At 50.4% G+C, this 139630-nt stretch overlaps 6 protein-coding genes and 1 pseudogene across 16 annotated transcripts; 2 read left to right on the forward strand and 5 right to left on the reverse strand.

The window, feature by feature from the left end:
- The first annotated feature begins 9823 nt into the window (after positions 1–9823).
- CIB3 (calcium and integrin binding family member 3) lies at positions 9824–16061 on the forward strand. Of its 4 annotated transcripts, none has more exons than XM_053219708.1 (6): positions 9824–9988; positions 10193–10227; positions 11931–12042; positions 13459–13606; positions 14538–14733; positions 15935–16061. In XM_053219708.1, the coding sequence occupies exons 1-6, from the start codon at positions 9851–9853 to the stop codon at positions 15954–15956; spliced, it is 651 nt and encodes a 216-aa protein (XP_053075683.1). In that variant the 5' UTR covers positions 9824–9850; the 3' UTR covers positions 15957–16061. The 4 variants fall into 4 exon arrangements, with proteins under 4 accessions (XP_053075683.1, XP_053075681.1, XP_053075682.1 ...); XM_053219706.1 differs by lacking the exons at positions 9824–9988; positions 10193–10227 and adding exons at positions 10412–10469; positions 14988–15100; XM_053219707.1 differs by lacking the exons at positions 9824–9988; positions 10193–10227 and adding exons at positions 10412–10469; positions 14988–15100 and having other exon boundaries at positions 11950–12042.
- Positions 16062–17495: 1434 nt separating this feature from the next.
- HSH2D (hematopoietic SH2 domain containing) lies at positions 17496–30308 on the reverse strand. Of its 5 annotated transcripts, XM_053219701.1 has the most exons (8): positions 29348–30308; positions 26592–29224; positions 25847–25964; positions 23703–23844; positions 22192–22281; positions 21009–21174; positions 20437–20571; positions 17496–18240 (listed from the first exon to the last, which is right to left on the reverse strand). In XM_053219701.1, the coding sequence occupies exons 4-8, from the start codon at positions 23825–23827 to the stop codon at positions 17614–17616; spliced, it is 1143 nt and encodes a 380-aa protein (XP_053075676.1). In that variant the 5' UTR covers positions 23828–23844; positions 25847–25964; positions 26592–29224; positions 29348–30308; the 3' UTR covers positions 17496–17613. The 5 variants fall into 5 exon arrangements, with proteins under 5 accessions (XP_053075676.1, XP_053075678.1, XP_053075675.1 ...); XM_053219703.1 differs by having other exon boundaries at positions 17496–18180; positions 26592–30308; XM_053219700.1 differs by having other exon boundaries at positions 26592–30308.
- A 17-nt stretch (positions 30309–30325) lies between these two features.
- On the reverse strand, positions 30326–47903 carry RAB8A (RAB8A, member RAS oncogene family). Its single transcript, XM_015084104.3, has 8 exons — positions 47716–47903; positions 43336–43396; positions 41405–41465; positions 37949–38026; positions 36326–36415; positions 35695–35760; positions 34349–34399; positions 30326–30975 (listed from the first exon to the last, which is right to left on the reverse strand). The coding sequence occupies exons 1-8, from the start codon at positions 47837–47839 to the stop codon at positions 30883–30885; spliced, it is 624 nt and encodes a 207-aa protein (XP_014939590.1). The 5' UTR covers positions 47840–47903; the 3' UTR covers positions 30326–30882.
- A 2852-nt stretch (positions 47904–50755) lies between these two features.
- TPM4 (tropomyosin 4) lies at positions 50756–72553 on the reverse strand. 4 transcript variants are annotated; one of them, XM_027038211.2, is made up of 9 exons: positions 72314–72515; positions 66793–66918; positions 61586–61719; positions 59375–59492; positions 58892–58962; positions 57905–57980; positions 56350–56412; positions 56195–56264; positions 50756–52191 (listed from the first exon to the last, which is right to left on the reverse strand). In XM_027038211.2, exons 1-9 carry the CDS (start codon positions 72425–72427, stop codon positions 52109–52111), a joined length of 855 nt encoding a protein of 284 aa, XP_026894012.1. In that variant the 5' UTR covers positions 72428–72515; the 3' UTR covers positions 50756–52108. The 4 variants fall into 4 exon arrangements, with proteins under 4 accessions (XP_026894012.1, XP_026894014.1, XP_026894013.1 ...); XM_027038212.2 differs by lacking the exon at positions 50756–52191 and adding an exon at positions 54927–55196 and having other exon boundaries at positions 72314–72553; XM_027038213.2 differs by lacking the exons at positions 66793–66918; positions 72314–72515 and adding an exon at positions 66222–66501.
- Positions 72554–84418: 11865 nt separating this feature from the next.
- LOC106985916 (olfactory receptor 1361-like) lies at positions 84419–85483 on the reverse strand (annotated as a pseudogene).
- A 25730-nt stretch (positions 85484–111213) lies between these two features.
- On the reverse strand, positions 111214–112158 carry LOC106985917 (olfactory receptor 2Z1-like). The gene has a single exon (XM_015084098.1). The coding sequence runs from the start codon at positions 112156–112158 to the stop codon at positions 111214–111216; it is 945 nt and encodes a 314-aa protein (XP_014939584.1).
- A 10823-nt stretch (positions 112159–122981) lies between these two features.
- CLEC4OP (C-type lectin domain family 4 member O) lies at positions 122982–130859 on the forward strand. Its single transcript, XM_015084116.3, has 7 exons — positions 122982–123135; positions 123469–123576; positions 124083–124136; positions 124233–124322; positions 126852–127003; positions 127878–127981; positions 129387–130859. Exons 1-7 carry the CDS (start codon positions 123054–123056, stop codon positions 129523–129525), a joined length of 729 nt encoding a protein of 242 aa, XP_014939602.1. The 5' UTR covers positions 122982–123053; the 3' UTR covers positions 129526–130859.
- Positions 130860–139630: the final 8771 nt, after the last annotated feature.

The raw sequence follows: 139630 nt of genomic DNA on the forward strand, positions 1-139630 counted from the left end.
AAAAATAAATAAAAATAAATAAATAAATAAATAAATAAATAAATAAATACAAACAAATAAAATGTGTTCTATTGAGGTATCATTTATAATCAGTAAAATGCACTCATTTTAATTGTGCCCTTTGATGAATATCATCACATTTACACGCCTATGTAATCACCTCCACAATCAAGATCTAGAACACTCCATTCCTACAAAGTCCTTTCTTCTCCTTCCCAGTTAATCCCCCCCCCCCATCGTTCTCCCCAGGCAACTCCAAGTCGGTTTTCTCTCACTATAGATTAGGTTTATATTTTGTAAAAGCTTTATGTACATGGAATTCTACTGTATACATTCTTTTGAGCTAGAGTTCTTTCTTTTTTTAATTAAAAAAATTTTTTGACATTTATTTTTGAGACACAGAGTCCTAGCGAGTGAGGGGAAGAAAGAGAGGGAGACTCAAAATGTGAAGTAGGCTCCAGGTTGTCAGCAGAGAGCCCAGCGCAGGACTCGAACCCATGACCTGAACTATGAACTCATGACTGTTGCATCCACACGACTCCTGAAACAGAATGCTACGGGCACCAGTGACAGTTGCAACAAAGTTTATTACAATGAGACGCAAGGCCGACCGATCGGGACCAACACTCTTGATAAGAGTGTGGCCCCGAACAGCCGGGGTACAGAGTTTTTAAAGCCGATCACATCGTTTTATCATTATCTGGGAACAGAACAGAGAAACAGTTCCCAGATGAGTTAGAAACAGTTGCCAGATGAGTCAGAAACAGTTATCGAATGAGGTGATTATTTTAGACTTTCTGCCGCTAAGTTGCAACCAGTGGATCTCCTTGACCTTGTCTCTGATGCTCTTTTTTGAGCTTTTGTTTCCTTCATTGGTAAAGCCTGATTCACAAGAGTATGAAGTATGATTTACAAGAGTAAAAGCAAGGTTGTTATCTTTTGACCTTCAGTGTCAGAACAAAGTTGTTATCTTTCAAGCTAAGCGTTAGCCCTACAGTACAATTTAACCCTTACAATGACCTGAGCTGAAGTTGGACACCCAACCGACTCAGCCACCCAAGTGCCCCATGAGCTAGGGTCCTTTCAAGGAGCATAATGTGTTTGAGATTCTTCCTTTTGGGGGGTATAAAAGGTCCAGAACTTGATTTGGAAAGAACAGTCTCTTGTCTGCCTTACTGCGACCTACACACCTTTAAAAAACAAAACAAGGGGCGCCTGGGTGGCTCAGAGAAGCATCCGACTTCATCTCAGCCCACATTGTAACCACTTCAAGTTGTGCAACTCATTGGCATTAAATGCATTCACAATGTTGTGCATCTGTTTATTTGTATTTGATTGCAAAAGCTATGCAAACATTATTTGCAGAATATGTAATTAGAAAAGTACTGAGAAGCCCAGAGAAGACAGTAATCACTCCCATCTGGAAATAATGTCTGTTACTGTTTTGATTTCTCTATTTCCAGTCTCTTATTATCTGGAATGTTAAAAATAAAATGGGATTTTATTCTAAAGTCGCTTTATCGCTGACCTTTCCCCCATCAAAATGTTGTGACTGCTTTTGTATGTGGAGTCAAACACCGAGGGAAACAGAGAAGAAACTCCAAATGTCCCATAATCCTCTGCTGACATTAAACATATATATGCATGCCCATGTCCCATGTGAGAAAACCACACAGTACAGAAAAAGTTAAAAGAAGAAAGAAAGCAAAAAAGTAGAAACTTCTCTTCCCACCTCTTTCCAAAATGATTAACAATTTCATTTTTATATTTTTCAGCACAAAAGTGTGTATGCCCACATCTGTACATCTGCACAATGTCTTTTTATTTCTGTCTTCAGTTTGTCATCTAGCAAAATGTCTTGGAGCTCTTTGCAAGGCCCCAGTCATCTCCACTCACCCTCGTCAAAGGCTGGGTGTCCTGCGGCTGAGTGAGGCCCCTCCCTAATCAAAGCCCATCTAACGTGCCCACAAATCTTAGCTCAATTTTGCAAGTGGCCTGAATCCGTAGCAGTGGAGTCACTGGGTTCAAGCTTATGGAGATTTGTGCATTTTCATTTAGACTGCTACTGCCCAACTTGTGCCAAGGACTTTTGAGGGAGCATGGAGGAGGGAGAAGCAAGCGTTCCCCACCCCCTCGCCTCCGCCCCCATCAGGCCAAAGGAGGGCACGGTGCCTGACATTTCCAGTTCTGCCTGCAGGGGGCAGCAAGCGACTGCCCAATTCTCCAGCTGTAGGCATCTTTGGTGTTCCGGAATTGGATGAGGGCGTCCAGAAGGGGTAAGCTCGTTGGTGGGGCCATCCTTGACCGGATGAGCTCCCCAGGGAAGAATAGGACAGACTCAGCTGGGGTGGTCTGTTCTGCCCCAGGCAACCTAGGAGCTTTGAAGTTCCTCTCTGGCACTTCCAAGGCTGCGTGCCCTGCAGGAAGTGGCTTGATCTCTTTAACTTTCGCTTTCCTCTTTTATAAACTGGGGCTGCTGCTGCGCGGCGGCGGCAGCGGCTGATAACCACAGCTCATACTTTACGTGGATTTACATGGATCATCTCATTTGCTTCCACGGCCACCCTGTTACACAAACCATCCTGATTTTACAGGTTGGGAAACTGAGGCACAAACTGTAATCCAACCTATGCTGAGTGCTCCATCCTTGCGTTTGTCACCATAGCATGAGGCCATCCGCTGTAAGATGTGTCACTATTTTATAAACTTCGAAGACAGCACTTCTCAACCTTTTTTTTTTCATTATTATCCCCTAAAGAGAATTTAGTTTAATTTAATTTAATTTAATTTAATTTAATTTAATTTAATGAGAGAAGTTAAATGCCAGTGAATAAGTTTTTGTCGGGGAGGATTGAGCTTTGGAGGGCCACGAGCCATCAAAATATCTAAGGTTCTTTCATCCCTTCCCCACCCCTCCCCCAGAACAAATTTTCACCACCTTAGGAGAGATATTGCCCGCACTGATAATTTATGTTCTAAGGGGTAATTGTTCCAAATAAACTATGATACGGTGCTTTTGCTCACTTAAAAAAACTCTTATTTTGTATCCATTTAAAGAGTCTTGAGGGGTACCTGGGTGGCTCAGTCAGTTAAGTGTCCTACTTCAGCTCAGGTCATAATCTCGCGGCTCGTGGGTTCGAGCCCCGCATCAGGCTCTGTGCTGACAGCTTGGAGCCTGGAGCCTGCTTCGGATTCTGTGTCTCCCTCTGTCTCTGTCCCTCTCCCATTCTCTCTCTCTCAAAATAAATACACATTAAAAAAAAATAAAGAGTCTTGAGATTTAAATACATAGAGATTTTTATTTTATACTATTCCTGTGTATATATACAAAGAAAATACAATAAATCAGTTAAGGTTTTCTAAAACATTTTCATGCACAGAGTATAACTCACTGAAATCACTGGAAAAATCAACTCTACGTTGGTAATGTCTGTGCTTTATCACCCAACATCCCCCTATGTGCCATCAAGGACCCTGGTAAGGAGCATTTCTTTAAAAGACTCTTTGTTTCCAAAGAACAGATTATGGAAAGGGAAAACAGTTATCGAGGATGGAAAAACATGGCAAACACCGCCTTGCCCCAAAGGATCAAGGTCAACATTGTCGATGATGTCTTGTAGCTATCAAGTAACTCCAGGTCTGATGTGATGAAGAGGTGATGAGGAGATCACCTCACCTCTGAGGTCTTTCCTGAACCCATAAATCCAGTCCATTCACGAGAAAATGCCAGACAAATCAAAATGAAGGGCATTCTACAAAGTACCTGACTGGCACTCTTTAGGACTATCAATGTCATTAAGAAAAAAAAAAAAAAAAAGACCAAAAACCTAAAACCAGATAAAACAAAACAGACTGAAGATCAGGAGCCTAAGGAGATATCATGACTACATGCAACGTAGGATCCTGACACAGAAAAAAGAACATTATTGCAAGTATATACCCATGTTCATAGCAGCATTCTTCACAAAGAGCCAACAGGTGGAAAGACCCCAAGTGTCCATCGACCGGATGAATGAATAAACAAAATGTGATCTATCCACACAATGGAATATTAGTTAGTCTTAACAAGGAAAGAAAATCTGACACCTGCTACAATGGATGAACCCTGAAGACATCACGCCGAGTGAAAGAAGCCAGACACAAAAGGACACATAGTGTATGATTCCATTTACATGAGGTTTCTAGAACAGGCAAATTCTCAGAAACAGAAAGTGAGATGGTGGGTTCCAGGGACTGGGGGGAGGGGAGAATGGGGACTTGTTTAACGGGGACAGGCTTTCAGTTCTACAACATGAAAAGTGTTCTGGAGACAGAGGGTAGTGACGGCTGCATAACAATGTGAATGTATTTCGTACCACTGAGTCGGGCGCTTAAAAATGGTCCAAATGGTCAATGTTACGCTATGTGTATTTTACCACAACAAAAGTTAAAAAAAAAACAAAACAGGGAAATAATACAGAGCGATCCCGTGTACCCTTTTCCAGTTTCCCTCGATGGCGACATCTTATAAAACCCTAGGGCAATGTCACAGCCAGGATATTGACACTGCTACAGGCAAGACACGAGCAGTCCATCATCATAAAGATCAGTCCTGATGCACTTGCGTATGGCCACACCCACCTCCCTCCACCCCATCCCTGCACCCCGGCAACCAGCAACCTGTTCTCATTTCTCTAATTTAGTCATTTTAAGAATGCTATGGAAATGGAACCAGCCAGTATGTAACATTTTAGGATTGGCTTTTTCCCCCCCACTGAGCATAACTCCCCAGAGATTCCTCCAAGTTGTCACATGTACCCCTTTCATTGCTAAGTAGTGTTCCATGGAATGGATGGACCAGTTTGTTTAACCATTCGCCTGTTGAAAGATTTATGGGCTGTTTCCTGTTTGGGGCTACTACGAGTAAAACGTCCGTTACAGGTTTTTGTGTGAACGTAAGTTTTCATTTCTCTGCAATTGCCCAAGAGTGCCAGTGCTGGGTCATATGGTAGTTACGTTTTTGTTTTTACTTTATTTTATTGTAGTAAGAGCGCTTAACATGAGATTTTCACAATTTTTTTTTAAGTAGGTTTCACATCCAGCACGGAACCCAAGGAGGGGTCATGACCCTGAGATCGAGACCTGAGCTGAGATAAAGAGTCGGACACTTAACCAACTGACACTTAACCTTCCCCTCAGCTGCTGTAAACCACCATTATACTTTCTCCTCACATAAGTGGAATAAGTTTTACTCATAGTAGCCCCAAACAGGAAACAACCCAAAATCTTTCTGTGATTTGTCTTTCTGTGATTGGCTTAGTTCACTGAGCAAATGCACTCAGAGGCCATCCAAGTTGTTACATACTGCAGAGTTTCCTTCTTTATAAGGCTGAATAATATTCCATTGTACGTGCCTACCGCATTTTCTTTCTCTTTTCATCCATCAACGGACATTTAGATTGTTTCCATATCTTGGCTATTGTGAATAATGCTGCAATGAACATGGGAGTGTTGTCTCTTTGAGATCCGGATTTGAATTCTTTTGGACGTATACTGGATCACATGATGGTTCTATTTTTAACATTTGTTGATTTATTTATTTCGGAGCCACAAGTGGAGGAGGGGTAGAGAGAGAGGGAAACAGAATCCCAAGCAGGCTCCTTGACGTCAGTGTAGAGCCTGATGTGGGGCTCAATCTCATGAACCGTGAGATCACGAGCTGAGCTGAAATCAAGAGTCAGATGCTCAACTAAGCCACCCAGGCACCCCTATGTTTTGTTTGAGAGAGAGAGAGAGAGAGAGCGAGCGAGAACATCCGCAAGCTGGGGAGAGGGGCAGAGGGAGAGAGAGGGACTCCTAAGCAGGCTCCATGTCCAGTATGAACTCATGAGCGTGAGATCATGACTTGAGCTGAAATCAAGAGCCAGATGCTCTAACAAACTGAGCCACCCAGGTGCCCCTAGGTTTATGTTTTTGAGACACCTCCATACTGTTTTCTATAGTGGAGGCACCATTTTGCATTCCCACACCCATGGTGTGCGGGGTTGATATTTCTCTACCTCTTCACTAACATTTATTACCTTTTGCTCTTTTTTGATAATAGCCATCCTGGCAGTGATATCTCATTGCCGTTTTGATCTGGTTATTGAAACGCAGTACTGGCGTTATGATTCTGAGTTCTACATCCCGTATGGCAAGGGGGGGATTGTTGCATCTTACTTATCGTGATGAAGATGGAATTTATCCACACAAAGATAGAATTAATTTACTTATACCATGAGAAATGACTTCTTGGAAATGCAAAAAAGAAAAAAAAAATCCCATCATTGGAGCTGGGTGTCAGAGAGGCAGCCTGTTAGCTGTAATTAATGCTTGCTGAGCTCCTGCACAACACCAGCCTTCTCGCTCTCCTCCAACTGTGTCAAACTTACTCCAGCCTCAGGGCCTTTGCACTCGCTCTTCCCACCGCCAGCGACTCTCTTCCCACTCACTATCCCCTCACTACTCAAATATCACGTCACCAGGGGTGCTTTCCCTTCCCAATCTTTTTGGCCCAACCTCATCTCTCTATCCCTGCCCTGTTTTATTTTTCTTCCTGGAACTTAGCGCTCCTGACTAATCATATATTTATTTGGTAGCTTGCCCATTGGAACGTGCGCTCTGGGAGAGCACGGCTTTTGTTCACCGATGTATTATCAGGACCTAGGACAGCACCCGAGACACAGTAGGTGCTCGACAACTAATTGTTGATGGAGGGGCCATATAACCAAATCACAGAGTGTCTGATGGGGTCAGGCATAGGAATCTGGACTTCAACCATGAGGCATGGGGAGCAAGGTCTTTACTAATTAGTTTTGTCATTGTCCTCATTTAAAAAAATGTATTTACATGCAAAAATCTCACCCTTTTTGGTGTATGGGTCTATGAGTTTTGACAAACGAATACAGTCATGTAACCAACACTACAATCAAGATACTAGAACTATTTCATCACCCCTGAGATTCACTTGTTCCCCCATCTGCAGCCCCTGGCAACCATTGATCTGTTTTCTGTTCCTATAGTTGTGTCCTTTTGAGTACGTCATATAAATGGAATCATCCAGCAGGTAGCCTCTTGAATCTGGCATCTTTCAGATAGCATGATGCATTTGAGGTCCATTCATTTTGTGTATATCGACAGTTCATTCCTTTTTATGGCTGAATCTATTGTATGGACGGGCCCCAGGTTTTGGTTTGTTTTTTTTTTTATCCATTTCCCAGGTGAAGAATATTTGTGTTGTTCCCAGTTTTGGGTAATTACGAACAGAGTTGCCATCACTCTTCATATACAAATATTTTTAGAAACAGATGTAATTGACATACCATAAAAATCACCCTTCTAAGTGGGCAATTCAGTGGCATTTATTACAGTCACAGCGCTGTGCAACCATCACCACTATCTAATTCTAGAACATTTTTATCACCCCAGGAGGAAACTCCCCCCACCTTGAGCTGTCACTCCCCATCGCCCTCCCCTGGTCCCTGGCAACCACTAATCTGCTCTCTGTCTCCATGGATTTGCCTGGTCCGAATGTTTCATACATGTGGAGTCACACATGACAGTGACCTTTTTGTGTCTGGCTTCTTTCACTTAGCGCGATGTTTTCAAGGCTCATCCACATAGTAGCATGTGTCAGTGCTTCGTTCCTTTTTATGGCTGAGTAATATTCCACTGTATGAAGGAACCACAATTTCTTTATCCATTCATCCACTCGTGCACATTTGGGTTGTTTCCATTTGGGGGCTGTTATGAACAATGCTGTGATGAACACTCACACACAAGTTTTTATGTGGACATATAGCTTCACTTCCCTCCACCTCAGAATGAAAATTGCTGGGTCACATGGTAACTCTGTGTTTAACTTCATAAAGAATCGCTGAACTGTTTTCCAAAGCAGCTGCATCATTTCACATTCCCACCAGCAGTGTGTGAGGGTTCCCGTAGCCCCACATCCTGGTCAACACGTGCTATTGTCTGTCTTTTTCGTTACAGGCATCCTAGTGCGTGTGAGTAGTATCTCACTGTGGTTTTAATTTGCATTTCCCTAATGATCAGTGATGTTCAGCATCTTTTCACATGCTTACTCTATATCTTCTTTGCCATTTGTATATCTTCTTTGGAGAGATGTCTACCCAGATCCTTTACCTGTTTTGTTTTGTTTTAATAGACTTTATTTTTAGAGCAGTTTTAGGTTCACAATGAAATTGAGCAGAAGGTACAGGTATTTCCCATATACTCCTGGCCCCTGCACATTAACAGCCTCCCCACTGTGAACATCCCCCACCAGAGTGGTGCACTTGTTACAAGCAATGAACTTACGGTGACACATCATATCATCCAAAGTGTACACGAGGCTTCACTCTTGGTGTTGTATATTCTATGGTTGTGGACAAATGTATAATGACATACGTCCACCATTACAGTATCATACAGAGTTGATTCACTGCTGTAAAAATCCTCTGTGTTCCATCTATTACTACCCCCACCCCCAACCATCTTTGCCCATTTTTTGATCTGGGATATTTGTCCTTTTATTGTAGACTTGTTAGAGTTCTTTATATATTGTGGTGACTAGTCCCTTATCAGATATATGATTTGCAAGTATTTTCTCCATGCTGTGGGCATGAACAGGTTTTTGTGTGCCCGTAGATTTTCATCTCCCTTGGGTAACTACTCAGGAGTGGGATTGCTGAATCACGGGGTAAGGGCATGTTTAACATCTAAGAAAGCTCTCCATTTTCTGGAGCGGCTGTACCATTTTGCATCACCACCAGCAATTAATGACTTCTAGTTGTTCCACACCCTCGTCAACACTTGATATTGTCAGGTTTTTTTTAAAAAATCATCCTAAGGGGGTCTTTAAAGCCTTATCATAGTCCCATTCTACCAGGTGGCTTCACACACTAGGACAGAAGAGAGTTGATGACGCTAGGAAGAACTGTGATGGTCCAGGCCAGGGAGAGTGTGGGGGTGGGGTGGGGTTGGAGGGAGGAGATCCAAGAGCAGTTCAGGGAGGCTGGGCTGTGGAGCTAGAAAAGGCTGAGCAGGAGAAGAAAGTGGAGAGACAGGTGAGACCCAGAGCAAGAAGAGCATGGAGCACCAGGCGAAGGGCTTTTGACTCCCAGGTGTTCTTCCCAAGATGATTCTGGGTCCCAATAAGGTTGGCAGCTGCTACATTGTATTTACCCATTGAGGATGCATGGTGATTATTAGCATACTAAGGGCTCTGACAAGTCCGGCAAAGAAAGAATTCTCTTGGGTATTATTTAACCAATTGTTTCTCAAACTTACACCTTGGATCACTCTTCTTGAGCCATAACATCATCATCATTATCATCTCCAAGCACATCTTGGGACCTCATTTAGCTTGCTCACCCAATTATGCTCCCAGTGCCTAAAACTGGCTTCTAACCAATGGTCAAAAGAAATTGTTTTGATTGCGTTAATGATATTAGATCTTCAGAATGACTCTATGAGTTAGGTACTGATACATCTCCCCTCTTACAAACGAGGCTTAGAGAGGTCAGGTGACTTGTCCAAGGCCACACAACTAGTGGGTGGAGAGCTAGTATTTGAGCTGGGGTGTGCCTGCAGTCTTTCCATCAGGCTGCCTGTCTCTGGAAGGCGTCCCATGCCCCCAGCCTCACCCAGTGAGGGCAGACGTGCTCTGCTGTTCTGTGACCTCCTACACAGTCCTTCTCATCCTGGTGGCCATGGACATACTCAGGCTGTTGCCCAGAGAGCTGGGCTGTAACTTGATCTCCCCCAGGCTGGGGGTGATGGGGCGGGTGGGCAGGTGACAGCCAGGGCAGGGAGATTTGCCCAGACTCTGATGTGCAGCAGCCTGGCAACCCGTGTGGCCCCGAGGAGACCAGGGGCTTCGGGAGCTTGTTCCAGAGCCCTGGCAGCGGCTTTCACCATGGGCAACAAGCAGACAGTCTTCACTCATGAGCAGCTGGAAGCATATCAGGTAGGGGTGATGCTCTGGGCCCTCGGCAGGTTTGGCAGCCTTGATTTCTTGGCCTGAGGAATGGGGACAGCATCATCTGTCTTGGGTGTGCGGTCGGCAAGGGTTCCTGGTACAGATCGGCGTGCAGAGAGGGGGTGCAGTGGGAGGGACAGGAAGGGGGCCCCCGAGGCAGGCTCTGGGCCAAGCCAATATCTCTCTCCGCAGGACTGCACCTTCTTCACAAGAAAGGAAATCATGAGGTCAGTCTGGGGAAAAGGGAGGAAGACCTGGAAATAACTTTCTATCCGTTGCTGGGTGATATTTGCAATTGGGCGGGATGGGGTGCTTTATGGTGGTTAAAGCGTGAAGGGAGGGATTGCAGCCATGGTCCGTGGGTGGAGGCGGGGATGGGGAGGCTGAGAAGCCACATCTTGTCATACTGTCACAGCCTCTAGGCTGATAAGCTTGGGCTTTTCCCAAGGGTGATGGGGAGCCACGGAGGGTATGTGAGCAGGGGTGGGGGGCAGGGGCTGGTACGAATCAGCATGTCAGAAAAATGCTAGAAAGATGTCAGAAGGCGTGTTAGAAAGATCCCGCTGAGGCCAGGGTGAAGAGCCTGGCACTGGAGGTTGGGAACCTGGGGGCAGAGTCCAGAGTCGGCTCTGGGCTGTGAAGGTAAATCAATGTAAGGGTGTGTGTGGGGGGGGGGGGGTGGGTGGCCTGAGGCTGCTGAGTTTCCCTGGCGTGAACGAGAGGGGTTGGTGGGTACCCCACATGACCGCTCAGCCCATGGAGCCATTGTCCAAAGGCCCCAACCCATGAACTCGGAGCGGTGAAACCCTAGCCGGCCGGGGTTCAGATACAGAGTGATCGGGGCCAAGGCCCCAATTGTGTGGGCACCAGATATCCATTATTGATGGGCACACCTTTCACCAGTGAGCCCCATTGTCTGGGTGAGGACAGCTCTCAGGGTCACCCTGGCCATCACGATCAGATTACCCATGGGGAAACTGAGGCTTGCACGGGGGCAGCCCACTCCAGCTCTGCAAGATGGGCAGAGCTGCAAGGGGTGTGAGGGCTGGCGTCTCGCCTGCCCTAAGCTTCTTGTTTGTCAGCAGAATAACTGGGGCTCAGAGGGGAAAGCGGAATGCTCGAGGCCATACAGAAACCCAAACCCGGGCTGTTCCCTGAGGGGGGACCCAGACAGGGAACGGACGCTCCAGATACCCCTTCCCTGAGTTCCTAGCCATCATATGACCCAGGGGCTCCTGTCTCCCCCCCGGGAAACAAACCCTAGCAGCTTGGGGGCCTCTGGCTCATCAAGGATGGTCTCCACAAGGCTGCTGCTCGTGGCGCCCCCAGTGGAGGCAGGGTGTCAGCAGGTGAGGACATTGGAGTGGAGAGCTGGCCTCACAATCCAGGCAGTGCGGGTGGCATTTGCCGTTTTGCAAAATGCCTTTCACGCATTAAAAAAAAAACAAAAAACCCTGAATATTGGGCTTTTGTCTCGGCTCTGCCCCATTTAGGAAACCCTCCCGTTATGGAGGGAGAGAAGCAAAATGTGAGGATGGGGGTCTTTAGAGGCAGAGTCTTGCCGACAATGTGATGATATCCAGAGATTCATAGACTCGCTCAGGTTCTCTGAATGCCTGATGCGCTGTCCCTCTTGCCATCCCCCTCTGCCTAGGAATGAGCCCCTACACGTTCTTCAAAGCCCAGTGTCAGCGTCCCCACTCCAGTCTCCCCTAGCTCTGGGGCCCTCTCTCCACTGTGGCCCTGTCCCCAGCGGGTAGAAGTGCCTGTGTTCGGCTCTGTGTGCTTGAGGCCTGGGCTCAGAGTGGATGACTCTTGGGGACCCAGGGTCCTCCAGTGGGTAGTGGGCAGGTGCACGAGTGAGACAGAAGGGACACGTCCTCCCCAGCCCCTCTCCCAGCCCTTGCCGATGTTTCCCTCCCCACGCCAGGCTTTTCTATCGCTACCAGGACCTGGCTCCCCAGCTTGTCCCCCTCGACTATACCAGCTGTCCTGATGTGAAGGTGCCCTACGAGCTCATCGGCAGCATGCCTGAGCTGAAGGTACGCCGAGGCCAGGGGGCAGGCGGGGGAAAAATAGCAGGTCCCCTGCCACACTCCTACGAAGCGGATGCATTTTGCAGATGAAGAAACTGAGGTTCAGAGAGGTTGAGACACTTGGTCAGCGTCACACAGCTAGGATGTGAGAGAGACAGGATTCAGAACCTGGGTTGTCGGAACGATGAAATGAGATGAGGCAGGTAAAGGGTGTGGCACGGGGCCTACAGCGTGGCAGGGACTCAGGGGATGTCCGTCCTGCTTTGCATAGCAGGAGCCATTAAAAACGTAGGTTCTTCTCAGCTGGATGTTTGTCACATAGTTTGTGATGCTGAAGGGGACTCGTGGGGAGTGACTGAATAGAGAGGATCTTATCACAAGGGACAGAAACCTCATTCAAGAAAGACAAAATCTTGGGGCGCCTGGGTGGCTCTGTCGGTTAGGGGTCGGACTTCTGCTCAGGTCATGATTTCACAGTCTGTGAGTTCAAGCCCCAAGCTGGGCTTTGCACCGGCAGTGTGGAGCCTGCTTGGGATTCTCTCTCTCCTTCTCTTTCTTTGCCTCTCCCCCACTGTACTCTCTCTCTCAAAAATAAATAAATAAACTTAAAAAAAAAAAAAAGGGCGGGGCGCCTGGGTGGCTCAGTCGGCTAAACGTCCGACTTCGGCTCAGGTCATGATCTCGCGGTTTGTGAGTTCAAGCCCCGTGTTGGGCTCTGTGCTGACAGCTCAGAGCCTGGAGCCTGTTTCGGATTCTGTGTCTCCCTCTCTCTCTCTGACCCTCCCTTGTTCATGCTCTGTCTCTCTCTGTCTCAAAAATCAATAAACGTTAAAAAAAAAATTAAAGAATAAAGGACAAAATCTATTGGATCACGTGAGCAAAAACTCCAGGGGTAGAGCTGGCACCAGGTATGGCTGGAACCAGGGTCTCGACATGCTCAGGAATCTCCTTCCATCTCTCCGTGCCTCCCAGGAAGAGGCTTCAGTCTCAGGCAGCTTACCCTCTTGAGATAGTGAGGGAAGCCCCAGTGGTCGCAGATTTCCTCCCATCAGCTCTGCAACCAACAGAAGGCAGGGACCTCCATCCCCGTCTTTCAGAAAACATCCCAGGGCAGCCTCTGATTGGCCAGCTTGGGTCACCCTGCCTACTCCAGAGCCAATCAGGGTCTCCTAGTGGATGGTGATCTCTGATTGGCCTCACTCGGGTCATGTGGCTGTGTCTGGAGCCGGAAGGGTGGTCAAGGCCACGCAGACCTCAGGGGCAGAGAGAAGAGTTGCCTGAAGTCCCCTCCTGGGTCCGTGAGAGGGAGGAAGTCTTGGTGGGGAGGTACTTGCAGGTTTCAGGAAGGTGGGTGCTGAGAGCGATTCCACCTGGGGCCCTGAGACCCTGGTCAGGGATGGCCACCCTGCTTCCTGTCCCCAGGACAACCCATTCCGCCAGAGGATTGCCCAGGTGTTCTCTGATGATGGGGACGGCCACATGACCTTGGACAACTTCCTGGACATGTTTTCCGTGATGAGCGAAATGGCTCCCCGTGACCTCAAAGCCTACTATGCTTTCAAAATTTATGGTGCGTGCAGGGCCCGGGGGTGGCAGAGCGTGGGGGTGGGGAGTGGGAACAGACCAGGGCTCCAGCTGGGGGCTGTGCCTGCCACCACAGGGCTTCGAGGCCGTGCATGGCCCCGTCCTGCCCCACCTTGGTACCTGCTGACCTCACGCCCTTACTCCTTTCCAACCACACTGGCCTCACTTTTCCTCCAACACACCAAACTCGGTCTCCCTCTGGGCCTTTGCCTCTGCTGTTCCCTTTGCCTGGAACACCTTTCCCTTGACTCTTTCTCACCTTGAAGTCTAGGTCAAAAGCAGCCTCTGCCCCACATCCTATTTCTCTCTCAGCATGAAGCAGTGTTTCTTAACTTCTTGTTCATAATCTGTTCCTTTCTCTTCTTTTTTTAAATTGTATTTATTTATTTGGAGAGAGAGAGACAGTGGGAGAGGGGCAAAGAGTGAGGGGGAGGGAGAGTCCCAAGCCGACTCTGCACTGTCAGCGCAGAGCCCGCTGTGGGGCTCAGTCTCACGAACCGTGAGATCGGGACCTGAGCCAAGATCAAGAATCGACCGCTTAACTCACGGAGCCACCAGGTGCCCCTGTGATCTGTTGTTCATTTCTTACTGACTTCTCTCTGATGAGACCCCAGGGCCGCAGCCATAACTGTTTTCTTCCCCATCTGTCTTGCACGCCCGGCACATAGTAGGTGCTCAATAAAAGCTTGTTGGTTGGAGGGAAGTTTATCACAGTGCCTAGAACATAGGAGGCACTCCCTCAATACTTGTTGAGTGAATGAATGGCCTCCAAGCAGGTCCCTGCCCAATATTCTAAAGCAAGCCCCAGAGTCCTGGGTTCCCTCCGCTGCCTCAGTTTCCTCCTCTGTAACGCGGGGACAAGAGGCCTGCCGCCAGATGAGCCCCCACCCTACATCCCCATCCATCCTGCGGCACAGACTTCAACGACGACGGCTACATCTGTGCATGGGACCTGGAGCAGACGGTGACCAAGCTGACGCGGGGGGAGCTGAGCGCCGAGGAGGTGAGCCTGGTGTGTGAGAAGGTGCTGGGTGAGGCCGATGGGGATCACGATGGGCGGCTCTCCCTGGAAGACTTCCAGAACATGATCCTGCGGGCACCCGACTTCCTCAGGTGACCTTCCTGGCAATTTCCATGTCTGAGAGGGGCTCTTACAAAACTAGTGCCCAGACCCGGTTTGTGAAAGTTCCTCCATTCGTCCATCTGTCATCTCAGAGAGCATTCCCAGCCTCCCTGGCCTCAGTCCCTGCATCTTTAAAATGGGGATAATCGGGGACCCCTTGGGCACGCCCCGTGGGCGGACGCAGCTCTTTGGGTGAATGGAACATGGCTGGTCTTCAACCCTCACTTTTCTGAACATTTTGCAGTGGGCAGAGGGTACAACTGTGCTTGGCAGTCCTGGGCGGAATCAAAGCCCCCACCGGAGGGCTGAGAGCGAGTGAATACAGGGGACGGCCAGCCACCTGTTTTCGTACCTCCCGTGAGCTAAGAATGGCTTTTACATGTTTTCAATGGCGGGGGAAAGATTAAGGAATAGTAATACTGCGTGACGCATGACCTGGATAGGAAGTTCCAATTTCCGTGTCCATCAAGGGTGTTATTGGCACACAGCCACGCCTGAATGTGTACGCACCGTCTCCGGCCGCTTTCTAACTACGAGACCCAGCTGAGCCGTTGCGCAGAGCTGGAAATGTCACCTGTGTGGCTCTTGACAGAAGAAGTTGGCTGACCCCTGAGTCAGTGCACGGAAAGATTTTAGAGCCGTGCCTGGAACACAGCAGGTGCTCAATGTGTGCTGTGGTTGCTGTTGCGGCTGTTATTATGGGCGGTGTCCTTACGTGCGCAGAGGGCCCCCTTCCTCTACCTGAAGAAGCGCGGTTGGTGTCTTAGTGGAGACGCGGATAATGGCAACTTAATGAGCCCTACCACGGACGGTGCCCCTGTGTGACAGCTCCCTGTGCATTCGCCCCCTTAGCCCTCATTACAGCCCCATGCGGGAGGGATGGCTATTATCCCCATTTTACGGAGGGGTAAACTGAAGCCCAGGAAGGCACAGCCACTCACTCAGAGTCCCATAGCAAGTCTGGGGCGGAGCCGGGATGTAAACTGATCCAAAGAGATATGCTTTCAGCCCCTGTGGGAGCTGGGGGTGGGGGTGGGGGGGGCACGGCCTGGGGTTTTTGAGAGGATCCGTCTCCCCCCTTCCATGGCTCCTCGCCTATCTCAGGGACCCCCGGCGGGAGAGTCTGGGGGAACGATGAGGGAGGGTAACCCTTCGCCCGATGACACTGACCCTATATCTCTTTGCACCCAGCACCTTCCACATCCGCATCTGAGGGCACCGTGGAGAAGCCGGGTCAGAGGAGGCCGGCGTGACCTGTCACTCCACTGTGGAATCCGGCCTCCCTGGGTTCTGGGAATAAACACACGGCACTGAGTCACATCTGCTGGGAGGATGTATTTTGCACCTTAAACCTGCCGGATGGGAGACAGGAAGCCTGAGATCTCACCTCTGCCCTCACTGTGTGCGCCCCCAGGTGTGGCTACGCCCTCTGTGGGCCTCGATCTCCCCATTTACACAGGAAAGGGACTGACTTCTAGCTCTCTGTCCGCTGTGAGGGCCGGAAGCGCCGGGTAGTCGTGAGTCTCGGTGGACAGAGACCAGATGTGGAGGTCAGGTCCATGCGATCTCACCCCAGGGCTGCCCAACGTGGACCCCTTCCCCCAACCTCTCAAGTCCCCTCTTCCCCCCCCCCCCCCAGTCCTGGAGTTTCTCAAGGGGACCAAAGCTTTAACTCCTTGCCGATTAGAACTGCCAGAGGAGGCCTCGGGGGGGGGGGGGGGAGGGCAGCAACGTCATTCACTGAGGCTGGCACCGTACTTTACAGTTTACGAGGCACCTGTCTCTCTGCCATTGCACCGGCTGCCTATGACATCCCAGCGGGGCTGACCGAGAAGCAGTCACCCTTCATTCAGGGAACAGAGTGATCTGCCCAAGGCCACACCTCAAGTTGTCTGCAAAGGCAGCCTTGAACCCAGGCCCACCTGTGCCCAGATCCCAGACACCTACGCTTTGCAGATTTGAGAAGCCCCACACTCACTCCACTTGTGGTCGCCCTGGGGCCCCATCGATAGCCCCAGTTAGTCCAAAGAGTGCTCATTCCTGCAATCGAGACTCGCCCCCAGGGACCTTCCACGTGCATCATTTCTAGACCCCACTCCCACTCTCCAACCTCCACCTACTAAGCACCTTCCGTGAGCCAAAGTCTCCGCTTTCTTGTGCATCCTGATGGTTCATGTGAGAATGAGGGACTGCTTGCGCCTCTCCCCATTTTCCAGATGAGCCCGCAGGCCCAGAGAGGTCTAGTGACTTGCCAGAGGTCACACAGCCCAGTGACCTGGGACTTCCTCCAGAGCTCGCCACCAGCCACAACCCCGGGCTTCCTCTCCTCCTTTAAAGGAAAGAGGCTCGTAAGCTTCCCCTAGAGCTGATGTCGATGTCTGCACTGTGGGCCAAGCCCTCTGCAAGTCTCACCTCCTTCATCGGCAGGGAACCCCAGGAGGAAGGAGTGAGCAGCTCCATTTACAGGCGAGGACGTACTTGGAATTGAGCCACGCGCAGGGGACGTGGGGAAAGGGCGCCACCTGACCAGCTTTCCAATCCAGGTGCTCACACCCTGTAGCTGGGTGACCTTGGCCGCGCCTCTCCTCCTCTTGGACCCTTAGTCTCCTCTTTAAAGTGTGCAGCATGAGCCTACCTGCTGGGTCTGCTTGGGGGTGTAAAAGAAATCATGAACTTGGCACCTACTGTGCCCCCGGCTGTAACTGATAATTACTATTCGAGTAACCAGGTCACCCCACTGGCAATGGCAGGGCCGGACCCAAGCAATGCCTTTATTACATTTTTCAGGTTCCTGCGGGCTGGTGGGCAGACAACCAGGGGTCCGGTGTGAGCAGCCCCTGCAGCAAGGGTCCCAGAGCCAGGGCAAAGCTCTAACAGTACCCAGGGGCAAAGGGTGGCGGCGTGAGGTACTCTTCAGGGAGCCAGTCCCTCTGGGATTCTGCCAACCCTTCTGTCTCCGGTTTGGATGCTTTTGAGGACAGGGCCCTCATTACCACTCGGTGCCAACTCCTGACCCTCGGGGTCACCTTGCTCCCGCTGGCCAATCTTGAGGCCTTCCCGGAGGGGTCACCTCCATCTCTCAGATCCTGGGACTGTGCGGGACTTGTGAGGGACGTGGCCGCAAAGCGGGCTGTGGAGACGTCGTCTTCCCAGTGTGTGTCACCTGGCCTGGCCCCTGAGCTGTGTGCCAGTGCCGGTGGCCCAGCATTCCAGAGCGATGACAAGTTCACAGGTGCCGAGTGGGATTTCAGCTGCTGCTGGAACCTCTTGCCCGTCTCGGGGAGCATCCTGAAGTTTCTCCAGAGTTTCTGGCAGGCCTCCTCAAGGGGGGCTTTCGGGGGGCAGGAGGAAGTGGCCTCCTCCTTGGGGTCTCTGCTTGTCTTTGCCGATGGCCTCCTTCCCTTTGGCCGATGGAGCAGGATGGGCCTTCCTGAGGTCTGAAACCAAGCGCAGGTGAGACCTGGGGCCATCCCGCCCGCCAAACCTCTGAATCTGCCCTGGAGGTTGGGACACGGGTCCCACTCAGGCATCTTGGGGCTGAGAAGGACCCCAGGTGAACCCAAGCCTGACCCCACGCCCCATCTCTCCCATCCCCATAACCAGCTTCACTATCCCCCCCCCCCCCCCCCCAGGGATTGGCAAACTTTCGTCATAAGGGGCCAGAGGGCAAACGTTTTCAGGTTCGTTGGTCATATGGCCTCTGTCTCATTCCCCAGCTCTGCTGTCGCGGAGCAAAGCGGTCAGGGATAGCACATCGACCAGAACGTGTGCCCCCGCTCCAGGAAAACCGTATGGACGTGGAAATTTGGCTTTCGTCCGACTTTCACGAAATAATATCGCATGAGATATTACTTTAGTTTTAATTGTTTCAACACTCTTCGAAAACACGAAAGCCACGCTCAGCTCGTGGGCCACCGGGACGCAGGGCCATATGGAAACTGGCCAGATGTGGTCCTCGGGCCCTAGGTTGCTGACCCCTGATCTACCCGGCTGTTCAGGCCAAAACCAGGTGACGTTTGTGGCAGATGGCCGACAATGCCGCATCCGTATCCCTCTGCCCTGGGCACGCAGGCGCCCCCAGCTCCGCTCCCAAATGCCAGCAGTGGGGACTCTGCTTGGGGTCATTCCTTGGCCGCACCGGCAGGCCACAAGTGCCAGAGAATTAAACTCTCCCAGGAACAGCGCTTGACCAGTGGCTACTGGAAGCTGGAGGATCGATACCCCGGCTCCTCACCCCTAGGGTGGGATAACTGAAGTGCCCAGTTCCACGCAGAGTCCCAGACTTCCCCGGGAGACGGAGCCCTGGTTGCCTACAGGGGAACCTGTTCGCTAAGACGCCCTTCATTGGCTCCCCCCGGGGTACTTCCTGGGATCACCTCCCGAACAATGGAGGGCCCAGGGACTCAAACCACGACAACGTCCAGCTTCTCCTCCCCCTCCCCCTCCCCCTCCAAGCCATCGGCAAGCTCCCTTCCAAAATGTCCCAAATATCTTCTTGTTCCACCCCTAGAGATCTTTTTCCGGTCCCTCCCACCTGGACACTCCCTGCCTCCTTCCTGCCACCTCTACCATTGCCCCCAGGCACCCCCTTCTGCAGCTGGCAGCCACAGGCTCTCCCATGGCGGGTCCCCCTGCACACCTGGACTAGAAGAACCCCATGTCCTCACCCTGGCCCCGAGGTCCTGCGTGATTGTCTCCTCCTGATCCTGGCCCCTTACTTCCCGGTGACCTCCTCTGCACTCACCACTCACCGCACGCCATCCGCACACTGGCTTTTGTTGTTCTTTTGTTTTCCAAACATACAGAGCCTCAGGACCTTTGCATGTGCTCTCTTCCCTGCCTGAAACACCCTCCCTGCATCTCTGTGTGTGGCTGACTCCTCCTTACCCTGCATGTCCCAGCCCTATGCCATCTCCTCTGGGAGGTCTTCCCTGACTGCTCCCTTCACACTTTAGCCCCACACCCGCTGATGTTCATCACACTGGCCTGTTTGATTTCCACTGCTGCTGGAATTTCCCTGCTGTGTGGGGGGTTAGGGGCTCCTGAGGGTCCAATCAGCCCTGAGGAGATGGGATTCGTTCATTTATTCATTCACCTACTCTACAGATCCATTAGTGGAGCACTTAGGCATATGCATGAGACAGGGTGGACAAGCCAGCCAGACAGAGTCCCAGGTCTCTCAGAGCTCACAGTCTGATAGGGAAGGCAGACAGGAAACATAAAAGCCAACAAATAAACAAGACGTTGTATATCGTGAGGAGTGCTCTGCAGTGCGTAAACAGGGTGATGGGATGGCAAATGCAGAGAGGATTCCTTTCAGCCTGGAGCTGGGTAGGGAGACACTTGAGGAATTGAAGAAAGAAGCCGGGCATAGGAAATCTGGGGGCAGAGTGCACACAGCATGTGCAAAGGCCCTGGGGTGGGGGCCACCAACATGTGCAAAGGTCTTGGGGTGGGACCAGCACATGCAAAGTCCCCGAGGTTAGCTTGATGTGTCTGAACAGCAGAAGGGATAGCAGAGAGGCTGGAACTGGGCCGGGATTTTAGTTGCAGGGTCCTGCAAAATCACCAGAAGCTTCTTTAGTTGGAGCTATAGGATCTAATTGTCGCTCTAGAAAGTCTCCTCTGGGAGCTGTTGGCCACCGCTGCTCCTGCCCCTCCCGTGTGGGAGATGTCAGCTTTCTGTCACATACCTCCTCAGGTGCAACCATGGAACAGGAGGAAGGGTTCTGATGTTTGCTGGGGCCATGGGTGGGGCTGGTGACTTCCTCAGTCAATGCATTGGAGTAAAGGAAGAGATCCTCATAATCCACGTTCTCTGGATCCTTCTGCGGGGCAGAGGGGACTTGCAGCTCCGCCCCAAGGAGGGGACGCGGTGGTCCCGGACAAACTGGGGGTGGTGGGCTCAGGAGCTGCCTTGCCCACGGCCCTGGTCAGGAAGCATGCCCCTCCCACGCTGGCTTTTGAGGGCTAGACCCCTCTACCCCCGCCACAAGCCTTGTAGGGAAATACTCTTTTCCTATAGATCGGCCAAGGTTATACCCCTCACCACCCGCACATGAGCCCTTGGAAAAATTAGCTTGGGGACCTGGGGGGGGGGTGCGGGCAGGGTACAAGGCAGGAGGGGTGGGGCCGTGGGAGGAGAGGGACCACGAGAGTGACAGAAACACAAGAGGCTGGATGGGATGAGTGGGAATGAATCTGGGGGCTTGGCCCCAGCAGGGGGCGGGGGGCGGCTATGACCCACGGGGGTCGCAACCCTCACCTGCCCACAGGGCTGTGTCAGCAGGTCCCCGTGTGGCCGCATAGGCCGCTGCTGGTGGAAGGTGACCAGGGCGTGCAGCGAGGCGTGGACCCTCTCCTCCCCAGGGATCATGAAGCTCCCATCGTCCAACAGCTTCACCATGAAGTGGCGGCAGCAGCTTTGGGCTCTGCGGAGACACTGCTGGGGCTGGAAAAATTCCGTTCCTCCTCATTCCGTCCCCGTCTCCCAGCCCTCGAGCCGCCAGCACCAGCTGTTCAGGCTCCCATTAGCCTTCTGTGCTCTTTAGCCATGTGACACTCGGTAAGTGACTAACCGCACCGTGCCTCAGTTTCCCCATCTGTAACCTGGGGCTACCAAGGCTAACCTCAGGGGTTCTTACAAAAGCGGAATAAGCTACTGCAGACAAAAGCTTAGCTTGGTGCCTGGCTAGGGTCACATGATCAACAGAAATGATAATAATGAAAATTTGAGTCAGGCCCCAGGCTAAGGCTGTATGCCTGGCACACAGCAGGTGCTTGATAAATGCTCTGTTAATGAATGGATGCACTTATTAACGGCCCACTATGTGCTTACTATATCGTATTTAATTTTCGCATTGAGACTCTGAATTGATTTTAGCATTCCTATATTAGAGACGAGGACTTTGAGGGAGGCACAGATAGGTTGAGTAACTCGTCCTAGGTCACACAGCCAAGCCTTTGTGTGACTCGGGCCCTAAGCTTTTCCCCTGTGGGCCACTCTGTTGTGGGGCCATTGGATTTTTTATTCCTCTGGCCTAGAATCCTTTTGAAAAGTAGTCTGTGCAGCTGAATCTTCTGAGATGCCAGATCAGCTTTTGAGGCCTTAAGGAGCTGGACTGCCCTGAGTTTCCCTAACACGTCCCTCTGGGTGGAGTCAGAGAATTGCCAGGTAGATGGGGGTGGGGGCGGGGGCTGGTTAGGCGAGGGCAGTAGCCACTCTTGGGCTCCCAGCAGCCCCTGTTTTCAGACACACAGGCTCAGTTACCACCAAGCCTCCATATGCTGGTTACAGCCAGCCCTGTAGCTGCTCATTGCAGCCAGAGTTGGCCAGAACTTTTCACCAGTTGCTCTCTGAGACGTCGTGGCATGAAGCATCCCTTGCCCCCTCCGAGGAAGCCCGGGAGCCCTCCTGCCCCCTCCCTCGTCCCTTGCCCAGGCCTTACTTGTAGGACAGAGTGTAGCCCACGTGGCTGTGACTGACCCTGATGAGAAAAGATCCCAGCGGCTGTGACTCCAGCAAACTCTCGGCATCCCTGGAAGAACACACACGGGAGGGACACGACTGTGACCCAGCTGTCCCGCGTACCGGCCAGACTCCTGGTGCACCTGTCATCCCGGTACTGAACAAACCTAAAATCGTGTTTTCTTCTCAGCTGTTTCAGACCTTGGGACATTCAGGGGCAGGGGTGTTCCCAGCTGTGGCGGGAGGCCTCTGATGACCTTGACCCCAGGACAGACTTGCTCCCATCCCCCACAGCCCCTGCCTGCCTTCCCAATGCCTAAAATACCCCCACGAAGGCATCTTTGGGTGGATCAAGGTGTCGTAGGTGACAATGCCTGTTCTCTGACGCGTTGGAATTCAGACCCCAGCTCTGCTGCTCATCAGCCGTGTGGCACCTGACATCAGTCCCTTTCTGACCTTCAGCTTCCTCAAGGGGAAAGTAAAACCCTCACCCCAGGACTGACGGAGAGCAGATCAAATGCGTGGAACACGAGCATGAGAACTGCTCACCAAATGCTATGATTACTACTCCTATTATCCGGGTATCACAGACAGGAAGGTGGTCTTCTACAGGACAAGCTGGGGAGCCTATGAACCCGAGCTAATCCTGACTATGGGTAGCGACTGAGCACTTGAAATGTGGCTGGTCCGAATCAAGATGTCCGTTCAGCCTATGACACCAGATTTTGAGCACTTAGTACAAGATAAAGGAATGCTTACTAAATTATCAATGAGTTCTGAGTACTCCTATTGAAATGATACTGGGTGGAATAAAAGATAGGATCAAAACGAATGCCACCTGTTTCTTTTTACTTCTTTTGCTCTAGCTACTAAAAGCTTTAAAATTACAACGTGTGGCTCACATTGTATCCCTACTGGCACACCCCAGACCTCAGAGACAATGCCTGCTTCGTCCTCTCGGTGGCTTTCACAATGTTCTCTCAATTTCCCGCACGCCAAGGGAGGCCATACGCAGTCTTTTCTCCGTTCATTTGGAACCAAGTGGGTGACTAATGAGGTGAGTTTGTTCATGGCCTCAGAACGTAGCCCAGTGTGGAAAGTCCAGAACTCTGTCCGGTATGGACATGCTGCTCATGTCCCTGATGCATTGAGAGAGAGCAGCTGTTTGGGGGCCGTGTGTGAAGAAGGATTCTGAGGCTGCATCCTGCCAGCATTGCTTGGTGATGCCTGGCCTTGGGGGAGGGGTGCCTGGCAGTGCTGGGGTGGTGAGCACTTGTGGAGAGAAAGCTGAGGTCCAGAGATGGGAAGTAACTTGCCCTGGTCACCCAGTGAGTCCACAGAAGAGGCAGGGTTCAAGCGTCAAGGGCCTGAGGGCTCTTTTTTTACTCTCTTAACACCCGGAGCTGAGCTGAGCCCAGAATCCTGCAGAAAACCCACCCAGGCAAGGAGAGAGGGTGAAGGGCAGGGTAGAAGGTACGGGTGTGTCCTCACTCTCTCGAGATGGCACCATGGAACCATGCAGGGACCCCTCCTTGGGCCAGCTGGCCCACCTGCGTCTGCACGAACCAGTCCAGTCGTGGGGGCAATGGCGGGGGCAGCTTTCCGGCTTCGTTCATGGCTTCCTGGGGAGCAGCTACCTGGCAGCAGGAGAGAGAAGAGAGAGTCACGCCTGGTCCACCCCCCATACTTTGCTCTATTACAGTTCTTGGTGCCTCCTCCTTTGACAAGTCCTCTAGCCGGCCAGGGCAAGGGGCTTGACACTGGCTTGTGTTTCTTTCTTTCTTCCTTTTTTTCATTTTTTTTTTAAGTTTATTTATTTTTGACAGAGACAGAGAGAGACAGAGCATGAGCAGGGGAGGGGCAGACAGAGAGGGAGACACAGAATCCGAAGCAGGCTCCAGGCTCCGAGCTGTCAGCACAGAGCCTGCCATGGGGCTCGAACCCACAGACTGTGAGATCATGACCCGAGCTGAAGTTGGATGCTCAACTGACTGAGCCACTCAGGCGCCCTGAGTTCTTGACAGTTTTAAGCTCAAGGTAACACCGGACTTTGTAAGCCAATGACAAGGAGAAAAATAATAGTACTGATTTACAAAAGAGTATCAAATCAATGCAAAACCAGCAATGGGGTCAAGCCCTCCTGGATGGTCTGCTCATGACCCTTTATGCTCACCCTTAACCGTGTCCCTAACTTGGCCCACCCCTCCACCCTGGCCCTATCTAATGTTTTAATATTTCAGAAGGTCGTTGTTACTATTTCCAGAGGGTGGGGACATATTGACTAACTCTGTCAATATTGACTTTCTTCCACCTGAAGACAGATGCTGAGATTGCCCTCCAAGGGGAGGCCCAAAGAATTCTGGGACAAGTAAAATTAAAGAGAACTATTAAGAAAACATTTAATAGGGGTGCCTGGGTGGCTCAGTCGGTTAAGTGTCTGACTTAGGCTCATGGTTCATGGATTGGAGCCCCGCATCAGGCTCTGTGCTGATGGCTCAGAGCCTGGAGCCTGCTTTGGGTTCTTTGTCTCCCTCTCTCTTTGCCCCTCCCTTGCTGTGCTCTGTTTCTCTCTGTCAAAAATAATTAAACATTAAAAAAAAAAAAAACAGAAGAAGAAAGCATTTAATAAAGCAGGGTGACAAAGCAATTAAGAACCTGGAATCAGAGCCAGATAGCCTGGGTTCAAGCCCCAGCTCCCCCACTTAGCTGCTGTGTGACCTTGGGTAAGTCACTTAACACCTCTGTGCCTTTATTTTCATCTGTAGGTTGGGGACATGATATTTAGCTGGGAAAGTACAGGTGGTACAGAACTAAGCACTGGATGTATATAATAAATATTCACGAATCCAGTAATGGCTAGCATGGGGTTATGTACATAGGTTTGTTCTTTGTTCTACCTGGGAGAACTCCTACATATCCTTTAAGACCCAGCAAAAATATCCCCTCCTCCAGGCAGCTTTCCTGTCTCTTCTCTTAGTCAAAGCTCTGGCACCCTTCTCTGTCTCCCACTTTCTCCTCTGCTCCTACCTAAGCTTTGCCTCCTGGAGCTCAAGTGTCTGTGTTCAGTGGAAGCCTTGACAGTTGGCTTTTCTTTCTCTAACGCAAGTGCCTGACTTAAGCTTTGACTGCTAAGTCATCGGCTATTAACTGGATGAAGTCTATCTGGGATAAACACATTGCCAGCCACAGAACTAGATAAAGAGCCAGGATGCTCCCCGTCTCCGCTTCCCCCACCACGTCCCCACCACCAGGCTCCTTTATTTTAAAGATCCTGGTTGATTTAGGTAACTGGTCATTGGGTCGCTTTTTATTTTCCCTTCTTTTCTTTCTTTCTTTCTTTCTTTCTTTCTTTCTTTCTTTCTTTCTTCCTTCCTTCCTTTCTTTCTTTCTCTTTCTTTTCTTTCTTTCTTTCTTTCTTTCTTTCTTTCTTTCTCTCTCTCTCTCTCTCTCTCTCTCTCTCTTTCTCTCCCTCTCTCTCTCTCTCTCTCTCTCTCTCTCTTCCCACGCTTTAAATTCTCTTATGTTTTAAATTCACCAATAGGGGGTGAGCCCCAGAAACCCTCGGCCCCCACCCTCGCCCCCAATACAAGCAGAGCTCCAGGCACATGTGTGCTGGCTTTCTGTCTACTGGCTACTCACCTGCTTATCTTGTACGCTCCGGGGCTGGCAAGCAATAGATTTTCTTTCTTCAGAGTTTCCAGAGGGTTCTTGCTGATGTGCAGCTTGTGGTCATGACCACAGGGGTCCATCCAGCTGTAATTGGTTTGGCAAGGGGAGATATGTGTGGTTAGCTCAGGAGGCCTAGGTGAGCGCCCCCAAGGCTGAGACTCGCACAAAGCATTGTGTCTGGCTCTGTCTCCCCCATATTAAGGGCCTCTAGGGATGGGGCCCAGGGCTAGCTTCTTTCAGACTTTTCTGGGTCCCCAGCACTACCTGGCACTGGGCAGGGACAGCGAGGGGGCAGGGTGTTTGCTGAGGAATAACTGTCTAGGGCTGAATGAATCTGCACTAAGTTTCAAGCTCCTGACCCTGGCATTGCGGCTCCCGTATCTCCTTGCCCCCGTATTACAGCCCTAAGGACATCCTCGCTCTACTCAAAACTGACCAAGCTCTCTTCCCCTCCACGCCTTCACCCATGCTGTTCCCCTGCCAGGAAAGCCCTTTTTCCAGCTCCATTGTTCAAAGGAAACTGAAAATTCCTCCCGCTTTTCTGGTCTCTGCCAGCCCTGTCCCTCCTTCTGGCCCCACCTGGGCCCCATGCTCTGTCTTCTAGAGGTCTGGGATGGGGCTGGGGCTCTTGGGGTCCCGGGCTCGCCCGGCAGGGGGCAGGCACAGAAGTGAGCACGTGGCCGGCTGAGGGATCCCCACCCGGGCACGTACCTGGGAGACCCCTGGGCAGCCGAGGTTCTCACTCTCGCTGTGCAGGGAGCCTGCAGGAACCTCGGTTTCGGTTCAGGGTCTGCACGTCAGCGGGGGTGGGGCTGCTGCCCCCAGGCTGTTCCTGTTTCCTTAAGCAGGTGAGCCCCAGGGGCGGGACCAGGACAAACCTTGTCGCAAGGGCTGTCCGCAGTCCACAGAACTGCTGAGCTGCAGGTAGAGGGAGGCCCCTGCTCTGTGAAGACCGTGACCAGCCTTTATTGGGCACCTACTGTGTGCCAGATCCTCGGGGGACAGAGAGGTGATCTCAAGAGGTGCAAGCCCCACCCTCCTGGCTGCCAGAATCTAGCGAGCAATGAAGAATAAGAAATTAATTGCTAATGTCTCAGAGCAGACAAACTGCTGGAAGGGGGAACGGGAGTTGCAAGAACCTCAGAGGGGGCTTCGGTGATCGGGAGTAAGTGGCACTTAGGGACAGAGAGGAGTTCACTTGATTGAGGGGTGCAAAAAGAGAGGGCTCTAGGAGGAGGCTCTGAGGCAGCGTCAGGCCTGGACAGGCTGGGGCCACATTGTGCTGTCCTCTGTAATGAAACAAAGCACCGTCTCTAAAATGGTATTTTATGACCGTGTTGGCACTGAGACCCAGAGAGTCCAGGCTGGATTCGTTATTATATGCTCACTATTATTGTATTCATTTTTTTTTTCCTTCTGATTTTAAAACACCGCAACGGTCTGGGGAGCCCTACACACAATGTGGGCCCTGCGTGGAGGAAATAGCGCTGAACGGGTCAGGCAGCCCCGGATGTGTGCTACAGCTCCTTCCCCGGCACATGGGCAAAACCACTTCCTTCTCCTCTTTCAGGCAGAAAGGGGCTGAGCTGGGGGCCTCTCCTCGGGCCCATCGCCCTGGTCCAGGGTCAGTGGCCTCCCCACCTCGTGCCCCAGGGGTGGGGAGGGGGGGGCACGCGCCTGTCCTAGAGGCGCTGTCACTTTAAAAAGCCTGGCCATGGGGGTCTCATTTGCACGAAGTTCAGTCTCCAGAAACGTAGGGTGTCTCAGGCCACTTCTAGCCTGGCCAGCTGAGGCCCCACCACAGAAGGCTCCATTCTGATTACCTTGACCTGCTCGGGGCATGTGGTCTTACACACAGTAAAGGCCTCCCCTGAGCATGTCACAACAGAATCAACCCCCAGCCCTTGGTGACCACAGTCCTCAAAACCGTGAACAGGCAGGTGGCCCCTAGAGGGACTTCCAGGAAAGGACCAGCCAGCCACAAGATATGGGGCTGGGACTCCAAGGCCCCTTCCTCTCTTGTGCCACATTCTGGGCTTTTCACTCGAGGCCCCAGCTGGTGAGTAGGACTTCCATGGCCCCATGTGGGGTGGCTCTCTGTGTAGGGACCACAGTGCCTTCTCAGCCCTGGGGACATGCGGGGGTGGGACAGCCAGGCTCTGCCAACGCTGAGCTTTCTGTGTTTTCAACCGTTCTATTCGTCCCACAATGCTTTCATTCTATTTGTTAATTCATTCTCTCCACAAACATTGGCTGAACCCCAACTGTGGGCACCATGCTAGATGCTAAGGATGGAGAAGACAAGACAGGCACTGTCCCTGCCCTGCTGGAGCCCACAGTCCACAGGGAGACGGTTGTCGCGCAAGTCCACATGCAGGCCAGGCTTGCACAAGTGGGAACAGCAAGGGCAAAGGCCCTGTGGCAGGAAGAAACCAGGCACGCCCGCGGAACAGACAACAGTTGAGGTGTCCAAAGAGTGGACATAACCGGATGTCCATCAACGGATGACTAGATTAAAAAATCCGTGGTCCATCCTTTCAACGGATTATTATTCGGCCGTGCAAAGCAGTCTTCACATGTGCTACATGACGGATCTAGAAAACTATGCTGAGTGAAAGAAGCCAGACCCAAAAGGCCACATCGCGTACGATCCCGTTTCTATGGAGTGTCCAGAACAGGCAAATCCAGAGACAGAAAGACTAATGGTTGCCAGAAGGCTGGAGGAGGGGGTCTGGGGAGTGACAGCTCACGGGGACCGAGTGAGGAGAATGTGTTAAAATGGACCGCAGGGATGGTGGCACATCGCTGTGAATACGCTGAAAGCCGCTTAATTGCACTTCGGTGGGTGGACGGTTTGGTGGGTGGATTAGATCTCAATAAAGCCGTTATTAAAAAAAAAAGAAAAAAGTCGAGGAGTCATCTCTCCCTGTCTGCCACTGCATCAAATCTCCTCTCTCAGCAAAAGGCCGGGTCTAAGGCAGGATGGAGGTTCCGGGACCCCAGCCTGACTCGGCGGGGGGGGGCAACAGGTGCAGACATGGAGCATCATGGGGCAAATACAGCTCAGAGCCGTGAGCTATTTACGTGACTTGTGCCCCGTTAAGAGACGAGATGCGAAAAACAGAAGTGGGTTCTGCTCTTGGGGAGCAAAACAAATAGCGATGCTAATAATAACGATGATGAGCACGATGCTGACAGCAGCCGATCCCTCAGTGACATGTGTCTATCCCAGGCTGAGATGCGCCATCCAGAGAGAGAGGGAGAGTGAGAATCCCAAGCAGGCTCCGTGCCATCAGTGCAGAGCCTGATCTGGGGCTTGACCTCACAAACCGCGAGATGACGACCTGAGCCGAAATAAAGGGTTGGGCGGTTTGCCGGATGAGCCACCCAGGCACCCCCAGGCCTGTCTTTTAAATTAACGGGCATCTTGAGGACCCCGGACCCAACACCTGGCCACAGCTGCGTACCTGCAGGGAACGTGTGGACATAAAAATCCGTTAACGCTGATCTAGTCCAATCTATGATTTTACTGATGAAATTAAAACTAAGGAAAGAACTAAGATAAGCTGTAAAAAAAAAAAAATCCGTTAACTTTAAAACGAGCTTTAATTTGTTTTCCTTAAGTGCATTTATCAATGTAAACAGAGCATGTTAAGAAATTTCAGGGGAGAGCAGACTATTGCTGGTATGTTGGTTTTAATTCCAAAAAGAAGAAACTACAACGCCAATGGCTTGGACTGACAGCAGCTTGGGGCGGGGCAGGGGGGGGTGGCGGAGAGTAGGGGGTAAGGATAAGAAAAAATAAAGGCTCCCTGGTGACGCCTCTCCGACCTGGCTACCTGGTCCAATTGCACAGTCTCTACAGGAGGGCAGAGCTGTCACAACAGAACCTGGTGACGGCAGCTAAAAACCAACTCCGACTGCTATGCGGCCAGCCTGTCGCCTTGGGCCTCGGCCAGCGCCGAGCGCGGCCTCACGCTCTTGGCCACGTCCGGCCAGAGGTGCGCACGGGCTCCCAAGCACCTGGGTCTGCCGCTGGAAATCAAAGACGGAATCACTTCATGGCACTACAGATCTGGAAAAATAAAAAATCTCAGCTAGAAAGAACGTCCAGTTTGGAGACAGCAGGAGGGAAGAGGACGCGGGGGGTGGGGGGCAGGGGGGCTGCCCGGGGGCCCAGAGGCAGACAGATGCCCCAATCACAGGTGGACCGTGTGTGGTTGGTTGCGTCTTCGGGGTCACGCGTGGCGTCCCCTCGGTGCTCAGGTGGGGAATGCCGAGAGAGGCCCACGGAGCCGGCCGAGGCTGGACTGCAGACCAGCACCTGGCTGTGAAACAGGAAGGGCTCCCCCCACGCTTCTTTCCTCAGGATTTCCGTAATTTGTGCTTCCCTTTGGTCTGGCTTGACAGTTAAGAAGAGAAAACGGGGGGGGGGGGGCGGGGGGGGGGGAAGAGAATGGTTTTTGTCACTTGTCCAAAACTGACAGGTAGAAGGAGAAAGAGGAGAAGGTAGGCGTCAGATGTGCTGGCTGGACGCTTTGTGGGCCCGGCATGCGTCGCCTCGCTCAGGGTGTGGGGGCCCAGCACTCCTGGAACCGTCACTGGGCTCCGGGGCCTGGCTTCTGTGGTGGGGACGTGGACGGGCTTTCCGGTGGGGCTTCGGTTGTGCTGCAGGGAGGCCTGGAGACAGAGGCCCACCGTGCCGGCTGATGTTGGCGGCCACAGCTCCGCTCCAGCTTCCTCTCTGGTCACGTGGTGAGAGGGCCCGTTCCGCAGACCAGAAAAATAGCAAATCCTTAACTCATTCCATCTCCAAAGTTGAAAAAAGATCAGACAGTTACTAAAATCAACAATTTCTCAACTGTGTCTGGTGGCCATGGGCCCGGTGGCCGCGGCACGGCAGGGAGTGTTGGGGGGGGAGGGCCCCCGGCCGAGCGAGGGGCTCGCTCAGGACAGGCACAGTCAGCTCAGCTGAGCGAGGCTCAGAGTAAGGCAGTGCTCCTCACAGAAGAACACATCGGAAAAAGCTGCTTCTCTTCTGCTGGTCTGGGGTGATTTTGACTCCCTGGCTGCTCCCTTGGGGACTGTTGCCTTCCTGAAATTGCAAAGGGTTTTGCAAGGTCATGGCTGGGGATCAGCACTATGTCTCTTAACCAACCGGCCCACCGACCAATGAACCAACCACCCACCCATCTGCCAGGATCCGGATGGTCCATCCACCCACCCGTCCCCTCCCATTTGTCAAACCTCTGCCACCTTCCAACCATCCATTCATCCAACTGCCCCTTCCAACTCGCTTTTTACAAACCCCAGATCTGCTACGTTCCCCCCCTTTCCAACCACTCATTCTGTCAGTCTTTCAGTCGCCTGCCCATCCCCCGTTCCATTCATCTCCTCGACAACTTTCCCACCATTTGTTGACCCATCTCATTCTCCTTTCCCTACTTCCATCCCTCTATCCATCTATCCATCTGTGCTCAGCCCCTCCCGGCAAGGCAGCCCAGGGGCAGTGGAAAGACTGCCTCCTGGGATTGAGGGGAGGCTGGGCTCAAGGTCGCAACGCCACTCACACAGGACTCCCCGTAACCGTGTGCCAAGGCTCGGACCCACCTCTCCCCTTGTCCACCTTCTGCCCCGCAGCTGGTGGCATAAGCCCTAATCTCTGATCTCGTCTGCTCAGTCCATACTGACAACCATCCACCTCCCCCAGGTTTCTCAGGAGTGGCCTAAATCCGTCACTTGAAGCCTCTGCGAGCTGGCCCCTGCCTACCCTGGGAACTGAGACCCTGCTTTCTGCCATTCTACTGTTTGCGTGCTTTGGTCTCCTTTTGACTAGTTTCTTCTCGCCTTTGTGCTCTTAGGTAAAACCTGAAGTTTTATTCAGGCAAGTACCAAACACTTATGTGGTGCTAGGCACTTTTGTGGGCGCTGGGCAGGCAGGGGTGAACAGGACAAAGGTCCCGCTGGGGGCAGACAAATCGCACAGGTAATCAAATGAGCGGCGCTTTCCCCTGCAGCGAGTAATGAGACAAAACAGGTGAAGGGTGGACAAGCGTTTCGATGGCGATGTCTGAGCGGAGACCTCTCGGAAGCGCGGCCAGGGATGGTCCAGGGGCTGTGGTCAGCGGAATAACCGCCCCCAAGATGTCCACGCCCTCGTCCCTGGAACCTGCACAGACGTGGTGGCAGAGACTTTGCAGACGCGATTGAGGAGGGGTGGGGACAGCGGCCTGGATCACCCAGGTGGGCCCCATCTAACCCTGTGACTCCTTAAAAGCAGAGAAACTTTCCAGCCGTGGTCGAGGACGAGCGAGACGAAGGAAGCAGGAAGCAGGGTCAGGGAGGTGCTGGGTGGCTGGCTCGCAAGACGGAGGAAGGGCTCACAAGGCAAGGAATGTAGTGGCTTCTAGAAGCTGGACAAGGCAAGGCGGCGGGTCTTCCCTGTGGGGAGGGCACCCCTGCTGACACCTTGGTCTCAGTCCAGTGAGACCCGTTTCAGACTTGTGACCTCCAGAACCATCATGCTCGTGTGTCGTTGACGCTACTAAGCTTGTTCCGGGAATGCATTCCAGCAGCCTTAGGACACGGATGTGCGAGGGGGGCGCCCACTGGGCCACTCCTGCCAAGTCGGACCGCCACTTTCCCCAGTGGAGGGGAAAGTCTAAAGGAACGTGGGGCATTTGAGGAACAAAAAAAAGGCCTGGAGTGGACAGCAGGGAAGCGGCAGGGTGACAAGGTGGAGAGGGTGGCAGTGGCCTGGACGGGTTGTGGGGACGCAGTGCGTGCTCAGCGGTGAGGAGCACTGGGTTGAGCGGAGCGGGAGAGCACCAGCGGTCCGGGAGGAGGGTGCTGGCGGGGCCCGGCTTCCCCTGATGCTCTAGGAGGGGAGGCGGGGTGGGCAGAACTGGCCGTCTGAGTACCACAGATACGAACTTGCAACTAGCACATAGACAGTTCTGGACATGTGATGCACGGCACAGCGATTACAGTCAAAGCTGCTTAAGAGACCAGATCTGAATTGTTCTCAACGCAAAAGAGAAACGGTAAGTATGCGAGTATGTGCGATAATAGAGGTATCAGCTCCCAACGTGTTAAAACCAATGTCCTGTAAGCCTCAAATTTACACAACGTTCAACGTCAGTGGCATTTCGATTAAAAAGACAGATAGGAAGCCGTGGAGGCTGCAACTCTGCATGTGAACAAAGGTGACAGGGAATGAGAAGGCGTTTAAGTGTGATTTACAGTTCAGCTCAGAAAAAGAGAGGTCGCAAGGAGTGTGGCTGCACATCCGTGTTTCACAGTCTGGGCCTTGGAAGGACACGGCACATTCTAGGGGCAGTGGACAGGCCGATGCCGAAAACACAGGCTACGGAAAAAGTGAGTGTGATGCTTAGTGTCACCGCCAGGGGGCGAGTGTCAGAAGGATCCTCTAGAATCAAACTCTGGCTGAAGAGAAACAAAATTACAGGAACACTGCATGCCGTCGTCGGGCCGTACGTCTGCTTGTGTGGACATGGTCCTGTACGTCTGCTTGTGTGGACATGGTCCTGTTTTGGCTAAAGGGCTGCCACTAAATGGATCCCATCCCTTATGACTGAATTCGCAGCATCTTAGAATTCCGGAGGCATGTTTTCAGTCAGACGTGACCTACCCGAGTGGCATTTTGTGTCATGTGCGCACTCGCGGGTGACCAGGCGTAACGCAAGCCAACGGATAGCTCACTTCACGCCCTTGAATCAGACAGTGAGGGGTGTCACCTGGCCAGGAAACGGGGGCCACTGGAATGGAGGGCTCCGGGCCAAGACTCCCAGCAGTGTTTAGGGGCTGAACACGCCCAATGTAAACTCGCGTGTGTAGATGTGACCAAAGAAAGTGGTAGTTGTAGAGAGTGGGGACCATGAAACAAAAAGGCCAGAAAACAGACAAAAGGGCGGATATGGAGGGATCCAGGTGGGACCTCTCAGAGGCCCCAGGGCCCTGGCACCCACCGAAGGCCAGAGAACTGTCACAGCCAGCAGAACTTGGGGTGGACTCATCAAGACAGAAAGCTGGTGGCTGTCAGCCCTGCGGGGGGGGGGGGGGGGGTGGGCAGGGGGTGTCTTGTCACGGACTGGGGGGGTGGCGGACTGTGGCTCTGGGCCTGCCTGGGGCTTTTCTGCAGGAGGCTCTCTCTCCTCACACGTGCCATCTCCCAGGTAGGACGGCAAGGGCCGCGTGTCCCCTGCTGGCCCATGAACTTAGTAGGGGGCACCTGTCACGGAGCAGCTCCGGGCCCCAGAGCAGCGTGTCCCGTTGTGGATGCCCAAACCACTCCTGCTAACTCCTGCCCCTTTCCCAGAGATGCTCGACTGGGTCTAGCTGGGCCCCGAAGAGCAGGATCTGCCCGGGGAGGCATCACAGCACTGAGGCCAAGGGTGGCCGGCTCCAACAGGGACCCATGCAAGGATTCAGAAAGCACATACACTCACCAGTTTTTTGTCCATTTTTGCTTTGATGTCTCTGGCGAGAGTGAAAAATGCCTGTGGAATAAGGATGCTGTCAGGGCCGCGGGAGGGGGAAGCGGGTAGGGACCTGCTGGTGCTGGGCCACTCCCGTGTAGGAGCAGCGTCAGGGTGGCTTCCCGGGTGGGGTCTCACCTGTCCAGCCCCATCTCCTGCCACCACTGGGCCACTCCTGCCAAGCTGGACCGCCACCTCCCCTGAGACAATGACCTGGGACATGGGGTCACCCTTGACTGGACACAGAGGAAACTGAGGTTCAGAGGGGTCGAGTGACTTGTCTGAAGGCACCCAGTGCCTAAATGACAGAGCCAGAAGGATCCAGGAGGAGGGCCCAGTTTTCCACCCCCGACCCCTGTGCTCTGCCCACTTTTGCCCCCACCTCTGACGGTCAGGTCAGGGGCCGGGCAGAGAGAAAAACAAGCCATTCTTAGCCAAACACACTTCGCGTGGGGTCCCTGCCAGCAGGGAGGCCTGGGAGGGCCAGTGCCAGGTAAAGGTTTGCCTCCCCATGCTTGACGAGGCTCGAGCTGGCCCCTCTTGGTAGGGAGGCAGAGTCTCAACGAACGCCCACATGACGTGGAATATTCTGTTGTGAAGGCTGGTTTCGGTGCTAGGGAAGACCAAAGTGGTGGGCCTAAGGGTCTGGGGGACAGTGAAGGTCTCCCTGTGAGGGGCCACTTGGGCTGGGCCCTGAGGGGAAAGGGGGTGCAAGGAGGGTGTGGCACGGGTGGCCTGGGATGGAAAGTTGTGGGCAAGGCCCAAGCTGTGGGTGGCACACACTGCCTGGGGCTGGTGAGGGAGGGCCTTCTGTGCCAGGCGTATTGGGCTGAGGTTGGGAGCAACATGGAAGGTGCATTTTGGAAAGACCACTGGGGCAGTGGGGTGGAGGTTGGCAGATCAGCTCCACGGAGAAGAGCGGGTGGCCCGGGCCAAAGCTCAGTCATCTGGGCTTGCTGACCGGGGCCTGTCTGTGAGGGTGGCAGGGCCGAGGGCACACACGTGGAGCTGGGCCTGGGCACCCGTCAGCTGGGACTCTCTGAGGCCGTTTCTCCATTGGTAAAACGGCGCCTGCTCCCCAGGGCTGCCCAAGAACCACTGAGGTAACAGCCTAGGTGCCCAGCCAGGGCCTGCACCTGCTGACGTCAGAACATGGCAAGTCCCTCAAGGGGCCTGGCACACTGCCTAGAAAGTGCCGCGCGGCCAGCCGGATGAGGGACCGACCTTAGGCAGCCCAGGGCCTGAGGTCGGTCCCCCTGGTAGAGCCTCCCTAGAGGGTGCAGCCTGTCCCTCAGCCCGGAGGGCCCAGGACTCACGTTCTCCACGTTGATGTTGGCCTTCGCACTGGTCTCCATGAACTTGATTCCATAGTCCAGGGCGAGCTGTGTGGAAGGGAGATACACACGTGCATGTTAGCCACTAGGTACCCCTGAACCCCACAAACCCTGAGCCAGGGGCAATGCAGGGGCAGGAGTTGGGGGGGATCTCAGGCCATGGATCTGACTTCCTGGGCTGCTCCCTCAAGTCCCCAGTGGAGAGCAGGTGGTGAACATCCCTGGCAGGAGGGTGGAGGGGGCGTGGCTCAAACCACGGCTCTCTCCTCTGCTTCCTGTGGGTCCCACAGGTTCCAACCGGATGCCTTAAGGAAGCACACAGAGCACATCCCAGAAGCCGCTGCGTGTGCAGTCTTTAGACAGAAGCCCAGCAGAGGGAGTGCCTTCCACTCTCCCTTTGTCCTGAGTCCCAGACCCCCTCAGTCTTGTACAAGCCAGGCTGGCCGGTTATTGTATGCTTGTAGAGACTGTGAGAGAGTCTCCCCCAAAGCCCACTCGGCGAGTGAGCAATCGGAGACCCTCTGGGGCAGAACAGGCCTCCATGCAGAGAACCCTAAAACCCTGAGGTCCCTGTGCCACGAGGTGCCAGGCCCACGCCAGTGGCCATGCCCACCTTCTCTCCCCGTTCCTTGGACACTTGTCTCTTGTCGTTCACGTCACACTTGTTCCCGAGTATCATCTTTTCGACATCTGCAGAAGCATGCTGAAGGGGAGGGCAGACAGGTAGTGAGAGGTCAGAGGCCAACACACAGTCTGTCCCCCAAAATCCGCGTGGTGGGCCAAGACTGCTGACACACCCTTGTACAGGGGACGAGCTGAAGATCAGAGAGGCTGAGTGGCCTGTCCCACGTCACACAGCCAATACAAGAGCAGAGTCCAGGTTCTGGCTACTACTCTGACCGAGGACATGCTCTCTGGCTGCTGAGGACAGCTTCCCTATGGGCTGTGTCACCCAGGCCCCGAGGTCATCCCCGGGCTCCTGGCAGGGTCTGGCCTACGGAGGCAAGCGAGGCTGGGATATTTACCCCCGCTCGCCTCCCTCCCTCCCTGCCTCTTCCGCTGGAGGCCCCAGCTGCTCTCCCAGGACCTTTCGCCCCACTCCAGCTTGCTCCGTTTGGACTCTGGAAGTGGGCAGCGCCTGGGGTGGCAATGGCCCCCCACTGCAGCCAGCCCCGGGGTGTTCCCATCCCCTGGCGCCCCCCACAGCTGCCTCATGCTTGTAAAGGGCTCCTCCTCCAACCCTTTCTTGGGCTCCAGTGGAAGGTTCCACGCTTCCCGAAGGACGAGGGTATGGAAAGGGACCTCGTCGTGTAGCTCAGATCAGGTCTCGTGAAACACTGCTCTGCTCCCTAACTTCCTGTTAACTGCAAGACCCTCTCGCCCACTGGCCACAAACACTGAGTTTCCACAAGGACCAATGGGAGTGGTTCCTTGTCCTCAGCCCGGGCATGGCCTCCGGCCAGCAGACCATCAGGTCTCACAGTGGGCCTGTCAGGATGGCGACCTGGTGCCACTGCTCACAGATGTCAGCCGTGCCGTGACCTTTGGCCGTGGCTTTATGGATGGGTGAAGTCCTCTCGCTGTACCTCAGACCCGAAGCCCCACCTGGTGAGTCACCGAGAGGCACAAGTGCTGTCGTCCAAGAAGGCTTTGGGGTGAGCCTGTCTGGGGAGCCAGAAGGCGGGGACGCCAGCTTTGGGACAGGTAGGCGGGGCTAACTGCCTTCTTTTCCCTCCTGGGTTCAAGGTCTGCTTTCCCAGCCAGCTGCAGTCGAAGAGCTGCTGGCTTGAACTCGTATGGCTCAAACTAGCTCACACCCTGCTCTGCTGAAACCCAGAGTACAATCTGAAACGCCTGTCTGCCAAATGCAAGGGTCATGCCTATCCTGGAACCTCCCGTTTCTAGAAAGCACCAAATGCTCACAGTGATCAAGAGCTCAGGTATCTCTTCTCTCATGGCTGAGACATTGCCCAAACCTGACAGCCCCGGTGGGGAAATTAATGGGCTCTCAGGGCCACCCTATGATGACGCAAGGCCCATGTGTGGTCTGCAGGGTCAGCCACCTGGGTTCCGGTCCCCATTCCGGGTACATCCCTGGCCATGGAGCTCTTGGCAAGTGACTTCTAGGGGTCTCTGTGCCTCAGTGAGCTCATCTCTTATCCGAGGAGCTCTGGGGTGGGGACCGAGGTGGGGACACGCATGAAGTTCCTCTGCACGTGAGCGGCGCAAGCCTTACCTCCTCAATATTCCGAATCCAGTTCCGGATGTTGTCAAAGGATTTCTCGTTGGTGATGTCATAGACCAGCATGATGCCCTGGGCGGGAAGGGAGACAAATGTGTGCTCTGGACAAGCTGCGAGCTGAGGGGGAGGCCCCAGCAAGGTGGGGTGGCTGAGACCCCAGCAAGACACCCCTCCTGCCAACTCCCTCCACTCCACCCCTGGGGCCCTTCCTTCTGCTGGACTCTAGGACCGGCTCCTCCCTGGTCGCCCAGGCTCTAGTCCTGCCCACCCCGCCACCAAGGTGACCCTTCACCCTGCAGACCAGACCCCACCACACTTGTGCTTGCAGACGAGCCTCGCGGGCTCCCCAGCACCAGCAGGGCACATGTGCCCATGGCCTGGCAGCTCTGGGCGTCCCACCTGCCTCCCAGCCCCATGTTCCACAGCCCCAGGGCCCACAGTGCTCCCCTTCACTCAGCCCGCCCTGCCTGAGTCTCCTCCGAGCACCTACTGCGCACCGCGTTCTATGGTAGGGTCTCGTTGAAGCCTCACAGCCCTCACAGGTGGGTCCAGCTGTCCCCACTCTGCAGACGAGGACCCAGAGGTGTGGGACGGCCAGGCCCGCCTCCCTTCCCATGAGAGAGTAAAGGGCGTAACTGGGGTCTGAACCCTGGATGGCCTGATCCTGACACTCCTGTGTGTTCCAATGACTCCACCCACGGGGCCAGCTTGGAGCGTGGGGCTGGGCGGCACTGAGGCCCCTGAGGGTCCGTTACCCACGTGTGAGCAGGTGGGAGACAGCGCAGGAGTCCCTAAAGAGCTGCAGAGTGAACCCACCTCCACCTGGGCCCGTGACCTTGCCGTCACTGCGAAGGACATGTGTCCCTGTTTGATACAGAGCAAACTGAGGCCCACAAAAGCGCCCTTAAAGATTCAAGCCCAGGAAAGACTGACCCTGAACAAGTTGGTCACACCAGCTCCCATTAGGAACCTCCCTGGGCCCTCATCAGCACCAAGTAACGCCGAGGGCCACCTTCCAGGTACAGGGCCCCAGCTGTCCTGGGCCAGCCTGGCTTACTCCATGTGCTCAGGCCACCCCCTCCCGACGGCCCGGCCCTGCATCCGAGACCGCTGGTGCCGGCCAAGACGTCCCTGAGGCTGCCCGAGTCTGCAGAGTGAGAACATGGGCTGCGGACACTGGGTGGAGAGCGGCGAGGACGTGTGATAAGACCTCAGGGACGGGACAGGAGAGCCCCTGCAATTCCGAAGCCCCGCCATGAACCCAAGGAGACATGCAGGGGCCTCGCAGCCTGCCACAACCGAGGCCCCGGCCAGGACCCCTCCGGAAGGCCATCTGGGGGCCCCCTTTGGGGAGACTGAACGGAGACCACCTGCAGGACAACCAGGAGCTTGTAGAGGCCGTGCTGTTGGCCACTCCCCAGCCAAGGCCAGCTGGAGTACGAGATCCCGGTGCGCAGACTCCCTAGGTCAAGCACCGCGGAGGCCTCTGGCCGTCGGGGCAAGAAACGCCACGAGGTCATGAGAACTTTCCTCCCTTTTATCCAGGGACTGGCCCCTCGGGTGGCCCAGGGCTCTGGCCACCACCAGCAAGTTGACACCCCATGCTCCAGATTCCAAGGTCCCAGATATTCACCAACCGAGGGGTGGGGGGGGGCGGGTGGAGCTATCAGGAGAGAGAAGTGCCGAGAAAACACGGGATCACCCTATTCCAGGTCCTCCGTGGAAACTCTCCTCGGGGCCCCAAGTGACCATGTTCCCAGCCCCCACTGGGCACGGCTGCCCCTATCAGCTTGTAAGCTCCCAACGGGACAACGGACACCCAATGTCCCCAAATTTGGGACCCAAGAGTCTAGTACCATGCAGGGAGAGGGCGATGGCTGCGATGGGGGCAATGTTCTCTGAGCTATCCAGTAAGGTCACCCCTGGCCACACGTGGCTCTGCGGTGCCTAAAGAGTGCGACCAAGGGGCTGGATTTCTTACTTGCGTCACTTTATACTCAAAGAGCCACATGTGGTCGCTGGCTTTATATATGGGTTCTATAAGGCTATATATATATCCAATCTAGGACTGCAAGCCACCAACACCCTGGCTCAGGCCAGCGTCATCAAGGGCTGGCTGAGGATGTGGGCACTGGAGACAGCCAATTGGCACTGGCCCAGTCATTTCCCCTCTGCGTGAACTGAAGCAGGACATGGAACCGTGCTAGGCCTTAGGTCCCCTGTCAGTGAAACGTGGACAACCGTGGCACCCATGCTCCGCTGTTAATGGCCAAGACCTGGGCCCAGCAGCTGGCACACGAAAGGCCTCAGAGAATGGGGGCGGTGGGGGTGCTATTTCAGCCCAGATGGGGAGGGGGCCTGCCTGAGGCCACACAGCAGAAGCTCCCCCAGGACCCCGGTTCCCCGAGGCCCCTGCCCCACCAGAGCACAGCCAGGTGGGAAGAAAATTAGTAAATAAATTTTAATGAGGAGTGCTAAGGTTGCAATGCACACGACTGAGTTTCTGTTATGTTTCAAAAGCTGTGTGGGATACTCTCAATGCCTCCATTCATTTCTGCCGTCCACCAGTATTTCCTGAATACCCACCACATACCCAGCGTGGTCCCAGGCATGGGGCATACGGCAGTGACCGAGACGTGGCACTGCCCTCACAGAGCTTGTGGTCTTGCAGAGGAAACAGGCATGTATGTGATCACATGATGGGGTGTGCACCGGGCGCCGGAAACGGGGAGATGGCCATCCGCCCTCGCGGCTGCCCGGAACGGAGTCCTGTTCTCTGTTCCACTTTCCAAGTAAGGAGATGCAGCTCAGAGGGTGACCCAGGGTGCTGAGCCAGGGGCCAGGGCTCTGCCTCCCGCTCCCAGACCCTGAGTGCTCCACTGTGTGCACACCTCACATGTGCTCGACCCACTCGGAGGGCAGGAACCCGGCCTATTCCGGGTCCTCCTCTGCATCTAGTTCAGGCCTGGCCTAGAGAAGGTGCTCCGTAAAAGCACCTGAGGGATGGGGAACGAGTCTTCCTGTGATAGCACCCTGCCTCTGGCCCGGGGGGCCATACAACGGCCAACTGCCCGGAGCAAGCCAACTCCTGGATGATGTTCAAGTTTTCAGTAGCAAATTCCACAGAGACTGACGCAGGCCATGTGAGCGATCCTAAGTGTTGGGGCATGCTATCTCCAATTTCACTGACCTCACCTAGAAGAACCGGCTTCCTCTGTCTTCCCTCATTCCCAAAGAATTAACCGTCCTTAAACCCTGCATTGTCCCTGAAGCAGAAGAGGATGTATGTCGGGGTGGGGGCAGGGCACATAGCCTTTTCCTAAAACTAACCCGGGACCGAGGACCCCGGAGGAGCCCGAGCACGGACTCCCCAGAAGCATCTGGGTTCGGGCATTCACGAGAGTGATGTTCACGTGGACTTTAAAAAAAGAAACGAAAACCAGTCCATACCATTGCGCCCCTGTAGTAGGCCGTTGTGATCGTCCGAAACCGTTCCTGACCAGCTGTGTCCCTAGAGGAGAAGAAGGGAGAGTGGTGACAGCAAACACGTATCGTCATCACCGTGGGAACAATGGGTACTCAGCCGGGATGGACGCGGGTCGTTTCCTAATTCACTGTCCGACTGTGGGACAGCACCTTTGTCCTCTACTCTTATAGAGGAGGAAACGGTGACTCAGGGGTGTCAAAGACCTGCCCCATAGGGCGTAAAGTCATTCCCTCCAATGACCCCTCTGCTGCACCTCTGTTTCCTGGGGATTCTTCCCAGAGTTTCCGGCTCACAGAAGAGCCGAGATCGGATGTCAGCTGTGAAAATCCAGGGCCATGCTGGCATGGAAGGGGCCGGTCACATGGCTGGACGGGTGTACCTTCATGCTTGCTTGCTGTCTTGGCAGAAGCCAGGGAGCAAGTCTTCCCTTGCTGGTGCAGGGCGACACCTGGGTGAGACACATCGTGCCCAGCCCAGCTCCTGGCACAGGGGGCATTCAGTGCTCGGTGTAAAGATGGCCTAACTGATTGGTGGCGGGGCCAGGGCAAGCCCCATGTCTTTTGTCTCTGGATTCGGGGTTCCTTTCGTGACCCTGCGAGGGTTCTGCATGGCTGGGCTGCACGGAGGCTCCTCAATCTGGGGCTCGGCTGGCTTTCTGACACCAACAGCAGGTGACGTTAGTGGTTAGGAACAGTCATTTCTATCCTCCGCCACGGCCCTAGTCTAGAGAAGCGTTGAGAGAGTCACTGACCCCATCGAGACTGCTGAGAGCAGAAGTAGGAAGAGAGGAGAAGAGGAAAGTGAAACTTCTGCCAGCTGCCGCCGTGTCACCTTGGACTCTAGGCGCCGAGGCTGCTGGGGAGCCACGTGGTAAAGATGGAGATGCTTCTAGGGCTTGTAACTTATGAGGCAGCCAGAGACCAGAGACCAGAGACGGGCAGATTACCAGCTGATGAGGCGTCAGGCCTCATCCAGATTTCCATTCTGGAGTCAGACCAGAGGTGAACACCACGGGAGCCGAGGGGGCGCCCTGGGCAGGCAGAGTGATGCTCATGCTCTGAGACTCGGGGGAGGGAGACAGGATGCGGGGAAGGTGGCTTCGTGGCCCCCCTCACGGTACTCCCTCCCACCACAGGTGCTCGCTAGGGCAGGGAGACTTCGCCACCCTCTCACATGTGACTTCTCTTTCATTTCGCTCAAGGCTCATACGTCCCCGTGGGTGATGTGGCTGCAGGGCGGGGACTCCCCTTCCATCTGACCATCTGAGCTCAGCCTTCCTGGCACTTCCGAGGGGCTACAGACCCCAGTCAGCGACAGGGACTCACAACCTCTCCGATTTCATGTATCACAAGAAGTCAGCCCCAGGTAAGCGGAATAGAAAACAGGTCTTGCCGCTGGGCCTGGCCTCAGCTTATTTTTAGTTCTGGGATTTCAGGTCTGTGGGCTAAAGAAGTAAGGCTTGGGCTTCCCCGGGGGTGGGGGAGAAAAGAGGAAATGATGTCTGGCCTTCTTCAGCGAGCTGATAGGGTCAAAAGGAAACACTGGGCTGGGGCATGGCGTTGTCCCAAAGCCTTCACCACCACCCAGGCACAGAGGGTACGCTCCAAGTCCAATGGAAGCAGGCCACTCGGAAGCCCAGGCCCAGCGGTGCCCACATCGAAATGCTGAGCTAACCCGGACTGGCAGCTATGTCCCCAGAAGGTGCTGACAGACTCCAGGCCCCAGTAACCAGCAGAGCCCAGTCTCTGGGGTTTCGGAAGAAAGCCTCACGCGTATGGCTAGGCACAAAGAGGTGGAGGCCATGGTCACAGGGAGGGGGAAAGAGAGAGGCACCAAGGCTTCTGGCTCAAAGCACTCCCTGGGTGAAGGGGCGGAGGACGCCAATGCCTCTTACCATATCTGTAGCTTAATTCTCTTGCCATCGAGCTCTATGGTCCTAATTTTAAAGTCAATTCCTGAAAGAAAAGGAAAGAAAAGGCACATCACGGTCAGCCCACTGCCCAAGCTGCATCTGAGGCAGCCGCTGCCAACCTGTTACGGAGCACCTGCCTGGTACTGGGGCACCTGGGATCTCGGAAGCTCCCACAACAAGTCTGGAGGCTCCTGGAGAGAACTTTCTCCTCTCCTGGAAGGGGAAGCTGAGGCTCAGAGCGCAGACTGAGCTGCCAGGAGTGAAGCCCCAGGTGGCACAGGCTGGCGGGCAAACCCAGGTCCTTCAGGCGACAAAGCCTTGTTCTGTCCCCTCTGCCCACCAGGCAGCCTCTCGGAGTCGGCCTCCACGGAATCTTTCGAGGGCCAGAGCCCCACGCCTCCCGCCACCTAGCACCAGGCCCTCCCAAACACACAGGGCATGGAGCCCCAGGATGCCCCCCAATACTGCTCTCACGGACCTCCAGCCTTCGCACACGCCGTTCCTTCTCTGCGGGTGGTCCCTATGCCGCCCACCTGTCGCCCTAACAAACTTTCTCCTTTCATTTTTTCAAGTTTATTTGCTTGCGAGAGAGAGAGAGAGAGAGAAAGAGAGAGAGAGAGAGCGTGCATGCACGCGTGCATGGGGGAGGGGCAGAGAGAGAGGGAAAGAATCCCAAGCAGGCTCCACACTGTCGTCACAGAGACCAACGTGGGGCTCGATCCCACGAACCATGAGTTCGTGACCTGAGCCAAAAGCAAGAGTCGGACGCTCAACCTCTGAGCCTCCACCAGACCTGCTGGAAGGTCGCCTTCCAAGAAGCCTTCCTGACCCTGCCCTCCTCTCCCACTCGTCGGCTGTAGTCCCCTTTCCCCAAGACCAGGGTGACCTCTCAGCCTCCTACCCCCTCAGTCCCCTCCCCAGCTTTCCTGACCACATTCAACCATGTCACGAAGCTAACCTCTGTTCCAAACCTGCCAGCGTGTCCACCAACGGATGGGCAGATAAACAAAACGTGGCCCACCCGTACCACCACCCGGCCGTGAAAAGGAATGAAGGCCTGACACACGCCGCGACAACCAAAAACACCTTCCAGATGCTTCCGCCACCCCCTCGGCCCCAGGATGAAGTGAGAACAGTTGAGCGTGTGCGCCAAGGTCCTGCCTCGCCTGGCCACCGCGCGGCAAACAGCTCCCACGACTGTTTCCTAAATATCCCGCGCGCAGTCTGGACTCAGGGCTCTCGTGCTCGCTCTTCCCTCTCTTGGAACGTCGCTTCCTTCCATGACTTCCTGGCTCCCCCGGCCCTTCACTCAGGCCTCTGTTCAAGTCACCTCCCCAGGTGAGCCTTCCTGACCATCCTCACTCTCTCTCCCCTCGCTTCTTTTCCTTCTTCGGGTGCACACCCTTGACAGTGCATATTTGTGCATTTGCTCCACGGATCTTGGGGTGAAAGTTGCCCATGGAAAACAGCCCAAGCCTGCCTTTACCTCCGCGAGTTTGTTCTACATCTTTGCCCTCGAAGCCTGGAGGCGGGAGCCTGGCCTGAGCCCTCAGAACTGATGACAGGATGTTAATTCCATCGCTGCCCACCTCAGGAGCTGTCCAGGGGACCACAGGGAATATCAGTCTGCACCTGAAATGTGCCCACTGGGACAGAAGCCCCAGGAGAGCAGGGACTCAGACGTCTTACTCATGGCTGTGTCTCCGGTAACTCAGCATGGCAGAGGCCAGCTATGTATCTGCTAGAAACTGATCACCCAGTCCCACACACACACCTTGACTACAGGCCTTGTTACATTGGTTTCCCTGTGATTCATCCCAGTCATTTCTTCAGCCCCTGCAGCCGTGCTGGCACACAGCAGGCGTTGGGGAAAGATGGCAGGGCGAAAGAAATAAAAGCCACAGGGTGCCGTGTGGTTTACGGAGCATGTTCACATCTGCCATGTGTCTCCCTGAAGGTATGAGTGAATGGGGCCCCGAGGAAGCCGTGGGAGCTGAGCCAGGCTGCGAAGAACCAATTCTGAACTTGGGCGCCGGGCCAAGATCACACCGCCAATGATCGATGCAGCTTTTGAGAACGGGCTCTGGCAAAACGAAAGCTGGGCAGGAAATGAACAGCCACTTAATCCCTGATCCATAAAGACAACCCAGAGGTGTACTCAGTGCCAGTAGAGAATCACCTTTACACATTCAGTTGCATTTCAGGACTAAGCGGCCCAGTGTTGTTCCTTCCTAAAACATCCCCTACCTCCTGTCCTAGGTCCACAGGGACACGTGAAATCAAGATGCCCTGTTTAATCGGCAAAGCCCCACGGCATCACTCTGTCCTAACCTCTTCCTGGGTTTCATTGACACACCAGATTTAATTTTACAAGGCTAAGAATGATGAGGCCATCACTTCAAGGTCAGGATGGATTAAATTTGCTCAGAAGACAGAGGCTTACTGGAAAACTACAAATGTAATCAGGATACTGAGGTGGGAGGGAAGGACTCTGGGTTTAAGTGCCACCTGTACCTCCCTAGACGACCTTGCCCAAGCCAAGTCTTTGTCTGGAAGTGGAGGCCGGCCTCCTCGGAGCCCTCAAGAGCTAGACTGGGTTTCCTGGACAAGAATGAGAAACCAACAGAAAGATCCAATCTCCAAACTGATCTCACTAGTGCTTGTGCTGAACAGGAAGTTTCCGACGCTGGGACACTGAGGTCTGGGTGAGAGCAAGCCACAGCCTGCCAGAACGTAACATCACTTCCTGATTCATGGAGATGCAAATGCGATCCCAAAATTGGACCCTGGAGTGGTGGAGGGGGAGGAATCAGAAACATCTGGGTCCAGGGATGAGATGCTGAAATTGCAGAAGCCAGAAATTCTGCTTCCTCCAGGCCGCCTCTGGCCACGATAACAACCTCTTATTCGTTGTACATTTACAATCCTCAACCATCCAGGGCACTGGTCAAGGCAGAGAGCATCACTCCTAAACTGAAGAAACAGGGCTCAGAGTCTAAGTGCTTGTTCAGGGTCGCCCAGCGGCTGGAAAGCTGGAATGACCATTTTCAGTCCAATTCTCTCAACTGTCAAGTGCAGCTCCTGGAGAGGGGCAGGAATGGAATGAGCAGCTCATGGTGGGGTTCAGGGAGATAAGGTTATTGGGCTCGAGTTACACAGGGGGTAAAGCAAAGCCTGGTTCCTAGGCTTTCCCCATTCAGAATCAACTCCTGGGCTTGCTGACTATTCTGGAACAAGGCTGCATAGCTCACAGGCCACTCCATTTGATTGGTGTTACTTCCAGGTCAAACGTTTTCACACGGGCAATGGCTGTTTTTGTGACATGGGGACAAGTCAGCTCCACTTTTGTGGATATCAGAACTGAGAAGCAACAAGCCAATTCTGTTCAACCACAACATGGGCTGGCTTTGTGGGAAAGGCTGTTCTGCAAAGTGACAACTGGTGTCCCGGGCCTCAAGATAGGGAAGTCAGCACTGTCTGTGGCAGCGGCTGATTTTGGTTTCTCACTCAGGTTTTTATCTGGCATCTCCTTGGGGATGACAGGTCCCAGGGCAGGCAGCTGTCAGTCATCATTGCTATCACCTTCTAGTGGGATGGAAGGTCGGGCAGAGAAAGGCTCCAGACTCTTTCTTGCCATTCCTTCTAGAAGAAATTCACCCATGGGGGAAACAGGGTCAGGGAGAGGGGCTTAACCCCTGAATATTACAGAGGAAAGAGCAGAAGAGGGCTTGCCCTGGGGATGAGTGCTCCCATCCGATGGTCCAGTCTTGATTTTGGGCGTTAGACCCACACGGATTCAAATTCCATCCTTGCCACCTGCAGACTGTGTGACCTTGGGTGAGTCGCATGCCCCCCCGAGCCTCAAATTCCTCGGTGAGGCTCATAACAGCACCTAACACAAAGGACTGGAGGGTGTAATAATGCACATAAAGGGGCTAGCGCACAGTACATGCTTAATAAGGTCAGATGTCAAAGGCCTCTTCCTACGGCCAACTCCCCAAGCCTGTTTCACTTCTGTAAGACGGCGACCCCAAAAGAACAGCTTCGAGGGCTGCTGTGTGGACGGCACGAGATGACCGGCGCCAAAACCCCAGCCCAAGACCTGTACTTCCTGACGAGCAAGCTGAGAGTTGGGGCCTCAGTCTCCCCATCTGTAAAATGGGCCTTTGGTTCCTATCCCCTTCCCCATAGCCCGGGAACCCCCGAAAAGAGGTGGAAGCGGTTGCTCTTTTCCCCTCCGGTCCCCTCGACCCTCTCTAATCCCTGGATCCGTCCGGCCCAGCCGCTCCCTCAGCCCCAGCCCTTCAGGGGCGCGCCCGGCCCGGGCCTCCGGCGTCCCCGGCCGCTCCCCGGCCCCGCTACCTATGGTGGAGATGAAAGTTGAGTTGAACGCGTCCTCGGAGAAGCGGAACAGGACACAGGTCTTCCCCACCCCCGAGTCCCCGATCAGCAGCAGCTTGAACAGGTAATCGTAGGTCTTCGCCATATTACACTCTCTCCCCGACGGGAAGTGCGGCCAGCGCCTCGCCACTGGCCGCTGGTTCCGTCCATCAGCGCCGAGCCCGCCCCCTATTGGCTCCCGGCCCGCGGCGCGTCACCCAGGCCGCCACCCTCCCCCGCGCCCCTCCCGTCGCGTAGAGACGTGGGGAAGGGGAGAGCAAGGCGCGGTGCCGGAAGCGGGCCGAGTGCGCCGGTCATTGGTCGGCGCTAGGGACAGGGCGGGCTGCAATTGGCCAGCGGTGAAGAGTCCAGGGGCTTCAAATGAAGACCAGGGGGGCGGGGCATCGCGTGTCCCCGCCTTCTGCCCGCCCCCGACTTGGGGGCAGCCACGCCCCCGGGTGGGAGTGGCAGGGCGGGGAACGTCGCCAACGGCTCCGCGCGCCCGCAGTGGGGCGCGTGCGCATGCGGCCCGGGAGACCGTTGGGTGCCGGCAGAGGGCGCACGCGCGGCGGGTTCTCCGGTTCCCGCCCTCACGGCCCGCGCAGCCTCCGTAGGCTCCGGGAAGAGCGCGGGAAGGGAGTGCGCGGGTGGCGGTGTCGTCTGGAGGGCGCTGCGTCCATCCAGGGGGAACCGAAGAGGAAAGGAGAGTGGGGACGCTCGTCATCGTCGAAGCGAGGCCTCTTCGGGACGTCTTCCGGGGTCTCGGCGCCGGCCGGGGGGACTCCTCCGCCGCCTGAGCGGCTTTACTGCCACCAGCCGTACCCGCGGGAACTCCTCGCTACGCGCCTTTGGACCTAATTAGGGACTGTCCAGACCACTGTCTGCCTGCAGTTCCCCCCCCACCCCGACCCCCCGCCAAGCCTCAGCCGCCAGGGGAGCTAGGGTCGTGAGGATGCTAGGAACAGTCACAAGCGTTGTCCTTTGCCTGCCTGCCTGTTGTCGGCAGGTACGAAAACGACACCGAAAGTCCTTAATACCCACCCTAACCCACTGGGGTCAGTAGTCTGATTCTGCCTTTTTATGCTGAGCAAACCGAGGCCAGAGCTTAAGGGACCCTCCCGGGCTCCAGAGTGGGAAGGTGGCTTTGAGCTGGGACACGCCAGCCTCGGAGGCCTGAGATCCGGGTGGTGTCCTGCTTGTCAGAGGTGGGCGTTGGGAAGGCGTCTAGACTCACATAAGGTTCCTGCCCAAGCCGGCCCTGGCCGCCCTTCCTGCCTCCCTCTAGGGCCAGCCCCGCTGATCTGGCTGCTGGGGGGCGGCGGGGGGCGGGGGAGAGCTTCAAGCAGAGCCGCTTTGGCGTCTGTAACGTTGGGCGCTACCGACCACCTTCCTGGGACTTGGACCGTTCTACTGGCTGGTTTCTTCGGCCGTGACGCCTCCCTTCCCTGCACGCTGCTGCTCAGATCCCATGGCAGTCTTTGGGGTTTCCGCATGCCCCTTAGGAGTTCCTCGCGGTTCTAGGTCTGTTCCGCCCTCTGGGTGATCTCCTTCAATACTGTGGCTGCTGAGATCTCCGCACAGGTGATTCTTGGAGGAATCCACATAGCCCGGCCATCCTTCTGTGTCCAGCTGCTCTGTGGACTTGGCAAAGGTACTTTGACAGGTCCACAACCGAACGTGTCAACTTCTCCTCAGACTGGCGTGGCCTGAATTACCTTCCGAGTGAAACCGAAGCCCGCTCGGACACTTCTCTTTCACCCTCACATGTGGGTTCTAGTAGTTGTTGAATCTTGCTCTTCTCTGCACTGGTCTGGATTATTCTCCAATCCAGATTTCACTCTGTGGTATGTTTGTTCTAAAACACTTATCCACTACCTGTTGGTGGTCGGTTGGGATCAAGTCATTGCCATCTGGCCTTAACCTAGGTTATGCCTAGGTATGCCCTAGGTTCCGCATACACTTCATGGGATTGGGAAGCTCCCTGAGACATGAGATCAATTTAACAAACACTGAATACTTCTGTTGAATGCGAGACTCCAGATGGACTGTAACAGTATCTAGATTTTAGACTGCAGCCCCAGGGAGTGGGCAGGAGGCAGAGAAGGAACTTGAATCTAGCGATGGTAGGGCACCTAGGGAAGGGGAGGATACTTTATTCATGGACATTCCGCTTCTGCCATCGAAACAAGCTCACAGCGTCCGCCAAATGTTGAACACCAAGGAAATGTTTTTAATTGCACTTGGTGAGCAAAAAATTGTCTACACACACGAATGTTTGGCTTTCAATTCTCTTTGACTCCTTATCCCATCAGATCGTGAGACCAGTATCAAAGCAATTCTGGTAATGAAACTGCAGTCACCTTTGACATTCTCTTCTAGTTACCGGCCAGCCAGTCAGCTGTCTCAAGTTATCTTCCTCCAGATCACTTCCTTTTCATTCCCAGGCAAGCACTATCTGGGATTAACTGAAACCACTTCCTAACTGGCCACACCGCCTCTAGTCTACCCCCCCATTCTAGTCCTTCCTGAAAATGACTAAGTGGATTTTCCTAATGTGTTTCTTTGTTGATTAGTCTTCAGCGGCTCTCCACTCCTGACCAAATTAAGTTGGGGCTCTCATCACTATGGACCAGTTTGCCTTCCAACTTTCCTCCTTCCTTCCTTTATATACGCAACACACAGAAGCCTTACGCAGGCAGGCCTTGTGCCTTCCTGACTCAAGCAACAGGGACCATTTTCCCTGCTCCTGTCTCATCTATTAAAATCCTAGTTATTCTTCACAGCCTGGCTTAGGCGGGACTGGGTATATAACAAAAGACAGGAGCTTTTGCATTACTGAGGCCAAGTGCTTTCACCTGAATATAGAGGTAATAATCCCCTTTCATGAAGTCACAGTATAAAGCAAATAACATTTGTTAATCATCTTGGCACAGTAATCTTTCCATCCTACTAACGTTCGCTGAACCAGAATACCTTATGTGTCCCCCCACCCCCAAACACATTCTAAAGTTCACACAAATGATAGTTTATGTAAAAATTTATTTGACCAAAATGTAGAAAAAGTGATACTATTACATATGATACAGTTGCAAGAATCTAAATGAAAGGTGTGCGTTTTATTTAATTGCACAATTTGCTAGTGTACCTTCTGGGTAGTGTGATGCTTAATAAATAGGAGTGAGGGGCAGAGAATTTGGATAAGCTAGAAGCAGGGTGATTTTGTCAGAATTGTAAACTTGAGTTGGCCCCCACACTGCTGGGGAATGTGGAATGTTTCAGCTCTGAGATGTTACCCCAGAAAGCAGAAAGACAACAAAGCCAAAATGCAGCTGTGCCTACAAAATGCTCCATATCCAGTTTAATCAGGAGTTTCTTGGTCTTTCATTAACTTGGTCCTGAAGAAGGAATTAAAGTCCTACATAAGTAAATCTTCAGTTTGCTATTCCCGGAAGTATACAGGAGAGGAAGCGAGGCCCATTGCTCTATGTGTACTTTGCTGTCAGAGAGGACCCTTCTGCCCAGTAGTTGTCAGCATTGCTCAATTATTGATGGCTCGCAGTCTTTTTGATAGGACTTCTCTGAATGAGACTGAATTCTGCCACATTCATTCCTGCTAAGCAGATGGTCTCAGATCAGAGCAGACAAGCAGGGGTCATTATTGGAATAAGAGATCTGCTCCTCAGAGAACTTCAGAATGAAAGAAACCTGTAGAGGAACATAGGATCTATCCAGAAAATATCTGGGTAATTATTACGATGATTTCCCAAGCATTCTCATGCTACCTGCCCAGAGGATGTTTGTTCTGCATGGTGGTGTGTGGGAAAGAGCCAGGATGATAAGGTTGATCTATGGTTTATGACTTCCCACAAGGCAAGCCCTCTTCCCCCTCCTCCCTTTTTTTTATGCTCTGGATGGAAAATCCCTACCCATTTTAATGGGATGGTCCCTGGCTACCTGTCGTGTGACCAACAGTGGCCCAGAAGGTTATGTATTCTGCGGCCTTTTAAGTTCACCTGTGACTAGACACTGGCGTTGGTTTTTGAAAGTATAAGGTTGCCTATTCTCCCAGGAACCAAACGCCCTCAGTCTCTATAGGCGTATGCTCAGTATGAAATACCCTGCCTACCTTATGAATAAATGCAACTTAAAGATAAAAATAGAGCTGAAGAAGCTGGTGCCATTTGAAAAAAGGAAGGAATGAGATTTAACGGGGTGCTCAAAGCTTCTCTGATACAAAATATTTGGTCACGTACTCATAATTTGCTTGACATTTCCAGCAAAGCGAAGATTTCAATAGCAAAAGAAACTTCTTACAAGAGAAGAGAAAGACACAGAGCTCTGGAGTTTCTGTGGGAACAAGACTCTTCTGTTTTGGTTATATACAGTTAAGTTCGTTTAGTGTCTGATCCAGTGTCTGATGTAAGCCCACGTTCTCTTCTTTGGCCTGGGCAAGTTTTTCTGGGGAGGATTAAGAGTGGGGGGAAAAATAAATTAATAAGCATCTAAAATTTTGTTAAGAGAAAAAAAAAAAAAAGCTTCTAAAACCCCACACCGTCGGAGTGAAAGTCATAGCGGAGAAAGTACTCCACATTTAATTATAGCAGAACACCATCTAATAACAGGGTTTGAGTATCAAATACGGGAGTCAGATACGGTTTTGAGATAAAACACAGAGTCTTCAACTAAATTTGAATTTCAGGCACACGACAAATAATTTTATAGTACAGGTCTATCCCAAATGTTGCATGAAACATACTTAGGCCAAAAAATTATTCATTGCCTATCTGAAATTCACATTTAACTGGGTGTCCTGTGTTTTAACTTGGTAAATCTGGCAGTCTGGAGTTAGAACACCTGGATGTAAGCCCCAGCCGTCCCTCTGAAATAAGGCATTTAATCTTGCTACATCTCCGTTTCCCCGTCTGTCAAGGATAAGGACAACAATGTGTGGTGTGGGGATTATCTCAAGGAGATAATAAATGAGACACCCTACAGAACTTCTGAAGTGGTACACAAACATCAGATCTGGGAAACAGGACATTTCTCCCCTAGTGCCAGTTTGGTGGCCTTTGGTAGGAAACTATAATCCTGAAACCCGTTTTCTCCGTTGGAGCTTCTGGGAACGGCCATTTAAATTCCAGGCATAATTGTGTTTTTGTGTCCGTGTGTCCACAGCAATGTAGTCAAACCCCAGAGAAATGCAGCATGACTAAAATCTAAGTCAGATTACGGGTGAATTATTAAATGACTGAGCTGATAAAATAAAAAATTTAAAAACTAAAACAGTGAGATGCCATTTAGAGCTGTGCGTGACAGAGCTCAGGACAGAACCGGTTTGCAGTGAGTGATGGCTGATAAGAGGACTAGGCCAAGAATCATTAAAATACTGGAGAAAAGCAAAATGCCTCCTAAAAATGTGATAGGATCAGCTTGGACATTTTCAGAAAGGAAAAAAAAAAAGGCTGCGAAGGTGGCAATCTTTCAACTACAACCGCTGGGCCTTTCATCCGATGAAGCCCTTAGAACCTCAAGTTGCTACGATCTGGGCGGATTCTGTCAGAAAGAAGGAGTGACCTGGGCCCGACTAATCTGGACGGACGGCGCCAGTTCGGCGTGAGCCAATGTCTCCATGGTCTCTCCTAATCTTTACCAACCAAGACATCGCTTTTGTTTTGCAGAAAAGTGAAGTGGCTCGTTCAGGGTCCCACGGCTGAAATGGCAGGGCTGGGATTCAAACCCAGGCCTCCCCACTACAGATGCTGACCTCAACTCACCACTTAGATTCCCTGGCATCTACTTTGTGGTAGGTGTGAGATAAAATAACAGGTAGTCGTAGATTTCTGTAGCCCTAATCTCTGTACATGAGGCTCCACCTAGTTGCTCAGTTAAGCTGAACGACTGGATAAGCAGGGCTGCATTTATTTCAAAGGGTGGAGGATACCTAGGTCTGGAAAAGTCCCAGGAACAAATATACACAGAGAGAAAACAAAAAACACCCACACCCCTTCATAGGCTAATTTTCCCAGGGGCGGAAGTATGGCAGTGTGTGAGGGGAGTGGCTTATGCAAAAATTCAGGGGGGATGATAGGACACCAGGGAGAGGCTGGGAGTAGAAGGGTGTGGGTCGTTTAAGGGAGATGGACTTTGGAGGGGTGAATACAAAGAACCCACCTGAATAAGAAATCACAGGCTGAGGAATAAGCTACAGTGACAAAAAAAATCGATCGAACTGGAGATTTTCCTGCCACTCCCAGGTCCAAGGGACAGTCTACAAGACTTGACACTAACATGTCAGTGTTTCTGGGACAATTTGGGGGTGGGTACAGAGAAGTGGGTAAAAATATTTGAAACGTGCGTTCTTATGGAAAAACGTATGAGCTTTTGGTCACTTTCAGTGTGACCTCTTAATACCCACAGGCTAATTTTTTTTTTAATGTACCCACAGGCTAATTTATGAGTGCTCACCAAACCAAGGCAAGGTTCCCGGTTCTAGTTAAATCAAGTATGAGGAGATGTTAGCATCTCAGGCAACTTTGTTTGGAACTCAGGAATGCATCCTTTCTCTTTGTCTGGCTTTCCAGCAGCCTCCACTCCCTTTCCCTGCTAATGGGATGCTCTTTAATTCCTTGTATAGTTGTCTTCTAAGGGCAGGGTATAGAGGTGAGGTTCCCTGGTGAACTTCCTCCCAGGACTGGGAGGGCTGGATAGATGTTCCGTGAACAATGAAGATATAGGGGACCCTAGACACCATTCTCAGAGAGTAACACAGAGAACACGTGTGAAAAGGCGGAATAAGGAGACCACAGAATGCCATTGCCGCTTTTTGAATCCGTAGATCAAAACCCGCTCAAGAGTAGCCTCTTTGTAGACACGAGCCTGCCAGTTTTTGCACATTCTGCTGACTCTATTAAGCTGCTTAAGAGGTCGGATGAGTCTCCATTCAAAAACAATTTCTATTTAAGGAAATACTGCTATCGGCACGCAGACAGAGTTCGCTAGCAACATGTTTGAGAGCTCATGCCAAATTGGCGTTTGTTTTCGTATCGTCGGAAAAGAATCATGTGGGCATAACTTTCTTTTTGAAATGAGCTCTTCATTGGAACCACCTACTTTCTGTTGTAGCCACGGTCCAGGGCATCACAGCTACGGCTCAAAAGCGGCAAGGGAAGAACATGAAAATGAGAGGGCCTGGGCATGAGGAGGCCTGTCTTTATTTCAGTCACACAGTCACACAGTCACAGACACAGCAGAGGAAGGCTTGAAAGACCAAACCAGGAGGCAGACCACTGGAGCTTCGAGAAGCCCACGGGACTGTAGGCACCACAGTGAGAAGGCAAACTTCAGTATTGCTAGGACAGAGGGCGGCACCCCAGCTCCCTCTTAGAGAGAGGTCATGTCGTTGAGAGCATGGTCCAGTTCCTCGCTGATAGCTTTGTACTTGAGCTTCTGAGCATATAGCTCATCTAGCGGGCGGAGGAGACAGTTCGGAAGAAGAGGTACAGGGGACAGAACGTGAGGGTCGGAATGGAGTGCCACAGATGAACAATGACAGGAAGGAAACAAAAGTGAGAAAAGAAAGCATGAACTAAAAGAAAGCTGTGTCCTATGTCAAACACACGAGAAAACAAAAGATCAACGGAGAGGTTTCCAAGTGGTTTGGGGCCCTGCAGGGGATTAGCTATAATGAACCTTTGAAAGAATGGAGACTAGAAATGAACACAGCGTCTACCCCCAACCTCCCGCCCCAGGTTATTTCTGACTTTCAGTGATGTCACCCAGTCCAAAGGTTATACATACTTTGGAACAGGGGGATTTTCCCTAATATGGAAACGTCACCTCCCAAACCAAACACTGGACACACAGTCTGGGGAATAAGTTCTGACAGATGGTTTTAGGAGATGTTTGAATCCCAAGATTCTGGAATCTCCTGGTTATTTTATGAAGAATGCGGGACAGAATTTTGTTTTTTTTTTAAGTTGGAACTCTTCAAGAAATTCTGGCATATGTGGGCACCAGACTTGCAGACTGGAGTCTTTATTCAGTCTCTACATTCTCTATGCTTCCATTTTCTCATACTGTGATAAACTCTTGAGCGCTCTGGGAGAGAGCTTCTGTAAAAATGTAAGGCATTTTAAAAATGCAAGGCCTCTCTCAGGAATGAGCAAATTGAAGGAAATTCTGAAGACTTTTAAAATCAGCCATATTTGGGCCTCCGTATTCACATGTGGAGCTAATTAAGCATGAGATCTTTTACTTCTTGAGAAGTGGCGACCCAAGGCTGAATTTGACTTGTACGGTCCTGTCCTGTGCTTCTGACCTCCTGCTGTGCCCTCACCCTGCACTTCACTTTCCTAAGAGGAACAAAGCCCAGCTCAGCCCCTCCACAGACTCCTCCCACTTGCCAGGAGACTGTCCTGCAGGGGGAGGCAGAAAAAAATGCAATGAGATGGCAGTGTCATACCTTCCAGGTCATCAATCGTCTTTTCCAGTTTTGCAACCGTTCTCTCTGCAAATTCAGCACGGGTCTCAGCCTGGAGGAAAAGAAAGGAGTCACTATGATGGCTTCGAGACCAGCCGCAAGAGAAACTTGAACTAGCCGGGTACGGTCACGCTCACCTCTTTCAGTTTGTCGGACAAAAGTTTAATTTCTTCTTCGTATTTATCCTCCTTTTCAGAATACTGCGGGAGAAACCAAAGCGGTACTTTAAAAGAGGGGGGGACCAAAAAAGAAAGAAAGAAAGGAAACAGAAAAAAAAAAGAAAAGAATGTAGGTTCTCTGCTCCTCAGAGAAAAGTGTGTGCTTGAAGCACCACGAACACGCCTAGGAGGCCGAGTGGACACAGCAGCACCTTTCCGGGCAGAAGAGATGGGCACAAGACTGAGGAGCGCATCTGTAGGGGAGCCCTCTGGGATGGAACCTGCGCACTCTCCAGTCTCCCAGCCTCAGGCCTGAGATCGCCCCCTGCCTCAGCACGGAATGCTCCTTTCCCCGTCACTACATGTCAGAAATTATTTTTGTTTCGCCAGGTTCAACTCAGATCAGCACTAGCTAACCTTTATAGCTGCTTGCTCCGTTGCCAGATATCCCCAATCCCATTTTACAGATGAGTAAGGAGTCATAGAGAGGTTAAGTAGTTTGTCTAGTCACATGGCTAGGAAGTGACCAAGCCATGACTGGAACCTGACTCTGGAATCTGAGCTCCTGGCAATCATCATGCTTTATAGCCCTTTGACACGTCACCTGCTTGTAACACATTTCCCAACTTTCCAAGGTCCCTCTGTTGGAGTCTTCAAGCATTGTATTACAGGGCCAGTCTCTTCAACTCAACTAGACTCTGAGCCCTTGAGGAGCAGAAGCCATATCATCGCTGTTACATCTACCCCCATGGCCCAGGACAGCATTTGGCACGCACACATAAGCTACATTTGCTCATCAAATATCTTAGTATCCATGTTAGTACTAATGACACGGCGCTAAACAAGACAGATATACTCCCGGTCCTTGAAACTTACAATCTGGCAAGGAAGGCATATCATTAATTGAGTAATTATGACCAACACGATGAACCACAGGATAGGAAAAGAAGTAGGCGGGGCTATACAGCCAAGAAACTCCTAACCTAGATGTTCAGTGCAACTGGAGGGCCCTGGGGCGCGGGGGGCGGGGGGTAGGGTGAGGAAGAAATAAAGATGGGGAATTCACAGGGCAGGCCACGGAGGGGTGTGTTCATTGTTCCTGATGTGGTTCTCTCCGGTAATGACTGCTTTGGATACTATTTCAGCCTAAAAAGCCCAATTCCACCTCTCGTATCTGCTGCTTGACCTGTGAGAGTGTATTTCTGGGGGATCCAGGGGAATCATTTGAGAGTGAGGCTCTGTATTTATACAATTATGCTCAGCTCTCCCTAGGAAGTGCCTGACCAGGTACCAATCTCATATTCCATCTCCACCCTTGTAGAAGGTGGGGACGAAGATGGCACCAAGACCCCACCGAAGAAGGAGTCTGGCCACTGGACATCTCTTTTTATGGAGGGAAAAACCTTGTGGCTGGGCAGCAAAGCTACTGTTACCAAACACAGGTCAGATCCCTGAGACCCTGGGCATGCTCCCGTGTTCCTTGGGGGGGAAGAAATTAAGTCCAACAAATCACCAACTCAAGCCAGCCACCAACCTTCTCAGAGGCAGCCTCGAGTGATTTCAGATTGTTCGTGACGTTCTTGAGTTCTTCTTCCAGGTCACCACATTTTCTGTGCAGAGAGACAAAGGAATCTGGCACCCTATCCACCCTCATAGCAGGCAGTTCCCCTCAAGGTTTTCAAAAAGGAGGAATCCCCGCTGCCTAGGGCCCCCAGAAGGAATGCGGGGGAAAAATGTTAATGGCTTTTTCTGAGCCGGAGTGCTGTGCACTTATCAAAACCCTGTCGTGCCTGGCAAGGGCACAGCAGGCTGAGGAGTATTTGGAAGGTTTGTAAAGCACTCCTGGGCTCTCGCCAGGGGTGAGGCAACTGGGACTTGTGAAATCTGTGAGTTATGAGGCTGACTCCAGAAGGTGCAACAATGCCATGGAGCACGGGAGGAGAGAGCAATCAGTTTGCACCGGACCCTCCGGGAGGCAGGCTGGAGAAAGGATCCGCCGGATTCCCCTCTCTCGGCGCGGCGGGATGCTCCATGAAGCTGGATTCCTCACCCAAGACCAAGGGGAGACATTCTTGTTCCCCTAGAGCTTGCGTGACTGTGGTCAAGCTTCTCACCTTTCCTCCCCCAGGAATGTGTCCCAGCCAAACAATGACATCAGGAACAAGGCAGTGAAACACGACAGGGAAGCCTGCCTTTCAGAGAAAAATGTTCTCTGAAGAAGGCACAGCTTCCTGAGATCATCCTCTCTGGGAAAATAGGACTTCCCGGCCTCTCTGCTCCTGCCTGTCTCACTCCTATTTCCCAATACCTTTGTGGGAAGAGTCAACACGTAGGCAAGCGCTTCCCAGGGCAGTAAGAACAGACACCCTGTCAGCCATGGGGACGAGGAGCAGGGGCTGAGCTCTGAGTCCCAGATGCCCCTCCACTTGGCTTGAGCACTGGCCTTACCAAGTCGGAGTCAATTCCCAGTGCCACCAACTCCCTCCCGCTCCGTCCCTCTCAGTCCCGCTCTGCCACTCACAGTTCGGACACCTCTGCGCGCTCCTCTGCCCTCTCCAGCTCGCCCTCCAGGATGACCAATTTACGAGCCACCTGCGGACAGAAAGGACCAACTGGGACCCCAACAACCGCGTCTAGGAGGATGCCCCCCTCCCCGCTTGCAGACGGTGAAGACTCTGGCCCTGGAGGGAGGCAGACAGGAAGGGAAGCAGACCACGGAGGCCAGCAGGAGAGCAACAGAACTTTCAAGGTCCCCAGACCCACAGGATTCCCAATGTCAGCCAAACCGTGCCAAAGCACCCGGCTGCGGGACAAAACGTGATCTGACCAGTGGGTCTCCCTACCAAGTCAGACAAGTGCCACAGAGTTCCCAGGGACTTTCTAGCATTGTGGAAGATCGTCTCCTAGCCGAGTGGCCATCTCCGGAAGAACAGATGTGGACGCAGAAGGACAGCTGCCCCAACCAGGCGCTTCCTTCAGGCGGCCCCGGGGCTGTCCCGCTCACCTCCTCGTACTTGCGGTCGGCCTCCTCGGCAATGTGCTTGGCCTCTTTGAGCTGCATCTCCTGGATTTCCATCTTTTCCTCATCTTTCATGGCCCGGTTTTCTATCACCTTCATTCCTCTGCAAGGAGCAACCTTGTCATTACCACCGCCCCCCTCCCACCAGATTACCACCCTCGTATACCTCCAGACACCTGCTCATCCAAGCACCTCTCTGACGCCCACCAAGAACCTGTGCTCCACACAGAAGATTGCAGAGGTGTTCTTCACTTCACCTTGGCCTTCACCTTCACAACTGCCCCACGAGGCAGGAACCTCATCCCCCACTTTGCAGAGGAAGAAACGGAGCCACAGGGAGGCCAAGTAACCTGCTCAAGGCTGCGTAGCTAGTAAGTGGCAGGGCCGGGACTCAAACCCTGGTGATCTGGCTCCAGGGTCCCAGCTCCCATCCTCTACGGCCCCTCACCGACTAGTAAGAAGCGCGGACACGCCAACGGTTACCACAACGGGATGAGGGGTCTGGGCCAGCACGGCTGTGGGAATGATGAGTTCTGCTGCACTGGGGGAGGAGGTGTGTATGGGTCCTGGGAGGCTTTCCAAAAGAGAACACAGGGGAACCCCAGGAGCGTTTCAAAAGCAGGAGTGAATGGAAGCCAGAAAGAGGAACGGGAAGACCAGGTAAGAGGCAGGTACCAACAAGGTGAGGGGTGAGGACGGCCCGAACGGAAGTGGATGCGTCCAATTTGGAAAGGATAGTGTCCCGGGGACAGCTGGAAATCTGCAACGCAGCTGGCTTACCAGGAAACGAGCTCACTCTGGCCCGCACTGCTCGGAGCGCACTAGGGCAGCTCAGATACCCCAAAAGAGGCCAACCCAGGACAACGTACTGATGTGCGTCATGCCTGCCCAGAGTGGAGGACCGTATACGTCTTGCTGTTTAATAATACTTCCATTCGGGCTGTCGCTCCCATTCCTCAAAACGCCCTTCCCATCTGTACAGAGCCTTAACCTCTGTGGACGGGCAGACTTGGAAAACCTTTGCAGCTCTGGAGAGATCAAAGTGGCTTGCCCAACAATTAGTACGTGGCTGTGGAAGGACTGGAATCTAGATCCTCCAATTCCCACGTACAGAATTCTATCAAAACTAGCCGTCTCCAACAAGGGGGTCCCCAAAGGCCTCTGGTGACATGACACAAGTAGGTGGGTTTGGTCAACTCCTGGAAGGGAGACATCTGGCCAGGCTGGTCTGACCGTGAACGCGGGCAGCGGCTAACCCAGGCCCCAGGCACAGCCCCGAGCAACTTGTGGCCGGGCCCTTCACCCTTCCTGGCGGCAGCAGCACAGCCTCCTCGAGCATGCCCAAAGTTCCCGTCTGGGCAACCGGCAGAGTCAATTTCCAAGACTCCCCAAGTAGTTTCTAATCTCCGGTGTATGGGCCACAACAGCACCATCCGAAACGAATCCCCTGGAGGGGTTTATACCAGGAAACCACCGTGGACCGGCCAAACGAGAACCCTGCTGGGATCGTGTGGCAGATACAGAATGACCACTGGCCTGGCCCACACCATCACCGCACAAGGGACCCATTTTCCACCGCACAGAGACGGCTGCTTCTGTGAATTACACAATCTGCCCTCAGTCTTCCAGAGCCCGCGCCGAGGCGTGCAGAGTTAGCCTGCTCCGGAGGAAAGAGCATCCCGCCAGAGCCCCGAATGCATGCCACAGAGGTGGTTTGCATGCGTCCCTGACGTACAGTTGTCACTGCCCAGCAGCCTGAAGCCTGCCTGGCGGCACGGTTAACCAGCATCCATGCACGCGGCCCATTTCGAGGGTGGCCCGTCCCCGCCTCTCCCATCCCCCCCGGAACTTGATATCTGGAGGTGACCAGCGAGATGAGATGCACGGTGGCTTTCAGAGGACACACGAAGCGGCACTCTGCGCACCGGTCTCTGGTGACAGTCCTACTTGCAAGTCTTACATCTACCCATTTTTTAAATTTTCTCTAGCGGGAGTTTCCTTCACAACCACCAGGATGACAAATGCCCCTACGCGGCGTGGCAGTTGACAAGGCGCTGCCGTGCATGGTCTGTGTGTGCACGCGCGTCCACACCACCCGCATTCGGTCTCACCCCGGCTCTGGGAGGTCAGCCCCGCGGCACAGTCCCCGCTTCCGAGAAGCCAATGCCGAAGCTGCCAGGCTAGAAGCATCCTCACCTCTCGCTCTCATCCGCGGCCTTTTCTGCCTCCTCCAGCTTCTGCAGGGCTGTGGCCAGTCGCTCCTGAGCCCTGTCCAGCTCCTCCTCAACAAGCTGGATGCGTCGATTGAGAGCGGCCACATCCCCTTCGGCCTGGGGAGATGAGAGGTGCAGCTGGGTTAAGAAGGAAAAGGCCAGACGGCACCAGGAGTCCCCAGTGCACACGGCACTCGTCCCTCGGTTACCACGCCTCCCCTGACAAAGCCCACCCGGGAGTGCAGGCAGTTAAGGGATTCACGCTCCCATGTGGAGATTTCTGTATGATCTTCCCTGAAAATGTTCGGGAATTTCCACCTCTCGGTGACAAAGGTGTGCATCCCAGGACGGGTTGGGCAGCCAAGTCAACACGGAAGAGAGAAGAGTATATACCACAGGAGGTGAGAAGACGGTGCTGGCCTCTCTGGGATGCCTAGAGAGTAAGGCCACCGGTGCCCTGGCTCCACCCTGTCCCATAAAAAGCTCCGGCGGGGTGGGGGGCACCTGGATGGCTCAGTCCAGTAAGCAGCCGACTTCGGCTCAGGTCATGATCTCACGGTTCGTGAGTTAGAGCCCCACGTCTGGCTCCCTGCTGGTGGACTGAAGCCGGCTTGGGGCTCTCTCTCTCCCCCTCTCTGCCCCTTCCATGCGTGCTCTTTCTCTCCAAATAAATAAATAAACTTTACATAATAATACATAAATAAGTAAAATAAAAAGCTCTGCTCCCAGTCACTTCCACGGCAAGATAAATGCAAGCATATGGAAGCTTCAGTTAAATGTTGGCCACACAATGTGAGGGAGGAGAGCAGCAGGGTCCAAACACAACCTTGAACGAGGTCTGGCCCAGAGATGACGGGACAGACAGATGTTAAGGAAGGAAGGAAAGAAAGAAAAGTTGGTTACAGGCACGAGAGGGATGTCTGAACAGGGATACTGGCTTTTCAAGGTATTTTCACCTACAAGGAAGGCAAAATGGTGGCATACATAAAAGCAGAAACTCCAGGCTCATAAAGTGCTAGGTCAGAATCCCTGTTCTGCGTAGCCATGTGGCATCGGGCAGGTTGCTTCACTGCTCTGAACCACCCCCACCCTGGTCCCGGCACCATGAAGACCCATAACTGAAGGGTGTGGCAGTGACTCTACCCGGCATGTGGGAAGTCCCACAAAAGGACAGCTCTTACTGCCATGATTTCACCTCACTTAATCCTCTAGTGTTATAGGGCCACCTGGGTGGCTCAGCCGGTTAAGTGTCCGACTCTTGATCTCTGCTCAGGTCACGATCACACGGTTCGTGGGTTCGAGCCCCACGTTGGGCTCCGCGCTGTCAGTGAGAGCTTTGGGATTCTCTCTCTCCCTCTCTCTCTGCCCTTTCCTTACTCTCTCTCACTGTCTCTCTCAAAAGTAAATAACTTAAAAAAAAAAATCCTCCAGCATTTTACGGTGGGGAATCTGAGAGGTTCAGTTAGGTGAAGTGATTCTGTTCAATGTCACAGAACTGGTGAGAAATGGTCTCACGAAACCCAGCCCCCCGCAAGATCTTCCCTTGTTAAACCCGAGTCCTCTGGGGCTTCGAGGCCAGCCACCCTCAGGAAGAAATACTAAAGAGCTGGTGAGATTTGACTCAACTGAGGGAAGACGTGTTAAGCTACACTGGCTTCTTCATATCAAGACAAATAATCTCTGAATGGGGAAAACCATAAAAATTAGCAGGAAACCACTGCCTTCCCTCTGAATTTTTTAAAAATATTTTTCTATCAGTTTGTGCTAGATTTGGTTTTATTTTATTAGTAATTTTTTTTAATGTTTGTTTATTTTTGAAAGAGAGACAGAGCGCGAGCAGGGGAGGGGCAGAGAGTGAGAGGGAGACAGAATCCGAAGCGGGCTCCAGGCTGGGAGCTGTCAGCACAGAGCCTGATGCGGGGCTCGAACCCACGAACTGCGAGATCAGGAACTGAGCTGAAGTTGGACGCTCAACCGACTGAGCCACCCAGGCTCCCCCCCACTGCCCCCTGAATTTATACAGCAAAAAAAAAAAAAAAAATGGAGTAAAAGAATGAGGCCAGAGATGCTGAAAAACACAGAGAATCAGGAAACTTTTCTCAGCTCCAGAGTCTTAGCAGCAGATGGAGAGAAAACTCCCACAGGTGTCTCTGATCGCAACTTCCTCTGTTAAAACCACCGATGAACTATTTTAAGAAACTCACCCACCCCTTCCAATGAGTGGGTGCCTTTTATTCTTTCTGATGACATGATTCTTTAACTCCTTCAGCAACAGGGCAGGAATTGATTTTTTTTTCCCCCAACAGTTTTTTAGCACATGAGCAAAACCTCATCATCAGCACCACTACCTAATTCCAGAACATTCTCATCACCCCTCCCCAAAAGAAACCCCATCCCCGCCAGCAATCAAGGAATTGCTTTTTAACATCAAACAAAGGTGCCTGACTCATGAATTGTCTTCAAAAAAATAAAAGCGAGGCTTTCTTTACGTGGGGAATTCTGAGTCCTGATAACCATGCTTTTTGGCACACTTTCAACCGCCTGGAATTGAAAGAACGCTGATACATAGGAGGATATACATCCATACATATATATGTATTTTTGAAAACCTGCTAGTCACTGCTAGTCATTTTGGGCTCCACCCCTTCCTGCAATCAAAGCTTCTACACTCTACAAAGGATTTCCCTTATAAGGTAAAAGAGGCTTGCTAGATACATGTGGCAAAGGAACAGGAAGATGTCGGTTAATCACACAAAAATCTAAACGAAACCAGCTGTCGGGAGGAGACCCAGAAGTCTGCCACACGCCGGCTCTTGGTTTTCTCCACAAGAGACTGAGAAAGGTTTTTTGTTGTGTGTTTTTGGGTTTTTCTTCCCTTCTCTGGGCTCAGTTCCTTTGCCCAGGAACTTTTCTTCAGACTTCCCCATCCTGACCAAGAGGCGCATGCTCTGAAAAGCAAACTTTTTAAGAAGTCCACAACTTTCCAAAAACATCTTTCCTCCCAACTGGACTGTCCTCCTCCTATGTCTTGGCTCGAGGCTGAGGGCCATTTTTAAGCAGAAGTAATCGTCCTCCAGCGAGATGACTTGGGATGAGATCAGAGGGAGGGTTATGCCGGTTCCTTGTGTGAAAGAGGCCAAACCAGCTACTGTTTGAGGCTTGCACCAGGTTTCTGAGGCCTCTTCACGCCAGAGCAACTTACAGGATTAAACACCTCCACTCAGGCCAACACTGAAGCCGCCTGGGGCTCGCCTCCAGCCTTGACAATACACATGACACCTTTTCCACTTCTGGGGTCCTCACCCTTCCTCTCAACACTCCAGCTTTCAGGGGCCCTGGGCCCTCTCCAACTTTTTTGCACACCTAAGTCCCTCTTCCCAGCAAAGCCTTATTCTAGAACAATGCTCAACTTCCATTTTGAAGCCTACCCCACCGAGCGGCGGCTTCCCTGTGATGCTCCCACAACAGAACACTGAACCCCTCGGGTAGGCTAACCAGCCCTGTTTGTACCCCTCACCTCCATCAGACTGTGGGCTCTTCTGAGGTTACAGGGAGGGGAAAAATAAGCCCAGGAACTGAGCACCTACTCGGCGCCGGGTGCTCTGCAGTGAGGTTTTACTCCTGGGACCCTCCCAGCTCTCCTAGGGGGTCGGTACTGTCCCCGCTGCTTTACAGATGGGGAGACGCGTTCCTAGCGGTTAAGTACTTGACGGCGTTAGAATCCAGATCTCTCCCCAGCCCCAGGAGTTGCCACCATCTGTCCTGCCCCGAGGGGCGGTCAGAGGAAGCCGAGAGGGCGAAGAGGGCGCCTCCTCGTTCTGCCCCATTATCTGTCTCCGGCCCCGCAGCGTGGAGCGAAGGCACACAAAACCGTCTCGGGTCCAGGGCCCCGAGCTAACATTCCTAGGATCCTTTGGGAAGGCGGGGTCCCGCGGCCGTCGCTCGGCGGCCGTTCCAGCAGGGACCAGCTGGGGAGGGAAAGGCCGGCGGCTCTGGGCTGAACTTCCGCCCCCCGCCAGGAGCCGACACGTCGTCGCCGCGCCCCTGGGAACAGCTGGGAAAGTTCAGCTGGAGCCGGGAAGCCGCGTAAGAAGGGAGAAAGTGCGACGGCCCCTCACCCCCCCCTCCCCCGAGTCCGTGTCGGCCAGTCCAACCCCAGACAATGGAAGCTCAATGTTTCCACTCTCACTTCCCGCTCCTGGGTCCAGTCGCCGGTCCCCCCCACCCCACCCCCTACCCGGGACCCCGGCGCCAGCCCGGAGTCAGATGGCAGCGCGGCGCCCCCCCCCATCCCCTCCCCACTCCGGGATCGCGCATCCTCCCCGGCCCCATCCCCCTATTACTCGCCTGGCCAGCCACGCCCGATCCGGAGGCGGCGCCCCCTCCCCCGCCCCAGGTCCGGGCCGGACGATCGCGGAGGAAGGGGTCTCAGCAGGCCGCCCGGGGAGGGGGGGGGGGGTGCGGGTCCGCGATCCCGGAGCGGCCAGGCCGGAGGGCGCGAAGGCGGGCTGGTGTGGGGGAGGGGGGGAGGACCGGGCAGCGCGGGAAGCGGGCGGCGCGGGGAGAAGGGGAGAAAGGAGCGCGCGCTGGGCCGGGGGGCGCGGGGCGCGGGCTCTCACTTTCTCGCGCCGCTCGCGCTCGCCGTCCAGCTCCCGCTGCAGGCCCTGCGCGCGGTCCTCCGCCTCGTCCGCCTGCTGCTGCAGGGCCTGGATCTTGCGTTTCACCGCCTCCAGGGAGTTGAGGCCGGCCATGGCGCGGAGGCGCGGAGGCGCACGCAGCGGGCGGCGGGCAGCGGCGGGCGCTCGGCTCGGCTCCGGCTCCGGCGAAAGCTGCACCAGCCGCGCCCCGGCTCCCCGAGCCTTTGCCTGCGCCGGGGCCGCCCCCGCCTCTCCCCGCCCCCGGCCCGGCCGCCGTCGGGGCGATGAGGTCACCCGGCCCGGCCGCCGACGTCAGCACCGCTGGGGGAGGGCCTGACGTCGGCACCGCTGGCCACAGCTGCTGGAAAGTGCCCCTTTTCGGGACTTATTTGGAGAAAGCGCCGGGAGGCACCGCCTTCTCCTCTTCCTCCTCCTTCTCCTCCTCCTCCTCCTCCTCCTCCTCTTCCTCCTGGCGCTGCCCGCCCGCCAGCCCGTCCGGCCCCGGGGCTCCTGCCCGGGCCAGCCGCGGGCGTCCCCATTACTGCGCACGTACGTCGGAGGCTTTCTTCTCCGTCAGCTCCAGCTTCTCCTGTGCGTCCTTCAGGTTCTCGGAGTATTTGTCCAACTCATCCTCCGTCCCCTTCAGCTTCTTCTGGAGGTGCGTCAGCTCCTCTTCTACCTGGGGACAGATGGGGGGACGCGTCAGCCTGGGGGCCACGTGCCCGAGGCGCAGGGGCGCCCCCCACCCCCCATTCACAAGAGCCGTCTCTCTCCCTCTGAGCCTCAGTTGCCTCATCTGCACAACAGAGATAACAACACTAGGCACCACTCTAATGCTACCTGTTAATAGGGTTTTTCACATTCTTCCCACCACCTGGGACCAGCTGTGCTTATCTTTTGGGGCGGGCGGGGGGGGGGGGTGTCCCAGATGCTCTCTCAGAATCAATCACAGCTTTTGGGAAACAAGGCCTGAAACCATTTCCCAGGAACACACGTTCAGGTTTGCATCCCAGTTTCAGGGGTGTGGCCTGCTGGTGATCCCCGGTTAGGCAGAAATAGGACTCTCATACTCTGGGCCTGGACTGTCCCCCAAGCCCCAGCCTGTACCACCCCCCCCCCCCCCAGTTCTGCCTCCTACACTGGCAGCCAGAAAAAATTTTAGAAAGCTTATGTTTGCCCTCCCCCTGCCAAGAACTGCTGTGGCTCCCCATTGCCCAAGAGAGTGGTTCTCAGACTGTCTCACAAAATACTCTGAAAGATTGAAGGGCTCAGGCTCGCTCCACTCCTGTACTTGGGGGTCCTGGCCAGAAGAGAGATGCCCCCACAAAGACCATTTTCTTCGAAGGCAGAAGTTAAACCTTTAAAATTATTGCACATCTGGCTTATGTTCATTTTAATTAAAATGTCCCCTACTTCCCCCCAATTTTCAGTTCTATTTGTTTACCTTGGAGACTTGCTGCTCTCTGGGCACTCCCAGTGTGAAAAGTTCGAGTCTGTGGGATACAAACCACAGGCCCCCTCACCTCTCCCTCTCCATCGCCCTCCACCACACCAGTTAAGAGTCAGCTTTCTCCATCACCTCCAGGCTGTACCTCCCTCCCCTACCCCTAACTCTGGTCTGGGGTGGCCCGTCCAGCTCGTGCTTTGATCTGACTTATGTCCCCGGTCCTGTCCATGCTCCCAGGATGGGCAGGAGGCCCTCACTTCATCTTCCTGCTTCCTTTTCCCAGCAGGAAGCCCAGAGAGGTAGAATGACTTTCTCCAGAACACACAGCACAGGATTTGAATCCACTTCTGAACAGGCCCTTAGGCCAGGCCTGCTTTCCTGCATCCCTTTCTGACTTCCTTCTTTTCTCTAAATTCCCGAAGAAGGTATGTTAGAAACGCTGATGTGACTTCTAGGTCAAGCTCTGAATCTGATCTGGGTTACACACTCACCCCCGAGGTGATGTCTAAAATGTGCCAGATGCTGTGTGTGTGTGTGTGTGTGTGTGTGTGTGTGTGCCCGTGCAAATTTTTTTTTAAATGTTCATTTATTTATTTTGAGAGAGAGATAGCGTGCGCGCAAGTGGGGGAGGGACAGAGAGAGAGAATGTCAAGCAGGCTCTGTGCTCCGTTTCACAAACCGTGAGATCATGACCTGAGCGGATATCAACTGACTGAACTGCCTGGGGGGGGGGGGGGCGCCGGTATAGATTCTTAAAAGGCCCCCTGTCCCGTCTTCAGGGCCACTGAGTGTCCTGCTGCTGAGCTAGGGAGTGGGGAAGGGAGTGGAAGGAAGGACCTTCAGGCAATAAGCCCAAAAGCCTGGCTCCAAATCCCAGCTCTATGATACCCTGTCCCCTTTTCTGACCTCAGTTTCCTCATCTGTAAAATGGAAGCCTTGATGTGGTTGGTGGTCTCTGAGTGCCCCAGTAGCTGCTGGGAAACTTTTGCCTTGACTGAGAAAATGAGCCAATTTCCTTAAAGACAGGTCAGCGTGACCCAGCGTCCACCTGACTTCCTCTGGAAGGATCTGTGGGGTGCAGCATTTCGTAGGTGCCACCTATGTGCCCAGCGGAGCGCTCTCTTAACGTCAAAGAGTGAGAGCAAGTTCTGGAGCATTGGGTTCATCCAGGTGCTGAGATGGTTGAGTGTTTGACAACATTTTCCGGCAACATTTGGACAACAAGGGGCGGGGTCTGGGGTAATGTGGGCAGGGCTCCATGAGGCATTTAGAATGTGCCAGGCACACTGAGGCGCCTGGGTGGCTCAGTCGGTTAAACGTCGGACTCTTGATTTTGGCTCAGTCATGATCTCACAGTTCAAGAGTTCGAACCCCATGTTGGGCTCTGTGCTGACGGTGCGGAGCCTGCTTGAGGTTCTCTCTCTCCCTTTCTTTCTGCCCCTCCCTCATGCATTCTCTCATAGAATGTGCCAGGCACACTACAAGTACTGTTTCACTAAAGCTCCATGTCACAGAAGGGTAAACTGAGTCCCAGAATGAGGAAGGGACTTGTCCCCGGGCCGTACAGATAGGGGCTGACTGATTCCACAGCTGCTTCGCTTGACTTGGAGGCTACCCATGCCCCCTGCCCAGTGCACCCTCTTCCTGCCTACCTTCCACATCCTGCCCCCTCCCCTGAGCAGCCTGCCCTGCTGCCCTGGGCAGAGCCTTACCGCCCACCTTGGACCCTCCCAGCCCCTGTCCCTCCCTCTGGCCCACCCCTGACTGTTGAGGCAGGGAGCGTCCCTCCATGTCTGGCTCTGTCTCTCCCAGCCTGGGCTCCCCTGGAGTTGCCTCGGGCTGAGGTCCCTCTGAGCCCCAGTATCACTCAGCATGGCACCGGGCCCAGGGCTCCCCGCGGAACCCCAGGGGAAATGCGCAGAATGAATCAATGACACAACCCCAAACCCTTCAGCGGTTGGAGCCAGGTATGAAAAATAAATAAGACTGACAAACCGGGTTTCTTTCTGTCTGTCCGGTTTCTAAGCACAGAGTGTGTGTTAGTGTATGCACCTTGCTGGGGTCGGGGTCGGGGGGCGGGGGTCGCGTGGCCTTGGCCTGGCTCTGGGAGGTCTCTGACAAGTCACTTCCTTCTCTGGGCCTCAGTTTCCCTGCCTGTAAAACAGCTGGGAAGGTCATGGACTGCACACCTTAGTCTGTGTAAATGGGGCCTTAGGGCAGGGCTGAGGCAGGATGTGGGGTCAAAGGCCACTTGTGGCGGATGTCACTGCCCTGGGAGGGGAGCGGGCAGGAAGCAGGGGGGGCTGGGCCTCCTGGTCCTGTTCCCACACTGGACAAACAGGGCCTAGAATTGGGATTTTGCTGCAGGGTCCCCAAGGGTCAGGCAGGCCCCACGGCCCACGCTCTTTGGCCTCCTGAAGCATAAAGGCTCTCCAGGTAAGTTGAGTCCCTCATTGCCTCCTGCCTCTGTTCCCAGGCAGGACAGGCCATCCGCCCCATGGGAATGTGGCTTCTGCTTTGGGCCTCTGGAATCTTGGGTTCCATGCCTGGCCATCAGAAGGTAGCCTGTGCCCCATTTCACAGATAAGAACACTGAGGGTGCAGAGAGGGGCAGCAATGTGTCCTGAGTCAAAGTTAGAAGATCCAGCCTGGATTCAAGCACGAGCCCACCCCAGTGGGTGGCTTCGTGGAGAAACAAGAACAGAATAAAAATCCAGCTGAAGGTGAGAGAACCTGTCCCTGCTTTGGAGCCATACAGCTGGCTGAAGGCTCTGAGAAGCCTTTCCTTTTGAATTTGTGTCTGCCTGGGGAGATTATGCTGTATCAGTCACCCACACCTTAGTGAAAATTAGAGCCATAAACTCGCTTTTCTCTGAATCCCCACCTAAGCATCTCATGGCAAGGGCTAAATGATGGATGGAAGCAGGCAGCTCAGGGCCAGGACAAGAGGGGCGGCTGTATCTGCCAGGGAGGGGAACCAGGAGGGAGGAAGGGAGTGTGGCAGGGAGCGCTGGGGCAGGGCTGGCCTCTCCCAATGTGTCACAGGCTCTTAGGAAGCCCGGGGAGACTGGGGGATGGGGAGGCCCAAAGGGGAAGTAGGGTGGAGCAGGAAATAATCCTGCATTTATTGAGTGCTTACTCTGTGCGGGGCACCGGGACGAGGGCTCCACCTGCAGTCACCTCTCATCCTCCCATGGTCATGAGGGAAGCACCACGGTCACTTTCCTGTCTCAAACGTGGGGCCACTGAGGCACAGAAGGCCTTCCCTCCAGGGCGCCCCGCGACCGGGCTGTGAAACAGGGCCAGCCTGAGCTCACAGCCTGCCCTTTTCCCTGCCAAGCTGGCCTGGCGTATGGGCTGGGCAGGGCTAGGAGTGTAGTGTCACTGTCCTGGGTGGCTCCCGGGACTTATCTGAGACCCTGATGCCCCTGAGGGCTGGACGGTTGAGCCTGGGGCGGTGGATGAGCCCTGTGGGGGGCAGGGTGCTATGGAGGAGCAGCACCCCCTTCCCTCCTCCCTCTGGCTGATCTGGCCGCCCAGACCCAGACAAATGACTTCTGCTCTGCCCCAAGCCCTGGCCTTGGGACTGCCCAGCCCAGACCCCTGCCCACTGGCCACATTAGCTCCCTGATGCACCCCTACTGCCAGAGCCTCCTGGAAAGCTCGTCTCTGGAGCTCTGAGTCCAAGGCCACTGCCTGTCACTGTCGCCCCACCTTTCCCTTCTGGGTTCACAGCAGCAACGTCAGGGGCACCTGAGATACACAGAGATGCATGGAGATTCTCAGCTTCACCCTCGAGTCTCCAGCTAGCCCAGTCCCCAGACTCTCACCCGCTTCCCCCAGCAGCTGGACACAGCTGGCCCCACTACGCACCCACACGCGGCCACCCTTCCTGGGCGGTCACCAGTGTGGACCCACGGTCCACACATACCTGGGTATGCGCTGACATGGGGCCAGGGTCACCCACACTCACGCACAGCTCCACACCCTGACACGCGCACACATACACACCGATAGAAACAATCACCCCAACGTGCACACACACGCCAATACAAATAGAGTCACCTGAACACACACACGCTCTCCCCGACACACACACATTCCATTGCTGTCATGTCAACTTTGGCACAAGCGCACGGCCTCTCGCCCGCACACACGAGCCCACGGTGACACCACCACCAACACGCTGGCAGACTCGCAAACACACCCTCACATACGGTGTTGGCCACACCCCCTCCTAGCACACACTTCCACGCTCACGCCCTCGTCCCAACACACCTACGCGCACCAGCTTGCACACGCGTCCGGCGCAAAGACCCCTTCCTTGCGCTCGTGCTCACGCTCGCCCTCTCTCTGTCTCTCTGTCTCTGTCTCCGTCAGTCTCTTTCTCTCACTTTGCTCACACTGGCCCTGCTGGGGCCACCTCTCTCTCCCAGCTCGGGGGCCCTGGAAAGACAGTGGTCCCCCTCGCTCCCAGCCGGAGCGTCGCCCCCTGTCCCCCTCCTGACTCCGGGGACCGAGGCTTCGGAGAGTCCCCCCACCCCGGCCCAGCACCCGGCCTCCAGGCTGGGAGCAGCCCAGAGACGGCAGTGGGCAGCCGGACGCGGCCCAGCCGTCGGGGCCTCACCTGCTTGCGCTTCTCCTCGGCGGCCTTCTTGTCCGACTCGGCCTGCTCGGCGCGGTCGATGGCGTTCTCCTTGTCCAGCTTAAGCATCTGCATCTTCTTCTTGATGGCCTCCATGGCTGGGCGGCGGGTGCGGGCGCAGAGGACTCTGCGGGGTGGGGGCTGCGCTGCGGGTCGGGTCGGACTGAGCGGCCCGGCGGGGGCGAGGCCCTTATAGGCTCCGGGCGCACCGCCCCGCTGCCGGGCGAGTCCTGGAGGAGGCCCAAGCCCAGGCCGCCGGGCCGGCCGCCACTCGCTTGCTCGGGAGGACTTGGCCAGCTCACCAGCCTCCCCGCAGCCCTCGCCTTATTTGGGCCTAGGATTTTCTCAAAGGAAAAAAAAAAAAAAGAGCGAGCCCGACCCGTTTCCGTTTTTAACCTGCTGACACAGGTCCCTTGTGGGTGTGCGGGCACAGCATTGGCTCAGGAGGATCCTGGCGGCCTGGCCTGCCGGGCCGGCCTCGCCTTCCCCATCTGTGCTTGGGGAGCACAGAAGAGGGCTTGTGCGTGGGTGCAGGGTAGGGGCCAGGTGGGGTGGGGTGGCGCCCATCCTCCCTTCTCCTCCCCTCTGGTCCAGCCTCCAGGTATGGGGTCAGGACTCCAACCCACCTCCCACTCTGCCCCAGGGGCTCCCTGGGTCACCCCCGCTTTCTGGTGGGTCTCTGACGCATCATCTTCTCCCTCTGTCTCTTTTCCAATGAGTGTCTCTCTTTATCTCTGTGTCTGTCTCCCCATCTCTTTTGGTCTTGTTCTCTCAGACTCCCTCTGGATCTCTTTGTCTCTCTCTCTCTCTCTCTCTCTTTAGGGTTTCCCTGCCCTTCTTTCTATCTCCGCCTCCTCCTGTGTCTCTCTCTGTCAGCTCCTCTGCCCCTGTGGGCCGGCACCACCAGGGCAAGAGTGACCTGGGTCATCTCTTGGGAATTCTTGGAAGCCAAGGCAGGCCCAGACCAGGTCCTGATGCCCTCCCTGCTCCGTTCAGTACCACTGGAAAGGAGGTGGCCTTAGCTTCTCAGCTTGTCACGCAAGACTCCTGCCCTCTGCTCCCCAGCTGTCCCCAACACTGCTTCCCAGGGAGGGCTGCCATTTCCCCACCTTCAGGCCTTCGCATGTGTGGGCATCCCCCCAACCCCCTGCCATGCTCGTCCCTTCTGTCCTCCAGCAACCTGGGGTAAGATTTCTTGCCTTCAGAAAGGTGTATTCATTCATTCATTCACATGATGAACACAGAGGGCCTTGCCCGCGCTGAGCCCCAGCAGCATAAGCACAGAATATGGGGGCTATTATTATTATTGTTATTATTTGATCATCAGGTTGGAACTGTGAGCTGCTCCAAAGCATCATCTGTGGCCTCCTGAGTACCCGGCCTCCAGAAGATCAGAAAATCCTTGTTAATTAAAGTGAAGAACTAACCCCCTATACATTCACACACTCCCTCCCACACACTTATACCCCCCTCCACACACACACACACACACACACACACACACACACACACACACACTCTTCTAGGACTAGAAAGCTTGTATTCATTCTTTAAAGTCCAGATCGGATGGCTCCTCCTCCAGAAAGTCCTCCTGGACTCCTAGACAGAGAGCCCCGGGGCCTCCAGCCCAGCATCAAAGCTTCTGTGTGGGATGAAGTAGAAGGAGTGAGGCTTCTGTGTTTCCTGCCCAAGACCACAGAAGGATGGGATAAAGGGAGACTGGGCAGTGGCCAGCACCACTGGGGAGCACGGGTGTCAGGCTCAGATATAGAGTCATTGCTTCCCTCTACCACCCCCCTCTTAAGCCAGCTTCCTTTTCTTTGTCATGTGGAGAACTCCCATCCCCCACCCCCCATCAGCATGGGGCCCCAAACGGTAGCAAACTGAACATTCTGGAAGCTTTCTCATGCCCCAAGGACACTGGGGAGAAGCCACTGGCTTCTCCCCATGTTCAGGAATCAAGGGGACTCCGCCCAGATCCCTCCTCAACTCCATTCTCCATCACTCTCCCTTATCTCACCCCTTCCCACATCCTGGTTGTGCAGACCCCCCTTCCTCTTATGATCTAAGCAAATCATCATAATTGCCTCTCTAGGAATGTCAGTGATCAAAAGAGTGGAGTCTGGTGCCAGGAGCCATGCTGAGCACTGCACTCAGAGCACCTCACTTCAGCCTCCCCGAACCTTAAGAGGTGGAAAACTGTATTTATTTCCATTTACAGAGGAGGAAGCTGAGGCTCCGAGTCGCCTCCCGAGGGTCACCCTGCTTGTGAATGGCAGAGCAGAAACCTGACCCAGCTCCCTCTAGAACAGAGCTGGAGAGAGGTCCTGAGACCCCCACCATGTCTCCCTGGGCCCCTTCTCCTGTCCTCTGATGGTCTTAGACTAAGTCATCAGAGGTCAGCTCCCTCCACTCCCTCCCCCTGCCCCACCCCTGCCTCCTGGGAGTCCCTGGGACCAGCCTCTCCACAGGTGGTGAGGCTAATTCCAGGCCTGACACCACCAGCTCAGGAAAGGGATCCCTCCCCCAGGAGCTTCGGGCTAGCTGGCTAGCTAGCTCGGTGGCCTTGTAGGGTAGACCCTTGTCACTGGAATGTCCTCTTGTTCAGGGAGCTCCCGGAGTGGAATCTGATGCTGGGGAGAGGAGAAGGAGGCTAGGAATGGCATTAAAGCTCTGCTCTGCCCCCTGCCCTGTAGCCTTGGGACTTGTGCCCTGTCTGTGTACCTGCCCCAGGGACTCCCGAGGAGTGCTGACCAGGGCTGGAAGTGTCGGCCAGGGTTCCTGGGGGCCCTGGCCCAGCTGTCCAGGCTGTGGGGCATGAGGCGGGTGGAAACTACCATTTATCCCTCCGGAGGTGTGAACCCCCGCCTCCCGACACTGATTTCTGAGGATGGTGGTGAGCACAGAGGGACCCATCGCCACCCTGGCCACCTCACAGCCATGACACTTGGGGTCATTTATTGAGCATCTACTACATGGCAGGCACTGTGTGGGCCTTGAAGACATGGTGGTGGACACGACTCAGCCCAGGGAGAGAGGTGACCGTAACTACAGTTAGGGAATTCTTTATAGTAGGCTAAACTGCCGTCTTAGGTTGGGCTCCCCGAGAAGGAGACCCTGAGACAAGAATTCAAGGGCAATTGATTTATTTGGGAGGCAACCCGAGGAGACATGGGTAGCAGGTGGGGAGGTGGGGCAGAGAAGGGAAGGAGGCCGGTAAAAGGCTGCCTGGATGAAGCCAGTTACCTCTCTGGACAACTGAGGCGCAGTCCCACTGGGGGCCTCTGGGGGCGCAGCAGAGAACACGCTCCTCGGAGTTGTAGGGGCTGAGGGCGTGGTAGGCTGGGGTATTTATGCACCAATCCCCATCCTCCTTGGTTGAAGGATGCTTGTGTATATGGGGGGTATTGATTGGCCAGCACTTCTGGCCTGCCCTTGCGTGGGGCACGCTTCCCTTCCCCAATCCACCACCCCATGCAGGTGCTGGAAGAAGGAAACCCTTTGTGCCAGGGGGAGCAGTGGGAGCGGAGGGCACCTGGGTAGGCACTGAGCATGTCAGTGAAATGTTAATTTTAACACTTAATATGCAACGTGGGGACATGATCGGCCTTGGGTGGAAGTCAGGGAAGCCTTCCCGGAGGAGGCGACAATTGAAGTAGGTCTGAAAGAGGACCGAGGGTGGGGTGGGGGTGGGGGGGGGAGTAGAAACAGGTGTTGCATATATGAAGACCACAGGTGAGAGAGTCCTAGAAGAGGTGAGCATACCTTGACTGTGGAGAGACGGGCAGAAAGAGTGTGGTAGGTGGGAAATGAGGACACTAGAGTCAGATGACAGAGGACAGTATGGGGGGGCCCTCGATGTGTCTCCTGGAGTTTGAGGCACCAGAGAGACCAAGGGAGCCAGAGTGCACTTACTGTTGGTGGACAAGAGCAAAGATCTCCTCCTCTGGCATCCTGTGAAGTCTTGCTGATTGAATAACATGACAACAATGTCATCAAAGTGGCACTGGCTAAGGATGATCCAGATTATCTTCTTGGTGGGCCACATGCTGCGTGTGTGGTATTTGTGTGAGGGGGGTTTCGCTGACCCTTCACCCAGACCCTTGTTCAGTAAGAACTTAGAGCCCCCCACCCCCGCACGCCCACAAGGGAAATGCTCACCAAGGTCACCCAGCTGGCATGTGCCAAAGCCAGGATTTGAACCTGAGTCTGTCTGATACCCTGGGACCTGAGACCACCACCGCTCCAGCCCCACTGCCCTGTTTACTAAGCCAGTGTGGGGTGGAGGAAGCAAAGGGCCCTGTGTCCTCCTAGAAATCTCGGAGACAGACTTCAGGGGAACTGTGTGGGTTACGAGCTTGGCCACAAATGCCAAAAAGCAGGCATGACCACGAGCTCTGTGGCACCATCATGATAATTAGTGATAATTATAGTTAACACTGACATGGCTCCCAATCAGCTCATGCTCTTCCAAGTGCCTTGCATATATAAGCTCATATATTAATTTTCACCTAACCCTTTGAGATAGAGGCTATTACTATTTCCATCATATAGCAGGATAAACTGGAGCACAGAGAAGTCAAGTGACTTGCTCAAGGTGACACAGCTAAAAAGTAACAGAATCAGGATTTGAACCCAGGTGGTCTGACTCTAGAGTCTACTCATTGAACCACTACACTATACCCTGAGCAGACTTTTGTGCTTGACCTTCAGCCCCAATTACCCTTACAAACAGTAGCCACCACCCATTGGGTGTCAGTGCCACCACTACTGGGAAACAATCTTTGTGAGTGTTTGGCATTTCTGTACAACTTGCAAACAGTGGCATGGGCAAGGTTTTTTTGGTTGTCTTTTCAAGGATGTTTGTATAGCAAACAGCCATGGAAGATAGTTTCTTCCTGCAGAGCAGAGAGCAGGTTTGTTTGCTGTCCCTATGATAACGATAATGCCTCCCTCTGAGATAAAGGTGGAGCAGGTTTGTGTGTAATCTGCTAGAAAAGTCTGGGATTTCTCAGCGTAGAGCTCCCCGGCTGTGGTTCAAGCACATTTTGTGTCCATTACCTACCTGGGATCACCTGAATGGTCCCTGTGGGACTTGGGAAGAACTGGCACAAACAGGAAGTTCATGCCACCTGCACTGCAAGTAATAAAGTCTTTTGTCTCTGACCCTGGAGTCTCGTGTCTTCTGCCAGCATCCAAAACTGTATCACGTTAAATTGTCAGCTTGCAGGGAAGGTGACAACCCAGACCCTTCATAGTTCTTGATACTTATTTGCTCTCTCTGATGCCATGTGTCACCAGGGTGTCTCTCATGGGATCCTGGATTTTATCCTCTCACCTTTGCTGTTGCCTTTCTGAGCTGGTGCAGAATGGAGTGGTGAAGAGTTAAAGCATGCAATCCTTTTAAGGTTTATCTCTCACCTTTGGTGCTCCTGATGTTTCAGGCCAGATCGTTCTGTGATGGTTCAAGGCCGTCCTGTGCAGTGGATACTGTGGAGCAGCATCCCTGGCCTCTACCCATTAGATGCCATGAGCACCCCACCCCCAGTCATGACAACCCCAAAATGTTTCCATACATTGCCAACTGTCCCCTGGGAGGGGGGGGGGCAAGCTAAATTGTTCTTGAGAATCACTCCTTCTAGGAAGGATCAACATCTTTCTACTCCCACATTTATATGGAAATGATTCCTGAAATGCCCTCAGTTTGAACACTGGCATATCAGAATTCCTGAGACTTTGAATGAATGGATTAATGATAAAAAGTAACAACATTGTGCACCCATGTTCATAGCAGCATTAGTGACAATAGCCTACAGCTGGAAGCACCCCGTGTATCCACTGATGGATGAATGGATAAAGATAAATGTGTCATATCTATACAATGGATTACTCAACCTTCCAAAGAAAGGAAATTCTGACACACACTATAACATGGTTGAACCTTGACAATGTCATGCGGAGTGAAAGAAGCAAGTCACGAAAGCATAAATACTGTCTGATGCCACCTATAGGAGGTCCCTAGAGGAGTCAAATTCATAGAGACAGGAAGTAGGATGGTGGGTGCCAGGGGCTGGGGGAGGGGGATGGCGAGTTAGTGTTTCAATGGGGACAGAGTTCCGGTTTTTCAAGATGATAAGAGTTGTGGGGATGGACGGTGGTGATGGTTGCACAACCACGAGAATGTACTTAATGCCACTGAAGTGAACACTGAAAAATGGTGAAGACGGTAAATTTCATGTTATGTGTTATGTGTATTTTACCATGGAATATGCAATATGGGGACTTGATTAGCCTTGGGTGGAAGTCAGGGAAGCCTTCCCCAAGGAGGTGGCATTGAAGTGAGGTCTAAAGGACGACTGAGAGGTGGGGTGGTAGAAACAGGTGTTGCATATATAAAGACCACAGGTGAGTGGTCTTTTATTTATTTTTTATTTGTTTTTATTTTTTAACTTAATTTTTTAAATTTAATTAATTTTTTTTTTTTTGAGAGAGAGAGAAAACATGAGCAGGGGAGAAGGGGCAGAGGGAGAATCTCAAGCAGGCTCCACGCTCAGGGTGGAGCCCAACTTGGAGTTCAATCCCACGACGCTGGGATCATGACCTGAGCTGAAATCAAGAGTCAGACGCTCAACCCACTGAGCCACCCAGGTGCCCCTTACCACATTTTTTAGAAGTAACAATTAATAGCATTTGTTGAACACTTACTACGTGCCAGGCACTGAGTGTTTTAGATGCAATGTCTCAGCATTTACAAACTTCAGTCATTCCTAATCACCTCTACCTTCCTGTGCATGTCTTACTTTGGGTTTCCCTAAAAGTAGACCCCAAAACAAGGATCTTGCCCGTCATGGATGCCACACCTTATCTTGTGTCACCCTGCTCACATCCCTGTGCTTTACGGGTTAATACCTTTATCTTACATAAGAGAAAACTCAGGCTGGCCCAAGGCTACGTGGGAAGGAAAAGGCTGGCTTCCATTCTCCCCTCCTCTATAACGTGGAATTGTGACCTTGTAGTTGCAATATCTTTTCCAGTCTGCCTTGTGGTTAAGCCACATTGGTGGCTAAGTCCTCACTGCTGAGATGTGAATGTTAGTTATGTGTGTGCCCTCTGGGCTAAAGCCTGAGGACAGAAGACCTCCCTCCCTCGTGCTCTTTGGCCCCTTGTTTGCAAGCTGGAATTTGGACATGCCTATGACCCAGCTTGCAAACAACCCCAGTGTCTTAGGGATGGATGGAAATTGGTACCTAAAACGGCTGCATGAAGAGAGAGCTTCCTGCCGACCCGGGACTCAGAGAAAAATCAGCTTCTGTCTTGGTTGAAATACTGCATTTTGGGATTCTCTCTTTTTGCTGGAGCTTTAGACTTTTGTCCTAACAAATAGAGTAGCCGGTCCTGGAAGTGGGGTGCTGCCATGGCAGTAGGTGGCATTAGCTTAGTGGCTGGGTTGTGAGGACATGGTACCCCAGGCTAGAGCCGGGCATCCTCTTCAGGTCACGGCCAAGGTGAAACTATAATTGTTGAGAACTTGGAAGATCGTTCAAGCGGTTACAAAGCCTGCATCTCTATATGGAGGGATTAGAAGGAGCAAGAACAGGGTCACCTGGGTGGCTCAGTCGGTTAAGCATCCGACTTCGGCTCGGGTCATGATCTCGCAGTCCATGAGTTCAAGCCCGCATCGGGCTCTGTGCTGACAGCTCGGAGCCTGGAGCCTGCTTCGGATTCTGTGTCTCCCTCCCCCTCTGCCCCTAACCCACTCGCATTCTGTCTCTGTCTCTCTCAAAAATAAATAAACATTAAAAAAATTTAAAAAAGGAGCAAGAATATCATTATGAATTGGTTGCTCCTTGCTGAGTTTTGCAAAGTATTACAACAAAGATGTGGACTCAGGGGACAAGAGTTGGTGCATAGAGATAGAAAAGTCCACAGATGAGAGTCCTCAAAGGGTTGGAGAAACCCCATGACCCTGATTTTGGAACCTGTGGTTAAGCAGGGCATTGCTTTCTGCAGGGTAAGAGGCATCCATTTCAAAAAATGTCCATTTTATTTTATTTTATCTTATTTTTGAGATTGAGAGAGAGAGAGAGTGAGTGAGAGCATGAGCAGGGGAGAGAGGGAGAGGGATGGGGGGAGAGAGAGAGAGAGAGAGAGAGAGAGAGAGAGAGAAAATCTTAAGCAGGCTCCATGCCCAGTGCAGAGCCAGACTCGGGGCTCGATCCCACGACCTTGCGATCATGAGCTGAAATCAAGAGTTGGATGCTCAACCGACTGAGCTACCCAAGTACCCCAAGATGTCCATTTTTTTTCAAAAATGTGTTTCAATCCAATTTTATTTACCCAAACAGGTGGTGGGCCAGATTTGGCCCATAGGCTATAGTTCGCTGACTCTTGTCCTGGCTCAGATTGTTTTGTTTGTTTGCTTACTTGTTTGTTTTCAGTTTCAGGTGTACAACCTAATGATTCGATATTTGTATATATTGTGAAAGACCACGGTACCTCTCGTTAACGTCCGTCACCACATACGGTTATACTCTCCTTTCTTCTTGTGAAGAGAAATTTTAAGATCCACTCCCTTAGCGACTTTCATATATGGTAGAGTATCATTAACCACAGTCACCAGGCTGGACATTGCACTGATGACTTATTTATTTTATAACTGGAAGTGTGTACCTTTTGACCACCTGTACCCATTTTTCCTATCACTCACCCTTCAGCCTCTGGCAACCATCCATCAGTTCTCTCGATCTAGGAATTTTTTTTCTTTTTTTTGTTTGTTTTGTTTTAGGTTCCTCATATAAGTGAGACCGAACAGTATTTGTCTTTCTCTGACTTATTGCAATTAGCACAATGCCCTGGAGTCATCCATCTTGGCGCAAACGGCAGGTTTTCCTTTTTTTTTTTTTTTTTTAAGAGGTGGGGAGAGGTAGAGGGGGAGAGAGAATCTCAAGCAGGCTCCACACTCAGCACAGAGCCTGACACGGGGCTCGATCCCACAACCCTGGGATTATGACCTGAGGCAAAATCAAGAGTCAGATGCTTAACCAACTGAGCCACCCAGGCTGCCCCAGCGTAGGATTTCCTTCTTTTTTATGACCAAATAAGTCACCCATCTTGAATAAATGTGATGCAGTTACTAATGGACCCACCAGATAAGGAATTAGGGAACCCTCAGCATGAAGTTCCCCTTTTAGAAACCTCTGGATAATCTAAATAATGGACCGCTTGAGTAACCCCACTTTCCCCTTCCAACTCCCTAATTCTTGCTCTTATGCTTTAAATTAGCCAATACAGGGGCACCTGGGTGGCTCAGTCAGTTAAGCATCCGACTTCGGCTTGGCTCAGGTCATGATCTCATGGTTCGTGGGTTCGAGCCCCACCTCGGACTCTGTGCTGACAGCTTGGAGCCTGGAGCCTGCTTCGGATTCTGTGTCTCCCTCTTGCTCTGCCCCTCCCCCACTCGCACTCTGTCTCTGTCTCTCAAAGATAAATAAATGTTAAAAAAAATTTCTAAATTAGCCAATAGAGATTGAGCCCCCCAAACCCAAGGCACCTCATCCATGGACCCTAGTAAACGCAGAGCCTGAAGTCTATGTTCTCTGTCTCCCTATAACCTTGCTGCGTGGCCCCCAGGTGTGCTGTGTACCCTCCAGAAATATGCAGAAGAGTCTTATTTGTTTCAAAGCTCCTCAATAGTTGTTGCTGAGGTGTACCCTGTAATCGTAGCAAGAACCACGAGGGCTGTTCCACCACAACACTGACTCCTGTCGAGGGGGAAATGTCTGTGGCCACCCTCACAAATAGCACAGGCTCAGGTGAGTGCCTTAGGCGTTCCCAGCCAGAGCATCACCAACAGTGAGCTGAGACCAGCACACAGGTCTGCCAAGACCTTTGTTTTCAAATGACCTCAAGTAGCCACCGTTAATGTGCTAGAGAGACATGAGCACATCAAGGAATGCAAACATTCTGTCTGGGAAAGAACTTTGGGCGTGGTTACTGACTCAAAGCAAATAGCCTACTAAGAGTTCTAGAGAGTTCCTTTGAAATCAAGGGCCCCCGCCTGTGCCTGTTGGCACTAATTTGCATCAGAGGAATCAAAATCTATGACAGCTGCAGAGCTCCTCAGAAGGGTATCTCCTTGATCTCAGTTGATCTCAGCTCAGGTCACGATCTCATGGTTCGTGAGATCAAGCCCCGAGTTGGGCTCTGCACTGACAGCATGGAACTTGCCTGAGATTCTCTCTCTCCCTCTCTCTCTCTGCCTCTCTCTCTCTCTCTCTCTCTCTCTCTCTCAAAATAAATAAACATTAAAAAAATGTTATGGGTTGCCTCATGTCTCCTCCCCAAATTCATATCTTAAAAATAGGATTGTTGCAGATATAATAGTTAAGATGATGTCATTCTGGAGTAGGGTGGGTTCCTACTCCAAGAGAACTGGTGTCTTTGTAAAAAGGGGGTGTTTGGAGACAGCCATGCACACCAGGAGGATGCCATGTAATGACAAAGACATGATCTACAAGTTAAGGGACACCAAAGATGGCCAGCAAAGCACCAGCTTCTCCCCAGCTAGAGGAGAGGCTCGGGACAGATTTTCCCGCACAGCCTCAGCAGGAGCCAATCTGCCAACACCTTGATTTTGGACTTCAGGCCTCCAGAACGGTGGGAGAACGAATTTCTGTGTAAGCCACCTTGTTTGTGGTTGTTTGGTTGGTTGGTTTTGGTCTTTTTATTTGTTTGTTTGTTTTTACAGAATCCCCAGGAAACTCATACAGCCCATAAGCTGTTCATCCTGACCAATATAGAAACTGGTACCAGAAGTGAGATGTTGCCATCCCACAAATGAAGAACCAGTTGAATGAGCTGCGTGGTCCGGTGGTTAAGGACACAAATTTTGCAGGCTGGGAAAGCTGGTAACCCTTGTTATGCCAAAGAACCCCGTCCAGAAATACCGCCATGGGTGACAACCTGACAGGTAGATCATATGTCTCCTGAGCCTGTGTTTGCAGAAGTGATTGGAAAGAGCTAGAATGTCACTGTGAGTTGACTGCTGCTTGCCGCTTGCAGCAAGGAATCACAAGAGAGAGATGATCTTGGAGGAGAATTGGCCACATTTCAAAGTCAGAAACATCACAAGGTTAGAAGAGCCAACAGCTTCCTGTTCCTTCAAAACAGTGTAAATAAGGATCTTGCCTCCCACCTAAGGCTATTGTTTCGGGTGACCATTAACGGGGAGTGACAAAAGTGTAGGTAGTTCAAGGAAGCAAATATTGCAAATTAAATAAACACAAGAGCTCTGGCTAGAAAAAAAGCCCATCGGATCTGGTGCCTAGCAATGGAACTCACTGGAAACAACAAGACCAGATGTCTACTCTAAGCTTTTTGAAGGAACTAAGTTGTTAAAAAACAAAGAGTGCAGTCTGCAAAATCTTATAACTCTTGAGCCTTTGCAATTGGGTCTTTTTATTATAGTTGCTTAACCTGAATCTTAACCAAAGTGGGGCTTGTGTTCTGGTCTCTCTCATCAGCAGAGCACTTCCTTTTTTTAGGCACTTCCTTTTTTGAAATTTTTTATTTGAGAGAGAGAGAGAGGGAGAGAGAGAGAGTGAGCTCAGGGGAGAGGGGCAGAGGGAGAGAGAGACAGAAGATCTGAAGCAGGCTCTGTGCTGACAGTAGAGAGCCTGATGTGGGGCTCAAACTCATGAACTGTGCAATCATGACCAAAGCCGAAGTCAGATGCTTAACCAACTGAGCCACCCAGGCACCCTGAGAGACAGAGAGAGAGAGAGAGAGAGAGAGAGAGAGAGAGAGAGAATTTAAGCAGACTCCACAGTCAACGCGGAGCTGGATGTGAGGCTCGATTCCACGACCCTGGGATCAAGACCTGAACCGAAATCAAGAGTCGGACACTCAATGGACTGAGCCACCCAGATGCCCCAGAGAGCACTCTCTTTTAGCTGTGATGTGTTCTTCAGGCTGCAGTGTGAGCACCACATGGTCAGGGGTTTTGTTTGTTCCCTGCTGGACCCTCAGCCCTTCAAAGAGTGTCTGCAATGTAATAGATGTCCAATAAATAGCTGTTGGAAGGATGACGTAATAAACAGAGAACCAAGAGTGAAGTGAAAGAAATATCTCAGATTGGAACTATACAGGGCAATTTAATACAGATGGGCTCCGGATTTGGACACTGAAACATCCCAATGTTACGGTCACTGAATAAACACTGGCTTCCTACTGATGAGGGCCCCCAAAACACCTGTCCTGTCACTGTTGCGTAGGCTGTACATGGAGGGGTTCAGCATGGGAGTGACCACCACGTACATCACTGCAGCGGCCGTGTCCTTCTGGGCCGTGTGGGAAGACATAGGGCTGAAATAAACCCCGATGAGTGTCCCGTAGGACAGGGACACCACAGAGAGGTGAGAGCCACAGGTGGAGAAAGCCTTCTGCTTGCCTCTCGTGGATGGGATCCTCAGCAAGGAGGCAAAGATGCATGTGTAGGAGACCAAGATACCCACAAAGGGGGTGATGATGGGTAGGGTGCCCCCGGTGTACAACATTGCATTATTGAGAAAGGTGTCAGAGCAGGCCAGCTTCAGCAGAGGGCTGAGGTCACAAAAGAGATGGGGAACCCGGTTGTGGGTGCAGAACAAGAGGCGAGTCAGTAATACTGTGTGGGTCAGGGCGTTCCTGAAGGCTGCAGTCCAGGATGCAGCCACCAGGAGGCCACAGAGGTGTGGCATCACAGACACAGCATAGTGCAGAGGGTGACAGATGGCCGCATAGCAGTCATAGGCCATGGCCATCAGAAGGAAGCTATCGATGCCAGCAAACCAGATGAAGAAGAAGATCTGGGTCAGGCAGCCTGAGTTAAGGGATCCCTTTGTGTCCTGACACGAGGTTGGCCAGCATCTTGGGAATGGTGGTGGAGGTGAAGCAAATGTCCACAAAGGCCAGCTTAGCCAGGAAGAAGCACGTGGGCATGTGGGGTTGGGAGTCAGTGGCGATGGCCAGGACAATGAGCAGGTTCCCCAGTCCTGTGACCAGGGACATGCTCAGGAAGAGTATGAGGAGCAGCTGCTGTTGCTTGGGGTTCCCTGAGAGGCCCAGGAGCAGGAACTCAGAGACCCCGGTGAGAGTTGCCCCTTCCACCGCCATCTTGGAGCAATCAGAAAGGAAACCCAGGAGTTGTCCAGGGTCCTGACTCGGCCAGCCCTTGCACCGCGCCCTGGATCTCATGCCCTCTGGCTAGTTCCAGGAGTTCATCCATTCTTCCCATGCTCTCCCGCAATAGGACCCCGGCCCACCCACCTGCTTTGCAGCATGATTTCCATCAGTGAATACACTGTTCATTCCCCATCATCCACCTGCAGATGGGTGGACTGCTGCCAAGCACCGGGCCCATTTCTCACCCTCACCCCCTACACCTCTATGCCCCAGGGCTTCATCTGGGTACAGTCACGAGCTCAGCCTTCACATGTGGGGATGTGGGCATTAGCATTTCCTGGAGTGACTTATAGCCCACAAAGGACAGGGCTTTTTGGGCGACTCCCCTGGCTTCATCACTCCTGAGTGAAGCAGTGCTGAAGTGTGCTTTCTCTGGGATCCCTAGAAACATCACCCTTCAGCTGCTCTGAAGTGGGAATCTGCTCATCCATGCCTCCCTTTCCCAAACGTTCATTGGCTCTCCTGGGACTACCTCCTAACGAAACTATTTGCACTCAAGTCCTTGACTCAGAACTTGCTGTGGGGAGAATCCAAAGGAAGACTCAAGGATTCCAGAATTTCTTCCATCTTTGAGAGAATCCCTTCTTTGTCCCAAATAGCTCTCCAGCTACTGCCCCCTTTCCCTGCTTCCCTGGACCGCCATACTTTTCAAAAACATTGCCTGTTCTTACACGTCAAGAGGAGCCATGACCCCCCACCACCCCTCCAAGACAGCCAGCATGTTCCGGCACAAGTGTCCATTGATAAAATCCGGAAATGTTTGGCACAGGCTAGAGCATACGCTTATAGTCCTTCCAAAGAATAGTAAAATTAATCAACAATACAAATCATAACATAAACTCAATACTTCAATTCATTGCTGTTGAAGGTTGCAATGAGCTCTGATACATTGGCAACATCCGAGAAATATTTGCCAAACCTTTTGCCAGTTTGGCTATTGTCACTGTGAGCGGCGTGGTCATGTGCTCATGAAATGCTCTGCACTGTAGGAGAGGTACCAGTGTGTCAGTATCCTCAAATCCGAGGTGGGCTTTGGTCTTAGGTAAGATTTACTTCAGCGTTTACCATTTGTGCATTGTAACTTTTGCGTAAGTGATTAAGTGTGCGATGCTTGGATAATGATCAAATCAAGTTTATAATAAAACATTAAAAAGAAAAGATCAGGGGCCGCCTGGGTGGCTCAGTAGGTTAAGCATCCGGCATTGGCTCAGGTCATGGACTCGCAGTTCATGGGTTCAAGCCCCTTGTCAGGCTCTGTGTTGACAACTCAGAGCCTGGAGCCTTCTTGGGATTCTGCGTCTCCCTCTCTCTCTGCCTGTCCCCCACTCGTGCTCTGCCTCTCTCGAGAATAAATAGGCATTTAAGAAACTTTTTAAAAAAGGATTCAGGATGAAAAGGCAACAAGGTTTCAATAAGCTTTTTCATGTTCCTAGTAAATATGAACAGCACTCTGAATTTGTGGGAGAGGAGAGGAGGAATGCTATTCACTGTGAATTGTAACCCTGCGACATCTGATGACAGCAGAAGTCAGAGCATCCTGAAACAGTTTTGCTTCGATGTAAGACTCACTGTAAAATATGACAACTAATTTACATTTTTGGCAAATAATTATTTAGCAATAAAAATATAGATAGTTTATAGGAAGTAACAGGTGAAAGAGGTATTAGATGCAAATACTGCTCACAAGCTGTTCACTCAAGTTTATTCATTTTGGAGAGACAGAGACAGAGCGTGAGTGAGGGAGGAGCAGAGAAAGGGAGACACAGAATCCGAAGCAGGCTCCAAGCTCTGAGCTGTCAGCACAGAGCCCGATGTGGGGCTTAAACTCACGAACCGTGAGATCATGACCTGAGCTGAAATCAGACGCCCAACTGACTGAGCCACCCAGGCATCCCATAAAAAAAATTTTTTTAATGTTTATTCATTTTTGAGAGGGAGAGACAGAGTGCAAATAGGAGAGGGGCAGAGAGAGAGAGAGAGAGAGGGAGACACAGAATTGGAAGCAGGCTCTGGGCTTTGAGCTGTCAGCACAGAGCCTGATGCGGGGCTTGAACTCATGAACCATGAGATCATGACCTGAGCCAAAGTCGGACGCTTAACTGACTGAGCCACCCTGGTGCCCCAAAAGTAATATGACTTTTTAAAATACTCCGATGTATGGTTAAAAGTAACTGAGACTTTGCAGAACCAAAATAATTAATAAAACCTCAAAAACTATAATACCCATATGGGCATGACAGTACCATTCAGACTTGTGGATCTGTGTGTGGCAAAACCCATTTACTGAAAAGAAAAAACAGCTTTGTGAAAAATTACCTCAAGTAACTAAAACCTCAACCATGATCAGTGTCACTAGAATTGTTTCTGTAATTTATTTTAAAACTGAAATTCAAGACCTTGAAAGTAGTTTTAGGTTTGTGGTTGATTGCACGAGGCTGTGTGATTTATTTCAGAACAACATTTGAACGAAATCTGACATAAGTAAAAAATAGAGTCAAATTTATTGGATCTGAAAAGGTGGTCACATGGTGCTTGTGACAGTTTGGTGGTGTTTTAGAAATGTCATCTCCATGAAAAATATGCATGTGAAGACTTTCTGCGAGTTTGTACAGATATAATGTAAGTCCAGAGTTTTGGGCAAAGTGTGCAAAACATTCTGGATGTTTTAATTTGTTATCATTCAAGTCTTTTTGTTTAGTTGTTGATGAATGAGTCAAAAAAGATATAACTAAAATGGAATACTTTAAATATTTCTCTTAGAACTTTACATATGCCACCACGCATCCAGGAAATGCAGAGAATAAACCAATGTATCTGAAGAACTGGAGACGGAAATAGTGAAAATTGGAGGCGTATTTGGACACAAATGGACAATCTGAGAGGAGCCAAAGCTGCAAAGAACAGACTGGAAATCAGGTCAGGTCTTGTAAATCCTTTTCTCAGTAAAATTGTGGGAAAGGAGTCAGCCTTTAGAAAATAAAGGTGTGTGTTTTTTGGTTTGTTTTTAGTTGTTTAAGATTTGGCTTTAATAAATACATTTCTAAGAGGGACATCAATACTCTGGTTTTACAAAAAAAGGTTTCATTGGGTTATTAAAGCTGATGGTAATTTGATGTCTAAAAAGAACTGAACACATAAAAATAATTGAAAAAAAAAAACCACCGAGACGGAAGTGAAAGATATTACAAGAATGAAGAAATGTGCAATGCTATCTGAAAACCAACAAATAAACATCAATCCCCAGGTGCGGGGAGTGGGAGACTATTTGGAGGTCCATGACTAGATTTTATGAAAATGAATTTGTTGTTTGATGACACGAGTAAAAACAAATCCATTTATGGAATCCTAAGAGTTGATCAAAGTATATCTGTGAAGCTCCGTGGAACAAATGTTAATGCAATCAAGCTCTTCAAATAAATAGGACAATTAAATCATTGCTAGAGCTTAATCACGTGAAGAGGTATTGGATATATAAAAATCTCAGACAGGATTACAAGAGCTAGGACTTGGCTTTCAATTTGAATTGTTTGTTCAGTAGAAGGTGAGAAAGGACTCAGCACCTTGAACATTGGTACTGATGTTAAGAGAAAACTTGACTTTTTGAAGCTACAAGTGACTTAATGACAATCACCTTGAACCGTACCTCCTTCCATCTTTCCCTTCTCATTTATGATCTCACCTCCTACTCTCCACTGCACTCATTTCTGGTATCACTGATGTTCCCGGAACAAGCCAGACATGCTTCTGCCTCAGGGCCTTTGCACTTTCTGTTCCCTCTGCTTAAACATTCTTTTTCCCCAGATATCCACATGGCTCTGTTTTCCACTTCTGGCCCCTAAAATAACATCTTCGTTAAGCAGGCAGGAGGAGCTTTTACAGAAGTAAACTAAATCTTGTCCTTTGTGTAGCATTCTATTCCCCCTCCCTGTAATATGTAGAATACAATTCCAAATCCTGGTGCAACCACTATGGAAAACTATATGGAGGTTCCTCAAAAAATTAAAAAGGAAATGAAAACAGAATAGCTGAGAGCTATCTGCAATCCCAAGTTCATTGCTGCATTATTCACAATAGCCAAGATATGGAAAACAACCCAAGAATCTGTCAGTGGATGGTCAAGAAAATGTGGTATATGGGGTGCCTGGGTGGCTCAATAGGTTAAGCATCCGATTATTGATCTGGGCTCAGGTCAAGATCTCTCGGTTCATGGGATCGAGCCCCAAGCCCTGCACTGATACCTTGGAGCCTGCTTGGGCTTCTCTCTCTCTCTCTCTCCCTCTCTCCCTGCCTCTCCCCAACTCACGCTCTTGTGCTCTCTTTCAAAATAAATAAATAAATAAACATTTTATTTTTTATTTATTTACTTTTTTCAATATATGAACTTTATTGTCAAATTGGTTTCCATACAACACCCAGTGCTCATCCCAAAAAGTGCCTTCCTCAATACCCATCACCCACCCTCCCCTCCCTCCCACCCCCCATCAACCCTCAGTTTGTTCTCAGTTTTTAACAGTCTCTTATGCTTTGGCTCTCTCCCACTCTAACCTCTTTTTTTTTTTTTTCCTTCCCCTCCCCCATGGGTTTCTGTTAAGTTTCTCAAGATCCACATAAGAGTGAAACCATATGGTATCTGTCTTTCTCTGTATGGCTAATAAATAAACATTTTAAAAAAGAAGAAGGTTGTATGATTTCACTCATATGTGGAATTAAAGAAACAAAACAGATGAACATAGAGGAAGCGAAGGAAAAATAAGATGAAAACAGAGAGGGAGGCAAACCATACAAGACTCTTAAATACAGAGGACAAACTGAGGGTTGCTGGAGGGGAGGTGGGTGGGGGGTGGGCTAAATGGGTGATGGGCATTGAGGAGGACACTTGTTGGGATGAGCACTGGGTGTTATATGTAAGTGATGAATCATGAAATCCTACTTCTGAAACCAATGGTACACTATATGTTAACTTTCTTGGATTTAAATAAAATTTAGAAAAATAAAGAAAAGGGGCACCTGGGTGGCTCGGTCATTTGAGCATCCAACTCTTGGTTTCGGCTCAGGTCATGATCTCACGGTTTGTGGGTTCAAGCCCCACATTGGGCTCTGTGCTGACAGCTCAGAGCCTGCTTGGGATTCTCTCTCTCCCTTGCTCTCTGCCCCTCCCCCACTTGCACTGTCTCTGCCTCTCTCAAAATAAATAAATAAACTTAAAATGAAACGAAATAAAATAAAATAAAATAAAATAAAGAAGAATGTTGCTTAGGTAAAGTTTAAAAACACGCAAAATGATTCTATGGATTGTTCATGGATATGTCCCTTGTAGTAAAGGTGCAAAATGTGTATGGGAGTGATCGACACTAGCTGTAGATGTTGGGTGTGTCAGAGAGAGGGGTAGGGAGGGCAGCGACATGGGCAGTATGGGAATATGGGAATGGTGGGGGGGGGGGGATGTACATGGATGTTTTACTTCTTAATCTGAAGGATGAATACAAACTATGTTTCAGCCTGAAGCATGATCTATGCAATATCACACACACACACACACACACACACACACACACACACACACACACACTGGTCCCCACATACCTTCAAGGAACTCATCAGGAGAGATGGGTGGGTAAGTAAATGATGGATTCCACCTCACTCTCAGGTCAAGGTCACTGCGTCCCTTGAGCTCCCATCCCAAGGCTCCAGACACATCTCTTGGGTGCCCCACCTTTGCTGAACTTGCCCTGGCTCCCACAGACCCTGTGTCAAGCCCAGCTCAGCATCTACCCCCAATCCTGTTCTACCTCTGTGCCCGGGCTTAGCGCTGGCCTCACTGACCCCCCCAGGCACCTGGGTCAGAGATGTGGGTGGTAGCCTGGTCTCCTTCTGCCCCACTCACTGCATCCTGAAGGTTCTACCTGAGATTCCTCTCTTCTTCCTCTCCTCCCAGTACCCTACTAGGTTCCTGTCTTGTCATTCTTCAACTTCAACCCTGCTCCTTCTCTGGGCTCTTTGGTTCCAGATTTCCTCTTCTGGATGAGCCTCCATGATGGCCACCACCACGGTGAAATGACATGCCTCTCCCCTGCTTAGAACCCTGCACTGGCTCCCCATTGCCCTGCTGCTAACAGTTAACCTTTCTTACATGCCTCCTGTGCATGCCACGGCAAGGAGTTCGACATGCTTCGTCTTACTTTACCCTCTAAGATGGGCACTCTTACCTCCATTTCTAGGATCAGGAAGCTTGGAAAGGACAATCAACCACCCACCTTGCAGTTTCTTTTGCTCCAAACCTCCTCAAGCTCTCTGGTGAGGACCTCTTAGCACAGTACACTTCCTATTTTATTTTGTTTTCATTATACAGACAAATAACTGAAGCCCAGAGAGGCAAAGCCACTCCCCTGAGGCACACAGCAAGCCTGGCTGGAGACTCCACAGTCCCCTGCTTGTGGTTTACCCTGTCTGCCTCCCTTTCTCCCCACTCACCTACGGAAGGTGTCACCTCTAGCCACAGAGATGTGTCTCCAAAGGTGAGCCAGCTTTTGCTGGGAGAGCGTTGTGGGCCACACGTGATGTAGAGGCAAGTCTTTGGCCTCACAAGAGGGAGCTCAAGGACCTGACAGAGTCAGATTTATCCCTCCATCCCATTCCTCGAGCCCAGTCCCCCGTGTCTTGCTGGGGCACGTGCTAATTGTCCGCTCCACACTCTGTCCTACTGGCCTGTCTCTTTGGGGAGGAGGGCGACTGCAGCTTGCTCTGGGCCTGTCCCTCTACTCCTGAGCTGCAGGTGGCTGGGGCTCTGGGCCTCTTCGGGGGACCTTCCCTGTGGGGCCTGAGCCCAGCAGACTCCCCCCCTCCGCCCCCTCAGCTCTGCCTGGAGCTGCCTCACCTCTGGGCTATGTCTGTGGCTCCCCTTTGCCGGAAGCAACAGCCTACTGACATTTATTTCTTAATTAAGGTGAAATTCACAGGACAGAATTAGCCATTCAGAAGCGACCACTTCAATGGCATGTAGCATATTCACAATGTGCGACCACCACCTCTATCTAGTTCCAGAACATTTTTATCTCCCCAGAAGGACATGCTGTCCCCCATCTGTACTCACTGACCGTCCCTGTCCCCCAGACCCTGGCAAGCACCAATCGCTTTCCGTCCCTGTGGATTTGCTCGTTTTATATGAATGGAATGATGCATGTGGGCTTTCGTGTCTGGCTTCTTTCACTCAGCACGACAGCTTCTAGGCTCATCCACATTGTAGTGTATGTCAGTGCCTCATTCCTTTTCACGGTCGAGTAACATTCCGTCGTATGAATGAGCCACATTTTGTTTATCCATTCACCATGGACATTTGGGGTATTTCCGCCTTTTGGCTATTGTGCACAGGGCCACTGTGAACATCTATGTACTGATATCTCTTCGGGTCTCTGCGTTCAGTTCTTTTGGGTACATCCCCACGTGCAGAATTGTTGAGTCATGTGGCAGTTCTGTGTTCGGCTTTTTTGGGGAACTCTGCCAAACTGTTTCCCACAGTGGCTCCCCCACTTTATGTTCCCCCCAGCAACGTATACGAGTTCCAGCTTCTCCACATCCTCACCAACACTTGTTATTGTCCGTCTTTTTTACTGTAGCTGCTAAGGGGTGTGAAGTGTCATCTCGTGGTTTTGACTTGCATTTCCTTTCATGAATGATCCAGTTGTGCATCTTTTCATGTTCCAAATACTTCGGAGCTTGCATAGCTACTAGTGAAATCTATTTGGGCACGTACCTCTGCTACATGTATATTTATTTAAAAACAAAGTACTATTGTGAGCATTATAAAACACTCCTCCCAAATTGAAGTTAAAAAGAAGGTCACCTGGGTGGCTCGGGTGGTTAAGCGTCCAACTTCGGCTCAGGTCATGACCTCACAGCTCGTGAGTTCGAGTCGTGCGTCGGGCTCCGTGCTGGCAGCTCGGAGCCTGGAGCCTGCTTTGGATTCTGTGTCTCCCTCTCTCTCTGCCCCTCCCCTGCTCATGCTCTATCTCTCTTTCTCTCTCAAAAACAAACATTAAAAAACTTAAAAAAAAAAAAAAAGAAAAAAGAGAAGCTCTGAGGATGACATAAACTCTTGGTCACTTCCGATCACCCTGATTAACCCTGACAATGGTTAATGCTTCAAGGTACCCTGGGACCAAGTTCATGGCTAAGGTTGTGGATAGAAACCCTTATCACAAGGGCTTTTTGACAACTGAAAAATATTAGACTCTTTCCAATCACAACTAATTTCTTTGCCACTGCCTTTCCCTGTCACAGTGGGGCTGGCACAGAGTTTATTTTAGGGGTAGAAATGATGCCACCAGCATTTTCTGGTTGACACTGTCCCAATGTGCTGTCTTTCATGACAGGGGTTCATTTTTGACGATGGGTTGATATAAAAATGGTTAATACAACCCGTAAACCGATTCATCCTGGCGCACAGAAATCGCATTAATGCCCCTTAAAATAGGCTGAGAGCTAGAGTCAATCTAGTGAAATAGAAAATGCTAGCAAAGTACACTTCCCTGTTACTTTTTAAGCCCTTTTTATTTGGAAATAATTTTAGACTCACATAAAAGCCGCAAACATAGATGAAGTGATTCCGTGTATCTTTCACTCAGCTTTCCCCAACAGAAACATTCTTATAATTATATAATTATATATGAAAAGCGTATTAAAGTTATAATTATATATTGTATAACATATATGTATATATAATTATAGATTTATATTCTGTATATTTAATAGTATATAATTATGGTACAATTATAAAAACCAGGACATTGACAGTGGCACAATACTATGAACTAAATACCTTTTTTTGGAATGCATCACTTTTTATATGCCCTCAATTGCTTTGAAACGCTTTATGAAATTTTGTCAGTTGCATGGAGTCATGCCATCACCACCACAGTCAGGGCCCAGAACCATTTCATCACCCCAAAGAAACTCCCCCATGCCTCCCCTTTGCAGTCAATATACTCCCCCCTTCCCTAACCCTTGGCAACCATTATCTGGTCACTATAACCCCCATAATCCTAACATTTCAAGAAAGTTGTAAATAATATCAGGCAGTATGTGACCTACTCAGCATCCAGGTTGAGAGCCATCCAGGTTGTCACTTGTATCAATAGTCTGCTCCTTTTCACTGCTGAGTAGTATTCCATTGCATGGATGGACCACTGGACAGTTAGGCTGTTTCCAGCTTTTGGTTTTTGCAAATAAAATTGCTATGAATATTCGTGTACAGAAGTCTTCCTTTCTCAAGGGTTTTTACCCAGGAGTGAGATTGCTGGATGATGTGGTAAGTGTAAATTTAACTTTATAAGAAATGGTCAAATCCTTTTCCAGAATGGCCATTCTATTTTGCATTCCCAGCAGAAATGTGTGAAAGTCCTGGTTGTTGGCACTTGGTATTGTCAGTTTTTATTTTAGCCATTCTGATAGCTGTGTTCTGATGTCATTCTTGGCTTTAATTTGCATTTCCCTGATGGCTAGTGTTGTTGAACGTCTCTTCATGTCTTTGTCATCTGTATACCCTCTTTGGTGAAGTGTTCGTGTGTGCAAGTCTTCTGTCCTTTCTCTAAGTACTGCTATTTTAATTTTTAAATGTTCATTTATTTTTGAAGGAGAGAGAGACAGAGCATGAACGGGGGAGGGGCAGAGAGAGAGGGAGGCACAGAATCGGAAGCAGGCTCCAGGCTCTGAGCTGTCAGCACAGAGCGCAATGCGGGGCTTGAACTTACGGACCACAAGATCATGACCTGAGCTGAAGTTGGACACCCAACCAACTGAACCACCCAGGCACCTCTCTGATTACTGTTATTTGAAAAGTTTTTGGAAGAGAAAATGAATGTACTTGAAAGTTATTCTGTTTTCTCCTTACATGCAGGGCCACTATACAGCAGAACTCCCCAGTGTGGAGGGTGTGTGTGTGGGGGGGGGTGTGGGTGTGTGAGCCATTCTCATTGCTGTCTGTGTGAATGGCGCCCCCATGAGGTTAGTGCAGTGCACACACCCCACTCCACTGTTCTGCCAGTCCTGTCTGTTTCTCACTGGAGCATCTTGCCTGCCCCAGGTTGACAACAGCGGACGCTGATCTATTCTCTTGTGGTGGGATGTTGTCCCTCACCTGCTTGGGAATAGGGTTCCTTACAACCTAGCTCCAGTGGACCTTGCCAGTCTCCTCTACAGCCAGTTCCTATCTCCACTCTATCCTAAAATCATGCTTTCTCAAGCCCCAGGGCCTTTGCACATGTGGGAAAGCCACCATCTCTACAGACTAACGATTCTTTATACTATGTTCTCCATGCCAAGTTCAAGCCTCATTTCTAGGACATTTTTCCTTCACTGTTGATCAACCCCCAGGACCCTCACTCTGACCCATCCCTAAACATTTGTGCTGGTTGGGGGGGGGGGCGGTGGTCTGTGTCTCCAGCCTGGAACTTCTCAAGGGCAAAGTCTGGAACTGAGCTTTCTCTGCCACACCAACAGTATTCAGCTCAAGAGTGAGCAAAGAGAGCCAGCAGAAGAGTGGTCTGTTGTTGAAATAAAAGCATGGGTTTATTTTTTTTTAAGTTTATTTATTTATTGAGAGAGAGAGAGAGAGAGAGAGAATCCCAAGCAGGCTCCATGCTGTCAGAGCAGAGTCCAACATGGGGTTGGATTCCAGAACCATGAGATCAAGACCTGAGCTGAAATCAAGAGTCAGACCCTTAACCGACTGAATCACCCAGGTGTCCCTAAGTATGATTTTGACAGCTAATATTCAGAGTTTTGCGATGAAATCATATGAATTTTGAGTTGGGTGGGAAGAGCCTACAAGAACAGCTTTATCATTCTCATGCACCTGTTTGGACCTTCCTGCCGGCCTTCCTTCACTCACTCATTCATTCATTCTATTGTTATTGAGCACCTATATGTGCCAAACCCTGGGCCAAGGGAGGAAAGACAGCATCTTTGTCCCTCGTCCAGTTCACATTTGAATGGAGAAGGCAGGCAGAAACCCAATAATTGCACAAATAATAAATATATGGTTACAACGTGACAGGGGCTATAAACCATGTGATGCTAAGAGCAAAGGTAATGGGGGCCTGAGTTGGGTCAGAGAAGGATTCCCTGAGGAGGTGGCCTTGAACTGAGATGGGAAGAATGAAAGTGAGTGGAGTTGGCCGAAGTAGAGAGGGAAATGTGATTCAGGCCAAAGGAACAGCAGGTGTGAAGGCAGGAGGCAGGACATCCCCAGGGCACCTGCACTCTCAAAGATCCCGTTCTGCCTCATAACACACATCTTAGCAAGCCACTCGCAGTAAATGCATTTCTTCCTCTGTTAAAAAAAAAAATAGTAGGGGTGCCTGGGTGACTCAGTTAAGTGTCTGACTCTTGACTTGGGCTCAGGTCATGATCTCACGGTTTGTGGGTTCGAGCCTCACCTCTGGCTCTGTGTTGGCAGCACGGAGCCTGCTTGGGATTCTCTCTCCCCGTCTTGTGCTCTCTCTCTCTCTCTCTCTCTCAAAAATAAATAAATGAACTTAAATAAAAAGTAGAAAAGATTGTTATACTTTTGCTTTTGAAATTATTTAGGGGCCATGAAAATTATTGCACCACCTGCTTGCTGTGCTTCTACAGGGATTCTTGCAAACAGAGAACATCTAACCCACAGGTAACTTTCCAAATGTAACCACTTTTTGGGGGAATGCTACCGTTCACAACGAAGGGTGTTGACATCATGCTAGTGGAAGAAGACATTTCCTCCAAGCGTTTATTGATTTTGATTGTGCAGCCTTGCTTTTATGTTTTCAAACGTCAGAGTGTGTAGTTTTTAGTTTTTTCTTCCAGGTTTGAACATTTTCAGACTCCCAGAAAAATATCCTGGAGTGTCGGCATACTGGCGCCCCCCAGCGCCCATACTGGGAAATGCACCCTGCAAGGATGCAGGGTCTTGGCCGGCCTGGGGCTGTGAAAAGTCAACCTGCAACCCAGCTCGCCCCACCCGCTGTCATTGTTGTCCCCGCCCGGTGAAACCCAAATTGAAACTAGAAGGAAGTGTCTCCACAGCACAAGATTCCTATTACGCCTCTCTGTCTTTGCAAAGGAAGTTCCCTCTCTATTCTTTTACTTATTTTTTTTATTTCCAATTTAGATTGAGGTATCATCGCTACACAGAAAACGGCACATATTTATGTATTTATTATTATTACTTTTAATGTTTATTTATTTTTGAAAGAGACAGAGCATGACAGGGGAGGGGCAGAGAGAGGGAGGGAGACACAGAATCCGAAGCAGGCTCTAGGCTTTGAGCTGTCAGCGCAGAGCCTGATGCGGGGCTGACCTGAACCAAAGTGGGAAGCTTAACCAACCGAGCCACCTAGGCGCCCCCAAAGGGCACACATTTAGTGTGCAATTTGATAACTTCTGATGGGTGTGTACACGCATGCTTTTAAAATTATACTGATTTATAATACTAATTTTAAATATATAATGATTTATAATACTAATTTTAAATATATAAAATACAAATAACATAAAATTAAAATAAATTCAAATTGATGAAATAATTGCGAGGATATTACAAAGAATTCTTCCAAGTCCTTCTCCTACTTTGACCAATTGCTAACCTTTTTTCCCCACATTTGTGTTATAGTTCCATCTCTGTACATATACATTTTTTTTTCTGAACCACTTGAGGGTTTTTGTGAACCACTTGCAGACATAATGCCCCTCTACCCCTACTTTATGTGAATTTCCTAAGAAGAACGGTATTCTCTTATGTGACCCCAGAAAATTTATGAAATTCAAGAAATTCATCACGGACACATTTTATTATCTAATAGCTAGTCCGGATTCCAATGTCTCCAATTGTCCTCACATGGCTACAATCTATAGTGGTTTTCTTCTGTGATCCAAGATCCAGAAGGTACAAGCAGGATCAGGTGCATGTAGATCCAGTCCAGGATCAAGCACCCATTTCTAGTTATTATGGTTCTTTTGACTCCTTTCATAAAGACCAGCCTCTCAGCTTTTCTTGCCCTTTCATAACATCAAACATGTAAAACTATACTTGATTTTTTATTATAAATTTTTCTACAGGATAAAAATATTGAGAGAGTTTTGTAATGAATTCTTTATTTATTTTTAATTTTTTTAATGTTTCTTTATTTTTGACAGAGAGACAGAGTATGAGCAGGGCAGGGGTGGAGAGAGAGGGAGACACACAACCCAAAGCAGGTCCAGGCTCCGAGCTGTCAGCACAGAGCCCGACGCGGGGCTTGAACTCACAAACCGCAAGATCATGACCTAAGCTGAAGTCGAATGCTTAACCGACTGAGCCACCCAGGCTCCCCGATTACAATGAATTCTGATATGCCTGCCACCCTGGTTCAAAGGTTCTCAAAGTTTCGACATTGACACATTTGAAGAAAACAGGTGGATTTTTTTTAAGTTTATTTATTTACACTGAGAGAGAGAGGCCAAGCGAGGAGAGAGAGAATCCCAAGCAGGTTCTACGCTGTCAGGGCAGAGCCCAACACGTGGCTTGAGCCCATCAACCAGGCTGTATCCCACCAACTGTGAGATCACAGCCTGAGCGAAACCAACTGAACCACCCAGGCACCCTCTGGTGGATTTTAATGTGGAATGTCTCTCAATGTGGGTTTATTGGACATTTGATCATGATTAGATTCAAGGTTATAGTTTGGCAGGAACCACAGACATGTTGCGTCCTCCCTGGTTCATGGTTTCAGGAAGCACGCAATGCTATTTCTTTCTCCTTCTATGGGCACCTGGAGATCTCATGTGCGGATGTTTCTGGGGAGACCAAGGGAAGGAGTGTCCTGAGGAAGAGCCAGAAAAGGCTGCTTGAGCAAGTGCTTCTGTGGGCAGAGGGTGTGAGGGGCTGCTACGTACGGGGGCCAGAGAGGATGCGGTGCTTCCCAGGGTGTGAGGAGGGACATATTCTGGTTCAGTGCTCACATTTTCCTCTCTGTTTCTCTGAGTCAGTGCTTCTCACTTTCGAGCTTGCTTCCAATGAGTTTCTGCCACTAGGAGTGTCTCATGAAGGCCCAGAAGGTTAGAGGAAAGTCAGATCAGAGGGAGACAGGTGGCTGTCATAATGCCGGAAGCTCTCCTGGTAGCATCAGCAGGTGGCTGAGGCTCTGGCAGCCGCGGTGGCAGAACTCCTTCGGTTGAGGAGGAAGAAACCCTCTCTGGTCCAGACTTTGAAGAAACCCTCTCTGGTCCCCATGAGCCCTTCTGCTTGCCGCCTGTCTCTCTCCCCTTCCCTGTGGGTCTGTAACAGCCTCCACTTCCTCATTCATTCATCAAACCCTTATTGAGCATCTCATTTGGGGGTACTCCTAAACCTATGACCAGACACTCAGATGACCAGTGTAAGATCCCACCCTTACCCACAGCAGAGACATAAAGAAACAATATCACAGACAGGGGAACCCAGACGCCACATGAAAAAACACAAGGATGATCAACCTCATCAGTAATGGGGGCGGGAAGCCACTACGAGATGCTGTGTCACACTCATTACCCAAGGTGGATGAAAAAGTCTGGCAACAACAACAAGGTTTTTTGAGGCTTTGGGACAAAGAAACCCTTATCCACTGCTGGGGGGAGAGCAAATGGACAAGATCACTTTGGAGAATAACGTGACAGTATCTGGAAAGACTGAGAATGCACTATTCTATGATTAGTAATTCTTAGCTTTATACCCTACAGAGATATAGGACATAAAGATGTGTCCTGTGGGAAGCGTGGGGTATGTGTTTCCATGTGAGCACATGAGAGGTTGTGATCAGGAATGTACGTCAGCATGGGGCACCTGGGTGGCTCAGTCCGTTAAGCATCCGACTTGGGTTCAGGTCATGATCTCGAGGTTTGTGAGTTCGAGCCCTGCATCAGGCTCTGTGCTGACAGCTCAGAGCCTGGAGACTGTTTTGGATCCTGTGTCTCCCTCTCTCTCTGCCCCACCCCCACTCATGTTCTGTCTCTCAAAAATAAATACAAACGTTAAAAACAAAGGAATATACGTTAGCAAAATGTGGTATATCCATGCAATGGAGTACTACACAGCCCTAAAAAGGATGTTCTGACCCAGGCTACAACATGGATGAAACGAGGACATCATGCTGAGTGAAGTAAGCCAGTCACAAAAGGACAAATACAGGCCGATTCCACTTCTGTGAACTCCCTAGAGGAGTCACAGTCACAGAGGCAGGAAGTAGATGGGGGGAGCCAGGGGCTGGGGGAGAGGATGGGGAGTCAGTGTTTGACGGGGACAGAGTTGCAGTTTTACAAGACGAAAAGTATTCCGGAGACAGATGGTGGGGAGGGCCGTGCAGTGGTGTGAACGTACTTAGTGCCACTGAACTGGACACTTAAAAATGCTTAAGATGGTAAATGTTACATCATGGGCATTTTAGCCACAAGAAAAAATTTGGAAAGCAAACCATTGGCAACACTTCTCATGACGGTGGAAGATTATAAAATAGCTAGATGACCCTCAGCGGAAAGATGGAGAAATCCATGAGGGGGTATTGCCACAGTAGAATACTGTCACCCCGGAAGCAAATGATCCAGAGCCACGTGTGCTGACTGATATAAATCTTAAAAACATGGTTCTAAGCAAAACACAGCAAGCTGCAGAAGGATGTGTAGAGTGACCGTATTTATATGAAGATTGTAAAACCCGTAGGGGCATGACAAAGGCCATATTTAGAACAGTGGTTACCTTGGAGGAGGGAAATGATGGGACAGGGGAAGGGACTCACGAGGTCTCAGTTGCATCTGTGACACCCCCCTGTGAGGAGGGTTAATGTTTGTTTATTGTAAACTATACTTTAAATGTTTTTCCTTTTGATTTTTATTACTATTTTTTTGACGTGTGCCTTACGAGCGATGAATGGCATACATGTGGCCTGTGAAACCGGCCACAAGAAAGATATTGAACATTTTTTTGAATGCCTGAAATCCAAATGCTTCTTTGTTTCTCTCTGTGCGTGTGTATGTCTCTGTTTCTCTCTGTCTCTGTCTCTCACTGTCTCTGTGTCTCTGTATTTCTGTTTCGGTCTAAGTCTCTGTGTCTGTCTGTGTCTGTTCCTTTCCCTGTCTCTCTCTGTGCCTCTGTTTCTCTCTGTCTTTCTCTCTCTCTGTCTCTCTCTCTGTGCCTCTGTGTCTCTGTCTCTCTGTCTCTGTCTCTGTGTCTGGTCACTCTCTGTCTCTGTCTGACTGTCTGTCTCTCTCACACACATTTGACGAGGTTCTTGGTTCCTGTCTTCCATTCTCAAAGAAGAAAGTGGGAACAGGAACAAGTAGACTGGGCCCACTGGCTCGTATCTGGGTTCTGACCACAATGCTCGGGCTGATGTCGCCCTCCTGGGCATCCACTGGTGGACATCCTCCAGGACTTCCCAGCCTCCCTGATATTCCTTGAACCCCCAAACCAGAGCCTGGGCGTTGTCACCCCTATCTGTGCTGCCTCACCTCCATGGCCAATAGATCACCACCCCCTGCTTCTCTTACCTCCTAAAATATCCCTACTTCCTGTCCCCTACTCTCCTCTCCAGCCCCCTGCCTCTCATCTCTCTCCTGGACAACCATTCTATGCTCTCACTGGTCGCTCTATTATCTCCCCTTTCTCTCTTGTCTCCTGGACAATCCCAAAAGTAACCTTGTAACTAAGTCCAAACTCCTTGCACAACAAGCCCATAAATCAAGAGGCATGATGTTGGGATAGGAAAGTGACTTTGTTTGGGGTAGGGAACCAAGGATGGCTGGCTCTGTCCCAAAGAGCCATCTCCCTGGGCATGAAATTTGAGCTTCCTTTGTGTTAGCAAAAGGGGGAAACAGGAGGAAGTTGGAGTCAAAAAGTGACCGACATCCCAGGAAGGTCGTGAAACTTCTTGGTTCTTGGTCAGCTGATCCTTGCATACAGAAATCTGCTCACATCGTTCCTGAAAATCTTGAACTTAGCACAGTCATTTCTGTACATCCTTTCTCATCTCAAGTGAGGTAGGTTTCAGGTTAAAAAAAGCAGTTTTTGCAAATCTCAGCTCTAAGCAAAATTCCTTTCATGATTAACATGTCTCCCTGCAGGGCTCATCAGAAGTTTCTAAGCCGTGGATCATAGCAGCAAGGAAAATAGGAGCAATATGGAGTCAGACGTGCTAAGTTTCTCCTGTTTGCAACCTCACGTGCCTCCCTGCCAGCAACCCTGCAACAGCTCTTCCTACCAAGAGGTCACCTGTACTGAGGGTTCACTATGTGAATGGTTCTATGTATCTGATTCTCCAAGGTAGTTACGACTACTCCCATTCCCTAGAAGACTTTGAGGTGCAAGGAGGTCAGATGACTCAGGTCTATTTGCTTCCAAAGCCCATTCGTATAAAACATCCCAGCCCAGGGGTTAGCACGGCTTACACACATGAAGACTTTCTAGTCCCATTCGTACAATATGAAGACTAACTAGTCAAGACTCAGAGAGGCAAAGTCACCTGTCCAAGGTCACACAGCGGGTCTGGCTATCTCCAGAACTCCTGCTCTTTCTTTCTGCTCCCACGTGTTCTACCTCCCTTCCCACTCACCTGGCACGTGAGCTATGATGTCAGGCACTAAGCCCACGGTGGTCCATACACTTCTGTCTTCTGGATCTGAAGGTATCTGGTAAGTGGTGAGTTGGGTTGCGTGGAGGATGGGGTCTGGGGCTTTGAGTGATGGGGAGGTAGGTCTGTGGTCCCCCAGGAAGGAGTTTCAGTGCTCATAGCCCATTGCCTTGGGGTGAGCCCCTGAGTGCCTTGTTAGGGATCCAGAAGCCAAATAATTGTCTCCCGTATAAAGAACCACCACTAGTGTGGCCTCTTGGGGAAAGTGAGTAACTCTCATCATTCCTTTCCTTTTCCCTTTCCTCCACTTCTGTAGAGGCCCTGATCTCTGAGACATTTTTCTTGGAGAGAACTTTCTTCCAGGGCTCTGGAAGTGGCAGAATTTCCCTGGCACCCTTGCATCCTGTGACAAACCCAAGGTGCTCTTCTCCTGCTCAAAATCCTACCATGGCTCCCATCCTTAAGCAGGACCTCCACACTTCTTTTTTTCACACAGCTTTTTATAGGAGAAAAGCATGTAAGCGTATATTCATGCTTATTTATAAATAGATACATCTACTACAGATAGAATATACAGTATTTTATGAACCACATCCTGTAAATGCTAACTTACAAAAAGCAAGAAGAAAAGGAACGCTATTTAAGTAGATTTATAATTACGGCAGCTTCATATTATTCTTAGCTTACACGTCCAGGCACATATAATGGTTAATATTAATGCTTACACATGTGTATATAAGACAGTCTTCTCGATACTTTCACATTTTTTGCCGGGGGGCTGACTTCTATTCCTGCTATTGCATTTATCAATTGCTTTACAACACATAACCCCCAAAGTTAGTGGATTTGAACAGCAACATCAATAAGAACATTTATTTTGCTTATGAATATCTTTGTTTTGTTTTCTTTTGTTTTTAGATTGAATCTCTCCCCCCACCCCAGCTTTATTGAATTATAATTCAGTATATATTTAGGGCACACAATGTGATGATTTGGTATGTGCATACATGGTGAAACGATGACCACAATCGAGTTAACACATCAATAATCTCTTGCAGTTACCAAAGTTCTTTGTGTGTTGAGAACACTTAAGACCCACTCTCTTGGCAAATTTCAAGTGTATGATACAGAAGGATTAACTATAGTAGCCACGCTGTGCATTAGATCCTCAGCACTTGTTCATCTTATAACTAAAAGTTTGTACCTTTTCACCAACACCTCCCCATTTCTCTCCCTTCCAATCCTGGCAACCACCATTCTGCTCTGTTTCTATACGTTTGATTTTTTTTCCCCCTCCCAGATGCGGCAGATAAGTGAAACTATGCAGCATTTGTCTTTCTGTGCCTGGCTTATTTCACTTAGCATAATGTCCTCCAGGTTCGTCTACGTTGTCACGAACGGCATTATTTCCCTCTTATCTATATCGATAAATCTCCATCTGTATATCACATTCCTTTATCCATTTATCTGATGATGGACACTTAAGTTGTTTCTGTGTCTTAGCTATTGTGAAAAATGCTGCAAAGAACTTCAACATCCAGATATCTTTTTGAAATACAAGATAATATCTCTGAGGAACATGAATGCAAAAGTCCTCAACAAAATATTAGCAAATATTAGCAAAATATTAGCAAAGCAAATGTTAAAAGAATCATACATCATGGGACGCCTGGGTGGCTCAGTCGGTTAGGTGACCAACTTCGGCCCAGGTCATGATCTCATGGTTTGTGAGTTTGAGCCCGTGTCGGGCTCTGTGCTGACAGCTCAGAGCCTGGAGCCTGCTTCCAATTCTGTGTCTCCCTCTCTCTGCACCTCCCCTACTCATCCTCTATCTCTCTCTGTCTCTCAAAAAATAAATAAATGTTAAAAAAATTTAAAAAAAGCATCATACATCATGATCAAATGGGATTTATCTCAGAAATGTAAGGAAGGTTCAACATATACAGTAAGTAAATGTGATATGGAACACTAACAGAATGAAAGGTAAAAATCATATGATCATATCATTAGATGCAGAAGAAGCATCTGACAATACTCAACATCCTTTTGTGATAAAAACTTTCAACAAATTGGATATAGAAGGAATGAACCTCAACATATTAAAGGCCACATATGACAAGCTTATAGCTAACATCATACTCAACAGTGAAAGGTTGAAATCTTTTTCTCTAAGATCAAGAACAAGACAAGGATGCCCACTCTCACCTTTCCTATTCAATATAGTACTAGAAGTCCTAGCCAAAACAATTAGGCAAGAAAAAAAAATAAAGGGCATCCAATTGGAAAGAAAGAAGTAAAACTGTGTTTGTTTGCTTATGGATTTTAATTTGAGACGGGCTTGGCAAGGCCAGTTCACCTCTTCCATTGGAAGGCTGAGGGTGGGAATCATTGAACACAGTGTATTCTGGATGTTGGCTGGACTTCGGCTGGGACTGGCTTGCAACACCTCTGGGTGGTGCCTCCATGTTACACCTTGGCTTCCTTGCAACATGCAGCTGGGTTCCAAGATTCCAAGAGTGAGTATCCCAACAGGACCAGGTGGAAACTGTATGATCTTTAATGGTTCAGCTTTGGAAGTCACATAGGGCCACTTTGACATAGTCACAGTGCCCCTCCCCCCAGATTTAAGGGGAGGATATTTACGCCCCACTTTTTGATAGAAGAGTATCAACATCACATTGTAAGAACAGTATGTGGGATGGCAGATATTAGTATGGTCATCCTTGGAAAATGCAATCTGCTAATGTCACTGATTATGGTATTTTCCTCTCACATTTTACCCAGTGAAGGGTCCTAGCCTCAGTCACTTTCACAGGTATTGTGCTTGCGTTGTTAAAATTAATTTTTTTCTGCAGATTATTTTCAAGAAACGTTCTTTAAGTTACTTGTCTGTTACATGGAGGGTGGTTTAGGGAAATCTGGATAACTCAAGCCATTCGTGCACTTTACCAAGTATGCAATCCTTCTATAAGACAAATTAAGAACAATATACATTAAAAATATATTTATCTGTGAAAATATGTGTATTTTTCTCTGTGAAAAAGAGGAGGGGTGCCTGAGTGCCTCAGTTGGTTAAGCGTCTGACTCTTGATCTCAGCTCAGGTCATGATCTCACAGTTTGTGAGATTGAGCCCCACGTCGGGCTCTGTGCTGACAGCATAGAGCCTATTTGGGATTCTTTCTCCCCTCTCTCTCTGTCTCTCAAAATAAATAAATAAACTTTAAGAAAAAAGAAGAGGAGGAAATGATCTCTTGAGGAAAAAGGGTATTTCTCTCTTGAAATCATTTTGTTACCATGAGTCTATTGCTTATTTAACCCTTAGCTGGATACTTTGAGCATCAGTGGACTTTCCCATTAAGTTAAAAAACAAAAATATAAATGACTTCCACTGGATTTTTTTAACCCAAGAATGAGTCTTTATTACCAAAGTAATTTTTTTTGTTTTTTTAAACTTATCTTGAAATAGTTATAGATGCATGAGAAGTTTCAAAAATAGTACATAGAATTCTGCAAACCTTCCACTCAGTTTCACCCGGTAGTTACATTGTATATAAGTATGTAGTACAAAATCAAAACCAAGGAATTCACATTAGTACAATGTATCTATATAGTTGTATGCAATTTAATCACAGGTGTGGATAAAATTGTCATTTTGAGGGTGTCATAGAAATGGAATCACACAATGTGTAATCTTTTGTGATCGGCTTTTTGCACTCAGTGTAATGCCCTGGAAATCTGACCAAGTTGTTGTATGTATCATGACATTTTATTCCTTTTTTTTTTTTTTTTTTTTTACTGGGCATGTCATGGGCTGAATTGTGCTCCCCACTCCAAATTCGTATGTTGGTGTACTAATCTTCAGTACCTTAGAATATGACTTCATTTGGAGATAAGGTCTTTACAGAGATTAGTAAGTTTAAAATGACCTCTGAGGGTGGGCCTTAATCCCATATGACTGATGTCCTTATAAGAGGACAGTTGGACACAAAGATAGACACAGAGAAAAGATGATGTGAAGACATAAGAAGACACCTCTGGCCTCCAGAGCTGTGAGAAAATACATTTTTGTTGTTTAAACCACCCAGTCGGTGGTACTTTGTTCAGTTAGCCCGAGATAACTAATACAGAGGGTAGAATACTATTGTAGGGTTTCCTGGTGTTTGTTCAAGCATTCACGTGTCGAAGGATATTTGGGTCATTTCCAGTTTTTCACTATTACAAATGATAGCTGCTGTGAATATTTGTGTACAGGTTTGTGTGTGTTGGGGGGGGGGGGCTGTATTGTCACTTTTATAAATTCCGAAGCCAACAATTAGTGAAATTGATATAACATTTCACTCAACATTCATTTCTGTAAACACTTATTGATTTCAACTTTGTGGTTTTACTTTTGTGCTTTGGAGCAAAACTCTGCTTTTCTCCTTTTTAAAAAATTTTGTTTTCATTCCTAGGTCCCAATTATGTTCAGAAGCTCCTGGGATGCTGCAGACTGCCAGTGGGCAATGCCAGGTTTGAAGCTTGAGGAAAGAAATAAAGGCCTCGTTAGACCCTTAAGTTATGTGAAATATGCCTCTGGAAAATCTTGGGAATGATCCACCTGATTTTGAAACACTAGCGTCCCCTAGCGCTCGGTTTGGGTTACACATCATGGAAGAGGGTTTCACCGTGAATGGGGATGAGGAAGGAATTCCTCCACAACATCTGTATTTATATCTTCTTGATGAATCGACCCTTTTCTCATTATGATGTAGCCTTGTTTTAAATATATAATTTATTGTCAAGTTAGCTAACATACAGTGTATACGGTGTGCTCTTGGCTTCAGGAGTAGATTCCCATGATTCATCACTTACATATAACACCCAGTGCTCATCCCAACAAGTGTCCTCCTCAATGCCCATCACCCATTTAGCCCTCCCCCCACCCACCTCCCCTCCAGCAACCCTCAGTTTGTCCTCTGTATTTAAGAGTCTCTTATGGTTTGCCTCCCTCTTTGTAACTGTATATGTTTTTTTCTTTCCCTTCCCCCATGCTCTTCTATTAAGTTTCTCAATGTCCACATATGAGTGAAATCATATGATATCTTTCTCTGACTGACTTATTTCATTTAGCATAATACCCTCCAGTTCCATCCACATTGTTGGAAATGGCAGGATTTCGTTCTTTTTCATCACTGAGTAGTACTCCATTGTATATATAAACCACATGTTCTTTATCCATTCATCCATCGATGGACATTTGGGCTATTGTTGAAAGTGCTGCTATAAACATTGGGGTACATGTGCCCCTGAAATGCCCTTATTTATCTCTGGTAATTCTCCTTGCTTTCAAGTCTGTTTTTTTCCTGATATTGATATAGACACTCCACCTTTCTTATGATTAGTATTTTCATAATTTGCTTTCCATACTTTTATAAGAGATACATAGCCAAGGAAACTTGAATGGCCAATAAACTTAGGAAAAGATTCTCACTCTCACTAGAAATCAAGGAGATTGAAAGTATACCAACCAAGACATAGAATTTTCCTCCAAGAAATTGGCAAAATTTTGAAGTTTTATCATTCAAAATGTTGTTGACATAGTTGGGGAAATGACCAGTCTCCTGTGTGGGTGGCAATCTTTGCACAGTAATTTGGCAATATCTATTTAAAAAAATGTGTGTACTTTATGATGAAGCCACTCATCTCTTAGAGATAACAGCTGGGTGTGATGAGATTGAGAGGAAGTGAGAGACTCAGTTCTTCTGACAAGGTCAGTGGTGTAGGTGAAGGCAGAGGAAGAGCCCGACCCAGGCCTGGCATCATTTTCCCCACTGAACTTGCTTAAAGCCTCTCATGCTAATGTTCATGAAAGTCTAAGAAATAAAACTAGTCAGCCTCACAGAACCTTACTCTTTTCTATATTACCTTTGTTGTATCGAGTACAATGAAATATTTCTTAAAATTGTTTTAGTGTTTGGTTATTTTTGAGGGAGAGAGAGACAGAGTGTGAGCAGGGGAGGAGCACAGAGAGAGGGATACACAGAATCCGAAGCAGGCTCCAGGCTCCAAGCTGTCAGCACAAAGCCCGACGTGGGGTTCGAACTCGCGAACCATGAGATCATGACCTGAGCCAAAGTCAGACACTTAACTGACTGAGCCACCCAAGCGTCTCTACAATGGAATATTTCTTTAAAAGTATCTCAAATTTGGGGAGAAATATACACACATCCAGTCTGTTTTTTGTAACTTCAGGGAAGCTTTACTGGGTCTGGGAAGAGCGGGGGTAGAAATTAAAGACAAGAGCAATAGAGAAGACTCAAGATCCTGGCCAGCTTATTCTCGCTGGTTTGTAAAACTGCACAAAACATGCCCTCCCCACCCCACTCACCTGCCCAGTCCTGAGAGCAGCAAAACCATTATAAGGAACTTCCACTCATGTCTCCTGACCTTCATTTCACCTATGACCTCACAGTGATCAGCCCAAGGATGACTGTGGCCAGTAGGAGACAAGAGAATTCTCACCAGAAAGCTGTATTTCCTTGCCTTGAATTTTACAATTTCCTTTCTAGTCTTCAGGAGCCATTTGCCAGTTGGAAGCACTGTGATATGTTGAACACAGACTCGGGCAGCCTGGGTTAGAATCCCAGCTCCCTAAATATGGAGAACAAACTGAGGGTTGCTGGAAGGGTTGTTGGTGGGGGGATGGGCTAAATGGGCCAGGGGAATTAAGCAAGGCACTTGTTGGGATGAGCACTGGGTGTTATACATAGGAGATGAATCCCTGGAAACTACTCCTGAAATCATTGCACTATATGCCAACTAACTTGGATGTAAATTTAAAAAAGAATCCTAGCAACTTCCTAGCTGGGTTATTTTTGGTATGTTACTTAAACTCCCCATGTTTCAGTTTCTTTATCTATACATAAGACAATAATAGTATGGACTCAGAGGGTTGTTGAGGGTGTATGCTGTGACAATAGAAACCCTGTTGGCTTTATAAATAAAAGTTTATCACCCACATAAATTCCAGTATAGGTCATCTCTAATACCATACTATACTACTCTGATACTATACTGTAGTCAAATTGTGATAGTATATTGCAATATTGTGTACTACAAATAGTGTAGTATTCTACAGGTATCATCCCTGATACTTATGTTGACTGGTCCAAGAGAGCTCTGAAAATGGAACTTGGGCTTAAATGTGGGCTTGATGACATAGTTCAAATACTTAAAAGCCCTCACTCAATAACTCCTTTCCTCGACACACACAATACCTCCACACACATAGATTGACACCCATCATTCAAAATGCTTAAGATAACGTGTCAACTCAGCCTTGGTATGCATAGCAGCTCTGATTCTTAACCCAAAGATACATTAGGTAAATATCTCTGCAAAGACAAAGAGTAGGGATGTGTCATTCTTCTGGAAATCCTTAATTGAGTAATCTTAACTCTTGTAGTCAATGGTGATGACAACAAAAGTTTAAAAATGGCAGCATCCAATCTTAGAAGGCCTGGGCATTCAGATAAGAGTGGTCTTCACCATCTTACAACCGCTTCATAATAATTGAGATAGTAAATATAACACATGCTTGGACTGTCCAACCAGGGTCATCGTGAGTGACAGTCTTCCATTTCAGTGAAACCTAAAAATATGACTCAAACAAAGATACCACTGAGAACCAACATGGCTTACTCGGATTTCAGAGATGGGATCCCAGACCCATCACTCACTCTGCAGAAATGTATAAGAATAGGGTGTAAGCCACAACAATAACAGGTGACCAAAATATCCACAAGCTGTTGGGTTAACATTATTTCAGTAAAATTTCCTTCTGTTTAACACTGAAAACAAACAAACAAACAAACAAACAAACAACCAAACAACTCCTCCTCTTATTTAAGCGATTGGGTTCTTGTTTTCTATAAATCCCCAAGAGAAAAAGCAACTCTTGGAGGAGAAAGGGAGTTGGATATAGTATACCTTGCACCACATGAATTGTAAATGAAGGATAGGCCTCAGCTGTAAGGGAGGGTCCCAGAAACAACCCAGAATCCTCCATGAGGTCATCTCTTTGACATAAAGCCAGTTCTGCCAAGAACCTTGACCAAAGCCATTCGAACCTCTCTGTTTCTCAGGCTATAGATGAAGGGGTTGAGTGTGGGGGTGACAAGGCTATAGAAGAGGGAGACCACATTGTCCTGCTGTGGGCTGTGGTGGGTGCCTGGAACCATGTACATGAACATGGCTGCCCCATAAAAGAGCCCCACAACAGTGATGTGAGAGGAACAGGTGGTGAAGGCCTTGTGTCGGGTCTCTGCTGAGTGCATGCAGAGAACGGCCCTCAACACATGGCTGTAGGAGGTGGTGATGAGTGACAGGGGCAGAAGCAAGATCAGCACTCCTGAGATGGACAGCGACAACTCATAAGCAGAGGTGTCTGCACAAGAGAGCTTCAGCAGAGCCGGTAGCTCACAGAAGAAGTGATCCACAGTGTGTGAGGCACAGTAGGGGAAGTGCAGGGTGATGGAGGTCTGGATGGAGGCCACGAGCACACCTGACAACCAGGATGTGGCCACCACAAGCAGACAGACCTGACGTCTCATGAGTACAGGATAATGCAGGGGGTGGCACACGGCAACATAGCGGTCGTAAGACATGAGGGATAGCAGGACACCCTCAGAGACACCCATCAGCATCAGGAAGAACATCTGAGCTGCACAACCCCCAAAGGAGATGGAACCCTCTCCCTGCAGGAAGTTGGCTGCCATCTTGGGGATGGTGACCAGTAGAAAGCCAACATCCAATAAGGAGAGTTGACTGAGCAGGAAGTACATGGGCGTGTGGAGCCTGGAGTCTGTGCAGATCAGGAAGAGCAGGATGGAATTTCCCAGAAGGCCCATAGTGAATATGACAGCCACAAGGGAGAATAGGACCAGGTGTGGCCCCGAGTGGCTCAAGAGCCCCATGAGAGTGAAGTCTGAGGTCACTGACTGATTTGATTCCCCCATCCTCCAGGAGGCATCACCCATCTGCAGGAAGAAGGGGATATTTGGAAGGAGTCTCAGTGGGTAGTAGTTTTGTCTTGCATGCCAAATAGAATTGTTTGGTAAGGGTTGCTCTGGAGTCTCAAGAAGGATGAAGAACACAGTCTCAGTAAGAAAAAAAATAATTGATTCATTATATATGCTTTGGTCAGGAGGTAGGGAATAGCAAAGTCTTGCCTTTACCCTCCAGGCAAGCCCTATCCACCTGTACTTGCAGTTAAACTCTCTATCCCCAAGCTAAGGAGTCCAAGTCAATCCCAGTGCCATATTGGAATATGCCCATCCCAGATGTCCTGGAGCCAAAGCAGAGGTTGTATTCCAAAGAGATTAGATATCAACTAGGGAGACTTTGCCAAAGATAATAGGAGATGATGAGGCTGGAGAAGGAATGTAGTGTGTTTGGATTGTTTGGAATATAGTTAAAAGAATATACTCTGGGCTAGAGCAAGATTCAGATGCCAACTCAGCTGTGTCCCAGCTTTGTGACTTTGGACAAGTTATTTAACCTTTCTGGGAGTCAGTTTCCCCATCCGCCTGTGGAGATAAATAACACCTCTTCGTAAGAGTAGCTCTGAGTGTCAAATGAGATAGTGAATTAAAGAGCTCAGCACAATGACAACCATGTGGTAATTTCTTGATTTCAGTTCACAACTATTACTCATATCGTAAAGGAAATGTAAACATTAAAAAAATTCAGCTATAGTCGGGTAATGTATGCCTGGTGCTTAGCTCAATGTCTGGGATATAGTAGTACTGTTCAATAAATATTAGCTCTTTTTGTTGATGTTATTCAACAGTATAATTCTTGTCCAGTTGCATGGCAAAAACTGATCAAGTTTATTCTCAGTCATGCTCTCTTGAAATGACAATTTCCCTGTCCTTACCCTAAGTCAGTGGTTCTCAACCAGAGGTAATTTAGCCCTCTTTCCTGTCCAGAGGACATTGGCAATGTCTGGAGATATTTCTGATTGCCATGACAGAGTGCTAATGGATCTAGTGGGTAGAGGTTAGAGATGCTACTGAATATCCTATAAGGCACAGGATGGCCCCCACCACAAAGAATTGTCTGATCCCAAATTTCAATGGTGCCAAGGTCGAGAAACCCTTCAACTGATATCCATCAACTCTTCTCTGACCTGGAGCTGAGCCTCTGGGAGATCTCTTGAGTCCATTGTCTTGGTTATCCAACAGGGATGAGCTTCGTGTCCCATGCATGCCTAGAGATTAATCTGTGAGGCTGAATTTCCAGATACATTTTAAAGGAAATATTAATAAGACGAGTCCCAACTGAAATCCTTGGAGAACTGTACTGTTTCCATGACTCTGTATAGAGAAGGGTTTATTCTTTTAATCATTATTCCTTGGGGCAAATTCATAGCCAAATAGTCCCTCTGGACCTTGTTAAAGGATTTGCAAGTGGACAGTGTACTTAGCTCTTCTCATTTCACCCATATCTCCCCCTCAACCCATACACCAAAGGGAAGAAAAGGAAGCTAATTCCTTTTAAGCATTTACTATGCATCAGACACCCTGCTAAGGTCAGAGAAAGGCTGATGGGTTTCAGTTGAGGGTTTCTCAACATTGACACTAGTGACATTTTGGGCCAGATCATTTTAGGTATGTTACAGGCATTTTTTAAATTTAATCTTGCTGGTAGGTATTATCATCTGCCTTGCATAGGTGAAGGAGCAGGGATTCAAAGAAGGGCAATAGCTGAGTATATTAGGTTGACTAATGTTTCTCTCAAATTCATGTCCCCTTGGAACCTCGGAATGTGTCCCTATTTGGAAAGGGGGTCTTTGCAGACGTAACTGTTAAGCATCTTCAGCCTAAATCATCCTGGATTCAGGGTGTCCTCTAAGAGCGGGCACAGGGAAGGTGGGCGTGTGGAGATGGAAGCAGACATTGAACTGCCCCAGATAAAAGACAAGGAGCATCAAAGGTTGCCAGAGATGTCAGAATCTAGAAAAGAGCCATGGGACAGATTCCCCCTCAGAACCCCCAGAAGGGGGCGCCTGGGTGGCTCAGTCGGTTGGGCGGCCGACTTCGGCTCAGGTCATCATCTCGCAGTCCGTGAGTTCGAGCCCCGCGTCAGGCTCTGGGCTGACAGCTCAGAGCCTGGAGCCTGTTTCGGGTTCTGTGTCTCCCTCTCCCTCTGCCCCTCCCCTGTTCATGCTCTGTCTCTCTCTCTCTCAAAGATAAATAAACGTTAAAAAAAAAATTAAAAAAAAAAAAAAAAAGAACCCCCAGAAGGAATCAATCCTGTCAACACCTTGAGTTCGGACATCTGGTCTCCAGAACTGTGAGAGAACACATGTCTTGTTTTAGACCACCCAGTTTGTGACCCCCGCACACTCATACACCAATCCAAGGTCACCCAGCAAACAAGTGGTAGAATCAACTTTTAAACAACAGCTGGTGCGATTCCAGGGTTCCTATGTTTTTTCTTCACATCCTACTTTCTAACAAAAAATAATGGATTGTCCAGGTCCTGCTTCTCTAGGTAAATCCTTGGCTTTCCCTGCTCCAGTCATGCTATGTTCTTCTCTTCTGTTGGAGAATTATCTACCTGTGTGGCCTGGGGCAGGAGCCAGGACCTCACCAGCTGTGGGTCCATGGTCTTGGATACTCTTGCCCTGGAGCTCTCCCACTCACTCACCTGGCTTTGGCACAGTGGTCCTTTCAGCACTTCCTACTCTTCACCTTGAGAAACCATGCAGATCAACTCTGGTTTACCTCCAAGAAGTGTCAATTGGTCTGGAGCATGATGTGAACTCAGTACCATTTGCCCTGGTACCTTGGATCCTCTACCTCTGAAGACTACATGATTATCTCCCCAATGTCTTACCCGGTAAAGGCTCCCTTCCTTCCTTCACCCTCAACACTGTTTCCCTGACCTCACTTTCCCTTCCAGAATTTCCAAGTGGTCTCTTTGCTAATGCTATATCCACAGAGCAGCATGCTCTCCCATTGCTGGCTTTTGGAAGCTCCTGTAAGCAGCTTCTCCAAAAGGACTGTGAGCCCCTCTAGCATGGTTTGTTTGCCTTGGGCTTTGTGCACATTCTTCCTTCAGGACAGGATGCTTCCTTCCACTCAACCCACCTTCCCCAGCCAGGCAGCAGGAAGCACGGGACAGGAACCAATCTTGGCTTTGGGTGTGTTGTCTCCTTGTTCTAAGTCAGCCAGCTCCCTCATATCTTAGGATCAAGAGTCTCTCCAACTCCAGCCAGTCTTTTTTTCTTAAGTAAGCTCTATACCCAATGTGGGGCTTGGACTCACAACCCCGAGATCAAGAATTGGATGCTGTACCTACTGAGCCAGCCAGGCACCTCTCCAACCAGTTTTTTGAGCTGACTTTTAAACTCCTTCCTTCTTACCTTTTCCTCATTATTGTTTGCATTTCAGACCTGATGCCCTTTGCTGAAATGAAAAGTGAGAGAAGAGGCCCTGGAGTTAGTGGACTCCCTGTTGCCAGTAAAACCTTCACACCATCACCCCCCTATGAGGAAGCGTGGCTGAGCCCTCCCTCCATCAGACAGAGGGCAGCTTCTATGAAAGTTCATGTGTGGACATTAAAATAGACACCCCACCCCCACATCCCAGGGTCTGGCACTCTCAGGCTTTTGGCAGTGCTGACGGATTGAGATAAAACAGATGGTAAGATGCTCACCTGTGAGCCGGGGACGATAAAGAGGCAAATACAATCCCTGTCCCTGCAAATGCCTGCATGCACTCAAATTCTGCACCATCATAAAAATGAATATAAAACTACAGACTTCTGAGGCTCTTTCTTGCCCTCAATATCTCCTAACCATGCCTACTCTCCAGAAACCTCCACAAGCAGTGGGGTTCTAGGCTCTCACTTCTACTTGCCAGGGTCTGAAAGACCCCCCTCTAGGCCCTCACAAATATTTCACTTCTTATACTGGGATGCTTTCTTGATAAAACCTCCCCAGAATCCAGCATTAAATTAATCCTTTGATTAATTAATCTTGCCTTGGTCTACAGGGTGACTGACAAAATTGTCTGAGGATAGAGGCCCTGGGGGACTGTGTTACATCAGAAAGCTTCTTTTTATCTCCTTTTGTCAGAGAGAGAGAGAGAAAATTAATAGCCATGGGAGCTAGAGCCCTTGAGACTGAAATTATGCCAGGAGATACAATTGCCCAACCCTCCATTCCAGGAAGGTGGGAAGCACTGTGGGAGATAACTGAACTCTCCAAAGAATCTAAAGGCCAACAATAGTGTCTGATAATTCAGAAGTCTTTATGTGTCCCCTTGTGAGAGAAGGGGATGTGGGAATCCCCCCTCCCCCCGCCTTTTTTAAAGCATGGATACACATGAACATGAACACACACAAAATTAACATTTCTGATTTTTAGAGAATTTTTTTGAGCGAAATAATGAAGCTGTGATGTTAGAAGAATAACCAGGAAATAGCCCCCAGTTATTCTACCTATTCTAGAGTAATTCCCGTCTCTCTGAGGGCACTCACAGAATGCATATTTGCATTGCAGTCAAAGAGGGCAGGCGCTGTTACTGAATGATCAATCACAGTCTGTAAGTCAGGAAATGAATGGGAGGACACTGCCCAGGCCAACAGTGTACCCTCACCCCCGCTCCCCTTCAACCCCCCACTCCCACCTCCTTCCACCCCCCACCCCACTCCCTCCTGCCTCCAATAATTCAAGAGAGGAGGGCTTGTTTGGAAGAGAAGGGGGGATTTATTTTGGGTGCTGACAGCTGGGGCAGGTGGCAACCTCTGTGCCCACAAGAAGGAGACCTAGATTTTTTTTTTTAACGTTTATTTACTTTTGAGAGAGAGACAGAGCACAAGTGGGGGAGGGGCAGAGAGAGAGGGAGACACAGAGTCTGAAGCAGGCTCCAGGCTCTGAGCTGTCAGCACACAGCCTGACGCCGCTCAAACTCACGAACGGTGAGATCATGACCTGAGCTAAAGTCAGATGCTTAATTGACTGAGCCACCCAGGTGCCCCAGGAGTCCTAGATTTTTATAAGGAGAGGTTGAGGGGTTGGCTTGCTGCAGGAAAGCAGGCAGAGAGCAGATAGAGAGCACGTGATCAGGGTGTGGAGGGGGATGGGGCTGGGTCTGTGTTCAGCACGGGATCTGAGGATCTCAGGCAGGAAAGGGGAAGCGTGGGGTGTGGGCTTTTCTGGTCTGGCAGTTGGAATGTTCCGGTCATTGCAAAACACCTTCCTCAATGCCTAGAGAAAGTGCGATAAGAAATAAGCATAATGGGTTTTAGTGTGTGAGTTAAGCCGTCTTGTCTCTTTCTGGTTTTAACTTGGTTGAGCAAGAAGGCCCCATAACTGGAGGTAGGTATGCATGGTCTGGAATCTGTTGAGTGTTTCTTGGACAGCATATATGATGACTTTTGAGAAATATTTGATTAATATTAAATATAAATGTATGAATATAAACTTAAAATGTACTTATAAATACTTTATACATATAAAATAAATATATGAATATTTATAAATAGTTACATAAAGTTTATATAAGTTATGCAATTTGTATATAGATAAAGGAGGTAGTTGGGGGTTTATGGGCTTTTTTGGATTGGTTGATGTGCATATGAAACATATGCTCCCAGATGAGTTGTTTGCTATCTTTAGAGATTGTCTAGTCTCTCCAGGATCAGCAAGACCCCAGCTGTCAACACATCAGAAAATAAAAAGTCACGACTAATACAAAATACCAATGCAAATCCAGTAACTGCTGACTGTTTACTAAAACGTGATGCGTGTCAACTGTGGTTTTAGCTCCTTGTAAATAGAGCTGAACACTTACATCTTTGTAACCAATTACAGGCTACCCGCAGGCATTCTGGGCCTTTTCTTTGTTCAATAGTAAACTGAGCTAATTCTGTATTTAGGAATTGGCATGTTCTTTGGGTTTTGATTTTTGTTTCTCCAACACTTCCAAGTTCCCAGACAGTGAATCCAGGTATAGGAAGGCTCTGTCCTTATCCTTGACCTTCCTTGAATAATTTCTCTCCAGGACAGTGGAAACAGAATTTATGGGAATCGTTTAGAAGGCAGCATTGCTCAATACCAGACATAAAAATGTTCTGACTTTGTGGTTACATAGGAGCCAACTGTGTTGTGTATGAGTAAGACAGTGTTGTTGTGCTGACCTCTAAAATAGGTCCTCAGAAAATACCGTTCTGATAGATGGATCTCCAAACTGAAAAAGCCATCTTTTTTTTTTTTTAAACGCTTAATCACAAAAAGCAAGAGGACTATAAAAGTCCCTCATTCCATTAGCAACCATATAGCAGTTTAACTTTGCAAAGTATTTTTGTATCCCTTTTTACAACATTTTTAAACCTTCATTATGAAACATAATGCATATACACAAGATGTATAAACAAACACGCACAGTGGATGGTTATATGATAAATGTTCCCACATTTACAACCCAAGTGCAGTAAAAGGTGCTCTCGCCAGACCCAGAGGCCCCCACATGTTTCTCTCTCATCACATGGGTTAGTTCTCCAGACTTACCCAGTATCCTGAATTTCTGATAATCATGTACTGATTTTCTTTACAGTTTTCTACCCATGTATATATACACCCCTAAACAATATAGTTTAGTTTTGCCATTAAAAAAAAAATAACTCTTAGGGGCGCCTGGGTGTCTCAGTCGGTTGGGCCTCCGACTTCAGCTCAGGTCATGATCTCGCGGTCCGTGAGTTCGAGCCCCACATCAGGCTCTGTGCTGACGGGTCAGAGCCTGGAACCTGCTTTGGATTCTGTGTCTCCCTCTCTCTCTGCCCCTCCCCTACTCATGCTCTGTCTCTTTCTCTCTCTCAAAAAATAAATAAAAACATTAAAAATAAAAAAAAACCCAACTCTATTGCTGTATAGTTTACTTAAAATGACCTCATCTTAAGATATATACATATATATACATGTATGTATAGGTTAGGGTTAGGGGCAGAGGGAGAGAGAGAGAATCCCAAGTAGGCTTTGCACTGACAGTGCTTGATCTCACGACTCTGGGATCATGACCTGAGCCGAGATCAAGAGTCGGATGCTAAATCCACTGACCCACCCAGGCGCCCCCTTAAGTTATATATTTTGATGAGTTTGGCACAGAACCTTCACCACAATCAAGATATAGAATGTTTCCATATTTCCAGACAACTATATTCTATTTTCTCTTGTTATAGGTAGCTCTGTATAGATGAGACCTACAGTAAGCTAGTATTTTTGGTCTGGCTTCATTCAACAGGCTTGCTTGTATGTGTGTGTGTATGTATGTATGTACGTACTTTAGAGAGAGAGTGTGTGTGAGCGGGGGAGAAGGGCAGAAGGAGAGAGAGAGAATCTGAAGCAGGCTTCATGCTCAGTGTGGAAGGTTGTGGATCCTACAACCCTGGGATCATGACCTGAGCCGAAATCAAGAGTCAGATACTCAACTGACTGAGCCACCCAGGTGCCCCTCAACATGCTTTTAAGAATCATTCATGGGGGCACCTGGGTGGCTCAGTCGGCTAAGCAGCCAACTTCGGCTCAGGTCATGATCTCATGGTCCGTGAGTTGGAGCCCCGCGTTGGGCTCTGTGCTGACAGCTCAGAGCCTGGGGCCTGTTTCAGATTCTGTGTCTCCTTCTCTCTGACCCTCCCCCGTTCATGCTCTGTCTCTCTCTGTCTCAAAAATAAATAAAAACATAAAAAAAAAAAGAATCATTCATGTTGTTGCATGGGTCAGGAATTCACTCCTTTTACATCGCTCAGGGGTGTTCCATTGTGCGGATATTATGATTTGCTTTTCCATTCACAAATTGATGACATTTCAGTTATTTCAGCCTTGAGGCTATTAAAAGTAAAACTACTAAGAATATTAGTGTTTCACATTTTTGAACTTTTTCTCCACAAATTTCAAATTGAAAAAATGTATTTATTTTTTTAACGTTTATTCACTTTTGAGAGACAGAGTGCGAGCAAAGGAGGGACAGAGTGCGAGCAGAGGAGGGACAGAGAGAGAGGGAGACTCAGAATTTAAAGCAGGGTCCAGGCTCTGAGCTGTCAGCATAGAGCTCAACACGGGGCTCGTACCCACAAACCATGAGATCATGACCTGAGCTGAAGTCAGACGCTTAACCAACTGAGCCACCCAGGCGCCCCATCAAATTGAAAACATTTAGATCTACAGAAAGGTTGTAGGAATAGCCCAATGAACCTGTGTGCCCTTCGTCTAGCTTCACCATTTATCAACTCTGTGATATATTTACTTTACAGAACTATCTATCTATCCATCTGTCTATCTATCCGTCCATGTGTCTATCTATCTATCCATCTATTTATCTATCATCTGTCATCTACCTACCTCACATATACTCTTCATTGCTCTTCCATTTGAGAGTGGGGTGCACAAATTGTTTTTGAATAATTGCTTTAGTTTCTGAGGAGATAATTTATGTAATCTTGTGTGGATTTTTTTTTCCATCAGAATAAAATATGAAAGACTCATCCAAGCTGCTGTATACAGCTCTTGTTGGCTCATCTTCATTGATTTATGTTTTCTGGTTTCCCATCATATGGATATACCGCAACTTATTCTTCTATTCTATTTGATTATTCTCAATTTTGGCCATTACAAAATATTGTGATGAGCATTCTTGAACACACCTCACCGTGCAAATAAGCACACAGCTGTGTTGGATATACACCTACAAGTGCAACTCCAAGGATATGTGTGTTCTCAGCTTTGACATCTGTGCTCAACTGTTTTCTAGAATTACTGCACCATTTAAAAAAATTTTTTTTAAATGTTTATTCATCTTTGAGAGACAGAGAGAGACAGAGCATGAGTGGGGAAGGGGCAGAAAGAGGGAGACAAAGAATCTGAAGCAGGCTCCAGGCTCCGAGCTGTCAGCACAGAGCCCCACGCGGGGCTTGAACTCACGAACTGTGAGATCATGACCTAAGCCGAAATTGGACACTCAACCGACTGAGCCACCCAGGCGCCCCGAATTACTGCACCAATTTACACTCACGCCAACAGTGTAGGAATGTTCCAGTCGCTCCGTATCTCCAGCAACACTTCCTGACGGACTTAAAGATTTGCCCCAATCTGATATGCATGTAATAATATTCCCTTGTCATTTGGTTTGTGTTTTTCCCGAGTACCAATAAATGTGAGCACTTTTTCCTATTTAAAAAATTATCAGGATTGCCTAGAAGCATGAGGAAACTCTCTGACATATACCACTATGGTCATAATTGTGTGAAATACGTATGCATGTGGCTAAAGATTACAATGCAATATGCAAAATAGGTGGTATGTTAGTTTCCTGGGGCTTTTGTAACAAAGTACGGCACGCCGAGGGGCTCAAACAGCAGAAGCTTATTGTCTCACAGTTTGGGAGGATAAAAGTTCCAGATCAAGGCATCAGCAGGTTGGTTCTTTCTGGGGGGGCGGGGTATAAGGGAAGGATCTGTTGCTAGCATCTCCCCTGGCTTTTGTAGCATGCTGGCCATCTGCAGTGTTCCTTGCCTTGTAGAAGCATCACCTTGACCTCTGCCTTTATCCTCACATGGTATTCTCCTTGTGGACTAGTTCCCATGTTTATAAGGACACCTGCCAAGTTGGATGAGGGGGCCCACCCTACTACCCTTCATATGATTTCCTCTTAACTGATTACATCTGCAACGACCCTATTTCCAAATAAAGTCCCATTCTGAGGTCTCGGAGGTTAGGGCTCTATAACACATAAATTTTGGGGGTTGGGTAGAGGGTTACCATTCAACTCATAATAGATGGCTAGGCAACTTTTCTTTCCTTTCTTTCAAGTGCATAATGCTGATGTTGGTAACACAGCAGAGAATGATGGGGAAAACTGTTTGGTGTCAGAAAGGATTGATTTACATCCCAGCTGTGCTTTTTATTAGCCTTGAGTTTTCACCATGCCAAGCTTTTCATCTACCCTGTGTTGAACAGTCGCTATCTTGGACAGTTTTTTGTGAAAATGAAATGGGATAGAATGTATAAAGGGCATTTTGGGGCATCTGGGTGGCTCAGTCGGTTGGGCATCTGACTTTGGCTCAGGTCACGATCTCGTGGTTCATGAGTTCTAGGACCACATTGGGCTCTGTGCTGTCAGCTCAGAGCTTGAAGCCTGCTTCAGATTCTGTGTCTCCCTCTCTCTCTGACCCTCCCTGGCTCATGCTCTGTCTCTCTCTCTCTCTCTCTCTCTCTCTCTCAAAAATAAATAAACTAAAAAAAAAAGAAAGGGCATTTCATCGTATATGACAAACAGGGCAGTCAGTAAATACCAACTCCTTCTCCCTTTGTCATTGCATTATATTCAACATTTTACAACTTTAAAATAATAAATAGTTAATCAGCTAGCTAACTAGAGGAATGCATGAATGAATGCATGAATGAATGAATGGTGCTGGGAAGTGACACCCGCCTCAGTAGCCAAGAATGAGTCACACAAGTGATTTCCTAAGGCCAAATGTCCACCACTTACTGTGCAAACCTGGGATGACTGTTTACACGAAGCTGTTAGAAGCAGAGAGGGGTGACGGTATGAGTATAGGGATTTGGATCCAGTTCTGGGTTGTTTTGTGTCTTAACCACCTTGGGCGGAGATCAAGTTTGCAGGGGAAGCTCGGTGCCCGCTGCCTCTGCCCCAGGTGCCCAGCTCCCTTCCCCATCAGATTACTTGATCACAGGCCATCTAGAGATCTTGGGGCCCCACACTGAGCCAGGAAGGAAGACAAATGTGGGAGGGTTGGGGACGAGGGGATTTCCCTCTAAGGGCTGGGTAGAGTCACCCGACAGCCTGCAGGGCAGGGGCATCTCAGAGCTGAGTGAATTGTAGCCATGGCTGAAGCCAGGAACTTCCCAAACCCCAATGAGATTACCGCATTGAGAGCCAAACTCCCCCCGCAGCCGGGGAACACTGGTGAGTCAGGGAGCTGGGACCAAGGGCCCTTTTCCATGTCAGGAAGAGCTGGGTGCTGGGTTGCCCCGATTCCCTCACAGGTTGGAGGAAGGGAATATCAGGTTTGAGTCTTCCTGAGCCCCTTTTCAGCCCATCCGCCGTCACCGCCGTGACTTCTTATACTAGAGAGATGGCCTTCTTTTTCCAGCCCTTTCTAAGTCCTCCCGTCTGGTAGGTAGTGAACCCAGAATACCCCGGGGGATACGGCAGTTTCCTGAAGACTGTTTGAGGCATCTCAGGGGGTGAGAGAGTGTATATCCTTGGGGAGAGGGAGGCTTACCTGGTTTCCCCCAGGTCGATGGGGACAGACGTCCAAGGATAAGACCTGGAGATATCTCTGCCTGGCCGTGTCCCTGATCCTGCTTCTCATGCTCATTATCCTCTGTGTGGTTCTGCCCAAAGGTAAGGCATCTGGGCCAATGGGGACAGGGTGACCACAGGGAAGCAAGCACCTTGGCTCCTAACCTGCAAAGGCAGGTCTGCAGAGCTGGTGCAGGGGTGGCCTGTCTTTGTCCCTAGTGGGATCATAATGGCAACAGAATGGAGCTCACTCCCCCACCAGTCTAACAGGCTGGGGGGCCTGCATGGGCCCAAGTCAGTCTGAGTTGTTGGTGAGTGTCTTCCCAAAGCTCATCCCCCAACTGGACTCGAACTCCAGCCTCCCTGCTAAAAAGTATGCACCTGAACAAAGGTCCTGTCTTGCCGCTTACTAGCTGGATGTTTTAGACAAGGACCTTTACCTCTCTGGGCCTCAGTTTCCTCATCTGAAAAATGGGCAGGGCATTTCAGAGTCCCAGAATGCCTTGCTCTGGGAACGGGAGAAAGTCTTGGCCCCTTGGGGTTTGAGGAACATGGAGAGACCCAGGAAGGTTCTGGGGTCCAGAACACCTACTTGCGCCTCTCCCCAGTCTTGAAGAGGACACAGCAGGTGCAGAAGGAAGTCATTCAACTGAATGAAAAAGGTGAGTGGGGTTCAACATGGTCGGCCTCCTGCCTCTACACCATATCTCCTCTCTCTGCCAAGACCTTGACCAGCCCTTTGTTTTTGGGCCTCCCAGTGATGCAGGGACTGGGGCATGCCAGGCACGACCTGGACTTCATTCGGGGTGAAATGTTCCGGCAAATGAAGGCTGTACTGGCAGGCAATGGTAAGGAGTGGGGGAGGGGAGGTGAAGAGGGAGGGGTTGTGCCCCCGACACAGCACCTGTAACAGTGGTGGGGCTTCTGGCAAGTGGCTCTCAGAGGGGCACCCCGATGCCAATGGCTCCTCACATCTTTTCAGAAAGTTCAAGTGACATGATCAGATCACACTTAGAGTGGAGGGCTCCCAGGAAAACAAGACTTTTGAGACAGCCAGATCTGGTCTAGGCTTGTGGTTGTGCGTGACCTTGGGCAGCCCATTTAAACCACTCTGAGCTTCAGTTTCCTCAGCTGTAAAGTGGGGGGGAAATTAACACTATCTTCTTTAAGACAGACTGTCAGGATCCGGAGCCTCCACTGTCAAAAACCACACTAGTGTGTTACAAAATGTGGTCAGTCCTTACCAGCACGTTAGAAGTACCTGGAGAACTTGCCACAGTGTAGATTTCTGAGCCCCAAGCAAACACTACTGGATCAAATGCTGCTGGAGGGAGTGTTCTTGGTGTTACATACTTTTTATATAACTTTTGCGTGAGTGGATGAGATGCGGAATACCTACATTTAGTTCTTATTATTCATGTAGCTATGTTTTATGTGGTCCCTGCAAATGATGGATTGGCGAATACTGAATCATTGCGGAAATAACAGCATTAGTTTTACTTGACCCCCTGGTCATAACATTTTGTCAACTGGTCAATACATAACCTTGTTTTTGTGTGTTTCTGTATAAATGTAAAGTTTATTTTTATTTTTTTATTAAAATATTTTTTAATGTTTATTTATTTTTGAGAGAGACAGAGAGACAGAGAGCGAGTGGGGGAGGGGCAGAGAGAGAGAGAGAGAGAGAGAGAAAGAGAAGGAGACACAGAATCTGAAACAGGCTCCAGGCTCTGAGCTGCCAGCACAGAGCCTGACAGGGGGCTCCAACTATGAGATCATGACCTGAGCCGAAGTCAGACACTTAACCAACTGAGCCACCCAGGTGCCCCTAAAGTTTATTTATTTTGACAAAGAGAGAGAGGAAGAGAGAGAATCCCAAGCAGGCTCTGTGCTTTTAACACTGAGTCTGACCTGTGGCTCGATCCCAAGAACTATGAGATCATGGCCTGAGTCAAAATCAAGAGACGGATGCTTAACCGACTGAGCCACCAGGCTCACCTGTTTGTTTGTTTATTTATTTATTTATTTATTTATTTTTAACGTTTATTTATTTTTGAGACAGAGAGAGACAGAGCATGAACGGGGGAGGGGCAGAGAGAGAGGGAGACGCAGAATCCGAAACAGGCTCCAGGCTCTGAGCGGTCAGCACAGAGCCTGACACGGGACTTGAACTCACAGACCACGAGATTGTGACCTGAGCCGAAGTTGGACGCTCAACCGACTGAGCCACCCTGGTGCCCCTAGACTCACCTGTTTAAATATATTTAATAGATATTGTTTCACTAACATTGAACTCATGGCCAACAGCACTATAACTCATGCCTGAAGGAAGCTTACCTAATGCGCACGCATTTTCTCTGTAAGGCACGTCGCAGCCTTCTTGCGCATGTAGGAACACTGACAGTGCTTTAGCACGACTCTTGAGGGCCTTTGTAAACAGCAAAATCGCCTACAGAAGGCATAAAAACATGAAGCGTGTGACACGAAATGGCCCACCAAAGGCGCACTTGCTTATGGTATGAGAAAAGAAACAGCAAGGCAGAACTTGCCTTATTCTGTCTGACTCCAGCTTTTTGCCACTCTGTGCAGGTCTGTGAGTGACAAGGAAAACCTCACAAGTATTGATTTGGGGGTTACCAATCAATGTTAACAAGTAGGTGAATTTGCAAATATGGAGTCTGCAAATAACAAAGATCCACTGTGTGTGTGTGTGTGTGTGTGTGTGCGTTCACTAACTGGATATAGATGGATGCAGTGAGAATTCTCTGTATCACTCCTGAGCCCTCACTGCTGAGTTCCCACCTAACCCCCAGGAACCACTGTAATTATATTGTATAGTTATATATGTTTTTCTTCAGAGCACAGTTTCTTCAACTGTGCACCATTGATGTTTGGGGCTGAATCATTCTTCCAGTGGGGGGAAACTGTCCTGTGTAATGTAGCATCCCTGGCCTTGACCCACCTGATGGGATAACCTTCTGTCAGTTATGACAACCAAAAAAGGTCTCCAGGTGTTGACCATTGTCCCCTGGGGAAAGAATCACTTCTGGCTGAAGACCACTGCTCTAGAGTTTCTTTAAGCAAATGAGGAATGTCAAAACCTGTGTCCCTCTATTTTACACTAAAGTAGGATATTATTCACACTGTTCCTTGAGTCCCTTTTCCCCATCTCATAGGCTATCTATAGCATTTTCCTATTTCCATCTGATGAGGTTCTATAATGGGGGGTGCCATCTTACCAGGTAGTGAGCTTCCAACTGTTGGGTGTGTTCAAGTGGAGACCATTGGGAATGTGACCAGGGGGTGATGGGGGACACACCCCTTCACCGGATGGGAAACTGGATATGCCAGTTTGGCTAATGGCTCCATTCTCACAGAATCCTCATGTGAGCCTTGCCCCCTGGACTGGAAGGTCTTTCAGGGCTCCTGCTACTTTTTCTCCCTGGACAACCTCACCTGGACCCAGGCTAATGATTCTTGTGCCCAGAAGCAAGCTCACCTGGTTATCATCAACAGCCGAGCAGAACAGGTGGGAAACGGAAGGTAGAATCTTAGCAGGTTGGGAGAGGGATTATAAAAGAATTTGGGGGTTCATATTTCTGTCCCCTTTGGGGTCTAGCACAATACTCCTAGTATGGTCTTCAAGACCTGCTTCATCTTGCTTCAACCCAAGCTCACTGCTGTGACATGTGGGGAATGGACCCTGTGCACTGAGGTCCTGCCTCCAAGCTCTGATTCATGTAGGTCCCTCGGTTTGCAGTGCCCTTACTCTTGCTATCTGTGTGGAGAACTCCTACTCACCTGTCAAAACCCCAATACAAACATCTCTTCTCCATATTCTCTCATGACATCATCAGAGGCCTTCACTACAGAACTTCACACTGCATCAGGGTTGTAAGTGTGAGGCTGGATCTAAATAATATCTGGCTCTCCTGGTCCAGAAACAAGGCTTGGCCCGAAGAAACGCATCAAGAGTGTCTTTTGAGCTGGGTTTCCAGCCAGAGATATTCCTACAGCCTAAGATCAAACCTTGCTCTGATATGCATTGACCTTAAAAAACAGTCACAACCAATATTTGTCCACTGCTTCTTTCTAGGTGCACATACCTCACACAGTCTATTCTTTTGATCTTGAGAATATGCTATGAAGTGGAGATTCTGTTCTTTCCATTATACAGATGAAGAAACCAAGGGGTGGATTAAATGTCTGAGGCCATATGATATGCACATAGTAGGTCTGGAGTTCGCATCAGGATAGAAAGTGCTGTGTGTGGCTGCCTCTGTCTGCTTGCCCACCCCAAATCCCCTCTACACCTTAGCCCTCCTCCGGTCCCCGGACACTCCAACCTCTGTCCTTTCAGCTCTGATGGAATTTTACCTTGCACTGTGCCTTCTCCCATCTAGGACTTCCTGACATCAACTGAGCAGGTGACATCCTGGATAGGCCTCTTCAAAGAGGGCCAGAAAGGAAACCACAGGTGGATGGATGGCTCAACCCCCACCTACACGTGAGTCTCCCTGTCTGTGATGCAGATGTCCCTAACCACCCAAGACAGTCTTCCCCTAAGAGATTGGCAGGGCTTTTAAAGAGCGATTTTATGACCACTCCGGATGTTCCCCTGTCATTCATTCACTATTTACCTGAAGCAACTCCCAAAACACAAGCCCTTTCTATCATAGCAGCTATCGTTATTTTATTACCTGGGAATGGTGTTCCCATTTAAAATGCTTGAGAAACAGCAGATTCAATGCCAAACTGGTCCTGTGTTGCAGGACTTCTCAGAGCCTTGGATGTGCCTATTCAGGAGTATAATAATGTAGCCTTTGCCAACTGTATGAGTTTCCTGTAGTCGCTGTAGCAAAGAGCCACAAACTGGGAGGTGAAAACAACAGAAACTTATTCTCTCACAGTTATGGAGGCCAGAGTCCCAAACCAATATGTCAGCAGGACTACACTCCCTCCAATGTCTGTAGGGGAGGATCTTTTCCTGCCTCTTCCAGCTTCTGGTGGCTCAGTTGTTCCTTGGCTCATGGGCCCATCACTCCAATCTCTGCCTCTGTGGTCACATACCCTTCTCCTCTCCCCTGTGTCTTCTCTCTTCTGTCCCTTATAAGGACACTTATAGTTGGATTGAGGCTCACTCAGTCAATCCAGGATGATCCCCTCTCAGCATCCTTCACTTAAATTAATCTGCAAAGACTCCTTTCCCAAGTAAGGTCGCACTCACAGATATCTGGGGTTAGGATGTGGGCATATCTTTTCAATGGGGACAACACTGAACCCACTATACCTTCCTGGCAGTTACCTGCCTTCTCACACTCTTTGCTTTTGGACATTTCCATCTGCCAGCATCACCCTTCCCTGTCTGGCAAACTGCTCTGGATGGGTCCAGGCCCAGGGCAAAATTAATCACCTTGGCAAACTCATCTGCCACCTGAGCACCTACCATATACCTTACATGCACTGGTCATCACATCCTTAGAATGTGCTCCCATTTTGCAAAAGAGGAAAACAGTGGCTCGGATATTAAGACTGTTGCCCTGGTCACATAGATGACAGGTGGCAGAGCTAGACGTTGGACGGGGTGAATCTGGCTTGAAGGTGAATGGACCTCAGAGAAGAGGAGAGGGTCAGCGAGATGAGGGAGTCAGAGAAAGTGGCCCCAGAACTTGGAGACTCCCAGCTCCCCTGAAGACTGTTTCCTGTTGCTACTCCCATTTGAGCTCAGTCTCTCCACTTGGAAAAAAAAATGGGAAAGGGTTGACCAGATGACTACTGTAAGATGGGCTCAATAAATGATTCCCACTTGGGGCCTCAAGAACCTTAGGGCCAGACCCTCACTCATAGAGAGCAGGGTAGGGGGCTCAGGCACTGGCCCATCTACTCAGGAATTTTTGGGCATCTCTTGACAGTAACTGGGAGTCCAAGAAGCTACATGATAATGGAACTGCCCCCGCCTGCATGATGATACACAACCATGGATACTGGAGCAACTTCTCTTGTGAATCAGGGAGATTTGCTTTCATTTGTGAGAGGCGACAGAACTGCTAACCAAGCCCTTATACTGCACTTCCTGGGACTGATGCAGAACCCTTGATATACAGCCTCAAGCCCTATCCCTGCCTTCTCTGGGTTCTGAGTTCACAGAGGCAACAATAGAGGACATTTCTCCAAAGCCTAGTGTCCTTTTCTTGGCATTGGGCTTGCTCACCCTTTATTTCCTTTCCCGATTTCTGCTGAGTGGAATGTTCCAGAAGCAGTCCTGGGCCCATCCTTGCAGGAGAATGATAATTCTTAACTTCCATTAAATCCAGGCTTGGCCACGATCTTGCTTGAGCCAATGAAATGGGATGGGAATTGATATGTGCCACGTTAAGCAGGAATCTTAAGAGCCTTGTGTGGTTCTTCCATCTTCATTTTGCCCTTGTCAGAAGACCACCTCTTCCTAGAAAGGACAGCTCCTTCAAATATGGTCCTGCAGTGAAGAAGACCCCCTTCAGGCAGAGCTTCTGCTGACCCATAAACATGACCAAGAAGTGAATTTTTTTGTGGTTATTGGCCACTAAGATTTTGAGGTCACCAGTTGTTACTGCAGCATACTGAACTTATGCTGACTGATACAGGGGACAAAGTTCCATTTCATAAAACCCCAAGATCTAGGGCTTTCTTCTAACACAAAAAGCCTAAAGCTTGTGGATACGGGGTGATTGGGTCCCTCACATTCATTCAACATTACCATTACCTCAGCCAGCCTCTCCATCTTCCTCTTCAGCATCTCCCTCCAGGCCAGTCTCCTCTCTGGTTCCCAGTGAGATTGTTCTAAGACATCTCCAAAGCCCCTTCACCAACTGGCCACTTCCCTTTCTTCACGCCCCTCACACCTCCATGTGTTTGCTCTTGTAGTTTTCTTTGCCTGGAATGCTCCCTGCCCCTGGCTTCCTGTGGGACATTTCCTCATCCTTCACTGGGCCCAAATCAACAGGTACCATCTGCATGGGCTACTCAAGAGTCTGACTCTTGCTTTCCTATCAGAGACCTTTATTAACTTTGTGATTATGATTTATGTTGTACAATGCAGTGGATTCTTAACCCATTAAAAAAAAAATCCTTCAATCCCTTAACTGTGTCTTGCCATTTCTGTTAATTCCAAAACCTATGTCAGTTTCCTCCACATTTGTAAGCCTGGATTCTTGAGACCAAGATCTGTGAGAAAGTGCAGGCATCAGGCATTAGGATTAGGCATGGCCATTCCCTGCACCTGGCCCAGGCTCTCTTCCTTATACGTGTGTCACTCATGGCTAGATAGTTATAGCACAAGAAAGTTAAGGTCTGTCAGAATAATTGTTCTCCAACAAGTTTCATTTTTAATTGGCCAAAATAGCAATTTGGTCTGGTCCCTGCCATCTCTCTCGTCAGAATCTGAAACTGTATGGGGATGAGATACATGCCTGTATCGCTGCTGCAAAGAAGAGAAAAATAAAATGTGATTCTCTTCCAGGACCATGGAGGTGAGTGGTCAGAAACTAGGAGTGGCCTCTTGTTCTTCAGAAAGTGTAGCTGAAGTTCAGCTATTAGAAAAATGCAGTCGCCAAGTTGACCAGATGTCTCACAATGATTTGGCGAAGGGGACCAAATCATGTGCTCTCTCTGGATGCATTTTGCAACTGATTCATTCAGTAAAAACTCACAAGTACCTATAATATGCCAGAGACAGTGATTAAGAACCAGGGTGGACACACCTGTCACCAGGTTGCCTTGATGGGGCTTTATAGTTTATGGCAGACGGGGAGCTGATAGAACAGGGGTAAAGAGCAAGACGGAGTCACTCATGTCAAGCAGTAACTTATGTCAAGCAGGGACACACACAGCCAAAGACATACACTGAAACCAGCACAAGCTGATGGCATCCAGAACTGGTAACCTGCAGAGCCAAAAGAGGTCTGCTGAGGCCCAAGACTGATTCAGCTCTTTTTCAAAAGGGAGTATCCGGGGCGCCTGGGTGGCTCAGTTGGTTAAGCGTCCGACTTCCGCCCAGGTCATGATCTCGCAGTCCGTGAGTTCGGGCCCCATGTCGGGCTCTGTGCTGACAGCTCAGAGCCTGGAGCCTGCTTCGGATTCTGTGTTTCCCTCTCTCTCTCTGCCCCTTCCCTGCTCATGCTCTGTCTCTCTCTGTCTCAGAAATAAATAAACATAAAAAAAAAAGAAATACTCTAGGTATTTCTTAAAAAAAAAAGGTGGGGGGAGTATCTTTGCAGCAAACTGTCAGACTCTCCAGACGCTGCCCCTTTCACATCTAAACGCATTGAAAAGGCGACTGCCCACAAGAGGTCTGCCCGATGTTCAGAGATCATCCTCCAGCACTTGAACATAATAACATAACATGTGCGGGGAGCTGACCCAGACCAGACTGAAGCCTCATCCCAGCTGTGCGCTCACGGACTGACCTCGCATTTGCTTTGTTAACTTCTTACCCCTTGCGGTGCCTTGTTAGTTGTGTGACTTTGTCTTGCACTTTGCTTTGTGTGACGTGAGTGAAGCCAAGTTAAACACGTAGTAAAGTGTCACTGAGTTTGGAATCCTGAGCCTGCTTTACAGTTACGTTAACCTTGCCGTATGGCTGAACAAAGCGGACCCTGTGGGGACACACACAACATGTGTATGTGCCTCCATAGAGTGCTCGCGACGGGGGGGTCTGAACAAGCAACAGTGGGACCTGATCCCCACTGGGGAAGGATCCAAATCCAGGAAAATAATTTCATTGCAGCCCACCCTGACTCTGAGAGAACATCCGTTTATTTGTTGACTCTGATGCTACAGCCAGTCCAAGAAAGTAGCATTTTGCTCGTGTGGACTCTTTAACTCATATTTGCATAAACTAGTTTCTCCCCCTGAGAAGGTAAACACCAGAAGGAACCGCATCTTGCTTGCTCTGTGTTTGAATTTCTAGAGCCTGGAACGCAGAAATCTCTCAATGACGTTTGGTGAGTGAATGGATGGATAAGTTCCAAAGGCACGGGGTAAGGTAGGCAAACAGTGAGCTGGCTCCGTTCCTTCTGGCCACAGTCCTACAGGGCTCCCCTGAGTGACAAAATAATAACATGTGCTAAGTGCCAGACAGTTTATACATTGGGCAGATGCTATTACTATTAGCTTCCCCGTCTTCAGACAGAGAATCGGAGAGGTGAGGTCATTCCCAGGATTTCCACCTGAGTCTGTCTGATGTGAGTCAGTGCCCTGAGGCACAAGGGCTACCAAAGTTACCACACACAAGATCTGTCCTTGCCTATTAATCTGTGTTTAAGAACCTGAAGAGAACTGAACAGTTCGCACTAGTGGCCAGCTAGTCTTTGTTGAAAGAAGTAAACGACAAGCCCCAGGAATTTGCTGGAAGCCATGTCTTGGGGTAGGAGGCGATTAGAAGCATTGTCTCAACCCACCCCCCCCAGCCTCATCCCATGCGTTTAGAGCTCATCAGCCAAGGCCCCTAGGCACACTTCCTGGAGGACGCAGAGAGGTGAACAGAGTTAGGCTCATCAGGAGTCGGTCGATGGCATTAAAGAACACGCTGGGACCCCTTCCCTGCACAGCCTGCCAAACCCCCTGGCATGCCAATCCCTGGAAGCCAAGATGGGGCTCATTACTGAAAGAGTCACAGGACTTCAAGTGACAGCTGGGGACTCATTAAAAGTTGGCTCACAATTCCCCACCCTCCACTTCATTTGTGGAAATTAAAGAGTCCCTGTGGAGCAGCCACACCCTGCAGGCAGATGAGATCTGATGCACAGCCCAGGGCTAAGGTGGAGACAGGGCCAGGGATTCACCCCCTCTGGAGAACTGATCCCCAGATAGTTTTCCGACTTAGACTCAAGCCCAAACCTGGCCATTTGGTTAACATCAAGAGACAGAAGTGGCAACTGAGGTGACATTCTCTTCCCCCAAGCCACAGGATTCTCAGAGCTGCAAACAGCTGAATGCTACAACATGCACACTGGGGCTCTGGGCAGCAGAACCCAAGCGTGCAAAGCACCTGCTGCCGAGCGTGGCCGCTGTGATCGCTCCGCGCTGTTGACTATGCGGGTGGGGGTGTCCAGAGCTCCAAGGGCGGCTGACAATTCTACTTCTGCAGCAGGCTCACTGCAGTTATGGGTATTACCTGGCCAACACCGCCCCTCCTTCCCCACTACACTGGCAGCCCTGAGAGGGCAGGACCAATCTGAACTTGCTTAGCATTGTGTCCCCCCAGCCGGGCACCTAATCGGTGTTCAATAAAACTGGCTGAGAGAACACACTAGCCTCTCACTACAACCCTATGGGAAGTCCGTGTGCTGCAAGGTCCCCCTGAGGTGTGAATGGCTATTCCCCAATTTATCTGAAATTCACTGACATCACAGCCAGTCTCCCTCTTGTAAACTGTGTGTCGTCTACTACCTGTTGGGGTTATGGGGTAACGTACTCTGTAATCTGATCCCCATCTGCTATTTTAGGCCATTTTGAGCCACTCACCCCTCTTGCTGCCCAAGACTCTGTCATGTTGGCCTTACTCTGTTCCTTGGATGGACAATCATCTTTTTGCCTCAGGTCCTTTGGACATGCTGCTCCTTCTGCCTGGTGTACCCTCTCCTCTCACTCTGCCCCTGGAACAAATGTTGCAGCTGAAATGTCACTTTATCCATGAACCCGCCCCCCTATGCCCATCTGTACCCTCCCTACTCTCTGTGGGTTGGTATTTGGGCTCCTATAGCCAACTGCCTTCCTTCCCTCAAACTCCTCACCCTCTCGTCTACATTCAGTTATCCATCATCTACCCTCGCCCTTCTACTGTAATGTTCACAGGAGCAGGTATGTCAGTCACGGTGGGCTCCCTGGTGAAGGGCTCAGGCATTGCATACACAGCTGTTGGACACATGCTGGCTGGGGCTGGACTTCCTCTGAGCTGGAGATAAGAGTTACCACGTGCACAGTCTTTGGGTACCGAGGCCGGACATGCTTATCAAACTAAGCAGCTGGTGTGCGGGCGTTCCGACTTTACCCAGTTATCAAAGAGCAGATCAAGCATGAGGCTTCCTCCCCCCATGCACCGTGAGGGGATGAGGGGGTACTTCTTAAGCAAGGCGATGACCAAGGATTTGAAGACTTCTTCAGCTTGACTTAACTGGGCAATCCGCAGTGGGAGTTTTGTCCTATAAACACTCACCGTGTCCCTGGTTTGTGCTACAGATGGAAAGTGATTGGACCCGAGCTCCACCTCTAAGAGCAACTGGACAGGAAGGGGAGACAGCGAGCGCTGAGGTCATTCAAATCTGGGAGATAAATGCCCTGAAGATACAACCGACTCCCAGGACGCCACAGCCCCCAGACCTCCCTGAGAGCCATCCAGGTACAAAGAGCCAGGAAGGAAAGCCACTGACAGTGAACTCACCAGCAACACTAGAGGGCGCCGTCCTGTACTTGTGTCTGGGCACAGGGGCGCGGTGCGGTGGAGGGAAGCAGGTGCAGGGCGCTACTCTTGGGGACAGGCTGGGTCTGAGCCACCTCTCCGTCTGCAGCTGTGAGCAAAGGCTCTGGCACCAGCAAGGGCTGATGGTCGTCTGGGGGACAGAGCCACTTGAACAATGCTCCTCGGTCACCCCTGGTCAGACCCAGTGGCGAGACCCAGAAATGCACGGGCCTGTCTGGGAGAACAGCTGAGCAGAGCTGCAAGGCTGTGGCTCAAAGCGACTTTGGTTATTGGCCGTTTATCTCCGGTGGCCACACACTCACTGCCGGGCACACAGCAGGTGCGCAGGAAATACCTGTGAGACAAACGAAAGCAGGGTGCCCATCGTTCAAGAAAACATTTGAAATGGGCGCTGAGCGGGGAGAGGAGCTCGTGTCGACCAAGCACCTACTGGGTGCCAAGCTCTGCACACATGGTGTCTGTTATCCTCATTCAGCCCCATTTCACAGAAGAGCAGGTGAGGCCCAGAGAGGCCAAACCACTTGTCCGGGGCCACAGCGCCCTCTCCAGGCAGGGCTGCGAGCTGCAGCTGAACTGAGACCTTGGTCTCCACTCCTCCTGGGGCTTGGTATTGACTCCCGTGTGCGATGTTAGCCTGGTATCCTGACCTCTCTGGCCATCCAGAAGCAGCAATAAAAGAGATTTCTCCTTCGTCCAGAGCTCATTTCTTGGTTGACCGTGTGTTTCTCTGATGCCTTTCCCGATTTGAGTTGTGCCAGAAAATCCCCTAGATTCCCCCCACATTCTGGCTCTTCTGCTGTCCCAGTGGGATAGAGCTTAGAAGAGAGTGTTGGCTGGACCTCAGTCCAGGCTGGCACCTCCTTCCAGCCCACTCTCTCCTCCTGGGCCCTAGAGGGGCGGTCCTGCGGTGCCTCCAAGTCCCTTCACATTTTGGCTCCAGTCTGACTCCCCAGCCTCCTCTGAGCCCATTCTGGACACTTCTCCATGCCTTGGCTCTGCTGGTTCCTCTGCCTGCCGTTCCGTCCCTGGCACCGTGTGCGGGAGACTTTTCATCCTTCAGAGTTCAGCTCAGATGGCACGTCCCTCCTTTGCCGCCTGCACTGTGGGGTCTCACAGCACTCACTGCATGCCTTCCTTCACTGTTTTCTTTAATGCATTTTTATTGAACATTTACTATGTGCAGGAATCATTTTTGATGTTGGGAACACAGCATGGAACCAGTGAGGCACTGTCCCTGCCCTCATGATGCCACAGTGTCACGGGAGACAGCGACCCGTAACCAGGTAAGGACAACACTGTATGATAGGGGATCTCCGGGGAAGCGAGGAGTCAGAGAGGCACCAGACCCAGCCAGGAGTGGGGTAATCACGAAAGGCTTCCTGGAGGAGGTGGCAGGTGATCTGAGACCAGTTAGTTGAGGCAGATGGGAGGGAGGCATGAGGGATGTGGTGGGACCTGGGGTGAGAGTCTGGTACATTCAAGAAATTGAAAATGCTCCCATCCCATTTTAGCTTAGAGATGCAAAGTGGGTGTTGGAAGAGAGAGAGGGGGCTGAGAGGAAACTGGAGGGACTAACAAGGAGCAGACTTTTGGCTGCAGGGAGGCATCTGGGACTAGGGAGCCATGGATGGTTCTAAGCAAGGGGAAGGATGGAATCTGGTTTGTTTAGCAGGATCCCTCTGGTGTTGTGTGGGAAGCAGGTGCAGAGGTCAGAGCCAAAGCAGAGAACAGAAGCAGGGGGGATGCTGTAGTGGGTTTAAATAGTGTCACTCAGAAATGTGTGTTCTTGGCACCTGGGTGGCTCAGTCGGTTAAGCATCTGACTCTTGATTTCCACTCAGGTCATGTCTCCCGGTCATGAGATAAAGTCGGGTTCTGCACTGACAGCATGGGGCCTGCTTGGGGCTCTCTATTTCTCCCTCTCTCTCTGCCCCTCCCCTGTTTACATGCGCACTCTCTCTCTCTCTCTGTCTCAAAATAAAGAAATAAACTTTTTTAATAAAACAGGAAAAACCCAACTACAGTATTGAAAAAAAAGAAGAAGAAATGCGTGTCTGCTTGGAACCTCAGAATTGTGACTTTGTTTGGAAATAGGGTCTTTACAGACGTAAATAGATAACGATCTCGAGATGAAATCCTGGGTGGTGGTCCCCAAAATGGCTGGTGTCTAATGACTGGTGTCCTTACAAGGAGAGGAGAAGATATACAGACGTGAGAAGTTCATGGGAAGACACAGGCAGAGATCAGAGTGACACAGTCAAGGTGCTGGTGACCACCAGAAGCCAGGAGAGAGGCGTAGGCCTGACCCTCCCTCAGAGCCTCCAGAAGGGGGTCCCCCTACCCAAGCCTGGCCTCCAGAACTGTGAGACAGCACACCGCTGTTGTTTTGAGCCACCCAGTTTGTGGCCATTTGTCTCCTCGGCCCCAGGAAACGAATACACGGGCTGGTGCCGTGTTCCAGGTTACACGTGCCCGCCCCAGGTGGGCATGTCGTAAGTGACAACACGGATCCAGGAGGAGAGTGGAGGCTGAGCTGCGTTGCGGCCTGAGAGCGAGGCCAGCCAGGCTGCGGGTGGCTGGGGCGGCCTGGCACCGTCTCCTCCCTCCTCAGTCCTTCAGCCTGGGGCAGCCTGGGCCCAGAGCAAGGCCATGCTGTGGAGAGCCCATCTCTGGCCCGGTGCCTCTGCCTCTGCAGAGGCCGGACGTCAGCCCCTCCTCTGGACCACTGCCAGCGTCTGGGACGCGGGGCTTCCTCACCAAAGTGGGCACCAGCCTGCTCTGGGAGGCATCCTCTGCAGCAGGTGCCTGCTGGTGGGGTGTGGATGGAGCTCGGGCACTGGGAATGGAGTGTCCACACTCCACACTCCCTGAGAGGGAAGGGGAGGGGCATCACCTCCTTTTGTGTTCCCTGCCCTGTCCCCTTAGAGGTCATCTTCGTACCTCCTTGTCCCCACCTAACCCTCCTCTGCGGGGTTTCAGAACAGCCCAGCTCCCAACTGGGCACAGAGGGTCTCAGGGAAGGTTTGGAGGCCACATGTACCCCTGTGGGCTAATCTCAGGGAAGTCTCTAGCTGTCTCCCTGAGGCCCCCTCCTGACTCTGGGGCCCTGAGGGTGCCCTCCCCCCGCCCCCCCCCCCCCCCGCCCCCAGCACAGGTCTCCTCTGGGATGCCTTTGGAGAAGAGCTTGAAAATTGCAGGAGCAGCCTCCCGCCCTGCCTACCCCACTTTGGGGCTCCTGGTGTTGAGCATCAGTGGGGAGACCCAGGGCTCCCGCTGCTACCCCCTCAGAGCGCTCCCGCAGCCGCCAACGGAGGGTGTGCCCCTGGGTGTCTCCCCGGAGGAGGTGATGCAAGCCCGGGTTGTGGGGAAGGACTGTGGGTAATCAGAGTGTTGGGGTGGATCTTGGGACCCAGAGCCCAGCCGAACGAAGTCCGAGGCAAGCAGGATCTGAGAGGAGGCCTCTGATTCCCGAATTGTTGACCCAGGCTGGCCGCGTACGCACAATGCATGCACATCCGATGCGCATCCTGGCTGTGGTGGTAGATCTTAGGGTGAAGGTTGTCAGGGACACGGGCGTCAGTCACCGTCTTCCGGCTTCTACTGTGAGAGCGTCTGTCTGTGTGTGCCTGCAGGCTTGCCTATAGCCGCGACTCCGCGGGTGCGTGAGTCCTTCCCCAGGCGGGGTCTCTGATCTGTGTAACTGCCCGGGTCTGATCGCAGCAGGTACATGTGGGCCCCCTGTGTGCATATCTGGTGTGAGAGCTCACAGCAGCTGTGCGGGTTGGGAGGGGATGGGAGGTAGAGTACAGGTACGTGGAGATGGGGGGACACACCCACCCACGTGTAGGTGTTGGTGAGACACAGGGGGCACCGGGGTCCCCGTCCGTAGGAACGGGAGGCCCCCCACCCACCCCTGAGCAGAGCGGCCCTGAGGGCCTCCCCTTCTGCTCTCACACACACCTGGGCAGAGGCTCAGGGTCTCCTGCCAGAAGGAACAGGAAAGCATAAGGGGGGTGGTGGGTTCTTCCTCCCTCTGCTCCTGACTGGCCCTGGGCACTCAGACCCTCCCTCTCCCTCTCTGGGGACAGTCTGGGCTGTGAACCAGGGGAGCAACAGCACAGAAATAGAAGGGGGCCAAGGAAGGCCCACTTTGCTTTCTTTTATTATTATTATTATTATTATTATTATTATTTTAGAGAGAGAGAGTGCATGCACAAGTAGGGGAGAGGGGCAGAGGGAGGGAGAATCTTTTTTTCAATGTTTATTTATTTATTTTGGGGGGGGGCAGAGAGAGAGGGAGAGGGTCCCGAGCAGGCTCCACACTCAGCGCAGAGCTTGACCCAGGACTCCATCCCACAACCCTGGGATCACAACCTGAGCCAAAATCAGGAGTCTGATGCTCAACCAGCTGAGCCACCGGGCACCCCAGTCCCATTTTGCTTTCTAAAACAATGGGGCAAAAATCACATAATATAGAGTTAGCAATTATAAAGGTGGCTTTTTTTTAAGTTTATTTATTTATTTTGAGAGAGACAGAGACAGCACAAGCGGGGGAGGGGCAGAGAGAGAGGCTGGGAGAGAGAGAATCCCAAGCAGGCTCTGTGCCCTCAGTGTGGAGCCCAGTGTGGGGCTCAAGCTCACGAACCGCAAGATCATCACCTGAGCCGAAATCTAGAGTCTGATGCTCAACTGACTGAGC

The sequence above is a fragment of the Acinonyx jubatus genome, chromosome A2 (genome assembly GCF_027475565.1).
Source record: "Acinonyx jubatus isolate Ajub_Pintada_27869175 chromosome A2, VMU_Ajub_asm_v1.0, whole genome shotgun sequence".
Classification (NCBI taxonomy): domain Eukaryota; kingdom Metazoa; phylum Chordata; class Mammalia; order Carnivora; family Felidae; genus Acinonyx; species Acinonyx jubatus.

Coding starts and splice junctions, on each gene's coding strand:
- CIB3 (XM_053219708.1), top strand. CDS start 9,851: ATGTGCAGCAGCCTGGCAACCCGTGTGGCCCCGAGGAGACCAGGGGCT. Junction 9,989..10,192: donor AGCAGCTGGAAGCATATCAG/GTAGGGGTGATG, acceptor CTCTCTCCGCAG/GACTGCACCTTCTTCACAAG. Junction 14,734..15,934: donor CGGGCACCCGACTTCCTCAG/GTGACCTTCCTG, acceptor CTTTGCACCCAG/CACCTTCCACATCCGCATCT.
- HSH2D (XM_053219701.1), bottom strand. CDS start 23,827: ATGAACGAAGCCGGAAAGCTGCCCCCGCCATTGCCCCCACGACTGGAC. Junction 22,282..23,702: donor CATGGTGCCATCTCGAGAGA/GTGAGGACACAC, acceptor GTGTTCTTCCAG/GGATGCCGAGAGTTTGCTGG. Junction 18,241..20,436: donor CCATGGTTGCACCTGAGGAG/GTATGTGACAGA, acceptor CCCAACCTCCAG/GGCAGATTCAGAGGTTTGGC.
- RAB8A (XM_015084104.3), bottom strand. CDS start 47,839: ATGGCGAAGACCTACGATTACCTGTTCAAGCTGCTGCTGATCGGGGAC. Junction 41,466..43,335: donor AGAATTAAGCTACAGATATG/GTAAGAGGCATT, acceptor CTTCTCCTCTAG/GGACACAGCTGGTCAGGAAC. Junction 38,027..41,404: donor CCTACTACAGGGGCGCAATG/GTATGGACTGGT, acceptor CTTCCCGCCCAG/GGCATCATGCTGGTCTATGA.
- TPM4 (XM_027038211.2), bottom strand. CDS start 72,427: ATGGAGGCCATCAAGAAGAAGATGCAGATGCTTAAGCTGGACAAGGAG. Junction 57,981..58,891: donor CGCGCAGAGGTGTCCGAACT/GTGAGTGGCAGA, acceptor CTCTCTGCACAG/AAAATGTGGTGACCTGGAAG. Junction 56,265..56,349: donor TGTCCGACAAACTGAAAGAG/GTGAGCGTGACC, acceptor CTTTTCCTCCAG/GCTGAGACCCGTGCTGAATT.
- LOC106985917 (XM_015084098.1), bottom strand. CDS start 112,158: ATGGGGGAATCAAATCAGTCAGTGACCTCAGACTTCACTCTCATGGGG.
- CLEC4OP (XM_015084116.3), top strand. CDS start 123,054: ATGGCTGAAGCCAGGAACTTCCCAAACCCCAATGAGATTACCGCATTG. Junction 123,577..124,082: donor CTGTGTGGTTCTGCCCAAAG/GTAAGGCATCTG, acceptor GCCTCTCCCCAG/TCTTGAAGAGGACACAGCAG. Junction 124,323..126,851: donor GGCTGTACTGGCAGGCAATG/GTAAGGAGTGGG, acceptor CCATTCTCACAG/AATCCTCATGTGAGCCTTGC.